The 121,896-nt window shown below is 48.4% G+C and overlaps 8 protein-coding genes and 1 long non-coding RNA gene across 15 annotated transcripts; 6 read left to right on the top strand and 3 right to left on the bottom strand.

Annotated features, from left to right (window-relative positions):
- Positions 1 to 1,861: 1,861 nt before the first annotated feature.
- Positions 1,862 to 31,761, bottom strand: CGN (cingulin). Of its 4 annotated transcripts, none has more exons than XM_060694260.2 (22): positions 31,374 to 31,761; positions 29,884 to 30,050; positions 15,873 to 17,140; positions 15,447 to 15,547; positions 14,769 to 14,838; positions 13,900 to 13,986; positions 13,129 to 13,247; positions 12,605 to 12,746; positions 12,304 to 12,516; positions 11,409 to 11,557; positions 11,001 to 11,142; positions 10,170 to 10,382; positions 9,865 to 10,071; positions 9,352 to 9,609; positions 8,945 to 9,115; positions 8,314 to 8,475; positions 7,676 to 7,765; positions 6,490 to 6,573; positions 4,129 to 4,247; positions 3,670 to 3,778; positions 2,999 to 3,162; positions 1,862 to 2,164 (listed from the first exon to the last, which is right to left on the bottom strand). In XM_060694260.2, the coding sequence occupies exons 3-22, from the start codon at positions 17,109 to 17,111 to the stop codon at positions 2,023 to 2,025; spliced, it is 3,981 nt and encodes a 1,326-aa protein (XP_060550243.2). In that variant the 5' UTR covers positions 17,112 to 17,140; positions 29,884 to 30,050; positions 31,374 to 31,761; the 3' UTR covers positions 1,862 to 2,022. The 4 variants fall into 4 exon arrangements, with proteins under 4 accessions (XP_060550243.2, XP_034280991.2, XP_060550242.2 ...); XM_034425100.3 differs by having other exon boundaries at positions 30,526 to 31,668; XM_060694259.2 differs by lacking the exon at positions 31,374 to 31,761 and having other exon boundaries at positions 29,884 to 30,067.
- An 868-nt stretch (positions 31,762 to 32,629) lies between these two features.
- PSMB4 (proteasome 20S subunit beta 4) lies at positions 32,630 to 35,943 on the top strand. 2 transcript variants are annotated; one of them, XM_034425099.3, is made up of 7 exons: positions 32,630 to 32,824; positions 33,711 to 33,917; positions 34,523 to 34,669; positions 34,955 to 35,036; positions 35,316 to 35,432; positions 35,559 to 35,647; positions 35,813 to 35,943. In XM_034425099.3, the coding sequence occupies exons 1-7, from the start codon at positions 32,691 to 32,693 to the stop codon at positions 35,823 to 35,825; spliced, it is 789 nt and encodes a 262-aa protein (XP_034280990.1). In that variant the 5' UTR covers positions 32,630 to 32,690; the 3' UTR covers positions 35,826 to 35,943. The 2 variants fall into 2 exon arrangements, with proteins under 2 accessions (XP_034280990.1, XP_087737315.1); XM_087881189.1 differs by lacking the exon at positions 35,813 to 35,943 and having other exon boundaries at positions 32,644 to 32,824; positions 35,559 to 35,651.
- Positions 35,944 to 36,864: 921 nt separating this feature from the next.
- POGZ (pogo transposable element derived with ZNF domain) lies at positions 36,865 to 55,758 on the bottom strand. 3 transcript variants are annotated; one of them, XM_060694257.2, is made up of 19 exons: positions 55,441 to 55,758; positions 49,878 to 50,001; positions 48,781 to 48,936; positions 47,625 to 47,800; positions 46,661 to 46,769; positions 46,170 to 46,349; positions 45,806 to 46,000; positions 45,528 to 45,637; positions 44,492 to 44,826; positions 43,754 to 43,908; positions 43,381 to 43,481; positions 42,984 to 43,130; positions 42,729 to 42,863; positions 42,410 to 42,582; positions 41,526 to 41,666; positions 40,942 to 41,001; positions 40,614 to 40,726; positions 40,027 to 40,051; positions 36,865 to 39,939 (listed from the first exon to the last, which is right to left on the bottom strand). In XM_060694257.2, exons 2-19 carry the CDS (start codon positions 49,999 to 50,001, stop codon positions 38,328 to 38,330), a joined length of 4,047 nt encoding a protein of 1,348 aa, XP_060550240.1. In that variant the 5' UTR covers positions 55,441 to 55,758; the 3' UTR covers positions 36,865 to 38,327. The 3 variants fall into 3 exon arrangements, with proteins under 3 accessions (XP_060550240.1, XP_060550239.1, XP_087737314.1); XM_060694256.2 differs by lacking the exon at positions 55,441 to 55,758 and adding an exon at positions 53,706 to 54,879; XM_087881188.1 differs by lacking the exon at positions 48,781 to 48,936 and having other exon boundaries at positions 55,441 to 55,732.
- Positions 55,759 to 58,587: 2,829 nt separating this feature from the next.
- LOC117670148 (methanethiol oxidase-like) lies at positions 58,588 to 71,671 on the top strand. The gene is made up of 12 exons (XM_034425097.3): positions 58,588 to 59,135; positions 63,502 to 63,555; positions 63,750 to 63,862; positions 65,355 to 65,540; positions 65,750 to 65,870; positions 66,838 to 67,020; positions 67,657 to 67,835; positions 68,684 to 68,762; positions 69,239 to 69,360; positions 69,461 to 69,553; positions 69,906 to 70,024; positions 70,373 to 71,671. Exons 1-12 carry the CDS (start codon positions 59,132 to 59,134, stop codon positions 70,533 to 70,535), a joined length of 1,416 nt encoding a protein of 471 aa, XP_034280988.1. The 5' UTR covers positions 58,588 to 59,131; the 3' UTR covers positions 70,536 to 71,671.
- A 2,983-nt stretch (positions 71,672 to 74,654) lies between these two features.
- Positions 74,655 to 84,289, top strand: LOC117670147 (methanethiol oxidase-like). Its single transcript, XM_034425094.3, has 12 exons — positions 74,655 to 75,990; positions 78,019 to 78,099; positions 78,824 to 78,936; positions 80,348 to 80,533; positions 80,761 to 80,881; positions 81,118 to 81,300; positions 81,493 to 81,671; positions 82,147 to 82,225; positions 82,454 to 82,575; positions 83,066 to 83,158; positions 83,364 to 83,482; positions 83,639 to 84,289. The coding sequence occupies exons 1-12, from the start codon at positions 75,882 to 75,884 to the stop codon at positions 83,799 to 83,801; spliced, it is 1,548 nt and encodes a 515-aa protein (XP_034280985.2). The 5' UTR covers positions 74,655 to 75,881; the 3' UTR covers positions 83,802 to 84,289.
- Positions 84,290 to 89,151: 4,862 nt separating this feature from the next.
- Positions 89,152 to 95,214, top strand: LOC117670065 (methanethiol oxidase-like). Its single transcript, XM_087881171.1, has 11 exons — positions 89,152 to 89,245; positions 89,768 to 89,880; positions 90,917 to 91,102; positions 91,733 to 91,853; positions 92,060 to 92,242; positions 92,572 to 92,750; positions 93,080 to 93,158; positions 93,577 to 93,698; positions 93,918 to 94,010; positions 94,495 to 94,613; positions 94,883 to 95,214. Exons 1-11 carry the CDS (start codon positions 89,152 to 89,154, stop codon positions 95,043 to 95,045), a joined length of 1,452 nt encoding a protein of 483 aa, XP_087737297.1. The 3' UTR covers positions 95,046 to 95,214.
- Positions 95,215 to 98,052: 2,838 nt separating this feature from the next.
- LOC117670145 (methanethiol oxidase-like) lies at positions 98,053 to 104,184 on the top strand. Its single transcript, XM_034425093.3, has 12 exons — positions 98,053 to 98,293; positions 98,422 to 98,469; positions 98,816 to 98,928; positions 100,085 to 100,270; positions 100,573 to 100,693; positions 100,796 to 100,978; positions 101,321 to 101,499; positions 102,165 to 102,243; positions 102,489 to 102,610; positions 103,119 to 103,211; positions 103,417 to 103,535; positions 103,859 to 104,184. Exons 1-12 carry the CDS (start codon positions 98,152 to 98,154, stop codon positions 104,019 to 104,021), a joined length of 1,548 nt encoding a protein of 515 aa, XP_034280984.2. The 5' UTR covers positions 98,053 to 98,151; the 3' UTR covers positions 104,022 to 104,184.
- LOC117670146 (uncharacterized) lies at positions 102,047 to 103,643 on the bottom strand. The gene is made up of 2 exons (XR_015730437.1): positions 103,258 to 103,643; positions 102,047 to 102,231 (listed from the first exon to the last, which is right to left on the bottom strand). It is a non-coding gene; the product is annotated as an uncharacterized LOC117670146 (long non-coding RNA).
- A 1,251-nt stretch (positions 104,185 to 105,435) lies between the features above and the next one.
- On the top strand, positions 105,436 to 113,408 carry RFX5 (regulatory factor X5). The gene is made up of 10 exons (XM_060694255.2): positions 105,436 to 105,823; positions 107,518 to 107,657; positions 108,762 to 108,795; positions 108,982 to 109,064; positions 109,399 to 109,518; positions 109,655 to 109,775; positions 110,155 to 110,232; positions 110,719 to 110,917; positions 111,215 to 111,303; positions 111,697 to 113,408. The coding sequence occupies exons 2-10, from the start codon at positions 107,530 to 107,532 to the stop codon at positions 112,846 to 112,848; spliced, it is 2,004 nt and encodes a 667-aa protein (XP_060550238.1). The 5' UTR covers positions 105,436 to 105,823; positions 107,518 to 107,529; the 3' UTR covers positions 112,849 to 113,408.
- Positions 113,409 to 121,896: the final 8,488 nt, after the last annotated feature.

Here is a 121,896-nt window from a genome sequence, read left to right as displayed (position 1 = left end):
TTTTTTAAGATTTGGGGATTTAGACTCCCAGAATCCCTCCATCCCTCCATCCCCTCAACCGGCTGGGTGCTGAGGTACGGATCTGCATTGCGTTTCCGAGCACGTTCCTGGGGCAACCAGGCCAGGAAAAACCCAGGAAAAAGTTTCCTTTTGCTCACTGACAATAAGGCACTCGGTGCCAGGCGAGGCCTGGAGAGGTGATTTTTGGCGGAACCTGAGGTGGGTCCCAAGAGAGAAAAACCGAGGAAGCAGAAGCCCCTGGAAAAAAAAATAATAAATTGGGTAACGCTGCAGGGTTTTGCAAAGCAGCCGCGTTCTTCTCTGCCAGCTCACTGGCGGGTTCAAAACCCGCCTCACCGGACAGGAATCCGGATCACGCAGGGATGCCAAGGAGCTGTCGACGCGCTGAGGCTGATGGGTTGCCTCTTTTGCCCTGAAAACACAACTGGAACTGGAAAAACAGCGGAGGGAAATTTCGTTGCTGCAGTCGCGTCGTTCTTAAAAATGGCCAATTTAGCATCCAATCCTGCCTCCAAAAAAGATGCTATAGGAAGGCAGGTTTGGGGCTCCAGTTAAAGGAGAGAATTGTAAAAAAAGGGGATTATTATTATTATTTTCCTTCCATTTTTTTCCTCCCCCACCTCTCTCGGATAGGTTACCGGGTTTTGACTCTGCTCTGGTGTCGTTTTATTTTCACAACAAGGTTGCGTTCCTTCTAACCGGGGAGATATGACCACCTGCGCTACTGTCTTCAGAGGAAGGTGTTCCGAGTCCCATCAGCCTCTGGGCTTGGAGGAATGGATGATGGGACTTCTCGGTTCCCAAATATCAGATTGCGGATAGCATTTTATGGGCCCCGGTTGTAAACCGGAGTCTTCCGTTGACCGAGTGCCAAGGATGGTGATTTCATGAAGATTAGTTGAATCTGAAAAATTTTGAATTTTTCAAAATCATAAAAACAAGGGGTGTTGTCTGTAGAATGCGCACCCCAAAGTCAGAAAGAGGCACATACTGCAGATTAAATCTGGATTGCGGTGGGGTATTTTTTTTGCATGAATTTGCTTCTTGTGACCGATACGAGCGTGAAATGGATAGGGAACCAACCGTCTCCGTTTTTGGCAACTCTCCAGCATCCTCGACCCAATCCTGGTTGATTTAATGGGAGGAAAACACCAGGAATTGGCCAGAGCCCTCCTTGGGGGGAGGGGGGGTTGCCAAAACTGCTCACTGTTTTCTAAGTGGGAAGGTCTACGTGACCTCTAGTTGCCCACTGAAAATTATCTTTTTTTTTCCTTCTGGGGAAGAAGGAGGGAAAGGCACTCCTTTAAAACGAGAAGAACAGAGCAGGAAAAATCAGAGAGGGGCAGCCGTCTTCCAGATCCTGCGGAACTACCCGCCACCAGATCTCCAGCCAGCAGTCTGAAGAGAGTTTGGGATTCAGACACATCCGGAAGGCCGCCTCTGGTTGAGATTTCTTTGTGGCGGGGAACACAAGACAAGCCAATGCAGGAAAGATTCAGTTGAGGAAACCGCAAATATTTCTTCCAGAGGGACTTGAACAGGCCAGGGTGAAGAAAATCCCTTTGGCTTCCATTCCATGCAACAAGGCCCCATTTTTAACATTCTGGATTGTTCTGCAATATAATTGCACGCCCGTCGCCATCTCCATGCAACCCGACGTATGTACAAAAAAATATACATATTTAAAAGGAGGCTCTGTTATTTTAACCGCTCATCAATGCCCTGAGAACCAGATTTTTTTAAAAAAAAAAAACCTAAATAATACTCAAGTTTTTCTTTTACAGACTGGGGCTCTGGTTTTCCATCTGGTAGCGACCAAAAATAAAAATCTTTCCTCCAATTTTGTTTTTTAAATCAAGAAGTTGGTTGCTTCGGTGACCCCCCCCCCCCATTGGGGAAGAAACCTTTTCTCCCTGTGGGGCAGGGATCCCGCCCCACCGTGAGTTTTGCGAAGTTCCCGGGGGATCTTTAGAGAGCATCCCAACAAACCCTGAGAGGCCCTTAACAGGAGCTGGTTTGGAGGTTTCCTTCCGTCAAGAGTGACGCGATGGAGGACGGGCCGTAAGCGCTGTCGAACTCTTCGTCCGAACTCAGCTGGTCGTCCCGGAGAGAGGACTCGGCCGTCGAACGTGCTGCCTTGCGCCTGGAGGCAAAAAACAGGGGGGCACGGTCAAGAGGGGGCCTACCCGAGGACGATGGACACCCTCCTGGGCTCGAAAGGGAAGGAGACATTTTCCGGGGATCAGAGGGAAGGAACGGTCCAACGTTATGGGCTACCAAATGTAATTGGGCGTTGTGATCAGATACTCTGAGATAAACTGCCCCTGTGCATGGAGGTTCTGCTTGCAACCATCAGATTTCCATAAGCAGGCTGTCCATCTCTTCTGGATGGATGGATGAATGGATGGATGGATGAAAAGACAGACGGATAAACAAGTAGGTAGGTGATGGACAGACAGATCTATGATGGGCAGCCAAGTAGGAAGGTAGATGAATGGATGGATGGAGCTGTGGGTGGACAGGTAAGGAAGGGAGGGATGGATGGATGGATGGATGGATGGACAAGTAGCTAGATGGGTGGAAAGACAGATCGACCAATGATGGACAGCCAAGTAGGAAGGTAGATGAATGGATGGATGGAGATATGGATGGACAAGTAGGGGGTGGATGGATGGATGGATGGAAGGATGAATGGATGGATGGACAAGTAGCTAGATAGATGGGAAGACAGACAGACCAACAATAGACAGCCAAGTAGATAGGTGGGTGGATGGATGACAAATAGGTAGTAGGTAGATGGATGCATGGACAGAAGGATAGGCAGATGGGTGGGTGGGTGGATGGATAGACCGACCAAATAGGTAGACAGATTTAAAGCTATAAAAGGGACACCCATTTAGTCTCAGGTGTGGAGCCCAGAGAAGAAGTTTAGGGGGCGCCTGAGAAAGGTGGACCCCCAGGAGCCTCCTCTACTCACCAGAGGTCCTTCTCCAGGGCTTTGACCCGGCTCTGGAGCTGCTCATTGGTCTCGTGCTGCTCCTCCAGCTCCCTCAGGGCCTTCTTACGTGCCGCCTCCAGCCTCTCGATCTCCTCTTCAGCCTCGTCCACCTGCCGCTTCAACGCCTTGACCCGCAAGCTCAGCTTGAGAGGGAGCGGGAGAACACACCCACGGTGAGGGTCAGCCCCCCCCAAAGCTGAGAGGTGGGTTGGAGACTCCTCCTCTCCCTCGCCCATGGTTGCTGAAACCACAATTCCCAGCATGCTCTGGGGCCGAGATTCTTAGGTGGGTCACTTCTGGAAGTTCTCCGCCACTCATTTGGATAGTCTGTGGCAGAAGTTACGGGCCTCCAGGCTGTGATCATTGATCATCCTAACTAAACCTTGGGTTGAACAAACCGTCAAGCCACTACGTTAAGCCAACATCAGAGAATGGCTTGGGGCTCAAAGCAACACTCCACCATCCTCTTCAGATCTTGTGGGGAAGACGGCCGATTGCCTGATCTCAGGGACCTTTTTAAGCTGCTGGGGAATTGAATCTCTTCCAAGCCTCATTTGTGAGTTTTGACACACCTCACAACCCAAGAGCTTCAATCTTTCCTCCCAGGTGGAGAAGAAGAGCAGCTGAGCCTCCACCTGGCAGGTTCTCACCTGGTCCTTCTGATCGTTGACGTGCTGCCTCTCTTCGTCGATCTGGATGCTCAGCTCCTTCATCTTCCTCTCCAGCTTCCGGTTGGAAGAGAGCAAGACGGTTTTCTCCCTGTAGTAGAGACAGGGGCCACGTCATTCCCACGCCCTCCCAGCCACCGGACAAATGGCCTCGGTGGAAGACAAGCCGGGCTTGCAGGATCGTTGGATGTGATCCCAGGAAGCTTTCCGGGATCAACCACAGATTCATCGCGTGTGACAGGAGCAGGCAATTATCTCAAGGAGGCCAGAAACCACATCCATGTATTTTGATGAAGTAAGTGGCTACTTTACGGAATTAAAGCCAGTCCGATGGTGAGGACCACAGCTTGGTTGTGATTTTTATTTTGTCTGGTCTTGGCCTCGGGGGGGACCAGAAATCAGGTGAGTGAACATCACGAAGAGAAATGCGCAGAGGGTTACCTCTCTTCCACCAGGAGCTTCTCCTGAAGTTCTTGGATCCGCGACTCCAGCTGGGAGATGTTGGCGCTGGACTTCTGCAGCCCTTCGTTGCTGGTCAGCCGGTTTTTGAGGTCCTTGTTCTGGCAACAGGAGTGGGGGGAGGGGAGGAAATGACAGAAAGTGGGCGGGAAAGAATGGAGAAGTTTAGAGGGGATCCTTCCCCCTCAAAAAAATCCTTCCATTCCCCAGGATTAGACAGGCGATCCTTCCTGGCAGCAGGAAAGGATCTCTTAGAAAAAACGGGTCGATTTCGGAGGCCTCGAAGGAGGAGACCCAATAGTGGGATGTGGGAATGACCTTGAAGGATGGAGGAACGAAATGCTGATTAGGGATGAATTGGAGAAGGGAGTGTGGAGCCCTCAGCTGCGTAACGGGTGGAGAAAAAAAAAAAGTCAGAAAGGAAATATTTCTCAGGTGGTATAAAAGAGATGGCGAGAGATATATATATATATACTTTCACACTTGCAAGATTCAGGAAACCTTAAAATAAAATAGGATTAACACATCTGGATGTTTTTCCTGTCTGGTCTATCTGGGAAGGGCGACAGCTCAAACCCACAGCTCCGTTTCTGTTTCTTGAAAATGTGAGAACGCTAAAAGGAAGGAAAGCCAAGTTTCCCCCCCATCCTCTGTTACTTATAAGTTTATTATTTCTTCTTTCTGCACAGAAATGTATAATTTGTGTAAGACGACATCAATCCAGAGACCTCCTTAAAATACTAAGGAAGTGGATAATTATTTCCGCTCAAGCCTAGATTTCCCCTCCCCTCCTGAAACACACAGAACTTCCATCCCCCTGGCGAGGGAGACGGGTGGTTGAAAAATGTGATAAATAAATAAATATTATTTTGCTCGGTGCAGCTTGGCTCACTGACTCGAGTTATTCAAAGTCGTTCCACCGAGCGGAGCAACCCGGCCAATCAAGACCTGCTCAGAGGCTGCAAAATGCACAGGCGGTCACGTCAGCGGGGCGCAGAGGAGCCAGGGAGAAGGGAAAGGCAGCGCGAAAATTTCGGCTGAGTCGGTACGTTGTGATTATAAACAATGAGCCTACAATTAAAACGTAAGGTTGTGTAATTCCTGTCTGCCTAGTAAAGAGAGAGAGAAAATAATCTCTCTTCTTCATCTCCTGAGTTATATAACAGGCATTATTATTATTATTTTGGAGTGAACCGTGGCCAGGTGGAACAAAGGGGAAAAAAATTGCTTTATTTTTTCTTTTTAAGAGCTGCGTTGAGCCTCAAAAGGTCCGTAAACATCCTCAAGCCAAGTTCAAACTTGTCAGGAGTTGGTCTACCGCATGGGGAGGGTGGAGAAAAAGAAAGTTTTTTGGATCACCAACGATGATAATTTTATTGCTTTAGCACAGGAATAAAATTCAGCCTGTCTGAATTCCTGTTTTTTTTTTTTTCCCCATGAAAAGCAGAAAAAGAGGTCCTTTGGCCGGAGTAGAAAAAAATTCTGTGGGAAAGAGCAAAAAAAATGCATCTTTTCCACTGAAAAATCGTGAAAGGAGGCTGAATTTGGGCCTACGGGAAGCTAAAATATAACGAATTTCATAATTAGGTGAATGGGGGCATTGCATGCGTTTTAGAGCTTCGAAAAACTGGCCGGGTGAAAAATGAATTTTGTGTTGTTTGAAAGGGAAAGTTTTTGGCCTGTAAATCAAACAATGTTGGGGTTTTTTTTCCCCAAAGAAAAGAAGAATAAGGTCCATCTGAAGAAGTGTGCTGTTGAATCCAGAATCTTGCTAATTGTTTGGAAGTGGGGCTAAGAAAAGGCACTACCCAGTGGTCATTTTTGGTACTGCAACTCCCGTCGAATTAAAAATCGTCTTGTTTCCAAGCGCTAGAAAGTCTTAAGGAAAACAAGCCACCTTCTCCTGTTTAACCAGGTTAAAAGCCCAGAAGCAGCGTTTTCTCGAAATGCAAAGCCAGCTTAACACGGATCTAGGTTACATTTTGGGGTGGCTCTGCGAGAGCCTCCCCCCCCAAAAAAAGAAAAATCCACCGGATGTTGCTAAGTTGTTGTGCGAATGGGATTCACCCTCCTGGCAGGAAAGCGTGAAGCCCTCCAGCGGTCCTCCGTGCCTATTGAGGTAGACTACTCCTATGCTGGGAGGCTCTATTCTGGATAGCAATCGCCTGACCCTGGGGACACTGCCAGCGTTGTGATTAAATGGCTCAGTATCTGTAGGGATGCCGCCAGGGTTATAAGTGCAAGGATTGCACTGGTGTCCTAACTTCAGACAGTCGCTAAACGAACCGTTGTAAATCGAGGACTGCCCGGGATCTCTGCTCTGCCCTCCTGTCGCAGCCTTACCTGTCTCTCCAAAGCAACTTTGTCACATTCCAGGTCTTGGCGAGCAGACCGTTCCTGCAGCAACTCAGCGCGCAGTTGGTCGATCTGCGAGGAAGGGAGGAAAGAGAGAGAAAGAATTGGGGTGGGGGGCATAAACTTAATCTGGCCACTGGGTGCCCATCCTGGCTGACGGATGCCTCCCCGAACTATAATCTCCCAGTGTTTCCTGCTCAAAGGTAGACTGCTCCTGTGCACGGAGGCTCCGCTCAGATTAAGACACCCAAAAAGAGCTCAAAGTCTGGCCCCGAAGAGCCTTCTCCTTTCAGGGAGCAGTCCATGAAATTTGAGGAATTCCCCCAGAGATGCCGGCTGAAACCACGCAGTGATACACTGCACCTGAATGGGGAGGCTCCATCAGGGCCCCAGAAGGGATTCCTAGGCCTGTTTTCTTGCACAAATCCCACTCTGGAACCATCCAGGTTTCTTTTAGCCCCTTGTCAACGGCAGCCCAAAAAAAGGCCGAGCTGAAAACCGGGGAGTCTCCAGTTCGAATCCTGATTTATGTTACAAATGCATTTGATCTTAAGCCCAGGCCAACCCTTCCCTTTGCAAGAATGGCTCCGTGACTATATTTACGGTACAGATTGTCTAGACGTTTGCAAATCTTAGTAATAATAACGTCTTTCGCTTGTTTTTTTTTTTTTCCCCTGATTTATTTTTTTCCCCTCCCCAAACTGCTTGGGTGACACAGCTCTAAAACGCAAGGAAATGATAGACTTGCAAGTAAACTAAATATAGGCATTGACAGCGCCGGGTAGGGCTGGGAGGAGGATGAGAAGGGATTTAAACGCACTGACAGACACAGCCTCAATCTGCTTTGACGTGCCCAGCAGATTTCGTACAAAATAGAAAGACGGGAAACGCCGAAGCTCGCTGGTCCGAAGCAAGACAAATATTTTTTTTCTTTTATTGCTTGCAAACCAACGGCAGGGCCAAGAGTTTGTCTGAATGACACTGAAGTCTAAAATATGGAGGTAATCTGGCAGGGAAGGAGATAAATTAACTTTCAGGTCCAAATAATGTGCAACGCGTGAGATTTTTCGGGGTGTCCGCCATAAAGATGGGCTTCTGTGTTTTGCAACCACCGAAGTACCCCCTTTCTACTCATTAGGGCTTGGGGTGAGGTCCGAGGCCGAACGCGGCTCACCTGATCTCTGGATCGGTTGATCCTCTCGGTCAAAAGCTCCACCGAGTTGCGTTCTTCGTCCAGCTCCACTTCCAGGCGCTTGGATTTATCCTGCAAACACAGGGATGGGCTTAGCAAGGGCACCGGGATCTTTTGGGATCCACCGAGCGCTTAGAAAACAGAGGGAAAAGTCACTGTTTTATGTTGGGGTTTAGCAAATGGGCTGGTAATTTTTCTTTTTTCTTTTCTTTTTTTTCTTTTTCCTGCCCTGGAGCTGGCTGCCTTTCTTAACATGGAGGGGAAAAAAAATCTTTATTTTTCTTCTAGAAAAATGCTGCCTTGTGGAAAATGCAAAGTTTTGCAGTACGAAAAATGCTGTCTCTACGGAAAATTAATTGGGGTTATTGCAAAAACGGGTTAGCATAGCGCGGAGTTTAATAAAAGGGGGAGTTAGTTTGAGAGCAGACACTGCCCTCTGCTGGCGAGTGGAAGCAATGACGGTGGCAAAAGAAGCTGTAAAATTCGGGCACGGCTCATTTTGCACCTCTGTCTCGCTTAGCAACCGATATTCTGGTCTCAACTCTGGTTGTAAGTTGAGGACTACCTGTAGCTACGCCCAAAAGGAGAGAGAGTGGGATCCGTTCAGAGACCGTACAAACCTCCAACGCTTTGACCTGGCGGGATCGATCGTCCTGGGATCGCCGCTTGGTCTCCATCTCCTGCTCCAGGTTGCGGAGTCGCTGAGCCAGGAGCTCCTTGTCCAGGACGGCGTTCTCGCGCTCGGCCTGGCTGTCCTGCAGGGCCTGTTTGAGACGCAGCACCTGAGGAGGAGGAGGAGGAGGAGAAGAAGAAGAAGGGATGGATGGATGGATAGAAGGGTTGGTTGGTTGGAAGGAAGGAAGATTAGAGAGAAGGAAGAAAGGAAAGTTAAAGAGAAGGGAGGGAGGGAGGAAGAAAGGATAGAAGGGTTGGATGGACAGATGGGGTTAGGATGGGTGGATGGATTGGTAGATAGGTGGATGGATGGATAGATATAGAGAGATGGAAGATAGATGATAGGTAGAGAGAGAGGATGGATAGATAAATCGATAGAGAGAGAGAGAATGATAGATATAGAGGATGGATAGATAGATAGATAGATAGAGATAGATAAATAGATAGATAGATAGATAGATAGATAGATAGATAGATAGATAGATAGATAGATAGATAGATAGATAGATAGATAGATAGAGGCAGGCAGATGAGAGAGAGACAGATAGAAGGGAGCACGAGATCTTTTCCGCCTACCTCGTCTTGGCATCTCCCCAACTCATACTGCATCTTCTCCACTTCCACATTCCGGTCCTTCGCCTGTTTCTGGGAGTCACTGATCTCCCTGCGCGACTTCTCCTTGTACTCCTCCAGCTGCAACTGCAGGTCCGAGAGGGCCTGGTGAGATTCTTCAGCCATCTGCTTCATCTGGAGAAGGAGAGGACACTCAGTTTCACCACAGGGTCGGTTTGGCCCTGGATCCCTCCCTCCCGTGACCTTCTTCTGCATTCGGAAAACTTTTGGGGGGGGCAGACAGGTGGGTGTCCAAGGGGGAGGTAGCAGGCCCTGGGATGTCGACTCCCACCTGTGTCTTCAAGGTGGCATCTCAGAAAGCTTCAATCTATGGTTTTTGAGCCCATTTGGCGGCCCTCAACAAGACTGACCTCCTTGCTCAGCTTCACGATGCTTCTGTCCAGCAACCTTTTCTCCTCTTCCAGATCGTTTTTGGCCCTCCTGAGTGTCTCCTTCTGCTTCAGCTCCTCCTGGTAGGAGGTACTCAGGTCCTGGTGCTCCAGGGTGAGTCTATTGAGGTTGCGCTGAGCCTCTTCCAGCCGACTCTCCAGGGTCCTCTTGGCCAGCAGCAAGTCCTGCTCTTGATCCACGGCGTTGTTGACGGATTCTTCCATCTGCTTGCGATCAGCCTGGAAGCAGGAAGAGGAGGAAAGAAAAAAGGGAAACTGAGGCAGGACCCAAGAGATCGGCCAAGCAGGAAGCTCCTTTTTCGCTCAAGGAAAGTTACAGAACCTCAAAACTGGATTTGGAGGGGGGGGGGTTAATCAGGGCAAGGACCCCCTCCTCAGATCTGGGCCTACAGATGGAACACATTCAACTCTACTCAAAGAAGAAACTGAGAAGTTGACCAGCAAGTGAGAGAACTTCGCTTCTCCTTTCAGTACCTCCAACTTGAAAATCTTCTCCTTCAGCCTGCTCTCCACGTCTTGCCAGCTGTCAGCAAAATGGTGGTATTCCTTGAGTTCGGTCTCCAACCCCAAGATCTTACGGCGAAGGTCATCGTTCTCTTCCTGGCTTTCCCGCAGGGTGGACTCCACCAGTTTCCTTGTCTGCTCCATGGCCTCTTTCTCGCCTTCCAGGGCCGCCTTGGTCTACAGGAGGAAAGGATGGAGAAAACAACCAGGTGGTCCCCATCGCAATTCACCACTAAGCTGGATGCTGAACCAGATCTAGCTTTAGCCCTTCTTACCTTAAACTCTTCCTCATAGTCCTTCTGGAGCTGCTGCATCTTCTCTTGGAACCTCAAATTTAATCCCTGAATGTCCTGGCTATGGGAAGCAATCTCGTCATTGAGTTTTTCCTTCAGATCCACAATCTCACTCTCCCGCAAGCGTAGGACCTTGTGTTGGTCCTCCTTCTCCTCCACCATGTCCTGCAGCTGTTCCCGAGCCTGACGGAGCTCCTGGCAGGAGGAGAAAACGAGTCAGAGCCATCCCGGAAAGCTGAAGGACCATGAATGGTTCATGGCTTCCATTGGCAGGTCAAGTTATAGCAGCCCATCCAATAAGCGAACCAATTTCAAGAGCTGGAAGACTGTTGTAGGACCAGGTGAGAGGCATAACCTCTCAGGAATCCAAGCTGGGATACCACAAAGCCCTTTAGACTCAACCTCAAAACATGCCCATGTTCCTCAGCCCTTAAAGATGGCAAAGTATGGACATACATATGTATGGACATACATACAAAGACACAGAGTGAAGAGGTCTCCCTTTGGACGGGCAAGGAAGAAGAAACAGAAAAAATGTGTTCCCACTACACTAGGAGTAGAGGGCCAAGCATGGCACTCAAGCACCCATCAAGCCATGGGAATGTGATCAGGGATGATGGAGCTTGGAGTTCTCCAACCATCATCGGAGGTCTCGACCTGGTGATGTTTCCTGACAGAGTTATGAGATCCATCTTAGCGTTTCTCAACCGTGAATTTCAACACCCATGGAAGCTGGGGAATTCTGGGAGTTGAAGTCCACACGCTTTGAAAGTGGTCTAGATTGTTGTTAAGGGTCTTTGCAGCTAAGCGCACCTTTCTTAGCTCATGGAGCCCCTCAGTGTCCGTCGAACGGTTCCGGATCTGGTCCATCTCTTTCCGCACGGCTGCAAAACGCTCGCGGCTCTCCTTCAGATCCTCCTCAAACTCCTCCCGTTCCACCTTAACCTGCAGCAGCCTGGAAGAGGTGAAGGCCACCGCCGTGTCAACGACCAAGGGAGGCAGGAAGTTCAGAAAGCCAATGACAGCCCAATGAATGGCAGTGATGGGATGTCAAAGTCACATGTCAGGCCATCATTGAAGCCATCGGGTGAACGGTGGCTGGAGAGCCAGCCGAGATGCATGAAATCCATGCATGAAGCCCCTCAAGATGATTAAAGATGGTGGAAAGCGATGGGTGGGGTCTTCAAAGGAGATGACAGACTGGAAAGGTAGTTTACTCACTCTTGTTTGACACTACGGAGCTCCTCCTTGTTTCGTTGGGACACTTCCTTCCAGTGAGCGGCCTCCTCTTGGCTTTCTTGAAGCTCCGTCTGGAGGGTCCTCACTAGAGAGTTGACCTTCTGTCTCTCGGCCTCCAGACTGGCTTGATCCTACCCAGGAGAAACCCAACATTCAAAGATTCAAAGAAGAGGTAGAACCCAAAACAAGATGTTCACCAAACCCCAAGGTGGACCTCGTGTTTGGAGAATGATCACATCAAGGTCTCACTCCTAGACATCTGGGAACTAGACATGAGACCTTCGTCAACTCACAAAGCATCCCTGGCCTGCTCTCGAGTTGCCATAGGCAAGGGGGATGGGAAACTGATGAAGCAGCATGGCAGCCAAATATAAAAGCACATTCCAGACATATCTCTCTCAAGGCTGTCTCCCAGGGTTACCCACAGCGGCTGGAGGGGAGTGATCTATACAACTGGTGAATGTGATTGATGACACACCCTGGGGGGGAGGGGGGAGCAGGGTCATGATTGGGGCGTAAATTACGTGAGAGTTGGCTTCACTTGGAACTTGCTGACATGAAGCTCCAAATAAATAACTGGATTTCTTTTGAAGCTTGGCTCAAGGCTCATGATTTAGTTAGGGCATCCGTGGGAACCCTGACAACCTTGAGTTCCCAAGCTCAGATAATTCAAGGTTAACAAGTGATGTCCCTTTCTTTGCCTAAATCCTGCTCTAGTGGTCACCTCTCTTGAAGACCAGAAGATACTATGCTCTTCCCAGCTTCCTGGCCCAAGGATCTCTCCATGGAAAGATCTAGCATGTCAACTGGAGGTTGGGTGAGACTCCCTCATCCCTGGGTCTTCCACCTGCAAGATGAGGCAGACCAGGCCACTCACCTGAGACACGTCGTCCATGTTACGTCTCAACTGCTCCATGTCCTGCTGGTACTGTTGCCGGACCCGATCCAGCTCCTTGTCGTGGCTGGCCACCTCCTCCTTCAGAGCCCCCTTCAGAGCCGTCAACTCGCGTTCCCTCTGGCGGAGCTGGTCTTCCTGCTTCTGCTTGGCGGTCAAGATCTCCTCCAGGTCTTCGCGGGTCTCCAGAAGCTCCTGAGGAGACCAAGGAAGAGAAACGTTGTTTCTGGGCCTGGCCCAGCCGGAGGGTTTGGGCTGCGTCCACTCGGGTGTCTCAGCTGACCTTCAGCAAGGCATCCTGATCTGGGCTGCCCGAGGAGAGCTCTTGAAAGCGATCCAGGGCCTTCTGCATCTCGCTCAGTTGGTCTTCGAGGTCGGTCAGCTTGGCTTCCAACTGCTCCTTGACCGCTCGGACGTCTCTCAACCTTCAAGGGGAGGGAACAAGTGTTAGCATTGATCGAAAGAAACACACAACTCCTTTTTTTCAGGGCCACTGTAACTTCGAGCGGTCGCTAAATGAAGTGTTGCACAGGACTATCCTTATTCGGAATAATATTCATCTGTCAGAGTGTAAAGGGTTAATAGCTGTAAGCTAATGAGAAGTTGTAAGCAACCGGAAGCTGCTGCAGCAATGAGGCAGCAGAGTTACTCTCAGTTTAAGAAGCTGGGTCAGAAGCTGCCTATACAAGGGAAGCCATTAGACTTCATGGGGAGCCCAGCCCGGGGCGGGGAGCCTGGAAGGTGGACGGGGTCTGCATCAGTTGCCCCCCCTGAACCCCCACCCCCCTACAAGGACCCCATACTCACTCTTTCCCCATGCTCTGGAGCTCCTGGCTCTTCTTCTCAAAGGCTTCCCGGAGTCGCTGGCATTCTTCCTCCAGTTCCTGCAGCCGGATTTGGAGGTTGCGAGGGAGACCCTGGGCCGCCTGTGTGGAACCCCGATTTATTCACCCTTTCCTTTTTAATCCAGTCATCTCAATCGTATTTATTTATTTAAATGCGTTTATTTAGACAGTTTTAGTTATTCCTTTAAAAGCAGAGGTCTTCAAACTTGGCAGCTTTAAGACTTGCGGACTTCAACTCCCAGAATTCTCCAGCCAGCTATGCTGGGAATTCTGGGAGTTGAAGTCCGCAAGGTGTGTTTATTATTTAAACCGTTATTAAATTATTCCTGTTATTGTGAGTTACTGCTAGTGTTTTTTGCAAGGTGCCCAGAAATGCCTTCGAGGCCAGGCAGCAAATGCATCTAATTAAAAAATTATATACATACATACATACATAAACTTGATTTACATTTTTTAAAGGGGCGGGACAGAGAGAAATAAACTTTGCCGGAGTGAATCAACAAAGGAAATGTCGGGGCTTAATTCTGCCACGGTTGTTTGGGGGGGCCCGTTTTCACGTTTTGCAGGAAGACTTTTTCTCCCCAGCTCTAATTGGTACAGCCGGTGGCTGGGGAAGATGGGAGTTGGAGTCCAAAAGCCCTCCCCTCCCCTGCGGGAATTAACGGCAGCCAAGCACGCACAGGCACATATATATATATAGCCAGAAGCAAGAAACATAGATTATTTTGTCCACCTTGGTCCGGCTGTCCGATTCGTCCACACTCAGCTTCGGTTTGGTCACCTCCGCACCGGATCCTCTCAGCTCGGATGAAGGGACGGCCTTCCTCCCCAGCCAGGAGAAAATAAAAATGCTTTAAGTTAAATTTTCTTCCAAATTGAAAAAGGAGGCAAACTCCCATTTCTTAGGCGTGGCCGTTTTCTTAAGAGAACCTTCACGTCAAGTGGCCAGACCTCATCGTTGTTGTGACCTAGGCATTCCTAAACCACGAAGCAGACTCCTCACCCCGACAAAAATCCCTTTTTATTAAGTGACTGTGAATTCTTCTCATTCACATTCAGCAAAGACTTTAAAGGGAGAATTTACAGTCACAGGCCTTTATCTGGCTTGGAGAGCTGCCAGGCCGATATCTTCAAAACTTGGCAAGGAGTCACGAACCAATTAAGCGATCTAATTGCCTCCTGCAAACTCCCCTCCCCTTTCGCCCCTCTTTTATTCCCTCTGGGAGGGGCCATTCATCGTCCACCTGTGGCTTTACTCCTAAGTCGCCCCTTGTTCTTTAGATGTTCCCTTCGTCTGGCAGCTCTGGGAACAGGCCCCAGCTGTTTGTCTGCCTCACTGATGTCCGATTCCGAAGGCAGCTGATAACTGTCAGACGGCCCTGGCCCCCTCTCTGCCTCCGACGCAGAGCCTTCCCCAGACTCCAGGACTGGCCCAGGTTCCTCCCCAACCTCCTCACTGTCCAAATCTGCTACCAGTTCCACTGGCCGACCACAACAATGGTTTCCGAAAGAGGCAGAAGCTTCTTTCGAAAGGGGTACAGCCCCCCCCACCAGCAGCAACTGTTGAGTTTTACATTGTATGTATTTTGGAGGCAAACTTACCGCAAACGCCTGGATTTTCTCAAAGATCAGGTTGGTTTTGCGCTTCGCTGTGGCATCACTTTCATTGCTCCTGAAGAATGACAGAGAGGCCGACAAATGCGAAGGAGGGCTTGTAGCAACCTTACCCTGAATAAACCACGATTTTCTGACAAGCGGGTAACCCCGGTTAAGGAACTGCCAGCGATGTCCCATCGAATCTTACCAAGCAGGAGAGGGTGCTGAGACAACAGAGCCTCCAGCTTTAGGGAGAGTCTACCCAAATGCCGGGGGCTGAACCCAAAATGAGGGAAGGCCTGTAGGCCAGCTGTCTGTGGACTTCCCGGAAACTTTTGGCTTGCCTGCTGTGGGAAACCGAGGCAGGGGGATGACTTTGGTGGAATTCCCACAGGGCAATTTCAAATTTCTCAAAATTTCGAAGAGCACCGTGGCGCAAGAAGAAAAGGAAAATGTGAAAACATATTCAAAGCCGGGAAAGTGGCTGACCTTGGAAAAAGATAAGCAGGATCCAACCTGGTTAAATCCTGGCATGGGGAGAGTTTAGGGATTCAGATAGGAATTGGGAAGCCGGAAAAGAAAAGGGTGAAGAATTTCCACAGGGCTGCCCAGAAACATTCAGGGAGATGCTGAGATGAACTCAACCAGGGTTAGGCTCAGCTCAAGCCAGCTTTCGGGGTTTACCTGTCCTTCAGGATGCTGTAGATGAGTTCCTTGGTGTATTCGCTGCTTCCCGGCTGGGCCACTTCCTGCTGGTCCCTCAGAAGGTCTGGGGTGGACTTCAGCTGGAAGAATAAACCCAACTTTGGTGAGTCAAAGGGGGTCTGGGCAGGCTGGCGGCTGCAGAAGGGACCATCCATGATCAGACAGAGTCCACTTAAGGGTCTCTGGTTAGAGTAACCAGACCTTGGTCCGTTTTAGCGACCACTGTATGTGCTAAGAAAAAAGACCTTCTCCCTGTAGTAACCTTACTGGCGTCCAGCCAGAGAGAAGGGATGGCAAAGATACTACTGGACTACAAGTCCCATCGTCAAAAGGATTGTGGTTTTCCCACCAGACCCAGGACTGATAGGGAAATTGAGAGTCTAACAAAGATCTTCAGAAAATTACCTGCAAATCAGACTGGATTTTTCTCGTCTGTTTTTCCGTCCCGGGCTCCTCCAGACTCTTGTTGACCCAATCCTGGATCATCTTAGATTTGTCTACTTCCTTCTCCTTCATTGCTTGAGCAGAGGCTCCCCGGCTGCCCGGGGCGTTGGCCGAAATGAGCGGCTTAGTCGCCGAGGATTGCGCTACCTCTTTCAAATGTCCTGGATGATGATGCCTGTCGATCTCTCGTTCTCGGCCGTCGGCCGTATCGTGGTAAGCGCTCCTCCCGTCGAGGCTCCGTGAGCGCTGATGGCTCTCGGGGGAGGCCCGGGTCCTGCGGGAAGCTCGGCCCCTCGGGGGAGCCTTTCCATCAAATTTGTGGATCAAGGAGTCCACGGAGGACAGAGGCTTCGTGTCGATGTCGCCGTTGTTGGTCCGTACCGATTGGGTCATCTCAGGCGAGTCCGTGTCTGAGGACACGGGCTTGGGGACCGGTCGCAAACCAGAGAAGTTAGTGGCTGTGGGTTCCCTACGGTTGGGGAGCCTGGGGGGAGAGGGATTACGGGCACCAGTACCCCTTTCTGGGATGCCTGAAGGGGAGGACTGGGAAATACAACCCGAGTTATGAGTTCGAGAGTGGCTCGTCTCTTGAGGATCGCTTGGCTCAGGATCAAGCAAAGAACTGTGGGACTGAGTGCGCCGCAGGTGCTGTTGCCCCATGGATTTTTTGTGGGGCAGGGTCCGATAGCCACCATGGGCAGCAGAGGCATGGTTGCTACGAGACACGCGAATCCCATCCAAGCTATCCGCTTGGGGCACTCGTTGGAGACCCGGTTCCTCGTCCGAGGTGCTGTACTGAGATCCGTATCGAGAAGGTTTCACCCCGTAAGGATTTTCGGGAAGATCCGAGTCGGAGCTGATGGACCCCGAAATGTCCTTGGAGGAAGACCCCGTCCTGGGAGAGCCCGGAAAGGTCTCCTCAGAAGTCTGGTTCTGAGCTGGCCTTCCATATTTGTTTCCTCCTTTGATCTGTACCCCGAAGGAATCGCCTCCTTTTTCGCCGCTGTTCAGGACCACGAAAGGTTGACCGTCGATACCCTGAACTCGCACCGCGACACCGTAGGAACCCGGCTTGGCTGCCTTGGTGCGGACTTTTTGGGATTTCCTGGGCTCCTTCAGGTCATCGATGAACCGGATCTGGACTCCGTAATCTATGGGGCTGTGCTTCTCGGCTAGGGTGCCATTCACAGAATGGTCCATTCTCCACAAGTCTGGGGTCTCGAAGGATCCTGAACGGGGGAGAAGGTGAAGACGACAGTCAGGGGATGAAGCTGCTCTGTTCTGCATTGCAGAGCGGCAAAGAAAGTTATTGCGGACATTTGGGGTGGGGGGGTGAGGTGGAAAGACTGATAATTATTTAACACACACAACATTACACACATTTAGTCACAAAGCTTGGAGGGGAACACGGCTCCTTCTCCAAAGCTCACAGGGCAGAAGGGGAAAGTCTGAAATAAAAAACTTGGAACCCTGATAACACGGCTTCTACATCCCAAACTCTCAACCTTACCATCGGACAGAAACCTAACCAGGTACGATAAACTTCAGTCCAGTTTTCATGACTTTAAACCTTTTTAAGATACTTTTGGCCTGGATGGTTGAGTTTTCACTGACATATGACCAAATAAGCTAATTCTACTTGATGATAAAGCTCCATTTATCAGAATCCTGCAGGTTTGAACGTACGAATCTCCCACCGTCTCCTATACATCCTGAGAAACTAGGGAGGGTCCCTTCTAAGTGTCTTTCTCTGCCCGTGTTGTGTTGTTGTGGGCTCAGCCGTCTCTTATCGGGCTGCGTCTCCATCTCTCAAGGCCTTCCTTGCACACCTACACACAAACATTAGAAATAGGAACCGAAATAACCCACAAAAGGAGAGGCAACAACTATTTCACTCAGGTTCACGTCCAGCTTTTCACAAGCGAAAAAGCTGCAAGGCGGCTTTTTGGAATCTACACACACCTGGCGTGCAAGGAGGCGTGAGGAGTAAAGGCACGGCAAACACAATCGCTTCCCTCACTTGGGATGCTCTGGAGGGGCTGCCAATTTTCTTTTCAGCCGAGGGATCCAAGACCCCGTCTAGTGGGAAAACTTGGCTCTCAACCCCTGGCAGCGAGAGCAACGCTGCTTCTTGCTTATTTTTCTTGCATTATTACCGTTAATTATATTGGCGTCCCCCCCTGCCAGTTTTACGGGAAGTTTCGGCTCGCTGCATGTCCCACCAGGGACCCCACGTTTTAACTGGCGCAGGGTTGGTCTCGTTCAGCGTAATTCGGCAGAGCCGTCATCATCATAACGGTGGCGCCAAAGGGGAGGGAGGGGAAGGGGCCGGGGACCTCGACATGCACAGCAGGAGGAGGAAGAGGAAGGAAAGCTGAGGATACAGGACTGCACAATCCTGCAGAAGGCATTACAGCACCCCGCAATCCGGAGTGAGAGAGAAGGAGAAAGAGAGAGGGAGGAGAGAGAGAGAAGGAGAAAGAGAGAGGGAGGAGAGAGAGAGAAGAAGAAAGAGAGGAGAGAGACAGAGAGGGAGAGGGAGCATAGAGAGAGAGAAGGGAAGAGAGAGAGAAGAAGAGAGATAGGGGAGAGAGAGAGAGAAGGAAAAAGAGAAAAGGAGAAGGAGAAAGAGAGAGAAGGAAAAGGAGAAAAAGAGAGAAAGAAAAAGAGAGAGGAGAGAGAGAGAGAAGAAGAAAGAGAGGAGAGAGACAGAGAGGGAGAGGGAGGAGGAAAAAAAGAGAGAGGAGACAGAGAGAGAGAAGGAAAGAGAGAGAGAAGAGAAAGAGAGAGAAGGAAAAAGAGAGAGGAGAGAAGAGAGAAGGAGAGGGAAGGAGAAAAATAGAGAGAGAAGGAAAAAGAGAGAGGAGAGAGAGAGAGAGAAGAAGAAAGAGAGAATTAATTTAATTTAATTAATGTAATTTATATGCCGTCCCTCTCCGAAGACTCAGGAAGGAGAAGGAGAAGGAGAGAGAGCGGAGAGAGAGTAAGAAAAAGAGAGAGAGAGAGAGAGAGAGAGGAGGAGAAAGAGATTCTGCAATGCTGTTTCAACTGTCAGACTGAGCGCCCCCTCCCCACAGCCACAGAGCCCCCTGGGCTTCTCCAAGAACATCATGCTGGAAACCCACTTTGATCCGTTCACACTCGCGCGCACACAAGAGAAACACAGAAACCCCGGCATCTCTCCATCGACCCAAGGCTCCGTACTCACTGCGGCTGGTGCAGCACAGAGAAGCATTCAGGAAAGAGTTGTGATTCGGGGTGGGAGGGTGGGAGGGAGGGAGGGAGGGAGCCTTCGTCAAAGGAGGGACGTCAGCAGGCTCGGCATTGGGGGGCTAGAAGTTTGCAGGGCCAGCTCTCAGCTCTGACTTTTTCTTCTTTCCCCCAATATGATGCAACCACCATCAAGGTGGCCGAGCTGCCCTTGCGTGCGGCTGGATTGGCTTCTGCCTGCCCCTTCTGCCCCCCCTCTCCGGTCTCCCCTTTGCAGACCGGACGCCTGACCACAGCCTTCCCCTCAACCTCCACCCCCCACCCCCCCAACGAAACACAGAAGCTTCCACTCCTGGAGAAAAGCGTAGAATGAGAAGATTCCCCAGGAGGAAACAAGAGGTGAGAGCAAGGATGGAGGCAGGGAGGAGGAGGCAGAGAGGCAATAGCCCCCACCCCCAGCCCATGGGCAGCCGGTCAGCTGGAGCCAGAGAAGGGGGCAGGGTATGGCAGAGCATCTCTGGAGCTAAGGGGGGGGGGACTGCGGAGTCCTTGGGGGCGGGGGGGCTCTGCAAGCTGGGCAGCCGAGCTGGGAGAGGAGGAAGGATTTCAGAGAGAAAGGAGGGGAGAAGGACAGGGGATCGAGACAAGAGATAGAAAAGATGATGAGATGCTTCAAATTTGTGGGTGCCTTTTTTTTCTGGATCAGAGAATGATGAAAGGAGGCAGGGAGGGAGACAGGAAGGAAGGAAGGAAGGAAGGAAGGAAGGAAGGAAGGAAGGAAGGAAGGAAGGAAGGGAGGGAGGGAGGGAGGGAGGGAGGGAGGGAGGGGAGCAAAGAAGGGAGGAGGGAGGGTGGAAGAAGGGAGGGAGGGAGGGATGAAGGAAAGAAGATATGAATGAGAAGGGAGGGAAGGAGGGAAAAAAGAGAAAAAGAAAGGGAGAGAGGGAGGAAGGAAGGAAGGAACTGAAAAACTGACGAGAGAGTCAATGAGGCTATTCTAAGATCTTTGTTTTCAACCACTGCTTTCCAGCTTGGTTGGACTACAACTCCCATCATCCAAGGGACGGAGAGCATCACAGCCCAATAGCCAGAGGAGGAGGAGCAGGTTAACGAGAGAGGCAGGCTGGAAAAAGACATCGCTTGCAGCCAGGTGGAAAAGCGGCCTGCCCTTCCTTCCGGCCGGAGGATGGCCGAACCCCGGAGCACTGAAAAAGGATCGGTCGCTATCAGGCTTTGAGAGCTGCATGGAGCCTCCCTGGGGAAGAGCAGTCTACCCCTCCCATGGCCATCGCAGAGGGCTGGGCAACCCAGATCTTGCAATGATGCCATGCTTGCTTCCTTCTGGAAACGGTCCTCTGAATGCAAAGCGTGAAGAGAGCTGGACTCGAACTCGGCGTTCACCTTTGCTTTCCCGACGTTCCTGGCTCAGGATGTGGCTGGTCAGTGTCCAACTTCCTTGGTCAGAGGCCAGATCCCTATGGGGGGGGGGAATAAGGGGGGGGGGCAGAGGCCTCCGGAGGCCATTTTTCCCTGGCTGAAAGGAGGACAATCTGCCTTTCCTCCCATCGACTGAGCCAGGACAGCTGGAAAAGCCAGATAAGGGAGAGAAAAAAAGACTCCAATGCAGACTGGGCACCGTGCCCAGCTGGCCTCTCTGGCCACCACCAACCCCATCGTCCCCTGCCGGCCTGACTGAGGTCCCTGGGAAGAAGAGGAGCACAACATGGGGGTGTCACCGTTTCCCTTTGGCTTTTATGCATCTTGATATACAGCAAGATAAACGTTATATCACCGCCCAGAGTGGGTAGGAATTGGGCAGCTTATCAATTGTAAGAATTTATAATAATATAAATTACTATTATTATTATTAGACACACAACAATGTGGAATCACAGCTGCCACTTTAAAAAAAAAAATATCTGTGGTTGATCTTTGTAAGTTTTTTCCAAGAAGCTAGGAAAAACTATTATTATAATTGCTATTATTTCTGTCAGGACTGAGCTTATCAATAATTTATAATAATATAAATTATTATTATTAGACACACAACATCACAGCTGCCATTTTTTAAAAAAAAAATCTGTGGTTGATCTTTGTAAGAGTTCTTTCCAAGAAGCTAGGAAAATAATTATTATAATTGCTATTATTTCTGTCAGGACTGAGCTTATCAATAATTTATAATTATATAAATTATTATTATTATTAGACACACAATGTAGAATCACAGCTGCCACTTTTTTTAAAAAAAAAATCTGTGGTTAATCTTTGTAAGAGTTCTTTCCAAGAAGCTAGGAAGAACTGTTATTATTATTACTATAATAATAATTGCTATTATTCCTGTCAGGACTGAGGGGGGAACAGTTTTAAGGTTGGACTCCAAGGCCAATCAGAGCTAGGGAGAATAGAAGAGGCCTTCACGCTTCACCCTTATAAATCCCCTCAGGGGTTCCAAAGCCCGCCATTTCCAGCCAATTAGGAAGAGGCGGCCTCCTCAAATCGTGTGGACATTGGTCGCTTTGAGCGGGCTCAGGGGACCAATGGAAGGGCCCGGCTAAGAGCCAATGAGAAGCTGGAGTTGGGCCACCAATCAGCTGAAGGAGAAGGGTATAAAAGGGGGCACTGCTGAGGCAAAGGGCCAGATTGCCCAGAGGAAGAGCCGGAGGGAAGAAGAGCTGAAGTCACTAAGAGCTGAAGTCACTGCTGGCCCCTGAGGAGAAGAACCTGGACAGTCCAGAAGGAGGAGAAAAGCTGAAGAGCTGAAGCTACCTTAGCAAAGGAGAAACAGCCTGAGGGGAGAAGAGCTGAAATGTGGAAAGGAGACCACCAGGAGAGAAGACCCTGGAAAATACAGAAGGAAGAAACCCCTGAGGCTGAAGTCACTGGGACCCCAGAAGGCCAAAGCTTAGAAAGAGCAGAAGCAGCCCCTGAGATAAAAAGCTGAAGTCACTATATGCTCAAGAGGTAGAGAGGAGGCCACCAGGAAAGCAGGGCCAGGAAGAATCTTTTATTATTAAAATTTATATAATGTCTACACAATTTGAAGAGGCTGTCTCTTCCTAATTGGCTGGAAATGGTGGGCTTTGGAACCCCTGAGGGGGATATATAAGGGTGAAGTGTGAAGGAATTCCTGACAGGAATAACAGCAATTATTATAGTAATATCCTACCTTCTTGGAAAAAAACTTATGAAGTTTTTTGTACAATGACATTTGGAGGCACAAAGCCTTAAGTAGCCACTGAATGATCTCTGCTTGGTCCTCCATCTTGAACATTGCATGGGGGGGGGGTGTCAACTACATGTGATCTGAGTTCACAGGTTATATCAGTTACATATAGGGGGGGCAAGGTTTGCTGGCTTCTGGGAGGGCCAATCTTTGGCTACAACATGCATTGCATTTTATGAAGTCCAATGCAAAAGTTTCCCTTTGGTTTAAAAACTTGGTTAGCATTAAACCAGGAATCATTTGGCTTAGCCTCTGGCTAAGTTTCAGGCAGAGTTCCTAAATCACAAGGAAGATTTGCAAAGAATGTGAGTTTGCTTTTTGTTGTGTTGCGGAAGGTGCTGTAAAATGCCTGCATATCAGATAAAGTCAAAAGTTGCCTCTGAAGTAGTCTCTGGGGCATAAAACCCTAGGAAACCAATCCTCTCCTGGGGACAAGTCCCAGGTGTCCCAAGCCCATAAGCCACAGCCTGTTATTATACTCCTCTACACTAACACAAGCCACTCATGCAAGGAGAAACAAATTGCCACAGCAGGACATTTCAATCTTCAGACAGGTCCTGTTGTGGCAATTTGGGGTCCTGCTTATGGGCCCCTACCTGGGTGGGCCTTTCTCTCACACACACTCAGCCTCAATTATATGTATTTAAGTTATGCAGAGAGTTCAAAATAAAACACCAGTATCTTAATAGCCAGAATAAAGCTTTTGGGAACCCCACAAGCAGACATTAGTTAGCAGGAGTCTCGGAAAGGAAATTGCCTTCTGGCACGAGATACACTGCTACTGCACCTGGAGGTTCTATTCCTCTAATTAAGGTTAACAACTTAAAAATAAAAAAAGAATAAATCCTCCTACATTAATTCACTCCAAAAAATACTGCCTAAGGGGGCTTGTGGCAAAGAGCGCCAGAAGCTAAATCATGATTATATCGCGCATAACGCTTCCTTTGGCTCACAAGTCTCCAATTCCTGAACTACGTGAGCTGGTCTGCCGCTGAGTACATATTCAATGTGTGTGTGTGTGAGAGACGCACTCGCAGGCCCCCCTCAGCCTTTTTTCAGAGGTTTGGCAAAATCGCTGCTTGAAGATAGCAGGCCGAAACCTGGCACGCCTTGCTCCCAGTTCTGCAGCAAAACCTGCATTCAAAATCGGTTTTTCCGAGGTTGCAGCCCCCTCCATAAGAAAAGGAATTCTTCCCACAACAGGGTACCGTGGGAATGTTTGGGGAGACCCTCCAGCAGGCCGGCGTCATTGCAAAGGCCTGAAATGGCGGCCACCGTGCCGGAAGGGCCCCGGCCGAGTGACTCTGTCACACTGGAGAAACTTGAAACCAACACCGCACCTGAGCTCACCAACCCAGCCGGTGCAGCAGGCAGAATGGAACTGGTAAGGCGGGACGACCTTTCCTCTCTTGTGCAAGTCCGAGTAAACAGCCGTGACGCCTTCTGGCATTCCTTGCCAGAGAAATCTAGCACCTCCAAGTGCCAAGGACACCTGTGACTCTCCCGGACCCGGTGCGCCAAGAAAGCCAAATTCCTAGTGGTTAGAATCACGACTTGGGGAGTTTCCATGAGAGCTAGAAACTTCATTTCGAAAACAAAACCAGCAGGGCTATAAGAGCGGCAAGGCGTGGCCCGGGTTATTAAAGACGGATTGCAAGAGGAGATGAGTGGCTAGGTAGTCAACAAGGATGGGATAACGCAAAAAAGATAAGTCTCCAGATTTGGGAAGGAAAGAAGTGGAAAATGTATTGGAGTTGCAAGAAAAGGGCGTGGCTGGCTGGCTGCACACCACCTTCCACTCACACTGAACGGCGGCTTGCAAAAATGGCCAAAGAGCTGAATTCCCAACAAAACAAACTCCCTTGGTGTTTAGCAGGATACGTCTGAAAGCAATCCATGTTTCGATGCAACCCAGATCCAAAAAACATTGCACAGCGCAGTTTTTTCCCCAGGTCCACCCGTTGAGTCACTGCTGGGGAGTGCGTTCACGTGTGTAACATTTTCCAACCTGGACTCCCGCTAACCCCGGTTGGGTGCAAGGTCTGAATCACCAAACCATTTCCACTTTGCCGTTCCCCAGGCAAGGCGAACAGAGCTCTTGTTAATCATCAGCTCCTGGAATGCAAACACTGAAACTGCTCCAGAAAGAGCCAGGCGGAAGAGGCCTCGCAGCGCCCTGAAACGCACGAAATAATTCTAAAAACTTTCCCCAGGCTCTGCCTTGGAGGAGAGGGCTCAACTCTCAGGCCTGTAAGCATTCGAATTTCCATTTGCCCCCCTCCCCAAAATATATATATATCCAAAATAAAGAAATGGGTTGAGAATCTGTTGGAAAACAGGCTGTAATCCAGTCACTTTCAACTTGATCAACTAAGTTGTTTAGGAACTTCGCTTTGGCGTTTCACAACACACCGGGACATCTGGAGACAAGTTTTTCTCAAGAACCTGCCTGGCTCTCCCAAAAAATATCAAGATTATCTGGAGGATTTTGAAGTTTGAGGAAGAGAAGTTGCTTGAGCTATTATTGGTGTTTTTCTGCCGTTTCCTTCCCCCCAAAATCCACCTGCCCGTCGTTCTACAGAGGTAAAACCTGCTGCTGTTTTCTTCCACGTTTCCCTTGTGTGTACGTGGGGTTATTTTGAGGCCAGCGTACTCTAATGAAAACATTTTTTCAGTGCTTTATTGCGGTCACACGCTGTTCCAACGTGAAAACCAGGAATCAAAAGCTGGCAGGGACTTTTCAGCGCCCGGGCGGCTGGATAGGTTTTTAAAGCGTATTTTCCAACAAACTCAAAACTTTCTTAGAAGGAAAAAAAAAACCAGCCAAACAGGTCCAGAGGGGGGGGGGTAAGGAAAGGGGGGAAAGAATCAATAGAAATCAGTCTATATTCACAAGAGAGAGCCACGCAAACAAACGGAGTTGGTTTAGGAGGAATATTGGTTCCTATCTCGCCACGATTATCCCAGCAAAATAGAATTAATTCTTGATTTTTTTCTTCTGTTTTTATAACAACAGGTACCACGATCAAACCCCCTGTTCTAATCCTGTCCTGGCTAGATTCAGTGGGAATTCTCCCAGATATTTATTTCCACCCGCTAAGAATAAAGGCAGTCTGTTTTTAAAATGCTTTAGTCATAACAACAAAACAATAACAAAACAATAATCAGTAAAACAATAAACAATACATTTACTTTAACCCAGAACTAGGGTTGAACTAGATGACCTCTCCGGACCCATAGCCCAAAGCACCAGGAATGTGGCACACGCACACACACCAGCCCAAATGTTCCCAGAAAAGCGTGGGAAGGCTGCGTCTTTTCCAGGTTATCTCGCATTCCAGTTCTGGCGTCTCTCACCCCCGGCTCTGCTGGTTTGGGATCAGAGGTCACCCAACCTCTGGAAAAATCGCATTCCCCGACCAGATTTAATCTCTAGAAATCCCACCTAGATAAACTGGGGGTCTGGGAGGGGTGGGGGAGAGAGGGAAACCTAATTAGCACCAGGCAGGGAGCGGCACCAACTTCAAGGGGCCCGAAGCAAAAGGGAAGCAAATCGTTTTTGGATTATCAAAGGAGAAAATAATAATAATAATAATCCTTCAAAGAAAATCTACCCAGCGAGAATTGCAGCCGCTCGTCCCTTTTCCTGAAGCAGAGATGTAAAAAAGTTTTAAAACTTTGGCAAGTCTTTTTTTGGTTCAGGAATAAACGGACATTAAGAGAAAGGAAGCTGGCTTGTTCAAGCAGAGGGCGGAAATAAGAGCTTTCAACGCCATCACCTTGACGCAGGTGTCACCCAGAAGGAACCACAGCATCCCTGCCCTTAACTGGTAGGGCCAGCCGGGTGGCCACAGCCCTCACTGGGCCATTATTCACCCTTCCGACAACCGGTCGTGTCAAGGGTGCTGGTGGGCGGTCGCTGGCGCAGGCAACAGTGTGCCAAACGAGCCCAGGTTCCTCAGGTGACACTTTTTAAAGAGGCCGCAGGAAATCCAAGGCTTCGTTTATGGCCACAGTGGAGGCAAAATAAACAAGAGGACTCCTGAGCAAGTGCAGAGCGCAGATTAGTTCCCTGTCCATAAGGCCGGCGACTCAGAAATGCAGGATTGGGAAAGAGCGATGAATGTTTCAGTTCCAGGGGGAAATTAAGCATCTGGTTCAAAATCTGGGCCCCGGGGAGTCCTCTCTCTCCCCCACAAAGCCCCCCACCCTCCAGGGCGGTGCAAAATCAATACAGGCAGTCCTGCTCTTATGCCCATTCGGTTAGCAACTGTTCAAAGTTACAGCAGTGCTGCAAAAAGGGACTTACGGCCCATTCCTCACACTTACAGCCGTCACAGCCTCCTCACAGTTACGCGATTGCGATTCGGGTGTTTAAGCAGCCAGCATGTATTTCTCATAGGTGCAGCAGTACAAGGTTGTAAAATCGAGAAGGACTCGCTTAACAGCTGCTTTGCTTAACAACGGAATTACGGCCGTAAGTCGAGGACTTTCTGTATCAGTCACCCTGCCTGGATTTTGGTGATCATTGACCTTTGACAAGCCAATTTTTTTTTATCAGCCACTTCAGGAAATGATTAAGTGCTTGTGTCTCTCTCTCCTGTCTGCAAACAGGATTTGACAACAATCAGGTCTGTTTGCAGGGAGGGTCAATTAAGCCCCCGTCACAGCGGGAGACCACAACCACACAGGCACAAAAGCAGAGGGAAATTGGCGGTTTTTTCCCTTTACTCCAGTTTCAATCCAGGCTGACCTTGTCGGTGTAAAAGGAAACCAGAAGCTGAATAGAAAGGTTGGAGGAGGGGGGGGAGGAAGGGAAGCCCAGAAAGGTATTTAAAAGGCTGCAGATTCTGACAATCGGGTTAGAAACAGCAGAGCATCCGTCGGGGATTAAAGGATTTAGGCCCCTCTGGGTGTGTTGGGGTACAGAAGGGTGGGCTTAAGAGAGAGAGAAAAAGAGACTTCAGAAGGAGGCTGGCTGGGGATGGTGGGGGTTGAAATCCAAGCTGTCTGCAAGGGTTGGGGGAATCTTTTAAGACCCTGCCAAGACTATGGATCTTTCCTTCCTTCCTTTTTTCTCTTTCCATCCTCCTTCCCTTCTTTTTCTCTTCCTTCTTTCATTCCCTCTTTCCCTTTTCCCTTCTTTCTGCCTTTTTCCTTCCTTCCTTCCTTCCTTTTTTCTCTTCCATCCTCCTTCCCTTCTTTTTCTCTTCCTTCTTTCATTCCCTCCTTCCTTCCTTTTTTCTCTTTCCATCCTCCTTCTCTTCTTTTTCTCTTCCTTCTTTCATTCCCTCCTTCCCTTTTCCCTTCTTTCTGCCTTTTTCCTTCCTTCCTTCCTTCCCCCTACAATACAATCTTCCTTCCTTCCCCCTACAATCTTCCTCCCTCCCTCCCTCCCGAGTACTACTCCAAAGCCCATCCCACTCAATTCAGATGAGTTCACTCCCCTGAGCAAAGGTGGGGCCGTTTCCTGGGCAGGTCACAGATCCCAAAGCCCCCACCTGCCTTTCCGGGACCCTCCCTGGGGCTGGCCAGCTCGGACCCCTTACCCACCCAGTCAAAAGGGGGGAGTGGGACTGGGAAGCCCCCGTCCTACCCGCCTTTCTTTGCCCTGCTTGCCGACTCGAGGCGAGGGAAGCGGGGCGGGGCGGAGGGGCCAGCTGGGCCAAACGGGCAGAGGGGGTCCCGGGAGGTTCAGCGGCGGCTCCTCCACCTCCAGCCTCCTCGTCCTTCGCAAAGGCAACGTGGCTCCCGCGGGAGGGGAGGGGGCGCGGCGGCCGGAGGGGAGAGGAGGGGAGGGGGCGTCCGGCCAAGCGACCCCAGCCCGAGGGGATGGAGGAAGGAAAGGGCGTGGGTCTCCCCTCCTCGGAGGATAGATGGCTGGAGGGGGGGGATTCTCTGCCTGGCTGCCGGGCGCGGACCATGGGAGCTGCAGTCCGGCTCAGCTGGAAGCAGCCCCGAAGGTGCGGCCGGGGGTAATGGGCGGTGTAGTCCTGGAGGGAGGGAGGGCATGCAAAGAGCGGGCAGCGCTGCAGAGAGGATGCCCGGGGAGGAGGGGGGGCAATAGGGAGGGGGGACTCTCTCCTGTCCGCCCGTCCCCCCCGCAGGACACTCAAAGGGGCGGCCGTCGCTATCCGGGACGGCGGAGGAAGCCCAGGAAGGCAGCAGAGCCCGGGGGAAGGAGGAGAAGGGGAAGGGGAGAAGGGGAAGGGGAGAAGGGAAGGGAAACCCACCCACCCACCGCCTCCTCCTCCTCTTACCCGCCCGGCTTCCTCGCCCACCCGCCGCCTCTGGCTCCGCTCCGCTTCTGGCCGCCGCCCCGAACGGGCGCAACCTGTTACCTGAGCTCGCGCCTCGGCCACGCCCCCGCCGCTCCCCATTGGCGCAGCCCGCGGCGCCGAGCCACGCCCCTCTCCCGCTCCGCCACGCCCCGCAGCCTTGCCTTCGCTTCTCTTCCGGACGGGCGGGGCCCGGAGCCCTAGCAACCGGGAGAGGAGGCCGCCGCCGCCGCCGCCGCCTCCCTAGCAACGGGGCCCGGGAGATGCTGCAGGAAAGCGGCCCCTTCATTGCAGGGATTGAAAGTGGAGAAAAGACCCCCAAAACACACAAACACACCCACACCCCTTCCGGAGGGTCAGGCTCCGCTTCCATCCTGTGTGGGATCCCAAGTCCCATTCTCCCCAGCTGTACTGTCTGTAGTTGGGACTCTGGCTTCCATCCTCCTAGCTCTACAGAGATGGGAGCTGCCAACAGTAGGATGCACAGCAACTCCGGTGCGCAACTGGCGCACGGTCCAGCATGGTCCATGGTGCTCATCTTCCACAGTCCAGCATGATCCATGGTGCCCAACTGGTGCATGGTCCACTCAGCACTGTCCACAGCCTAGAGCACATCTTTTCACCTTGGCAACTCTTTATAGAGTGGTACGACTTTTAACTCCCAGAATTCCCCAGCTGGAGGCAAAACCAACCCCACCCATTTCCCCCTCCGGGTAAGAAAGCATGAACAATATTTCGATTTCTTCCGTTTCCTCCCATTTCCCTGGCTTTTCTGGAGTTTGACACTGCCCAGTGCTCCCAGTAAGTGAGCAACCACTGGACTACAACCGGACTTGCTTCCAGCTCTGATAAGAATTGTATCCCTCAAGGAGAGCCCCGTGCCCCACTTCTCACCATAAGCACCTCTCTTTGCCAAGGAGAAGAAAATAGAACATGCTGCCAGCAGAGCCACTGGAGGGTGACATATAAATTTAATATAAATAAATAAATAAATAAAAGGGTTTGGCTTTGTCATATGTACTTCTTAAAGATGGCTTCTCCCACTGTTTTTGGTGGGAGATTTGATTTATCTGCTTTTTCTACATTTGTTTTCCAAGTCAAGTAAGAGGAAAAACATGAGTGGAGGATCCTTAATAGTACCTTTTTGTCTGTCTGTCTAACTAGTCAATGTTGACAGTGACTTGATGGTATATGATTGATGGATGTGGAGGCACCTCCAATTGGATTCATTCAGGGTTGGAGGAAAAAAGCATCTTCCTACCTTTTGTTAGTTTTGGTAAGGGAAGTGAAACAAAGGCGGCATAGATCCTGAATCCATTGTGAGTTCAGCGGCTTTGCAGAACAATGCCAGTTCTAAGAGGAAACTCCAGTTTCTTTCCGATCTCTTATCCACCCAGGACAAAGGCTGGCATTGAAGTCTTCCAACTTCTGCAGAGGACAGAAAGCAATTGGAGAAGGTTAGCTCTCCCCCCATAGCTGGCTCAGTACATCCCGATTACAAATCAGGGGAAGGGGGGGCATCTTAAGTTTCACGCACAGGGTTTCTGTTGCTATCTTTTTGCCAATATTTATTTTGCTGCATTTTTGCAAATGCATACTTTCTGCATGTTGCAAAGGTGTTTATTTACTGCACGTTTGCAAAATGCGATCTAGTTTGTCATTGAACATAGCTGTCTCTAACCCCTTTTTTTTTCTGTTTTAAATCCCACTTTGTACACAGAGCTTTTAAAGGTCAAAGCAACTCTTAGGAGCTGCTGCAACGGGCACCCAGAAATGTCTTCTCGGGTGGAACAGCATCTCGGAACAGCCGTTTGAGAGCAGCCCGAATAAAATCCTGCTCCCCTTCTTCCCCTTCCCCCCCCAAGGGATTCAGGGTGGCACGTCACTCTCCCACACGGGTCACCCCAATTATGTTCTGTGCTGGGCGATCTAGAGCTTGTTAGGTCGAATCAGATCAGCAGGCTGACACTTTCTTTTCTGCTGGTGAAAAGCAGTGGAAAAAAACCACATGCAAAGACTGGGCTTCGGAGGGCCGAAGGGCTGGTTTTTCAATGAAAGATGAAGGAGCTCAGCAGCCTGGAGAGGGAGCAGGAATGCGAACAAGCAACAAGCGAGCCAAGGTCATATTTTGGTTTCCGGCTGCTGCTCTGAAGTGGAAGCATCTGGAATGAGGTTGGCAATGTTGCAAAGGGTTTTCTTCTTCCCAAGCAAAGCAGAAAAGCAACAAAAAAATGACTGAGTGGGTCAGCAAAAGTGGTGCCACTTTCCCATCTCCCTCTGCCCACACAATCTGGGGCTTATTTGCCAATAGTTGGATGTTGCTTATTCTCACACTTCTCGTGATCTTGAAAAGATGGAGAAAGCCACAACTCTTGCGTCATTCGCTATATTCCATTTCCAGTTGATAAAAATGTTAATTCTGCAGCATTCCGAGAGGGTTAGGTCCCATCAAAGAGTCATCCACAAACGTTGCCCATGACCCAAATAGGTTTTAAAACTATTTCGTTATTGTATTTGTTCCTCTCGCCCTTCTCCCACACGAGCTGACTACCAGCAACTCAACGTTCCTGCCAAGGAATAAATGGACGGAAACTGATCAAGGAGAGTGTCAACCTGGAAATAAGGAGGAATTTTCTGACAGTGAGAACAATCAACCGATGGAACAGAAGTTGCCTTCGGACGTTGTGGGACCTTCATCACTGGAAGCTTTCAAGAAGCTTTGTACCCGATGACTATCATTAAGTGTAGTACCTTATGATTCTTGATGAATGTATCTTTTCTTTTATGTACACGGAGAGCGTATGCACCAAGATAAATTCCTTGTGGGTCCAATCGCACGTGGCCAATAAAAAAATCAATTCAATTCAATTCAATTCAATTCAATTCTATTGACTAGACTGCCATCTGTCAGAAATGGTGTAGGGTCTCCTCAGTGGTGGGATTCAGCCAGTTTGCACCACTTCGGGAGAACCGGTTGTTAACTTTCCGAGTAGTTTGGCAAACTGGTTGTTGGAAGAAATCATTAGGGCAGAGAACCGGTTGTTAAATTACTTGAACCCCATCACTGGGTCTCCTGGTTGAGCGGGGGCTTGCACTCGATGATCCCCAAGGTCCCTTCCAACTGTGTTTCTGTCATTCTGTAAGGGTCTCATGCTTGGGTGGGTGGGTGGGTGGGGCGGGGGTGGTTTGGACTAGATGACCTCCAAGGTCCCTTCCGGCTCTGTTAGCAGTATATTCCCCTTTGGCAGGAGAGCCTCATTCCACAATGTCCTTGTATCTGAAGCCCCAAAGGGAGTTTTTGTATCTTTGCAAATAAATCATAATGATAAATGTATCAATCCCAGGCCTGAAATCTGGCCTTTCCCAGCTGCTCTCTCTCTCTCTCCTCCAAAGCAGATAAGAGAAGAGGGACTTTATTGCTGTGCTAGTCCCATGCTAGTTTGCAGCGCCTAAAGCCAACCTGGGGGGGGGGGTCCCCAGGTGCTCCTTGCCCCCCATTGTTGCTATTGCTCACTTGCAAGGACCCTGCATGCAAATGTAAGGGATGCACCAGCACACTGCATTGTTGCACACACTTCATTCTTGCAAGAAACCAATTTGCAAAAAACCATCCGCCTTCCTGGAAACGGGCAGCTCCCACCCTGGCTGCGTGAAGTTCTCCGCCGCCCCCCTCCCCCACCGCGCACGCGCGCCCTGCCCCGGAAGTGCTTCTTCCAGCGTCGGCGGCGCCACGCTCAAAATGGCGCCCTCCTCCCGGACAACTTCCTCCTTCCCGACCGCCACCAACCCCCCCCCCCGAAAATAATTCATAATGGGAATTCTCGGCTTCCCCGTTTCTGTCCTCTTTCATTCCCCAAGAAAACCCCCCTCCCACCCAAGTAAAATGTGAGGCGCTTTTGTCTCGTATCCGCCATACCCAACATGGCGGCGGCGGCGGCGCCTCATTTGCCAGCCTACGGAGCGCCGCCGCGGACAATTGAGAGGCGCTTCGCTTGCTGCCGCGCATGCTCCGTGGCGCCGCCTCTTCCTGCTCCGTGACTAAGCTGCGGCCGTTCGGGGAAAGGAAAGATGGAGGCGCCCGCGACGCTGCCGCTGCCTTCGCTGCTCTGGGCCGGGGGTCCCGCCCCGGGGAGGCTCTTCCCACTGGGCAGCCCGACCCAGGACTCCCGGGCCCAAAGCGAGGAGGCCTCCAAGAGGACTCTGTAAGGCTGGGGGGGGGGGGAGGGGGAGAAGGGGGGGTAAGCTCCTTCCCACGGTGTGTGACGTCATGATGGGAGGAGGGGGGGAAAGGGAACCCCCTCCTCACGGGGAGGGCTGCAAATCAGGGTCTGCCTCTGTGCTGGGCTAGAAGTTTCCTCCATAGATGGGATGGGAGTTGTAGTCCCAACGCTCATCTGGGGGCTCAGGTTTTGGGGTGGAAGGAGGACTTTCCCTTGTTGGATCTGTAACTGCCCCCCCCCTCCAGCTCTTAATTAAAGAGCCCCCCCACACACATACATATCCTAGGGCCTGAGTCCTAAAGGTAGACGGCCCCTAGCTAGGGAAGCTCGACCGCAGACATTATTGCAAAGGAGCAGCCCCGTGAATGGGACTGCAGGGTTTGTGGGGAGGGGGGTTGAGAGATTTGGTGGGGGGAATCCCACGTCTTCGGGATCAGCAATTGTGGGTGGGGGGAAGCAGGATCTTCCCGCCATGCAGGGAAGGGTCATCCAGATCTCCAGAGCCCCTTGTAGGAATTGGCAACACACTCCTCCTTTCCCTTCCTTCCTTCTCTATCTATTCATCCATCCATCTTATCTCTCTCTGTCCGTCCATCCGTCTATCTATCCCACCTTTATTGTCTGTTTCTATCTTATCTATCCCACCTCTCTATCATCTATCTATCTCATCTATCTATCATCAATCTATCATCAATCTATCTCCATCCATCCATCCATTTATCTCTGATATCTATCTCCATTCATCCATCCATCTATATCTCTATCCTTTTTTTTTTACCTATCTTCTCTACCTACCCATCCATCCATCCATCTACCCACCCGCTTACTTATCTACCCCTCTTCCCATTCCCCACCCCATCCCATCCAGGAGCCCCATGGTGACGGGCACCTCCGTCCTGGGCCTGAAGTTCGAGGGAGGGGTGATGATCGCCGCCGACACGCTGGGCTCCTACGGCTCGTTGGCCCGATTCCGCAATCTCTCCCGGATCATGAAGGTCAACGACAGCACCGTCCTGGGCGCCTCGGGGGACTACGCCGACTTCCAGTACCTCAAGCAAGTCCTGGAGCAGATGGTGTAAGTGGCCAGGCGACCCACAGCGGGCGTTCGGGGATCCTGGCTGGCTCCTTCAACCCCCTGAATTGGCCTTGAAAACCATGCGAGGAGGAGGAACTAAAACAGGGTCTCCCAACTTTGGCCCCTTTAAGACTTGTGGACTTCAACTCCCAGAATTCTGGGAGTTGAGTTCCACAAGTCTTAAAGTGGCCAACTTCGGAGACCCCGACCTAAAAGAAGCAACACAAACCAGCTTTGATTTGCTGTTAAGGGGGCCCCGATGAGCCTTTCCGATTTTAAATCAGTGTGAAGGTTTAAACTTCTGGAGAACTTCCAAGTGGGACCCCGAAATCAACATTACAATTGCACGCTTCCTACATCAATCCTGTAAATAGAAATACTTGGGTCTTTAAGCTGGCTTGATGGCCTTGAGCCCTTCTTGGGGCTGAGAAGTTGGGAGACCCGTTGACCCTTTCCATAGGGCTTGGGCAATCTCCCCCTTGGGCGATGCTCGGACCCCTGGCCTTCGCAAAGGAGCCTGGACGGTGAGAGGGGCTGGTGGGGGGGGTGTCAGTTGGTGGCTTTAAGAGAGCAGCGTCTCAGCTGGGCCTCTTGTTGTCTCGCAGGATTGACGAGGACCTTCTGGGCGACGGGCACAGTTACAGCCCAAAGGCCATTCACTCCTGGCTGACGCGGGTCATGTACAACCACCGGTCCAAGATGAATCCCCTCTGGAACACAGTGGTCATCGGCGGCTATTCCCAGGGGGAAGGGTAAGGCCGGGAACGCGGGGAGGGAAAAGCTTGAGAGTGGTCCGTCCCGTTTCCCCCACGAGCAACAGTTTTGGGCTCAGTTGTGGTCATAAGTTGAGGGCTACTACCAGTAGCAATGTTGCGTTCACCAACTGTCGTCCGATAGTGAGATGAGCAACGTATAAATTTAACTCCTAAACAAACCGCCTATAATTCAGTTTTTGTCTCCTCCTCCCCAATGAGGGGGGATGTTGATGGCGGAGGGGCTTCGGCTGCTGTAGCCCCCTCAACCTCTTCCCCTCTCAGCTTCTTAGGCTACGTCGACATGCTGGGAGTGGCGTACGAAGCTTCTTCATTGGCGACCGGATACGGGTCTTACGTGGCACAGGTGGGCAGGAAGTAAATTCACTGGCATGCTTTTGGATCCACTGAGGTAGGGATCCTGGGTTATGAATTGGGCTCCCCGGTTTCGGGCTAAGCCATCATGGCTTATCTCGGGATCAGTGCCCCGTCTTGCCGATTTCAGCCGGCCTCGTTTTTCCAAGCGTTGTGTGCCGAGTTGTGGCTTATTCAGCAAGCCAGAGACGGGTTCGAGTCACGGGGCCCAGTTTGAATCTGGCAGGGTGTGGCTGTGTAATTGAACAGAGTTTCTTTCGCCCCGTCGCAGCCATTAATGAGAGAGGCGCTGGAGAAGACACCCAGCCTCTCCCAGCAGGCGGCCAGAGCTCTCATTGAACGGTGTATGAAGATCCTCTACTATCGGGATGCCCGCTCGTTCAACCGGGTAAGAGAGGGGCATTTGGGTGTCCCCCTCCCCCCTGCCCAGCTGGCATGCTGGGGCCTACCTTTGAAGGTGGACATGTCAAGAAGAGGCCAAGGAAGACCCTAACCCTCTGCCCTCCCTCCTCAGTACGAGATCACCACCGTCACCGAGAAAGGCGTGGAGGTGGAAGGACCCCTGTCCTTGGAGACCAACTGGGAGATTGCTCACCTCGTCAGGTGAGGTGGCCTTCCTGGTCTTGTTCTCACAACTCTGGTGGTGGACGCTTTCCCTTCCTCCCTAACCTGGATTTCAGGAACAATTTATTTTCAAGACTGCTGTGATGTTTGCCTGTTAATTTGGCTGGGCTTTTATCTTTTTTTTTTCTCTCTCCCCCCTTGCAGTGGTTTTGAATGAAACAGAAAACGGAGTTTTTCTATTTGCTGGAAGACAGAACCCCAAATCCTTTGTTATACTGTTTGAGGCTCCTGCAGGAGCCATTCTTTAATAAAGATGCTTGACTCTTGTACAACTACTCTTCTGCGTCAGAAATTTTCAGTTTCAAGAGGGTTTTTTTTAAAAAAAAGACACTTAGGGGTTCCCCGTTTCTATGATCCTATCATCCTTCAACCTTCCAGAACAGCTGGGCTTCTGCTCCCATAATCCCCCACCAGCACAGCTGGAGATCCAAACCAACAAAGGCATTTTCTACTTTTTGGAGGTGTTATCTTTAGAAAGATTTTCTACCCAGCAACACCAGGTACGCTGTGGATTCTAGTGTAGGTAGTTTGTGATCTCTGCTGCTGCATGGAAGGGTCTGGGGGCTATTCAGACATGCCCTCTCCTGCCAAACTAATTAGCACCGTGCTTGTTTTATCAAAAAGCAAAATCTATAGGAGCTGCAGTGGCCATGCTAAACCACCAGAGGGAGGAGACAACTTGGAAGAGTCTATCTATCCAGTGACCTTGCTGAACCACTAGAGGGCAGTATTTTCAAATCTTATAGATTTGAATGGGGAGTCTTCCTCATCTGAAGGGGAAATGAAGAGGAGGGGGGTTATAATACCCAGAGTACTTATCAATCGGGTGGATCAGGGGCTTTCCTGCTTGCCATCTGCCTGGGTTTCACAGCTCCAGAGCAGGAGGGGAGCTTCTCTGCTACTGCACCTGCAGATGGATGAATTCACAATCACAAGAGGGAGCTAAACTTAGTTAACAACCACAAGAGGCAACAAGAAACTAGCATTACCTTGTGGGACTTTGAGAGGTGGGCACGAGGGTCTTGAGAGCCCACCGGTGTTTTTAGAGGCTGGGATCATTGGTCTTAAACCAACCTTTTGTTCAATAAATGAAACCAGGATGAATTCTCAAAAGTCCGATTTGTGACCCCAGCTGCATTTCAAACCCCGTTTTTCCCCCCTCTCTGGAAGATTTTTCTCTGGAATGAAAACACGTGTTTATAAATCCATTTCCCTGGTTTTATTAAATGTTCCACATATGTACATTTTAAAGATGAACCATTTACAGGTCAAACCACCCTATTTCCTGCTTCCCTTGAGTTTGGCCTCGGGGAGTTGGGGAAGGGAAGGGGAAAGACGAGGGAAGATTTTAATTCCGCCCCCACCCAACCTCAAAGGAAAAACAGAAAAGATGTACAGGATGAGACGGCGGGTTGTTTTTTCTATGTGTCAAAATGTTTTCTTTGTCATTTAGACCATAATACGTTACAATTTAAAAAACTCTCAAACATGCAAACAGTAGAAAAAACATCTCTCTTTTTTAAATGTCTCTGGTTTTTGTTTGTTTTTTTTTTATGCTGGCAGTGTAAAATAAAACAGGAAATTTCCGTCGTTTTTGTGCACGTCGAGAGTTGGGGGTTCAGTTGCAGAACGTGGGTCAGGGGACGTAGTGTCTCGGCGAAAGGCGTCAGTAGCTTGCAGAGTTTTTAAAAGGCGATGTCGGGGGATCCGTTCAAGAGAATCCGTTTGCGATCGGCCGCCGGAGAAAGGGGGTCACAGTGGGGTATGAACTGTCCCCCACCGCGTTCTCTTGGTAGCAACTCGGATAAACGTTTTGCCACCGGGAACTTTGAAAAGGTTTTGCATCGACTGCTATGAAATCTGGGTGGGTGTTTTTATTTTTCCTACAAGTGAATTTTTGCTTTACTTTTAATGTCCACGTCCAAGTTTCGTACAAAAACATGAAGGGAGGTTTTGCCTCTTCCTAAACAATAATGCCTGCATTTAATTGCTGTTCTCGTCTCCTTTCCATAAAGCAATCTTCCCAATTATTTTTGTGGGCAGCTCTAGAACGTTTTTCGAAGGTTCAAAGTAAATTATTCGTAGCTTAAGAAAAAAAATTACCCCAGAATTTCTACGTTTCCGGGTCCAACTGTTATAGGGAAAAAAAATTTAAAAAAATAAGCGGCTATGGCCAACAGAAAGAGCGAGATTTGAGAAATCTTCCATTGGCTACGGATCGCTTTTCCTTGCCCTCCAAAAAAAAAATAAAAATAAAGTCACATTGATGATGTGGTATAACGAAAAACTTGTTTTGCACAGTATAAAAAAAAAAACCTCAACAAAATAAAAACCCAGAAACTATAATACAGTGAGGTAAAGGAAATGCAAAACGAAAACCAAATAATAATAAATCCACCCACAATATATATCTTCAGGAAATGCCACAACAGTGATTTGAAAAGGGGGGGGGGAGGGAAACGTGGGTTTTTTTTCTTTTTGAAGGAATCGGAACAGCATACATGGCTATCGTTAAAGTTTGTGTGTGTTTCGCCTACGCGTCTCCTGTAGCCACAAATCCACAGGGAAGTAGGAAAAAAATGGTCTCTTCCAACAATGAATTTTTTTAAAAAAGAGAAGGAATTAATCTCATTCCCCCCCCCCCCTTCTCCTTCGGCGTTCACACTTCCATCAGCTCCAGATCTGCGTCCTCGAAGCCGTAGAAGGATTCGGTCTCGCTCTCCCCCTCAAAGAGCTGGTGCAGGATCTCGGGGTTAGCGGATTCCTCCGACGGATTCCCCCCCTCGTTGTTCAGGTCGCCCTCCTCGTCCTGCAGTTCGTTGTGGAGTTTCAGCTGCTCCTCCAGCGAAGCGATCAGCTCCTCCTGCATGTCGGCGTTGCGGGTGGGCGTGTTGGCCGTGCCGTCCGGGCCGGGCAGGACGCTGGCCACCAGGAACGACTGCTGCACCAGTTCAGGGCAGTCGCTGATGACTTCCAGGGCCTCGGCCAGCCAACACAGGACGAGCTGCAGGAGGATGTCCGAGTCGCAGGAGGAGTCCGCCATCTCCTTGGCCTGCTCTTTCCACTTTTTGTGCACAAAGTTTTTCACCGTTCTTTTGATGCAAACGTCCAAGGGTTGGATTTTGGAGCTGCAGCCGGACGGCACCACCGCCGGCAAGGTGCTGGACGAGCTCAGCATGGAGAGGACCTTTTCGGAAAGGTGCGTCCGATGGCAGTCCAGGACTAGCATGCTTTTGCTGTTTTGGTGCTCGATGTGTTTCTGCCAGACTTTGGACGACCAGACGTCCACGATCTCATCGTCGCTGTAGCCGTTCTCCTTCGCCTCCAGCAGGATCATCTCCGGCACATTGGCGGGCTGCTCTAGGCGTCCTCGGTAGAAGACCACGGTGGGCAGGATGCTCCCGTCGGCCAAGATGGCCAAGACCACATCGCACCAGGACTCCCCAGTGCCCACCGTCTGCAAGGCGTTCTCCTTCCGGTCATCGCTGCAGAGGACCTCTGCGTCCAGGAAGAGGGAGATCTCGTCGATGGCCGCGATCATGGAGAGGGGCAGGTCCTGGGTGTGGATCTGGCCCTGCACGAACTCGATGAAGCAGCTGGCGTTCTCCGCCACGTCCTTGGGGAGCGGGTGAGCCACCGCCCGGCGGCTGTGCGTGCTGAGGTGGTGCCGCAGCATGAACCGGACGGCCCACTCGTAGGAGATCTTGAAGCCCCCCTCCAGGGACCGGCCAATCTTGGTGGCCTTCTGTAAGAGAGTCTCCTCGTTGACTGGCAGCTGCTGCTCGCGCTGCGTGAGGACCCACTCGGCCAGCTTCTCCTCTGCGTCCAAGCTTAGGTACTTGCCCTCCGACAGAGAAGCCACGTTCTCCTCCTGGAAAGCCTGGAAGCGCCTCAGCCAGCGACGGATCCGCCGAGGCGGATTCTTAAAATGTTCCGCTGCCTGTTCGGTGTTGCAGCACAAGGCAAAGAGGACAACGCGGAGCTTCTTCACGGAGAGCTGCTCCTTCTTGCTGACGGGCTCAGGAGCCTCCTTGGGCTCGGGTTCCTCTTCGCGGCTGTCAACGTTTGAGATGGTGGAGCCCTCGTTCTCCTGGACCGCAGCGGGAGAGCGGCTGGCCTCAGGCATTGGCTCGGGCACCACCGGCGGCGCTTCCTGGGCCTTCTCCTCCTCCTCCTCGGGCAGAGGAGGCGGCGTATTCACAGTGGTGGTTTTGCTGGATGAGGCGGTGGAGACGGAGGGTTGCGTGCCTCCTTCAAGCGGCTGGGCAGGCCTGAAGGAAGAGAGGGAGAAGGTGAGGCATCGCCCAGAGGAAGGGGAGGACACAACCTACCCGAATAGAAAAGGCACAACGATTTACCTTGTATGGGAACTCCAAGCAGGACCTGCGGGAAGCAGAAAGGAGAGGTTCAGTTTATGGCAAGGATCGCATTCACCCTCATAAACAGGCGGAGGTGGGGGCAGCAAAAGCTCCCTCCCCCCCTCAAAAAAAAACTTTAGAGCCAAAGTTCTTTCCTCCAGCCCGACTGCCCTCTCTTCGGTTGGAGAAGCTGGACAACGGGGTGTCAATGGGAGCGGGAGCAGCTTCCCCATTCCAGCTTGGTTCTGTGAGCGTCATTATAGGTAGTCCTGAATTTACGGCCACAAGGGGAACCTGAACATTTGTTGCTAATTGATACGATTGTTAAGTGATTAATGCCCAATTTTATCAACTTTTTTTTGGGGGGGGGGGTGTTCCAGTTCTTACTGGAATCCCACGGTCAATTAAGCGAATCTGGTTTCCTAGTTGATTCTGCTGCTTGAAAGGCCGCCGTTGTTTTTTCAGCCCCGTTGTAACTTTGAACGGTCGTAAGTTAAGGACTACCTGTATCATCGGGCTCCCTCTCTCCCGGCTGAAGTAAGAAAAGCCCCCAGAGCAGAAGAAAAGCAGATTGGGCCCTTTCTTACCTCGTAGAATGACATTGCTGAATTCGTGGGATGGGTTGAAGACCAGGTGTTTAGCCATGGCGTCACCCTCCGACGTGGCAAAGAGGCAAGCGGAGCAGGCCAACCGAACCCCACTGGCAAGGGAACCCAAAAGGAGCTGGCATCAGATTTGCGGCCTAGAATTCCTCACCTCCCCCCCCCAAACACCGGGATGGGGCTGCCATCCTGGGAAAGGCAGTTGGGACCCTCACGACTGCCCCGTTCCCCTCCACAGGCCTACGGGATCCAGGGGAGAAGACCTGGCTAGCAAAAGGATGGGGGGGGCAGGGCCGGAGGGACAGAGCCTTACCAAGCAGTGTAGTTTTTGAACAAGGCCAAGTATTTCGGACTTTTGCGAGGAACGTGGTTGCTGGGGACGGAGCAAGGAAAGAGAGGCATGCAGCAGTCGTTACACAACCAACAATGCTTCAACCACTGAGTTACATCAAGAGAAGCCCCCCCTCCCCCCAATCCTCTCCTTACAGCAAAGGGAGAAGAAGCCACATCGATGGGGCTCCCAAGAGCAAAGAGCCTTTTTCCTTCTGCTCTTAGTAACTCTTTGGGATACTAGCGGGGCAGGAAAAAAACTGAATTTGGTAGGCCAGGAGGGAGGACCCCAACCTCTCCAGCTTGGCAGCCTGGTCTGGCACAGGGGTGGCAGGTGTGCACATGTGCACACCGCTGCATTTGTGCGAGGGATGGGTGCATGCACCCTCCACTCATGTGAATGGAGCTTCACGCACACACACGCTTGCCCATCTCTCTCACAGCCTGGTTTTGAACAGGCTGCAGCCCGTAAGAATCTCCCCCCACCCCAAGTGACGACTCTGCTGCGTTCCAACCCCAGAGCCCCTCTGCCCCTGTGGACGGGCAGCCTCGCCCGGTGGCACTCACTTGATCATGTGGTTGGCGTACGCACGGGAGCAGCAGGTGCTGTAACGGCACAGCGAGCAGTGGACGTAGGTGGGGAAGTGGTTGGGGAAGTCCGGGATTTCGAAGCTGCATTCTAGGCAGGTCTGCCGGCCGAGGACACTCCTGCCGAGAGGGAGGGAGGGAGAGCCAAATTAGAGCCTCTCTGCGTGTCCGTCCGTCCCAACAAAGCGACAGCCAAGTGGGGCATGAAATATTACCCGGCGCAGAGAGGGAAGTCTTCCGTGTGTTTCCAGAGCACTGAAAACACGGCCAAGGGACACGGAGGACCTCCAACAAGGGAACGGCATGGCAGCCGGGATTCAGGGAGCTTCCTCTCAGCTCCACCCAAAGATGAAGGCAGTGTACAGGTAGTCCTCCTCGACTTACAACCACAATTGATCCCAAAATTTATGTTGCTAAGCAACATAAACTGGTCAAGTGAGTTTTGCCCCATTTTACGACTTTTCTTGTCACATTTGCTAAGCGAAACACTGCAGTTGTTTAGTTAGTAAGATGGTTGTTAAGCGAATCTGGCGAGGTCACAAAAGGGGATCATGTGACCCCGGGATGCTTGACAATCATTGTGAGTCAGTTGTCAAGCATCCGAATATACATCAGTTGACCATGGTCATGCTGCAATGGTCGCAGGTGTGAAAAAGTCCCTTTTTTCAGCACTGTTGTAACTTTGTACAGTCCCTAAATGAAGTGTTGTAAGTCGAGGACGGCCTGTGCTGAACCTGCCCCATTCTCTGGCTGAGCCTCCACGCCACCCCCTGGGAAAGCTTTCCGATCAGCCCAGAGGGAGGAGCAACCAGTGGCCGGCAACTCTCTTAAGGTGAGTTTGAAACTTGTTAAGAAGCTCTGACATTTTCCGGACAGCCTTCTTCTGGATGCTCCTCTGGAAGGGCGGGTACGAGAAGTTCGGCTGGGGATCCGGAGATGCCGAGAGCAAGGCCGTGTCCTGGAGGAGGCCCGGCGGCATGTCGTTCGCGCAGAGGGGCAACGTCCGCGGCTGACCTCGGGAGGCCCTGATGGTCACCTGCGGCCCAAAGGGAGACAGTAAGAATAAATCACATGAGAGAGAGAGAGAGATGGAGGGAGGGAGGGAGGGAGGGAGGGAGAGAGAGAGAGATGGAGAGAGAGAGAAGGCTTCTCCACCAGCCCACCCCCTGGGCCGCTCTGTACCTTGGTGCCCGGCTTCAGCCCTTCCAGCTGCTTGGGTTTACGGAACGTTTTGTGGTGCTGTAGCTTATGTTCGATCTTGTCCTTGGCAAAGAGGAACTGCAGGCGGCATTTGTTGCAGTGGTAGACACTCTTTTTCTGCGAGGGAGGAGGGGGAGACCCAGCACTGATTTTTCTGAAGAAGGATGGGCCCTTCTCTTCCCCCCCACCCAAGACAGAAGGTCCCGGCGTTGGTGGAGGAAGGGGTAGGGGGCTCACCTGGTGCCTCATGAAATGCTGCTGGAAGGCCGTGCCGTTTTTGAAGACCTTGAGGCAATATGGACAGAGGAGGTGACGCGTGTCCTCATGCACCATCCGGAAATGGGTGTCCACTTCGGAGTAGAGCGACGAACGATACTGGCAAACCTGGGGGGTGGGGGAAACCATTCTTGTTAAAAGGGGTCAGAGGTGCCTTTCCCAGAGGGGAGCCACCTGTCTTTCTAGGGCCGGTCAGGCAAGGAGGTTTTTGGGATCCTCCTCCCAAGCTTTGTTTTCCTTTTAAATTTGTTCTGGTTAAGATTTCTCCAGAATCAGGAGAAGTGCCAAAGCTGGAGCAGAGCAAAGCTCCGCCTGCTGCACACAAACTCACACACACACCTGGAAGCATTGGCAGTACCTGGCAGACGTAGGGCATCTCCCCGGGCTTGTGGGTGTCCTTCATGTGCTGCAGGAACATGGGCTCGCTCTCAAAAGCCCATTCGCAGATCTTGCACTTGGCTGTAAACAAGAGGGAACGGGTCAAAACTGCCTCCATGCAGACGTGGCCAAATCGAGGCTGGCGAGGCTCTCCATGGTGTGAAACCTGCCTCAGTGAAGCCTGGCACTTTCATCTCTCCCGCTTAGCCTTTCTCTCTAAATCATGCAAAGTGACAGGCAGCCCCCTTTGGGGTCATACAGGAAAAGTCAAGAGGCGAAATCTCTCTCTTTTCTTTAAAAGAGGATCCTCTGCTTCCTTCTGCTAAGGCCCCTTTTGGGGGTGGCCAACTTACTGGTGGATTCGTACGGACTGTGGACGTTCTCCAAGTGACACTGGAGCTGGAACGGCGTGGTGAACTGTCGGTAGCAGTGCTGACAGATGGTGTGGACGTCCACCTCTCCGTTCTGCTGGTCCAGTTCGACGTGGTGCTTCATGTGGTTCATGAACCTGCAGGCAAGGAGATGGTTGGGCTTATCTGGCTGGCGATGGGTGGGGGGCAGCCTCTGGATGCGACAGCAAGGCGGGGTTTCAAGAGCTCCCCCAAAACACAGGTGCCTGTTCTAAGTCTTTGGTCCTTGGAAGCACACAGCCCCCACTCCCCCAAAGGAAAAGCTAGGCAATAGTGAATTTGGATGTTTTTATAGAGATAAAATAGGATCCTTCCTCTATTAACGGTTCAAACCCTGTGAATGTTCATCTGGGTGTATATGCAAAGTGGCTTCTTTGTTTTTCATTTATTACATTTATACGCTGCCCCTCTCACTGGGCGGCTTAGGTCATGAAAGCAAAAGGACAAAGAATTAAAACATTGAAAACGTTAAATATTTTAAAATATCTTAAGCGGGAAACTGAAGCGGTTTCTTTTCACTAACCTGTAATGTAGAGGCACCCCTGATCTGAATAACTTCCCCAGCTTTTAAAAATAGAATCAATCTTAATTCTAGGGGAGATGGTGCTTCTCAAAAGGTCAAGAGAGGGGGCAGTTTTCTCTTGTCCCCCCCCCAAAAAATCCGGGACCCGTTATTCTTACCGTATGTTATTCTTGAGCCTCTTTGTACAGTGCGGGCATCGGAAGGAGGTTGGCACCTTGGGGAAGTTAAGCAGCTGGCTCACTTTGCCCCCATCCCTGCCGTAGTAGAAGTCGTCAACCAACATGATCAGCTTGCTCTGCACCCCCTCGCTGGTGCCGTCGCTCGGCTCGGAGAGCTTGGCTGGCGGCGACAGGGCGGGGATGGGGGTGGAGGAGGGGGGGGAAGCCACAGCGGCGGTTTTATCCGGGGAAGGGGGCTTGGGGACTTGGATATTTGGTTCGGACTCCAGGGGTTTTCCTTTCTTCAGGAATTCTACCATTTCGGGGCAGCAGTACTGTGGGGAGGAAAAAAGACGAGGACAGTAAGAATTCTTGTATATGCTGTAGCCACTTTGGAAAGGCAGGTCGTCCGAATGAGAGCTTCCCCTCTTTTCTCTGGGTCTGGTCTTTTGCTTCCCACCCTGTGGCAGCCTGGCTTCGTCCTGGCTGCTGTGCAAACAGGTCTTGTCTCTCTTGGTGCAGGGATAAAAATCTCCAAAATCCAATAGGTATTTATCTCTGCACCTTGCTTGCAAACCACCTTCTGAGTAGGACGGTTGTCCCCCGTGGCACACGGTCAAAGAGACCGGATGAAATAATGGGCCTTGTCATGAGCATCTAAGACAGGGTTGGACAATCATGGCCCCTTTATGACCCGTGGACTCCAACTGCCAGAATTCCTGAGCTAACATGGCCTGTCCAGGAATTTTGGGAGTTGGAGTCCACGGTCGTAATGGGGCCATTACAGGTTTCACTTAGCCGTGAATTGAGCGACTCTCTTTTTCCAGCACTGGGGCAAGCAAAATCCATGAATCCGCTGTGCTCTACCGAGATTTCTCCCCATCAGCCCCCCTCACCCCAAAGTTGAGTTTCGGATGCCTTTCTGGATGGTTCTACTCCAGAAATTGTAAGCTTGGAGCGCATACAACTATATCTGTGGTTCTCCCGTCGGCTACCGTCTCACGGCTGACCTTCTGGGCCAGGAACGATTACTTACGCACATATGGCCTCTTAAAGCTTCAGTGACTCTGAACTGGGCATTGCAGCGAGGACAGGATTTCCGTCCGCTGTCTTGCAGGTCGAAGGCGGGGATCGGTGAGGAGCTGACTGTTGACAGCAACAGAAAAGGGAATCAGGGGAGGGAAAAGAGACACAGCCGGAAGGCAGAAACTCTTCCAGGCTCAAAAGAAAGTTATTTCTTTCCCCTGGGGAGAAGGAAGGAAGGGGTGGGCAGCACACCCCTTCCCCAATTCCTTAGGAAGTTAGGAGAGGCACCTTTCTGGGAGGAGGACTCCGAGAGGCCCGTCCTCTGGGAACCATGGGCCTGGCTGTTGTTGGGCACCACCAGGGGGCCCGAGCTCTGAGCAAGCGAAGGGACGGTGCTCAGGGTATTCACCAACTTGGCCACCTCGTTGCTGTTCTCGCCCGCCATGCCGGGTTTCTTCACTGCGACAAAACTCGCAATGCTCACTGAGGGGGAAAGGAGGAGAGGAGCCAATCGTTTCCTTTCGGAAGCGGAAGAGGAAGGAGTCAAAGGGCAGAAGTGGATTATGGGTGGGCTGCACAATGAACTTTCCCAGGGCGAGGGACAGGGTGGTGGAGGAAGAGGAGGAGGAGGAGATGCCGAAGGAGAACTTACTTTGCGGTTGCGCTTGGGACTGTGGGACCGTGTTCCGGATGGTCAGGGTGGCCGGAATGACCGTTGTGAACGTGTTGGAGGCCGGTCGGACCGGCATGGTTGGAGCAGGTCTCACCTGGGCCATTTGAGAGAAAACCTGAGGGACACCGACGGTGGGCTTCACAAACTGCGTGCCTGGGGCTGAAGGGAGGGAAGAGAGGGGAGAAAAGGCCTGGGCGGTTGCCGAAATTCTGGAGAACTTGCAAAAGGCAGAACGTTGTGTTTTAAACCCGGCAAAGCTGGAACTGAGGGGAGGCTGCTGTTATTTATTTTTTCAAATTTATAGGCTGCCTGTCTCACTACCTAAAGTGGGTGGGTCATTTGCACGGCCACTCCCTCCTGACCTAGACTTTGTGCCCAAAGGGGGATCATTTTTGCGGGGCTCTGCTCATCAGCCTGCCCTCCTGGCTCCCCTCCCCCCAATTCTGGCCGACTTTCCTCCCCCGCCTTACCTGGGACGAGCGTAATTGGCCGTACAGTCTGGCCCTGCTGCACATTCAGGACGATCCCAACCTGGTTCATCGTGTTTTGCACAGGCCGGACGTTCCGCACGGGGAAACCCTTTCTCGGACAAGGAAAAGAAGCCGCTTTAGGAGCTCAAGCCCAGGTGAGAGCAAGGCCGGCCGGCCTGCCTGGCACGTTCTGATCTCGCCAGAGGCAACCGTTCAGTGCCAAAAGGCGATCCCATTTCTAAAAGGGGATCAAGATTTCTAAGGCTCATCGCATCATTTAACCGTAGCCCATCTTCTGGCCACAAAGACACGCCTGGATGATATGGACAGAAGGTGAAAACTGCCCAGGCTATTTACTTTAGATCGTTCTGCCTAATTAAACTCTCAAAAAAATCATCCTACTAATTGTGTACTGCCTCCAGGTCATAACAGGACAGAAACGGCTAGCTTGTACCTTTTTGAAACTTCAATGTAAATAAAAAGTATCAGGCCGGGTTTTCAGGTTTCTTTAAAAAAATAAACAGTCATAGCTGTTTATCAGTCAAAGTTTACCAAGGACTGAAGCTTTGGCTGCAGGAAACCAGGAAACTCTGTTATTCTATTCAAAGGACTATGTTGAATAGATAATAGTTACAAAACTGCAACAGGCATCCAGGTGTTACCTGTAGAAAGCTTCCCCAAAGGCAGAATCGGTTTATTCCCAGCACCTCTGGTCTTCAGAGGCAGTCAGGTGGGTGGGCAATTGCTGGGAAACCATGTCCCCCATCCCCTCCCCCCATTACAATCGATGGATAGTCTGTGCAATGTTAGCTGGCAATAAGTCACGCTCGGCCTGTTCTCTGAGCCTTTTAAATGAACGGCATGGCTGGGGAATTCTGGGAGTTGAAGTCCACCCAGTTGCCACGGTCGAAAAAAGTGGTGGACTACAAAGGGAACCATCGACTGGGGCCAAACGCCCCCTCACCTGAGTCGTGATGAAGATGGGCTGGCTGGTCACTGGAGAATTGGTCACGTGGTTTGCATTCTGCATGACCTGGACAGGCCGGAGAACGGGCTGAGTCACCACCGTGCTTAGGCCGGAGGTGGGGTTCTGAGCGAGGATCAGGGGCTGGCCCCCTTGCTGAACCAGAGGCGTGCCGGCTGGGGAAAAAAAGAGGAGAGGGTTGTTACTTGCAGGGGCCAATGATAAGGCTGCCCTCCTACACTTAAGGGGTCTTCTAATTCTGCCACGCTGGTGGGGGGCTTTGAGAAGTTCGGGCCCCTCTAGAAGGGGAGCAGTGCTACACTAATTCCTGTTCTTCTCACACACCGAGAAAGCGACAGAGTGTGTGTGTTAGACTGCTTACTTCGTTTATAAGAGGAGGGGACATGCTGTGGAGTTGATTTAAATACAGGCAGTCCTCGACTTACAACACAGTTCATTTAGTGGCCGTTCAGAGTTACAACAGCACAGAAAAAAAGGGAGTTAGAACCATTTTGTCACACGGACGACCCCTGCAGCATCCCCATGGTCAGGAGATCAAAATTCAGATGCTTGGCAGCTGGTCCATTTTATGACCGTTGCAGTGTCCCAGGGTCACGTGACCCCCTTTCGCGACCTTCTGACAGACAAAGTCAATGGGGAAGCCAGATTCACTTAACAAGCGGGTGACTCGCTTATCAACTGCAGTGATTCACTGAACAACTGAGGCAAGAGATGGGGCAGAACTCACTTAACAATGGAAATTTTGGCCTCAATTGTGGTCGTATGTCGTGGACCGCCTGTATTTGAAACCCTGGAGTTCACACGGGCGAAGGATTCAAACATGCTACATCAGCAAAGCAAAGCCCAGGAAAGCCCAGCTTCCTTCTCTCTCTAAGGAACTGCACCACAATCCTCTGGGCTGGGGCCCATCCCAGGTGAGCGACAGGGCACAGACAGAGCAGGAAAAAGAGGTGAAAAGTACGAGAATTTTTCCAAGCCCCTCCTCCCTATAAATTGTTGGGGCGCTTCTAAGGACGGGGACCTTGCTTTCGTCCCACCAACGGGGATGCCAGAGACCTGACAACAGGTGGGGTGGGGTGGGGTGGGGGAAACGCTCTCAGCTCCCCTGGATGCCGAGACCCTTCAGGATCCTTACTGCTATTGTTTGCAAAGAGAGTCACCAACGTCTTCTTCGTGCTGTCACTGTTGGAGGTGCCGCTGCTGCTAACGGGCGTGGTGGGGAGGCCGCTGCCGATGGACGCGTGGGCAACGGTTGGCACAGGGGCGGCCACTGGCTGCACGCTGACTGAAACTGTCAAGGAGGAAACTCAGAATGGTTATTGGGTCTCCTGCAAGCACCACCAGGTTTTCATCGTCCCCCCTGGAAAACTGCCAGGTGTAAAATTGGGGTGGGGAGACGTCTTTTGGAGCTCCCCAATGATGGGCATTACGGACTAGCAACTTTCGTTGACTTATTTTGCAAGGTTCCCTTTATTCTGTCATGGGCTTTAGGCCCCGGGCTGAAACCTGGGATGGCTACTAACTTGAACACAGCCAACAGATCAGAGAACAAGCTGGCTCTTTGCTGGTTTTCCTGGTTACCCAGATTTTGGCAATCCTGTTCCAGAAAGAACTTTTCTGCGTTAAACGGGAGCCAAGGCTGTTCTTGGTATCTGCCAGAAGGCAGGGAAGGAGCAAATGCAAACAGCCCGCCAAGAAGAGGAAGACGAATTATTAAATATGTCAATCTGTTACACCCACGAGGATATTAATAGCCAGCGGAAGGAATTATGTAGAGATTGTTTTAATTTTTCCCCCCCGCAGGTGACCAAAGACTATTAGGTGATTTAAAGCGGAGAAGACCATCCCTCCGTGAGCTGGGACTCTCCTAATGTGGGTGCTGCTTGGGACCCCAGGCAGACGCAATGCAACCCAACAGGAGAAAGGAAAGGAGGCCAAGAAGGCAGAGTTCGAGAAAGGAAGTGTAGTCTGTGGCCCCATCAAAGGTGAGCAGCTCTCACTAGGAACAGATTCTGGGAGCTTCACAGGTCTGCTTCCTATCTCTTTGGGGGCTCTGTCTGTGCCCTCTGAAAATGCCAAGGTGCAGCCAAAAAGCAATAAAAATAAATTAAAAAACCACATAGCAATTCATTTCTTGCACATCAGGGACTAGAACCGGCCACTATGATCGTCTGCCAAAATGCAAGTTCATTAACGTAACGCAGAGCTGGGGCTTTGGAAGAGGACGATCACCTGTAGCCGTTTTGTCCACCGAGTTGTAATCTTCCACCACAGAGTCCTCAATCACATCGCTGATCTTCTGCCAGGGTTCAAGTTCCTCCTCTTCGCATTCCATGAACAGGTCCGTGTCAGCCATCTTTGGGGGGCGGGAGAAGAAAGAGGAGGTCATCTTTGGGACAAGGGAGGAGAGGGAATTCAGCGGGGGGGGGAGAGGGGGAGCAGCACAACTTGGGCAGCAATTCTGATCTATATTCTTCTGGTTTGTGCCTCTCATTCCAAAAAGCTGCTAAACCAACCAGGTTGCATCTACTGTAAGTTACACATTGATTTTAGTTTTGGTTCTAGTTTGTTTGAAAAAGTAAAAAGGGCCCTCACTTGGACCTAATGTCCCACGCTGAAAATTCCTGTATCTTTCCTGCTCATCTTAAAACAGAATTAAAAAAGGAAATGTAGCCTTGCAAAATTTTCCACGTTGCCTTCAATCTTAATGAAATCTTTAGAAACAACACTAAAAAGCTTTACTGTGTGATTAGCTGTGATCCATTTATCCCTCATGACAAATAAATTACACCTTGGTGAAAGAGCTGTTAGAAGGATCCAGTTTCTTTTTTTAAAAAAAATGATTTTTTTGCCATTTTAGTAAGACGGCAGGCACCTGCAAGTTTTAAAATATGTACAAATAGATGGTAAACTATTGCTATCCACGATATAGGAACACAAACCTGTAACCGGTTCATTCAACTAAGAATCTTTCTACAATTCCATCCCGTTCTTCCTTCCAAAATTCCCACTGTGGATATTTGGGAGGACATCAAAACTATTCTGCTCAATAAGATGATTTAATCCTTGTGATAAATATGCTAACATTTACTTTTCTGCTACACTGGTGACAGATGCTCTTTCTCACAAAAGCAGGCAGAGAGAATGCACTAAATATATGAGGCCGTTTATTTAAAACGTGTAAAGAAAACGGAACATGTTGAATGGTAGTCCTATTAAAACAGACTTCTGTTTAATTAATTCACCGAATGCAAAGGCCCTTTGCTTTATACAGCAAAACCAGCACTGTTTCTTCCTTGCTCAGGGAAGGATCCTCCTGGGTTTGTTGTCATGAAAAGCGAGCATACTCCAAAATGTGAAATGGAAACAAGGTTTTGCAGGTATCCAGTATACAATCTATGGCTACTTCATGCTAAAAAAAAGAGACGAGCCTCAGTAAGAGGGAGGGAGGGAGGAGGGGAGATTTTAAGAAATGGTTAGCAAAAAAAGGACCTTTGGAATACAAGGTGCTTTTCCAAAGTTCACTCTGCACAGGTTAAATCCAATAATACACATTTTCATCTGTTCAGAAGCAACAACTGCGTACAGAAGTCCTACATCAACAGATGCAAGCAACAAGTGAACCCAGACAGGCAAGTAAATAGAATTTTGCCTGGTCAAGCAAACCAATTTTGAGAATCGCAAATGCTGAAGGCCCACGGCCTGGATCTTTGATTCCCCCTGCCTTTCTCCTTCCATGCTGTGCTTTTCACACTGCAGACCTGCTTTGGTTTTCACTGCAGTGAAACTTCTCTGGGAACCTTTCAGTAACTTTAAAATTTACCACCAGGGATTGCTCCGGAAAGTAACACCACCCTTGGGAAACACAACAGATTATACCCAGCACTGGACTTGCACCATTTTGCCCCAAGAATATTGCTCTCTCTCTTCTTTTTTCTCCAAGATGCCCAGACAGGAACCTGGAATATTCTGCACTTCCACAGAAAAAGACTCCTATGCCTTCATGTCTCCCTTTTAACCATCAGGCAGAAAAATCACTCAGGATTTTAAAAATGTAGCCAAAAGACGAACAGATCACAAAAATCACTCAGGATTTGTTCAAATCCATAGGGAGAGGTAATGCCTGTTTAATACCCACTATCTACCAAGACAGTCATGCTAGTCTTTGCTCAAATTGCAGATTAACGTTGACATTTGGGATTCAGCTAGAATAAAGTTTATCTGGAAAATGGTTTTCTTCCTCCATCCATGTTCAAATGTTTGTCTGTTTAAAACTGCAATTACAGGATCAAAATTGTAACTTAAATCAGCGTATTATTTCCTTGTTTCCTTGTGGTTTTGTATTGTACTTCTAGGATTACAAGGAGCACAAACCTGTCTTCTTGTTCAGAAACAAGTTGCATATTTTGGTCTCTATTTCTTTTCTTTCCTTAATTTTAAAGCCCATTACAGCTACCCTGATTTCTTTTTATACAAGGACTTTGTATAATAATTGCACTGTAAACAAGTGGGGAATTGACGTTTCTATGATGTCAGCTCTCGAAAAGAATGCACTTAATAAAAATCCACTTGACTTAAGCAGCCAAATGGGGTTGATAAAGATATACATCTTAACCACAGATATTTAGGCAAAAAAATGAAGCTCAGATCAAGAGCCCGTCAATCTATCTAGGAACAAGGCATCAGTTTTCCTTCCAAAGACAGCCAACCATTCAAGTATTCAACCTAAATCAAAAATGCAAAGAGCTTAACCCAACCTTGGCCACAGAAGCAACTGCTTTTGATTATTTGTTTGTAAAGCAACTCGGAAATAAAAATATTTGATGTTGCAGGCCAACCGACAAACAGTGGCCAGGAATCCATTATAAAATCTGGTAAAACTTCAATCGCAACATACAGTTGGTCAAATTTTCTGTTTCTCCCTTTCCTCATGAAATAGAGCAAATAAAAAATTTAGACCAGTTCATCTTTTCATAAGAAACAGAAGATAAAATAGGAAATCTGTTGGTGATGCCTTACAATGTAGCCACCGAGTTGTATAACTGATTACTCATCAGATACAATGTAAATTACAGAAGGCAACCTTACTGTAACAACTAGACAAAAAAAGCTGTGACATTAAAAGAAAACGTATTTTGTGAATTAGAGATTGTTCTGCCTTCCTATGTGACGGAGGGAAGTGTATAAAGTTTTTTAGATGGAGCTTGAAGGTAAGGTCTCATAACATCTGTCACTTCACTGTGAAGTGAGGGTAGAAGAAACTGTCACGTAAGAAACAGTTGAAAACATACATACACACACACATAAAAATACTAACTACAAATTGGTAAGTGGCTAAGCTATGTAAACAAAATAATAGAGTATCACATTGTTGTGCATGGTCATTTACTGCAAATTCCCAGTACATTCAGGGTAAGTTGGGCGAGTTCTGAGCCTGGTCTCATTCTAAAGCTATTCTACTTTTTTTTTTTAAAAAAATACTCAACAGAACAAAAATGCAGATGTATAGGAGAAAACACAACCGTTTTCTGAAACAGTATTTCAAATGATTTCTGAATGATCTGGATCCAAGATGCTATTAAGCGACCCAGGTAGAAAACTTAACGCATCAGAAAAGCCAAGCACATGAACTACGACACAGGAAATTATTAGTGAACAGTACTTCATGATAGGCAGTTTAGGAGTTCTCCAGGATAAACTAAAGAAGAAACACAACAGGTTGTATGATGAAAAAATCCAGTCCTGTTTGGACAAGTGGGTCAGATTCAGAACCGAAGAAGCAACACAACTATTCTGTTCCAATCCAATATTGTTAAGCATGTCAGAAAAGGCAGGAATGGAATCGTACAGGAAGGATAAATGTTTTACAGGTCTATTAGAGGAAGAAAGTGAGGCTGTTCAGAACACGATCTACTCTTGTATGTGTTTTTAATCCACTAAAATCTAAGGAAAAAGAATCGCTGTGCACTAGTGTGTTTCTCACTTTACAGGCCAGAATTACACACGTTTATACCAATGCAACCAGAATAAATGTGAAAAGATTTGTTAAGGGTGAGCTACCCCATATCCCCATGTGGTTTTGCATCCCATCTGAGGTGATTGAGACCACCCTGCAGTCACATCAACTGTGGCACATCAGGACAACCTTGGCTTGTTCAACAAGAACTTCAAGCGCCGTAGAATAATGTAAAAATTCAGCAGCCCGGTTGCCAATCGTAATGACATGTGGGAGTTTTTCCCGGATGGAGCTTCCTAGACTTGGGAAAAGGACAACAGGAGTTTTTAACACGGATTTGTTCTGTAGAGAGCGACCAAGCGAACCACGCCGGCACTTCCCATGTTCAAAGCGCAGATAGGCCACAAAGATGGCAACTCCACTGTGCCATCTCTCACTTCTGCGTAGTGCCACCACCTCCAGAGTTCTGGGATGGGGATGATGGGACTTGGGCAGAGTATGGCCGCGTCTGTACAGGAGCAAGGGCAAAGGACGAGAAGAACCTGAAATGGGGCCAAGAGCAGCCAAGGGGCTTTTGTTGCTCAAGGACACCTCTGCCCCACGGATGCCTTGGAGGCGGTTGGAGGGCAATGCCTGGCCAAACTATAGAGAGGAAGATGGGTCGCAGTGCAACAGGTGTCTGGAGCACCGTGCGAGGGTGCTGGGCAGATGAAGCATGCCAGGGCGATTGGAACTGTAGTCCGAGGTGCCCAAAGGGCATCACAAGGCCATTGCAAAAAAAAAAAAAGGGGGGGGGCGTGTGTGGAAGTGGCTGTCCTGTGAGGGAGGCAATGCTGTGGGCCCCACCAGAGGGGACCCCCCCCCGCCTGCCCCTCCTAGTTTTTGTCTAAATGGGAAGCCAGCAGCCAATTGCCCCCCACACATACACCCCCACTCCAAAACAGCCCCTCCCCCTAACCACGAGGGTTATGAATCAGCACTGGGTCTCCCCCAAAAGGGGGGGGGAGAAGAAAGTAATCCCTCCCAGCCAACATGGCCGCCTGCCCAGAAGTGAGGACAATGTTGCTGGGGTGGGGGTGTTGTAAAAGACGCCACCCACGCCTTATTATTTCCACACGTTTGGGCGTGGGGGGGGAGCCACGCGTCTTTTTTTTCCCCCTCCTCAGCGCCCCCCCCAAAGGCCCAGAAAAAAGGGGGAGGGGAGGAGGGGCCGGCGGAGGGATCCGACGCTTCACTCCTTTTTTTTCTCCACCTCGCGCCCCGCTCGCCCCGCCCCTCACGGCGAGAGAGAGAGAGAGAGAGAGAGAGAAGAAAAAAATCCCGGTATAAAGTATCGCTCCGCGCTCGTCTCCCAACCAAGCGGAGGAGGCCGCCGCCTAGCGGAGGGCTACCTGCGAGAAAAAGAATGGAGGGAGGCCACGCCTCTTTTCTCCACCGCCAGCCAATCGCCGTCCTCCCTGAGCCGCTTGCTTCCCTCCCTCCCTCCCTCCTTCCCCGGCTGAGGGAAACCGTCTCGCGCTCGCTTTTGTGTACCGCGCGCGCTCCCCTCTCTCGCTCTCGCGCGCGCTGTTCCCTCAGCCCGCCGCTTCGCCCCCCCCTCTCCCTCATGGAGAGGGGAGGGGAAAAAAAACCGCGAGAGGAGCCCCCCCACCCACTGCGGGAGCAGTTCGAACCGGTTTCCAACGGTTTTTCCCCCCCTCGAAGGGCCCCGCGCACGCGCGCTGCCCCCCTGCCGACCGCGCGCAGGCTCTTCCCCCCACCTCTCTCCTCTCCGCTCCCTCATTCCCCCCCCGCCCCGCCCGTCCCGCCGCTACACATAACGGGATGGCGCCGACTCACCTTCCCCAGAACGGCGGCGGCCGCCGGTGGCTGCCTCGCCTCCCTCGCTGGGCTCCGAGGCAGGGCTCGTCCCCACTCTTAAAGGGACCCGCGCCCCCCGCCGGCTCCTGGGAGAAGGGCGACGGCGGCGGCGCGACTCGCATGAGCCTCCCCGCCCCCTCCCACACGGCTCCTCTTTTTTTTTTTTTTAAAGGGTTGCGGGTTGGTACACAGAAGCAGCAACAACACACATACACACACACATACACAAAAAAAGGGGTCCTGGCCGGCGGAGGGATACGGCTCCGTCGTCATTTCCTTCGCCCCGCCGAGAGGAGCGCGGATTGGCCGCTGCGCGTGACGTCACCGGCGGAGGGGCTCGCCCCGAGCGAGGCAGCTTGGTTGAAGTTTGTCTGAGGCTGACAATTCTGAGGAGATTTGGAGGGAAAAGGTTGCCTCCTCCTCCTTCCCTTCTTATCTTTTCTTTTTCTTCCTCCTCCTCCTCCTCCTCCTCCTCCTCCTCCTCCATCATCATCATCATTTCCTTTTTCCTCCTCTTCCTCCACCATTTCTCCTCAGGGGTTTCCTGAGGTAAATTCTCCTCAGGAGAAGGCGACAAAGTGGAAGACATCCCCAGGAAGCATCAGGGTGCAGGCCCACCACTTCATCAATGCCATTTTTTTCCCCTGCAGAAAAAATGGGGAAATTCTGACCACGGGGTTCTGCTCTCCCCAGCTAGACAATGGAGAGTCACACCAAAGGCAACCCTGGCCGATGCAGAGCAGAAGCTGTCCAATGTGAAGAAGCTTCTTGGATGAGAAGTGAAACGTCTTCAAAGACAAACCAGAAAGTCCAGTTGCCTCTTGAAAAAAAAACACCTTTGGGACCGTCCAATGTGTCTTAATCTTGTGATGAAAGATGTGTACCTGATTATGTCATACTCTTATTAAACGTGCGACTCTTATGAGACTGTTACACTGAGATTTTGCCTGTTTTTTCCTCTTCTATTTATTTTATTTATTCAATTTATATGCTGCCCATCTCACTACTGACTGACTCTTCCATAAGATAATTTGAGCATGCAATGACGGTCTATCCTACCTTCACATTTGCTTGGTGTCGACAAGATAATCTACAATTATAATGTAGCCAGATATCATAGCAGCTAAAAAAAAATACCATTGTGAGAAAATGCCAATTAAAACTCAATTTCAGAGATGCTGCCAAGGAATGAACCTTCCAAAGGCCTGGAAAGCAAGAATTCTTGGTTTTGTTCCTCAATTACAAGATAAACAGTTTCAAAGAGGAAAGCATCCCAAATGGCAGACGGCCAGAGGAAAAAGGCCCACGCGTTTGCACAAATGCTACACTTATGTAGCTTAACCATAAGAACGTAGGACTATGGAGCATCTCTCAATAATGAATGGACCAAAGCTTTGAAAATCATTAGTGACTGAGAGACAGCAATAAGTCTCTTGGTGTACCCTATGTGTTCTTGCAGACAAGCCACACTTTCAAATGGCATTGTCCCTTGAGTTGAACCACTGAAGCCCCACAATGTTTTTATGAATCGTTGAAGCTGCAGGTTTTTGATATACTGCCTGCTTTCAACAGTTCATCAGCTGGAAGGAGAATGCTACCCACATTTTTAATAATATACTAAAGCTCGTTCATGGTAAAAGTTCCAATTTAAATATAAATTAGTTAAAAATAGAGTTAGGAACAGAACTCATTCTTAAACCCAGAAACTGCCCATAACTCCTTATGAAAAGGACACAATATTGCAAATTGCATTAGGAAAAATAAATTGTACTAAAAAGTTACATCCAGTACTGTTAAAGTAAACATGTTTACTTTAGTCTGTTTAAAATTTAGCTTCAAAGTTCTATCACATTTTAATCCGTGATCATCAGACTCCAAGAAAGAAATACAGAGTCAGAACCATGCAAAGTGAAACAAATTTCAATTTTAATGGATGTCAATATGCAACCCCTCCTTTCCCAGGCATTTGGATCAATTTTCTTTTAAAGTATATTAACTAGTAACCAGAGTAACATATTCAAATTAAATATACTGGGATTCCATAAACTGCAAACAATAAACATGCTAATGAGCATGTATCTCATACAGAATCATATGAGTAATATTTTCTTTCTTCAAGATCTGCCCATTATTGAAACTTCTTGTTGTTAGTCGCGAAGTTGTGTCCGACCCATCGCGACCCCATGGACAAAGTTCCTTCAGGTCTTCCTGTCCTCTACCATCCCCCGGAGTCCATTGAAGCTCACGCCAAATGCTTCAGTGACTCCATCCAGCCACCTCATCCTGTCGTCCCTTTCTTCTTTTGCCCTCAATCTTTCCCAGCATTAGGCTCTTCTCCAGAGAGTCCTTCTTTCTTATTAGGTGGCCAAAGTATTTGAGTTTCATCTTCAGGATCTGGCCTTTTTATTGAAACTTAACATACAGTAAAGCATATTTTATTGTTTCAATTAAGTTATCATGAACTGGAGAAATGAAGAGCTGTCTATCCATCCACCAACAAATAGGAGTTATCTATTTGCCATCTACTCACCAAAAAATATAGTAAATACATTCTAAAGAGTCATTATAAGCAATGTGTAGCTGTACATTTTTGGCAATATATGGTCTCCAAGACACCCTTTGAGGTTTTTCTAAATCAAAAAGCAAGGAACCATTCAGAAAATTTTCCTAGTGACAGGGCTGCCAACCCAGATTGATTTTTTAACAATTTTTGTTGGTTTGTACAGATTAGCATCGAAGGGTTCACAAATCCTGTTAACTGGAGGAGAATCAGTATAATATACGGTACTTTGGGAGTTGTTAGCATATGCAATGAAAATTATACAGATTTAATAATCTTCATATAATGATGTGAAACAGGTTTCCTTCAGTTAAACAATCTGTCATTATTTGAGCAGAAAAAAGGAACATCTTAAAAATTCAAGAGGGTGCTGAAATCTACTAATGGCATTAAAAATGTAATCTGTAACATCAACATTCACCATGAAAAGTAGTTGGTCTGTGCAAGATTTTACAAATCAAACAGAATCAAACTCAGAACTGAACAAAACTGAGCAATTACTCACCTCATCTTATTAAATATTTGCTTAGTTGGGGTTTAATTAACAGTAACAAGGGAAGAAAGGCATTCTTAAGGGTACTTTCAACTAAAGAGGGACAAAAACCATCTCCAAAGTCCACCGGCAGTTGCTTGACAGGAAAGCAAATGAGTTGCCAGATCTCCGCTGCCTGCCAGTTTCAGAGCTATACTTGTGTTGAGTCTGTGCTGGGCGCTGATATACTCTTTGAAACACCACCTCCAGCTAAGAGTTTTCTTTTCTTTGCACCTCCAGCCCAAAACAGAGAAGGATTTTCTGTCTGACGAAGCTAAAAGATGAGGCAATCAACTATTGACAGGACAAAGAACCAGATCTTTCAAGACAGAAACAAGAGACAGCTTACAGAATCAAAGGAAACCATTGGATTTTTTGGACTGAAAACACAGCCCTCCCCATCTGGAATTGCTCAGCAGTTTGCAATAGTCCTCCTCCCAACACGCCTCTTCTCCACCCACTGAAATACAGAGATATATGTTCCTCCAGAAAAAGCCTTGCCTCTGGTCTGTAGGATCCTCTTCGTTGGTCAGAATTCTTTGGAGGGAAGAGATCAGGAATAATCCAAGTCCACCACCATGGGTAAGCCAAAACAAGACGGAGGCCACATTCTTTTACTCAGCTGCAGAAACAGCCATGATTTGTCCAGGGTTTCCTGCGTAGTTCAGACTTTTCCAATGTAGAAGCTCAGGAATAGATTATCATTATTATAACACTTACGGAAGTTGGAGAAAGCCAGTAATGCCATTTATTTGATGCAACTAGCTTGACAGGAGGTCACGTATCAATTTTAATACAGGTATACTTTAAAAAGTGTACCGTAACCCTCAGGGAGTTTAGCTTTTGAGATGCAAAGTGCCAGTGAGATTTCAGAACTTCTTCTCTTTTAGTAGCATTTATTTCTTAGAGGGTTTTGGTCCAGGCAAAGTCCCTAAAAATCCTGATTGTTAAGAAAATCCATTTTTATTGCAATAGGATACCAATAACTCACATGTGTTTACTTCCAAAGATATATACTTAGGATTCTACTCTCTGCAACACAGGGGGGAAAAAAAATACCTCGACTTTTATACTATGTTTTTGCACTGTTTGATCCGCTGCATTTATGCTTGGAAGGAAGCCCCTATTCTCTTTGATAAGCACTTTGGCTTAGCAGTTGCAGTTCCGATTACATTTGAAACAGGTTTATCTGCATTTTGGCATGTCTTTTTTTTTTTTTTTTAAATTTAATTCCTTTACTTCTGATGTCTTCTGTCCTCTAGAATCTCCCAACCACTGTTGTACCCTCCCTCCAAAAATCCCCAGAAGAACGGCTCCTTCAGCAATGGCAGAAGGACCCTGTCATTAGCAGGAAAATGTATACAATGTCTCTCCAAATACTTTGCATTTTAACTCTCTTAGTTGAGGTCAAAGCAGGGTATGGGAATGGGAGAAGCCGGTCTAAAGAACAGCTCCGAATATTATTATTGTATGCAATTCTGTCTTTCTCTCTTAAGAGAGATTGCTTTTTGTATTAGGAAATGATTCTAGAAGAAGAAAAAAAGCAGAAAGCCACTTTCAGAAATTGGAGAGAATACTAGGCGCTCTTCCCAGTCCCAGCACCACCACCAAAACTGTGAATAAGCGAAGGAAACTGTGTCATAAAAGGTCTTACATGGAAACACCCAGTGAGATCGGCTTTTGAATAAATATAAGATTATGCTGTTTATATAAGCCTTTAGTAAAGAGAAATGAGCATTCAAGCGGAAAGTCGTAGAGAGTATAAAGGTGAAAAAAGGACTTGTTTAAAGTACCCATCTATAGAGGGAGGGAGCGAATGCTGCGCCATTTCTACTCAACCTTGCAATTAATCAGGTGATTTTAGGTCCATGGGTCACCATCAGAGGAAAAAAGGAATGGTCAAAGAATTGAAAATCATCGCTGGTGTAATTCAAACCTGTCCTTTCAGATGTTGCTGAACCATTCAAATTAAATGTGTGTCTTCAAGTCAGTTTTAACATCTGGCAACCACCTGGACAAGTTCCTGTAGTTCTCTTGGAAATGTTTTCCAAAGTGCTTTGCCATTTTTCCCCCCCTAAGGTGAGAGGGAGCAACCGGCCCAAAATCACCCAGCTGGCTTCATGCCGGAGTTAAGACTAGAACTCACAGTCTCCTGGTTTCCAGCCTGGTTCTTTAAACCCCTTCATCCATCTGGCTCAAACTCACACAGGGCCTTACCGAACATTGATCCTGTGTTGGTTTTAACTGATGCTTCTAACTTTCTGAACCTTGGTTTTCTTTTAGTTTTGTTAGCTGGCTTGAGAACTTGCTTAGTGGGAAGTGGGTGCATAAGCTTAATAAATAAAATCGGATAACCGAGCTAACCTTGACATGCCTTATGCAACAGGAAAGCTTTGTTAATGAATTTAAACAGGGAGAAAAAATTACCCCTGTACTGCTGGTGTTGCTCAAGATGGGTAGAATTTGGGCTTCTAAAAAATTAAACGAATTAGCCTATTGCAACAAAGCCACCCACCCATAAGATGAACCAGTTCAATTTATGGTCTGGAATCCACTTATATCCAAGATAGAAGTAGTGTAAAGAGCTATGACAGTCAGTAGATTAACAAACTATATAATCATATATCAGAAAGTGACAATTCCTTTGATCCTTTCAGCTTCCATCCATCCAACCCACCCAACAAACTCAATTCTCTACAGCCAAACCGACGCATAAATTTGCTTGACTCTCCTAGACAGAGTCATAGCTGAAGGTTTTAAGATGGCATTTTCCCAACTCCCGGGATCCACTCCATCAAGTCAAATAAGCCAATTAATATGGCTACTGTCACTGCAAGATAGACTCAGGAGACCTGCTCTAACTCAGTTTTCAGAGAAATTGATCAGCAACATCTACTTATCTTGCATAAGCTCCGATTAGGAAGTCCATCCAATTTAAAAACCATAATTTACTCGCAGCGCCAGATTAAATTACAGAAATAGAGACACAGAATGCAAAGTCTGCAGCTACGGTAACTTGTCTTCTGGCTACTTTTAAAATACGGTGGCTGGGTTTACACAATGCATTAACTGATGGCTTGTTTAATTCGTAGTTTGTGCAACAAGCCTTAATCGACTGGTTTGCAGATGCTAAGCCAAAGCCCAATAAAACACAGGCAACTTTAGCACAATGAACTGTAGCTCAACTGATGAAGTTGTTATGAGGATATATCTCCATTTGTGACGGTCTCAATCCATCCTCAAGTACCATAAAGTCATTTGATGTTCATAATTTTTTTCTTTCTCTGTGGTTTAATACGTTACCTATTAATTCAAACAGGCCAATATGGCAAATCACGGCTGTATTGCTCTGTTGCAACAGAATCAACAACCCAAAAAAAAAAAAAAGTGTGTTAAAGACCCAACAGTTACTTGAAGGCTGCATGCTGGGTTTTGCAAGAGGTGGGGGCCCACACCTGGCTTCCAGAGATAAAGCAGACAATGCAATATAAATAAACCAGTGAGGTAAAGAGGTGTGGTAAAATCTAGGACTAAATGTCCAGCCTCAAGACTGGGATATCAGGCAGTTTCTCCATTGGGTCATAAAGTGACCAGCTTCCCAGGGTCCTTGTGAGTAGAGACTTGTTGGGAAGTCCCAAACACTCAGAAAGCATCATGTGAGGAATGGAACTCTGCCGTGGTTTTGCAACTACCCACCAAATGATCTTTGGGCCAGTCCCATCACTTGCGTGACAGCAGCAGCAACTGGGCAGTTGCCCAAGCAGGCTTATGAAACGTTCTTCCCCACTGTTCATGCTCGGAAATAAAATTTATGACAAGGGAGTGTTCAGCAGCGCACAGCCTCCCTCCGAAGACTGGAAGCATCTGCTGCAAAATTCTTGACTGAGCCAAGAGCCAGAATCTTTCTTTGAGGAAGCTGAATTCAGAAGGTCCCAGTGGAATTGCTCCTTCGTGCCGTTTCCCCTTGACGCACAACACAGGACAGGCACACAGTTACAAACCCTGAGCCAAGCTGACCCACATTTCCCCATCCACACGGAAGACTTGTCCTGAAAAGGGCTACCTCTTTCCCACACTGACTGCCCAAAGTCACAGGAGCCAATGCTGGCGAGGAGCATTGCTTCGCAGGGACTGGTAGACTGTTCATAAACCTGGAGGCTTCACTGGGGGGATTGACTTCAGGACACCTACCATGACTGCAGGAATGAAGCCCATTTGCAACATCAGCCAAATCACACCTACAGTCAAACATAATTCATCAATACACCGTCACACGAACGCTCTGCTCACTCGGCACGTCTCAAAATGGCTTATACATTGGTCTGAATCCTTGCAAATGTTGCAGGCTCACGCTAAGCTAACAGGTCAATAAAAGCAACCGTTTCATTGGGGTAGGGCAGGAAATCACAATAACACTTAAATAATTGCATTTTAACCTACCAATCACTGGGGTGCTTGAGTTTATCAGGGCTGCCACTGGGGCTTCTCCAGGGAAAAGAGTGATGCTAATTTCTAACTCGATTCCTAATGAATTATTTCGACTCCCTTCCATGCAAAAAAGTCAAACTGAGTCAGGAAGACCTGAAGAAGACAAAGTTCATTCGGCATCAAAGCAATGAACGTTAGGACAAGCTATAAAACCAGGGCATGCTACTCAACTTATTTTACTTAAATAACTTCTTTAATTGACACTCACCACACCTCTGATGTCTCAGCAGGGAAAGATATCCTTGAAGTCATGAGCACTAGCAACTTGAAATCTTTAAAAAGACTCGCAGGAAGCTGAATTCAGCCCTAGAATTCCCTGATCTGAAGCTACCAAGAAATTTATCAGGAAAGGACACAATCAAAGTGACACAGAATTTCAAAGCATATCCTGAGCTGATTTGGTTCCATCGCTGTCCTCTTGTGTGTTTTTAACTTTCCTCTTGTCCGTTTTGAATTGCAGCAAAATGCGGAGAGTGCGGGCCGGGATACAAAACCCCGCTGGATGCAATGAAAGGTGAGGGGACACCGGTGCGTGTGGGTGTGTGTGTGTCCTAAAATGAAACCACTCTTGGATAATCATTGTGTATCCTCAATATTTGCCTTGCACAGAACCTGACCCAATTACAGGGAATTCTAGACTTACAATCATTCATTTAGTGATCATTCAAAGTTATATGTAACTTTTCTTTCTGCCCTTTCTTCCAAAAGGGCCACGGGAAGAGATCGTCTATCTGCCTTGCATCTACCGAAACACCGGAACAGAAAAACCGGATTATTTGGCCACTGTGGATGTGGACCCCAAATCCCATACTTACTGCCAAGTAGGTTTAATTCAAATTCAAAGCTGGTTTATCATAACAGCAGCTCAATATCCTAATAATGGCAAACGGGACAGCTTTGAGCAAAGTGATTCCCGAGATAGGGAAGGTATTTTGGGATGACTTGATATCTCTCGACAGCACACATAGGATGCCTCATTTTTAAATGCTTAACGGTGGACTTTCTGATTCACAGATACACTCCCGGTTTTCTCCTTGCTTCAAATGCTGCTTTTCTCTCGTCTTTTATGAAAAAATATTTTAAATCTTAGAAAGAATCTGAGCGCAGCTGGGCTTTTATATGACTCAATCAAGCCTTAGGGGGAAAAACCCAGGATTCTCAAGATTTAATTCCACATTATGAGGGAGAAATTGCTGCCCAATATAGCAAAGTATCCCCAGATACTTTGTGGTTCCTTCAGAAGCTGAGAGAAAACGGTTCTCTTCCCTGCAGTCTGTCAGGAAATCTGAACCCTGCAGTTGCCTTTCTTTGCTGCCTAAAATTCCAACTGGAGAATGTTTCCTTTCGGATCAAATGCCAATTGCTTTCTTCCTCCTTTCTTGGATCAATCTTGGGGTTGGAGTCCCTCAGGATTTACTCAGGACAACTGGCCCAGCAGTTGTCAAACTCGAGCAGCTGCTCAAATCTTAAACTACGGACTTTTCCAGCGGCTGACACTTTTCATGGTTATTTCAGGGACACTGCCAATATCTGAAATCCTGCGTTCTTGATTGACACACCGTGCAAGCCCATTTCAAAATCCCCACTTTTATCTTTACGGGGTGGGTGGATGGGTGGAGATAACCCAAAGTTCTGCATTCCAAAAAACATTGGCTAATAATTATGGCCCAAAAGACCAACAACCCCTTTTCAAACAATTTAGAAATCGGAAAGCGGGGGTGGGTGGGTGCTGGTTCCTGCATGCTTTGGGATCTGAATAATGCAGGGTTGCAAAAGAAAAAATGTCCACAAGACATCCCTACCCACCCTTCACTGCCAAGCAACATGTCCTTCCAGTAAATCACGTGGTTAAATCGCTTGTTTGCTTCTCTCTCTCTGTGTGTGTGTGAGTGTGAGTGAGCTGATTCACTTCAAGTCCTGTTTCTCAGCGTAAAACCAGGAGTCTCCAATCTTGGCAACTTTAAGACTTGTGGACTTCAACTCCCAGAATTCTTCAGCCAGCACTTCAAATCTACAAGTCTTAAAAAGTTGCCAAGGTTGGAGACCCCAAGGGGTTGATTAAAATAATCTGGGGGATGGGGAGAGAGGAAGAAAGGGGCAGAGCGTTGCAAGACATTAAGTTAAGACCAGAAATAACACAAGTCGGCTTTAGAATCGAATTCTGTTTGGGCTACATAAGACCACACTTGGAATACTGCATCCAGTTTTGGTCGCCGGAATATTAAAAAAGACTCTAGACAGAGTGCAGGGGAAGGAACACAAGGTCTTTGAGGGCCTGTCCAAAGGTCCCAAGTGGGCTCTGCCACCCCACAGGTCATCCACCGCCTGCAGATGCCCAACGTCAATGACGAGCTGCACCATTCCGGCTGGAACGCCTGTAGCAGCTGCTTCGGAGACACCACCAAGAAGCGCAACCGTCTCATTCTTCCCAGCCTGATCTCGTCCCGCATTTACGTGATCGACACCGGCACCAACCTGAGGGCCCCCAAGATCCACAAGGTACACGCCAGGCCTGAGGGGGCCCCTCCAAAGGGGGCTTCACAGAACCATCTTCCTTCTCTTGCCTTTGCAAGCTTCTTTCGCTCTCGGGACCGACACGTCCTGTTTCTCACCCTGTGCAAAGCTTGGGTGGTGAAGGGGCTGGGTGCATCTATCCGTGGTCCGTCTGCCCGTCCTCATCTCTTCTCAGGCATAATCTTGCATTGCAGGTTGTCGAGCCCATTGATGTCTATTGGAAGTGCAATTTGGCAAATCCTCACACCTCACATTGCCTGGGGAATGGCGAAATCATGATTAGCACCATGGCTGACCCTTCTGGCAATGGAAAAGGTAGGTCTTTTTTAATGTTTCTTTTTAATTCTGCCTTTATAGTTTTTGTCAATAACTCAAGGTGGCTGACGGTATCTAATACACTTTGTGTGTCCAATCACACAATGGATAATGAAGTATTCTGGATTAACAGAGTTGAAAGGGGCCCTATAGGTCATCTAGTCCAACCCCCTGCCCAAGCAGGAGACCCTACAACCTTTCTGTTCTGTATTCTATTCTTGTTATATTCTTATCCTATTTATTCCATTCCATTCCATTCTATTATTGTTTTATTCCTATTCTATTCTATTCTGTTGTGTTTTGTTGTTCTGTATTCTGTTCTGTTCTCTTTGTCTTCCTATTTTCCCCACAACAACCCTGTGAGGTGGGTAGGGCTGAGAGAAAGGGGCCGGCCTAAAGCCACCCAGCCTGAGAGAGTTTTTGCAGGAGGTGTTTTTAGCCAGATGAAGGATAAAGCTGAATTCTCTGCAGCAGACAGATGATCCCATTAGAAGCAACGGTCTGAACTCAGGGAGCAGCCTCCCTACCTGAGAATATTTGAGTGGGAGAAATCAGATGGAGATGTTGTCTCCACTTTCTGCCATCTCTCTGCAACCTCTGAATAGCTCTTGGAGGAGCTGTGACGTTCACCCGCTGTTCCGAGAACGCAGAAAGAATTTATGTTCATTTAATGCAATCTTGAATGCAACGGTGAAATCCGGCCGGATCTATCCGGTTCGTGCGAACCGGTAGGGCTGGCAGCAGGAGGCTCCACCCACCCGCTGGGACATCATTACATCCCATTTTTAAGGCTCTGCGCATGCGTAGAACAGGTGCACGCACTCATATTTCCGAACCGGTAGTGAAGGTAAGTGCATTTCATCCCTGCTTGAATGCTAATATCAATATATTAATAGAGAGTCACCTTGCGGCGAGATGGGCAGCAAATAAGTGTAACAAATAAATAACGTTTCGTTTTCCCTTGCAGGGGGTTTTGTGCTGCTGGATGGAGAGACCTTTGAGGTGAAGGGCAACTGGGAAAAAGGCACCAAAGTCCCACCATTTGGCTACGATTTCTGGTACCAGCCCAGGCACAACGTCTTGATGAGCACGGAGTGGGGAACGCCCAAGTGCTTCGCCTACGGGTTTAACCCAGCAGATTTGGAGAAGGGTGAGAGGAGTTCCAGGAGTTCCACAGACACCGGGTATCCTCAGATCCAAAGCCAACCAGGCTGTTGGGTCAAGGAGAACCTGGTTGGAAGCATCTTCCATGGTCCAGAAGATGGGATTGAGGTCCAGAATTAAGGATTGGAGAAGAAAGAGTCGAAGCTAGACAGGAATTGAGGTCTGAGGGCCAATGAGAGTCAAGACAGCATCTCTTCCCACCAATGAGGAGTTAATTAGAGGAGGAGCCTTGATGGGGCCTTGTAGGCAAAGATGGGTCACACGACAGCCAGGAGCTACCGAAGGGAGGAGGCCAATTTCTCAATAAATTGGATTAAGTCATTAGCTCTTTAGTGGTGAGGTCCAATTCACATCTGTATGAGATCCAGAGGAAATTTTGTGTTGGTTGTTTTCTTGCAGATGTTTCACAACCCAACTAGGTAACATCATCAGGGCTTTGCTACAAACGCTCCTTCTAGCACCAATTATGTTTCCTAGCTGGGTCATGAACCGTCTGCAGGAAAACAACCAAGCTCAGAGAGCACCAAGGACCCCTGAAAAGAAAACATACTACTAACCAAATCCTGCTCTCCCTCCTTTCTCAAAATAATCTTCCTTGCTTCTCTCACACCTGCTTCCAAAGGCTGCTATGGTGGAAACATCAATGTGTGGGATTGGACCACTCATGAATTTATCCAGACAATCGACGTGGGCAAGAACTCCATTCCGCTAGAGATCCGATTTCTCCACGACCCGGATGCAGCCGAGGGGTACATCGGCTGTGCCCTCAGCAGTGCTGTCCACCGTTTCTACAAGACCCCGGTAAAACAAACAACAACAACAACAAAAAGGAATAATTACAGCAAAATAAAGCGAAGAACAGTCTCTGGGAAAAGCCCACAATTGAGCACAGGCACACAGCCAACGCCCCAGAGCCTTCGAGGGTGTGGTAGGCCCACTGGAATTTTTAGGGTCCTGAGAACTACTGGCTGCTAAACGGGCCAGGCCCATTTTTTTTTTCAATTTTTGTATTTTTGGAGGGTTTTCCTTTGCACTTCAGAATGCAGAAAGGCGACCTCAAAATGCTACCTAGCTAACTAACATCTGCTTTGGGGCAATTATTTCCAAAGATGTCCAAGGAGCTTCTTAGCAACATGCCTTTTTATTTTTTTTAATTCTCCATTTTGGCCTCTAGCCTTAGGATTTTGGGATGGTACCTCATCCAAGTTTCAACAGGTCTGATCTCCCTGAGGTCAGCCAAGGTCACGTTGGTGCCACAACTGAGCCACCCAAATTCCATCATATCGCCAGTAGGAGTTCCTGAGTCACGGATTGCCAAGGCGTGCCACCCAGCCACAAATTCACCCCTTCCAGTCCTTCCTTGCGTCACCAAATGTCGACTGGCAAATCATGTAAAAGAAATCAGATAAATATGCCTCTTCACTTAGTTTCTGCTCTGGCGTGCAGTGCCCGGAGTTGCAAGAGAGTTGTAATTAATAAATATAACGAGTAAATAATTATCTGTAACCTGTCCCTTTGCAAGTGGTTCCTAGGCATGCTCTAAAACAGAACTGTTAACTAACCAGACTTGAAGGCATAGGTGTCTCTGTGGGTTGGGCTACACCAAGGGTAACTCCTCCCCTTCTGACTGTTTTTTTTTCCTCCTTCAGGAGGGAACTTGGGCAGCAGAGAAGGTGATTCAAATTCCCAACAAGAAGGTCGAAGGATGGCTTCTCCCAGAAATGCCAGGCTAGTCCAACGAGCTTTATATTTTCGTAATCGATCCAAGTTGCATTCCTCCACCAATAACAACTTTAAAAGTCTTGCTTTGGAACTAAATTCGAACTCTTAACTAGATATAAATTTTCAACATCTCATCTCCAAGACAGGAGGGGTTCCCATTCTTTAATTTACTCCTTTGATCGTTTATTAGAGGATTCAGGGAAAGCCGTGACCTTAGCAAGGTTCTATATTCATTACATGACATGGATTTTGTAGCGGTGGCTCCAGAAGAAATATTGACTCATTGCGTACAGGCTGTAAACGTCTCAGCCTTGACTTTCAATGCAACTTTATACGCAACCAACTAGGTGGTCTTTACTCAATGAGTCAATATTTCTGTTGGATACGTGCAAATCTGCTCCTGGCCCAGCTGGGAATTTGGGGGCAACATTGGTTCCTCCTGGGACTTGCTGCCTTCCTGTTAACACGAAGCTCTCCTGTAGGCCTGATCACCGATATCCTGATCTCCCTGGATGACCGCTTCCTGTACTTCAGCAACTGGCTTCATGGAGATATCCGTCAATACGACATTTCCAACCGTCGGAAGCCCAAGTTGGTGGGACAGGTAGACCCCGGGGCAGGGGAAGGGTGCATGGCTGCCGGGAATCGCTGACTCTGCAGGTGATGTGGGACATCCTCACCCAGCCGTGTCTCCGCCCATGCAGGTGTTTCTGGGAGGCAGCATTGTCAAAGGAGGTCCCGTCAAAGTGATTGATGACCCAGAACTGGACTGCCAGCCAGATCCATTCATCATCAAGGTGGGTCCTCCCCACCCCAGGATTATTGTTACATTTTTTCTTTGTTAGGTCACTGTCTTAACTGCCTTCCAGAGAACCTTTCTGTCTCCCTCCATTTCATTTTCACAACAGTGCAAGGGATGTTCAGAAATTTTTGCAGGAAATTTCACAGCCAAACCATCTTTGTAGAACACAGAACTTCCAATCAGGTGGGAAGGGACCTCGGAGGTCTCCTAGTCCAGGGGTGTCCAAACTTGGCAACTTTAAGGCTTGTGGACTTCAGCTTCCAGTGTGAATGGGGAATTCTGGCTCAAAGCCTTCTCTGCCTCTTGGGTCCCAAGTTAGGTCACACCCGTTTTCTCGTCCTTCGCAGGGCAAGAGAGTTCAAGGTGCCCCCCAGATGATCCAGCTGAGCCTGGATGGAAAACGGCTGTATGTCAGCACCTCTCTCTACAGCGGATGGGATAAGCAGTTCTACCCAGACATGGTCAAGTAAGACGGCCTTTCCTTCGCTTTTTTCCTTTGTTTATTAAAAAAGAGAAACAAAGCTGGGTCTTGAGACAAGTTCCTTGGAAGATCCGCAAGCAGAAATAAACCTGGAAGTTGCGTGGTGCAGTTTTTGATGGTTGCTAGAATTTGCCGTTTGTGTGGAATTTAAAATGACACTTTAAATAAACGTAAAAGGCATTTCTTCTTTCAGCCTAGGGACTTTAGCTTGTGCGTCTGCAGCGTCGACTTCCAGATTGGCAGAATCTGTCCATTTTCGAGTTTCATAACTGTAATTGTCCTCAGAAATGCATGGTAAAATTCTGTTTTATCTTCTTTTTTCCCCCTCCCCAGGGAAGGCTCTGTCATGTTGCAAATCGATGTGGACAGCAAGAAAGGAGGCTTGAAAGTGAACGAAAAGTTCTTAGTGGATTTCGGGAAAGAGCCACATGGGCCAGCGCTGGCCCACGAGATCCGCTATCCGGGCGGCGACACCACCTCTGATATCTGGATCTAACTATCTCCCCGGCTTCAAGCTGTCTGTTGTGCTAGCAAAAGTTTTTTTCCTTGAGATGCTACTTCTTCCTCACCTGCTTGTGTGTGCGGTTCCCTCTGGATGGGATATTCCTTGTTCTGCCACAAGAGGTCGCTCACACCCACTGCATCCTCTTTGCTGTGACCAGGTCTCAACCCCAGGATTTTTGATACAAGATTTTAAACATCTCCATGTTTCCAGTTTCGCCCCGCTTTCGCAATTGCGTAACCAGGGAAATGCACGTTTTTACCCAGAAGGAAATATTTTAGGCAATAATTGTCCCCACAATTTTCTCAGGGAAGGCAGGCACGGGAGCAGAAAACCCAGGTTTTTCTATTTTGAGACTCCTGTAGCTGAGGCGTCCCTCAAGAACAAAGCAAATGATCTTGGCCGAAGAGGTGGTAAAAAAAATGCTTTGAAAAGTCTCTGACGATCCCAGCTGAGTTGCCTGATCGGCAGAGGCTTTTCAAAGCATTAGAAAAAATGCTTTGAAAAGTTTTTTTTAAAAAAAAGTTGGCCACGCCCACCCAGTCACATTACCCCACCACCACCAAGCCACACCACAGAACCGGTAGTAACAAATTTTACATTTCACCCCTGCCCAGGAGGCTGCGACCGTCGTAATTTCATGCTGGTTGCCCAGTGCCCAAATTTTGATCATGTGACTGTGGGTCTACTACAACGGTCATAAGTGCGAGGATCAGTCATAAGTCTCTTTTCAGCGCTGTTGTAATTTTGAACGATCATTTAACAAATGGTTGTAAGTCAAGGATTAGCTGTATTTGGAATAATACAAACTCATCCGGTGTTTTTTTTGGCAAATATCAAATCTTGATTCAGAAATCATGGAATACAGGGTTGTTTGTGATTTAATAAGCAACAGAGCCATTCTTGGAACGTCTTAGCATTACCTCTAGCATGATAAAAAAAAAATTATATGTATATGAAATCTTATTCTGTTCACCGCCCTGAGTCCTTCGGGAGAAGGGCGGTATAGAAATTCAATAAATAATAATAATAATGATGATGATGATGCTTCAGAAATAGACTAATATATTTCTTTATCTTTGCTACTCACTGTTCTTTTAAAAAAAATAAATAATTTTTCAAGACTAAAAGGTTTCTCACCTATGCAGATTTCTTCTCTCCAATCTGACTGTGGGCTAATCACTAAGAGCCACCCGCCATCACGAGCCCTCAGCGGCTGCCCCTTCGGTCATAACATTAAGGGCAGGTGGCAAAGGAGCATTTCTTATGAAATGTATGAGGCTGAAACCTGAATGTCTGTAGCCCAGAGCTCCGGGGCTCCCGGCAGTGTTCACACTTTCGTTCTCAGCTCTGAAATATCTAGCCCTTTAATCTACGGAGAAGAAAACACAAAGCCAAAGAAGCAGTAATTGCCCTTCGAGCCCTTCATAGAAATCCGGTTTGGTTCCACTTTCAGTAGCTTAATAAGCCTTTATTTGATAAACCGTCGGAACTCTGGATTGTGCGAGACTGCCTTTTGTGTTAAAAAGTATCACACCCAACAACCGTCGTCTGGTTGGACTTCCTCCATGGAACCTGAATCAAACTTCGAACGGTCCAAGTTCGTAGAACGTGAAGGTTGGCGAAAGGGCTTTGGAGATCACCTAGACCAGTGGTCACCAACTGGTGGTCTGTGGACCACTGGTGGTCCGTGAGAAAATTTTGGTAGTCCTCAGAAAAATTATTTGCATTTTTTATATTGCACTAAACCAGGGGTCCTCAAACTAGGGCCCCTGGGCTGGATACATGCAATGAACATTTGTGTTGCTGCAGAGTCTCCCCACTCGGGGTCTTTTTGTGTGGGTTGAAGGGGGACAGAAATTCCTACTCAGGGTCTGCTTCAGCCTCCTGGTACCTGGCCAGATCTTCCCTCTGCTTGGAAAGCCTATGCTCGTAATCCTCAGTGAGGTACTTCTGCTGAGCCTCCTTCTCGGCCAGATCCAATTTGAATGGAGGCAGCTGTTTTGCCAACTTTTCTCATAGTGACTGCTTAGCTCCAACAACTGCTTCCTGTTGGGGCCCTAAGGAGCCCAGGCGGGCAGGCGAGGAGTGGCTGGGAGGGGAGGGACAAATATAAGTCGGCAAGGCATCCCTCGACATGAGTGACATCGAGTTGGCCATGCCCAACCAGTAACATGACCACCTAACCACGCCCACCCAGCCGGTCATTAGGTAGATCATATTAGTGGTCCTCAGGATTTAAAATTATGAATTTAGTGGTCTCTGACTTAAGAGTAACCCCCCTTGTCCGCTGTGGAAATGCAGGGGATCAGATGCCTTTCTCCCGGATTCGGGACGATGCTACCTGAAGTTCTCATGAATGAATCAAATCCCCCAAAAATGGAAGGGAGGGCAGATGGGTAAAATCTTACGGAAAGCAGGAGGAGGCAAGAAAGTTTTAAAAGTTGTGAAACTTCTGGCTAAGAAGGGAGAGCTGAACGAAAGAGATTGAAAGAGGGAAGATGGGAGGAGGTAAGACCCAGTTAATAACTTCTGAAATTCCTAGAGCGGAGTCATCAAAGAACACCAATTGACTGGCGCTCAGCATCAGGAAGAGCTTAGCAGGCATAATTCATGCGTGATTGACATGACTCCAGAGGAGTTGGGCTTTTCAGAGGGATTAGATGAATCAACAAACGAGATGCAGGCTGGAGGATCAATTGCCTATCTCAAGCTGGAAAGGTTAGGCAGCAAGGATCTGAACTAGCAAGACAAAGTTTAGAATAGAATAATAGAATTGGAAGGGACCTTGGAGGTCTTCTAGTCCAACCCCCTGCTCAAGCAGGAGAGTCTATACCATTTCAGATAAACAATGGTCCAGTTTCTTCTTGAAAGCCTCCAGTGATGGACAGAAGCCGTTCCACTGATGAATTGTTCTCACTGTCAAGAAAGTTGTCCTTACTTCTAGGTTGCATCTCTCCTTGGTTAGTTTCCTTTTGCCTTTTGGTGCTTTGGAGAATAGTTTGACCCCCTCGTCTTTGTAGGAGCCCCTCAAATATTGGAACACTGCTATCAGGTCTCCCCTAGTCCTTCTTTTCCTATTAGACAGACCCAATTCCTGTAACCGTTCTCTGTATGTTTTAGCCTCCAGCCCCGTAATCATTTTTCTTGCCCTTCTCTGCACTCTTTCCAGTCTCAACCTCTTTCTTTTATATTGTGGTGACCAGAACTGGATGCGATATTCCAAATTTAGTTTTATCGTTCTCTCTTCTCTCTCGGACCTATTTTACCAATCTCTTTGCACAAGATGTCCACCTCTTTTGTTCTCTGAAAGGATGGCAGCATCTGCTTAACAAACGCAGTTTGAAACTGGGTCTGGGGTCCAAAGATAAGGTCCAAAAAATCTGCATTCCCACAGATAAGGAGCCTAAATTTCAATCCATCGGAATTGCGCCGAGACATTGGTCTGCTTTTGCCAGCTGTGCTCCAATTAACTGTGATTGTTTCAGTAGTGAAATCCAATTTTTTTTACTACTGGTTCTGTGGGTGTGGCTTGGTGGACGTGGTGTGACTTGATGGGCGTGGCTTGGTGGGCGTGGCAGGGGAAGGATACTGCAAAATCCCCATTCCCACCCTACTCCAGGGGAAGGATACTGCAAAATCTCCATTCCCACCCCACTCTGGGGCCAGCCAGAGGTGGTATTTGCCGGTTCTCTGAACTACTCAAAATTTCCACTACTTGTTCTCCAGAACTTGTCAGAACCTGCTGGATTTCACCCCTGGGTTATTCCAATCCAAGTGACCAGCCATCAAAACCAGAAAGTTTCTTTTGACAAACTTTCCTTCCCATCGAAGTGTATTTTTAGGTTAGAGAGGGTCATCTCTTCACCGGCTGAAAGTCAACATCGGGTGGTAGAAGAGCTTCCAAAGAAAGCTGAGGAGATAAATTTAGTACGACAGTTAAGGTACTGGGTTACATTCTGAAGCCTAAGTCTAATGATGGTGGGCTCTTTTGTTAACGTATGAACTGAATAAAACATCATCCCAACACACACAGAAGACTGGCTATCATGCAAATGGTTGCATCCACTCTAGTTTAAATTTCGACGTTGCAGGATATTTTTTTCATTTTAGTTGGCGCAGAGATACTCAATCGGGTAACATCGATTGCTGTAATCCCAAGCAGCACAGACCGGAGGCAGAGGTGATCCTAGCCAGAATGGAGCTAATAATCCACAATTGTGGCGAACGTAGATACCGAATGAAAACGCTGAGCTCCTGAAAAGAAGCTGAGCCACGAGGCAAAACTCCAATTTTCTCAGTTTCATGCCCTCACGGTGCTTTTCTGACTTGACTTTCTAGAACAGCAAGTTTCGTCTCCTTATCCACGGAAAACGTAAAGTGGTATTATTTCAAAATGTAGTGATAAGATGGGAGGTGATTAAATATCTGGGATGAGGCTTGACCCACCATGTTTGCTGGAACCAAATTCTGAGCTTTCCTGGGGCTTGGAAAAAAAGAAACTTGCTGACGACTCCAATTCTAGGTTCTCGAAACCGCAAAGCAATTCAGAAACCTTTGCTTTACTCCAAGGGGCAAGGCCTCCAATCCTTTCAGAAAACTCTCCGAATCTCTCTATTCGATTGAACCTTTCAAATCTCAGTGCGCGTCACCTGAACCTCTTATGAAAAATATTAAACACACATTCACATCTGCCTGGACAGATGTTTCACTGGAGTTGTGGTTTCTGCTGTTGTGTTGCTGGTAAAAGGGAAGGTGGAGTGGAGAAATTAAAGCCCAAAATCAATTTTCTGTCTCCAACTGAGGGTGGACCGCACAGACCAAATCCACCTGCAGATTTAACACGTTTGTGAACATCTGGATTCAAGGACACAATGGGGGTGTCAGAACTCGCATGCACAACCCAGCATGTTTCAGCAGGGGTATCTTTTGCACTGGTTTAACATGTTGCCATTCTCAATGCGCCCCGAATTGCATTCACCCTTTGAATCTGGATTTTCACAATGAACTTGGGGAAGCCAGAAAACCAGAAGAGGTGATGGGGCTTCAGATAAAAATCAGATAAGATCAGGAGTAATTAAAAGGCTGGGAGAAGAAGTCGAAGCAGATGTCGTGGGGCCTTGGGCTCTGAACAGCCCCACGGGGTGTGGAATCGGCTGGCAGAGCTTCTCTGGTGGGAGATGGAGGGAAGGAGGGAGGGAGGGAGGGTTGTTTGGCCCTCTGGGGTTTCAGGAATCAGCTCTTTCTTTCTCTGAGTTCCTTCCGGAGACCACGCCTTCTGGGGCAAGACTCGCCGTGGCTCTCCCGGGTTATATAAATCACCCGCAAGCAACCTGGAGAATGTCAGGTGTGCGAGTCCAGGCGGAGCAGAAGAGAGAGAGAGGAGGGAAAATGTTCGAACACCAGACAAAGGATGCTGAGGAGGACCTTCCAATGATGCCAACCAAAGGTAGGAAGTCATCCCTTCTCTTGCCTTTTGGACATCCGATTTTTAACCCAATTCCACCTGTCCACAGCCTTTCTGACAAGACCCACATCACCCTTGCAAAGGTGGGGTTACAACCCACAGATGTTCAGAATAACAGAGTTGGAAGGGGTCTTGGAGGACTTTTAGCTTAGCCCCATGCTCAGGCAGACCTTATACCATTCCAGACAGATGATTGTCCAATCTCTTCTTAAAAACTTCCAGTGATGGAGCCTCCAAAACATCTGGAAGACAGATATTCCTTTCATTAGTTGATCTGAGATTATAAAATAACAGAATACCAGAGTCGGAAGGGACCTTGGAGGTCTTCTAGTCCAACCCCCTGCTCAAGCAGGAGACCTTATATTATTATTTCAGACAAATGGTTGTCCAATCTCTTTTTAAAAATCTCCACTGTTGAAGCACCCTCAACTTCTGTAAATGTATTCTGCATAAGCTCAGGGCAGCAACCTTTTCAATAGGGATGAAGCCCCAATTCTTCGATCTCCAATTATTGCCAATACTCGATCACTTTGACTTTGGGGGAGAATGCTTGAAAAAAAGGGGCTCCTGTCCTGCCTCCTCCAAATTCCCATTACCGCCCTCCGCTTCCTGCCTTAATTTGCAATGAAACTAAGCTTCTATTTTCCTGTTTCGCATGTTTTCATCACAGTCAAAGAAGCTTCCAGAAATCAATATTCGGACAAGCTAATGGCTTACATACTACCAAACAAGAGATGATCTTAAGCCTAGGATGGCACGCAAGGAAAACTGACCGGGAGGGAGAAGGAAAAACGCAGCCTTTGTTATTTCTGAGTTACAGATCTGTTTAAAATGTTTTCTCATCAGGAAGGAGGGAAGCAAATTCCCAATGATGAATGTGTTTCAAGCTAATGAGGGCCAAACTGGTTTATGACTTCCATGGGGAGCGTGATGTGGGTCCAATGGGGATCGGTGTCCACCTTTCTGGAATTTATTTTTGTCGATAGTCGTGAGGCAAATTATTTGACAGCTTCCTGTCAAATAATTCCTTGGTGTGTCTTATATCCTGTCCTAGAAACATATCTAATGAAGACTAATAGGAAAATTGGCGGGTTATTTTCCTGCTATTAATTAATTAGGGACCGAAAGGAGGGAGTGTGGAATGAAGGAAGAGACAATCACCTCCTTGCATCAGAGGAGCTGATTAATGGAATTGCCAGCCGTATCAAAAGTTAGTCACTGGATGCCAAGGCCATCCGGCTTCTTCCTTTTAGCATCCAGGCAGTGTGTGTGTGTGTGTGTGTGTGTGTGTGTGTGTGTGTGTGTGTGTGTGTGTGTTGCCACAGCATCATCATCAGACGAGGAGGAGTATCGGGCAATCAGAGATATGAGTTGCCACAGCAGAACAATTAATTCACAGGCAGGGATGAGCAATGAATTAGATCACAAGCTCAACACGGCATCAAAATAAATGAGGGGAATGAAACAGCCAAATCAGAAGAGATAATGAGCTGTCGGTTTGTTTCCACCGAGCCTTTAATTTAATGTTTTGAGGAGTTGGTCCCTTTGCCCTCCTTGAGCTGCTTAACTCACATGGATTCTTCCCCTGGCTCTATGACTCTGCTGGTGTACCTGCCTCACCAGGTAGATCAGCAACAGATCAGCTGACCCCACCTCATTGTGAAGCTCCATTGACAGAATCTTGCAGGTCTGAAAGTATCAATCTCCCTCCGTCTTCTTCACAGTCTGAGAATTTAGAGATGGTCCCCTTTGAGACTCTTACTCCATCCATGATGCAGCTGGAGGCTATGCCTTCTCTTATCGGACTGCTCCACAGGCAATATCTCTTCCCCACTCGAGGTCTTTGCTGTATACCAGCGGCAGGGAAAATGAGCCCTGCCGAGGGGCAGTAGGAGGATCCTTTAGATCGAGAACTGGGTCCAAAATGATTTCTTCTGGTAGGTCCCAGCACGGACGGATCTTCTCTCTCCTGATGCCGAGTTGCTAACTATTCTTTCTTTCTTTCTAAAGGAGGAGGAGGAGGAGGAGAAGAAGGAGGAGGATGTGGATGTCACGGCCCCGGATATCCAACACCCTTAGATGCCATGAATGGTAAGTTCGATGGATCCGCACTCCTCCTGGATGGCAGGGCAGGGCAGCTGATGTTGGGACTAGACAGACCCACAGAGAGGAAGGATGGGTTTGCCCTTCATATTAAGCCACTCCTTTGAACCATGGTGTGCGGAACAAGCTCAATATGGATGTTGAGCCCTTTGGTGAGGGACGACTGACCTGGCATTGGGATCCGTGACCAACAATCAATGCACTCCAACCCCACAGATCCAGGGAGCATCTCAAAGTGCCATTGGGAAGCCCCTACCGCCCAATGTGCTCAACCTGGCCTGATGCAAATAACAGAATAACAGTTGGAAGGGACCTTGGAGGCCTTCTAGTCCAACCCCCTGTTCAGGCAGTAAACCTTATCCCATTTCAGACAAATGCTTGTCCAATCACTTCTTTAAAACTTCCAGTGTTAAAGCACCCACAACTTCTGGAGGCCAATTGTTCCGCTGGTTGATTGCTCTCACTGGTGAGGAAAAATCTGGTCGTGATTTCTGCATAGCCCGCCCAGCTCGGTTAGCATGAACCTTGGGGTTTTGTGTTACTGCAGATGACTGAAAGGCCTTCTGTTGTGATTCAGCCCATAACTTGGGTTAATCTAGTAACCATGTTTAACAGGCCGGGCAAATGCGAGTCTAGCCATTTGTAGCTCAGATAGAACCATTTTAAGATTCAGACTCAGGATCCTAAAATGTGGGTTTTTTCCCCCCCTTAGGCCCTCGAGAAAGGCTGATCTATGTGCCTTGCATCTTAACTGGCACAGGGACCCAGAAGCCCGATTATCTCGCCACGGTGGATGTGGATCCTGAATCTCCCAATTACTGCAAAGTACGAGATTACTTAGTTCTTTGGGATGACATTATGAAGGCTTATTCAGTTTCCTTTTCCTTGGGCGTCTCTTGAAGACAACTTATGTTTGGTGGCTGGGGGTGGAAGCGGAGTAAGGCTGCATAAAAGCCCATCAGGCTAAACTGTGGTTAGTTTTAACCAGAGTTTATTGAACGAGCCAATGGGTCCTGGGTTTCACGTCACACTCATCCAGAACAAACAAATTGTGGTGCAGCAGTGTTCCTTGTGAACTTCTGCAACTTCTTTTTTTAAAAAAGGCTAAGGATGGCAAACATCCTCTAAAGCAGGGGTGGGGAATGATGCTGGCTCAGGAATTCTCGGAGTTGTAAGTCCATAAGTCATAAAAGAGCCATCATTCCCCAGATCTGCTCTAAAGGTTGAAGAAAGACCCTCTACGCCCTCCTTGCTAGGTGCAAACATGAGGAGAACAGAAGTCCTAGTCACTTCAAGACGACACCTCAAATTCTTTCCCTGAATAGCTAGATTTTGGTTGAAACAGAGGCTGTTACTACTTTAGAATGCATAACCATTACTGCAACGTTAAGCATTATAAGCCAGGTTGCAAGCCTAAAACAGGACTCTCTTTATGAAACTGCAAGAAAACTAATATATACCAACATGTTCAGACACATTGCTGGTTTCTAAAACACTTTCTGCTAATTACTAGAATCATGACATCAAGACCTGGGAATAATTAAGTTAAATCAAATTAAGGGAGTTCTTTGTTCTAAGCCCAGCATAGCTCAGCCACTCTCAGTTTCTGGACCGTTTCAAGTCATTCTGTTGTTTTGTCTGCTGATACTCCTGAGGCAGCTCTGCCTTTTTCACGAGTGAAAAAGTCATACCTAGATCCCCACAGGCACAGGCACCCTAACTGGATGCAGCTGTGCCTGGAACCGTCATGTGAGAACCGTGGGAAGCCTAAAGGCAAGAGAGGGTCATTAGCGGGTACCGCAGACACCAATGCTATCATGCACTGGGAATGCTCACAATCCACAAAATTGGAATTGCCGGCTCTCTCACACTCACACATGTGGGGAGAGCTTTTCCTTGACCCAATGGTCAAGAAAGGGTCTGCAGGTCCCTAACGGTTGGAATAATGGAGCACTGTTGTGGAGTGGCTATGTGTTTTAAGGGGCTATGCTGGTGAGGTTCTGCTTGCCAGCTGGAAGAAGGAGAAACCTACATTCTGCCAGCTACAATCCACAACCCTTTCCACCCAGCAGAAGGAGACCTTTCTGCTAACAAAATTCCATTCTGCAAGCAGCGTTCCGCGTCCAGAGACCAGCAAATCGCGAACCCTTTGGAAAGCGATGGAGCAGCCCAACTCCAGGCGATGACATAAAACAATGCACGTTTAATCTCTGCCTCTCCAAACTTTCCCCACCAGGTTATTCACCGACTGCAAATGCCATACATTGACGATGAGCTTCATCACACCGGCTGGAACGCTTGCAGCAGCTGCTTCGGAGACACCACCAAGAGACGCAACCGGCTGGTCCTTCCCTGCCTCAACACTTCGCGGATTTACGTGGTGGACACCGGGACTGACCCCCAGGCTCCCTCCCTGTTTAAAGTAGGCCCACCCACACATCCAGAGAGGGTGCAAGTCAGGGAAATGGGTTGCAGAGGGCTCTCAAAGTACCCCGAAGTGGTTTATAACCCAAGGGACTTTACAGTTCTGAGCATACTACCCACCACCAATGATTCCCTGGTCTTGTCTTTGTAAGAGATATAAGCCAAAATCCGTTTCCATGGACATTAACCAATGTCGTCTTCTCTTCTCTTTCCCAACCTTGGCAGGTGATTGAGCCCAGGGAGGTCTTCTGTAAAACCAACCTAGCTACATTACACACCTCACACTGTCTGGGCAGTGGAGAAGTCATGATCAGCTCCATAGGGGATCTATATGGCAATGGAAAAGGTACCACTGGGTGGATTTGTTTTCCAAAATGGGGGTCCAGATTGAAGTACTGTAAGGGCAGGTGTGACTTGGAAGATGTTGGGAGGGAGTTTCGTACAAACTCCAGAAACCCGAAATTTGAGCCCTGGGCTCTCTTTCAGGCCGTTGCTATCTCTCAGGCCTCTCTGAGTGGTGCCAACCCTTCCTGGGACCCACCTACATGTGCCGGAATGAATTTGCATTCTCTCCACCCACAGGTGGATTTGTTCTTGTGGATGCGGAAACATGGGAAGTGAAGGGCACCTGGAACCGCCCCGGTGACGAGGCTCCGCAAGGATATGACTTCTGGTACCAACCCAGGCATAATGTCTTAATCAGCACCGAATGGGGCGTCCCCAAATACTTTGTGAATGGGTTCAACCCTGAAGACCTGAAGAAAGGTGAGATGACAGAATACTGTGTCAGCTTAAGCCCTATCAGGATCCAAAATTCATGGGGGGAGGAGGCCTCCAACATGAGAAAGCCCACCATCTGTCTAAGGATGGTGCAAAAACCCTCCTGAGTACCCTCGTCTAGCAGTAGGCATTCCTACTCACCAGAAGTTGAGGTGATTTTTCCCCTTTCCTTGGCAGACCGCTATGGCCGCCGTCTGAATGTGTGGGACTGGACCACCCAATGCCTTGTCCAGTCCATTGACGTGGGGGAAGATTCTGCCCCACTGGAGATCCGTTTCCTGCACAACCCAGATGCCGCGCATGGCTTTGTGGGCTGCACCTTTGAGAGCTCCATACACCATTTTTTCAAGACGGAGGTGAAAAAAAAAACAGAATTTCTTTCTCCTTTCCCCCCATCTTCCCATCTGAAATAAGTGGTATCCAGGGCTTCAGCTCAAAATAAAATATTTGTTAAAATGCACCATTAAAAACAAAACAAAACATAATAATGAGCGTACCATGATCATGGTACAGAAATCTTTGCACACGGGAAGCTGAACATAGCACTGCCTTATTAATTCATCTTGTTTCTATGGCAGAGAAACCGTGTTTAGTCTTTGCTGAAGACCAGACCGATAGGTCCAGTTGCCTGGAAGAGATCGGAAAGAATTACGACAGAATCAGGATAAAATTCAGTAATTGCAAACTATGCAAATATTTCAAATCCCACCGAGATCAAATCCTTCAAATTAGGAGGCAGATATGGATAGGAAGCGAAGGGGTGGTGCAAATTAAGTTGACACGGGAGAGCTTTGCACTCCCCAACCAACCAGCCTCGCATGTCTCTTGCAGGACGGGTCCTGGACAGCGGAGAAGGTCATCCAGATTCCAAACAAGGAGGTTACTGGGTGGTACTTCCCCGAAATGCCATGTAAGTAAATAAAGTTCAGGAGGGCTTTTGTCCTCATTGCTCATGGCTCAGCTCTCTAGTTCTGTCCCCAAATTAAGGATTTTTAGAATCTTGGGAGAATGGCCTGAGAACTGAGACAGATCTACACATTTTGGAGAATAATGATTCGTGAAAAACTTTCTGTGCCAGGATATTAAAGTAATCAAATTATCTTCCTGATGTTATTTCTGGGCATCTTCTCTTTTTCAGCATTTGTCACGGACTTCCTCATTTCACTGGATGATCGCTTCATCTACCTGAGCAACTTCCTTCATGGCGATGTCCGACAGTACGACGTCACCGACCCCCACCGCCCTCGGCTGACGGGCCAGGTGAGCTCCCTCCCACCTAAAGGCCCGGAAATCATGGCTTCTTACCTAGGATCCTTCCAGAAGTTCTTCTTTCTACCATCAGAACCAGGATGTTGGGTTAATCAGAAAGCCCGATTTATTGGCACATGGTAGAAGACCCTCTGGGGTCCACCTCTAAATCATCTTCTTTTAATGACCCCATAATCTCTTGTGGGGTGGAATCTGGGCAACTGTATGGAGCTAACAGAGTGTTTCATGACCGGGTGCCCTTCCTGTTGCCAATGCGGAGTTTTGTTAAGCAAATATATTCTCATTTTGCCCAGAGAGAGAAATACCTGCCTCTACCTAGGATCGAACTCACAGCCTCCTGATTGTGAGGCGAGAACATCACCTCTAGGCCACCACACCACTCCATTGGGGCCCACCTCCAAATACCGCAGAGAAAAACTGCCGTTTGGGGAAGGGGAGACTGTCTTTTGGCCTGAACTGATCCTTCCTTTGGGTCCTGCAGGTATTTGTAGGAGGCAACATCTACAAAGGTGGGGTGGTGACTGTGATTAAGGACGAAGAGCTGGACTGCCAACCAGATCCCTTCATGCTCCAGGTGAGGCTCTCTTTTCTCAGAAGGATTCTGGGTTTGAGACACTTACGGGAAACGTGTGGGACATAATTGTCAACGGACAGCATGGCTTCTTTCTTCTCGGTGGGACTCCTTGAAATCCTGAGTCAGAATAAAACCAAGGAGCCACATGTAGCCCTTTATGGACCTCCTACATTTCTTGACCACTCGTGTTTTTTTTTCACCTTAGGGAAGGAGAGTCTATGGAGGACCCCAAATGCTCCAGCTGAGCTTGGATGGAAAAAGGCTTTATGTCACCAACAGTCTCTACACACCATGGGACAAGCAATTTTATCCACAACTGGTGAGGTACGAAGCTTCTTAACAGGTGGAGAAAACTCAGAGGAAATGGGGGGCAAGGGAGTTGCCCTCCCTCTACTCCTCCTCGCGCCCTCCAGATCAATCCGTTAGCTATTTTTTGAGCCTTCCTTGCTCAGATAACCTTCCTTTCTTCTCCCTTTGCAGGGAAGGGTCAGTCATGCTCCAGATTGACGTAGACACGGAGAATGGGGGTCTCTGTGTGAACACAAACTTCCTGGTGGATTTCGGGAAGGAGCCATGGGGTCCTGCTCGTGCGCACGAAATGCGTTACCCGGGAGGAGACTGTACCTCGGACATCTGGGTCTGAGATCTTCCTCCGAGCCCACCCTCTTGCTAAACTGGCATTTAGGGGGCAGGAAATGGGGCAGAGAGCAACGCAAAACCAGAATGGTGGTTGGTAGCTCAATCCCGTTGCACCGATTTCCACCTTTTCACTTAACCAGTGTGCAAAAATCAGGAAATAAGCTAGCTCGCTCATCCTTCAGTCAGCACTATGGAGCTAAGGGGCACCCTGGTTTCTTCATCGCTCTTCTCTCCTTGCTTAGCTGCAAGTGCTACAAGCTCGGCTTCATTCAGAGGAAATTTTAGATTCTGTTGCCCAGGTGCAAAACTCTATCCGGGGTTTATGCCCTTCAAGACACTTTGCTTAGCCTGTCTCTACAGATTTTTGCAAGTCTTCTGATGCAACTCTTGCAAATTGGTGAGGAACAGATTTTTAAATGCCTTCCGGCAGTTATTGACAGACACAAACAGAGAAATTAAAATTGTCATTGTAATTAAAAGTTTTTCTGGTAATACTGACTCTTTCGGATAACCTTTATTTCAAGCTGAGAGCACCAACCGGTTCACTCCCCGTGGCCCACAAAACAGGACCTGAGTTCAAATCTTCTACCTGCAAATGCGTAGCTAGTATTATGTGTGTAAATTCACAAATATACTCATATCATCTTTCTTAAGTTACTTTATCACTAGATGTATAAAGGCGTTTGACTCAGCAAATGCCTGGAAATCACTTCCTTCAATATTTGTGGCTAATCTCCACGTCCTCCAGGTATCTGAAAAGTAGGGCTCCCATTATAACCCAGTCCTACCCATAAGCCACCTTCGGGAATTCCAGCCCCTATAACCACCTTCTGCGGGAATTGAGAATTGCCACCCTGAACCATTCAGACCTGAATAAAAGACGGTTAAATACAGAGATAAAATATTTACCCTGCTCTGTGTGCTAATCAAGTCAATCAGGAAAGAATGTTTGCATTGCACCGTCAATAGGTAATTATCTCCATCTTCACCTCCCATGTTTCCTTCTCATCTCATGACTGATTTACCACATAATCCTCAACAACGCGCCATAAGTCTGGCAAGGTGAAATGAAATCTTTAATTATGTTGTTGTTGTGATCCTTCGCTTCAATCCTGGCTCCTGAGGTTTGTGGGGAAGTCTATGTGTTTTTCTCGCAATTTATTTTGAAAACCTCTGAAGGACCAACGCTGCCTTCCTCCTGGGGCTTAGAGGGAAGGACTGGCTCGAAGTCACCCAATCTGGCTTCCGTGCCTAAAACAGGGTTAAAATTTATGGTTTCCTGTTGTCTAATCCATTAACCATTATGTCAAACTGGCTTTCCATCCATAACCTAGGCCAGGGGTTTCCAAGTTTGGCAACTTTAAGACTTATAGACTTCAATTCTCAGAATTTCCCAGCCAGCGTGAATTCTGGGAGTTAAAGTCCACAAGTCTTAAAATTGCCAAGTTTGGAGACCTGTGACTTAGGCCATAATTAATGTTAGCTGCAGGAGAGGGATTTTCACCTAGCTATCTGAAGCACTGTCAGTTAATCACAGTCAATGGATCAGAGAATAAGCTGGCTCTCTGCTGGTTTTCCTGGGTACCCAGTTTTTGGCAATCCTAGTCTATAAAGAACTCTTCTGCATTAAATGGGAGCCATGGTTGTTCTTGGTATCTGCCAGAAGGCTGGGAAGGAACAAATGCAAACAGCCCGCCAAGAAGAGGAAGACAAATGATTAAATACGTCAATCTGTATTGACGTATTTCAACTAATATCCTTGTGACCCCCAAAAGGATATTAATAGCCGGGGAAGGAATTACCTGGAGACTGTTTTGCCTCTTTCTGCACGTTACATTTCTATTGTGTCAGTTTTGAAAATGAATGCCCTTAAGTCCAGTTCAAGTGCACTCAACGTAGGCTTCATGGCATTCAGAGGTGGTTGATAACGACACGCATCTCAACCGCAGAAATTGAGACAAAATCAAACTCAGTTTAAGTTTCCCATAGAAAGACCCTGAGCATCAGGTGACCCCCAAAAGTGGAGTTTAACTCTGGCCATTTAACCTGATGCAAAAGAATCCTCATTGAGGTTTTAACAGAATAAGAGTTGGAAGGGACCTTGGAGGTCTTCTAGTCCAGGGGTCACCAACCTTTCGGACATCAGGTTGTTAGAGAAAGAGTTGGCAAAACAGCTCAGTTCAAATTGGATCTGACCGAAAAGGAGGCTCAGCAGAAGCACCTCACTGAGGACCACAAACATAGGCTTTCCAAGTACAGGGAAGACCTGCAGGAGTGCAAGACCAGGTACCGGTGCCTGGAGGCTCAGCAGGCTGAGATGGTCAGCCAGTTCCAGGCCATGAGGCAGTCCCACTGGAACAAGGCCCTCCGGCTCTTAGCCATCAATGGCACTTCCCTCCAGCGTTCGCCCAAAGCCCTGCACCAGGAGGCCGAAGCAGACCCCGAGTCGGAATTTCTGCCCCCCCTCCGACCCACACAAAAAGACCCCGAAGTGGGAGACTCTCTGCAGCAACACAAATGTTCATTGCATGTATCTCCCAGGGGCCGTAGTTTGAGGACCCCTGATTTAGTGCAATACAAAAAATGCAAATAATTTTTCTGCGGACCACCAAAATTTTCTTGCAGACCACCAGTTGGTGACTGCTGTTCTAGTCCAACTCCCTGCTCAGGAAGTTTTGATTCCTTCGGCATCTAGGCACCTGGCCTTCCACTCCTGCCCTGAAGGCTTATAAATTAACCCATTGTAGCAAGAGTCTTTTTAACAAACGCTCTCTGCAGAGAGAAGGCTATAGTGCAAACAGTACAGAGTTTGGAATTGCTTTTTTCCTCGAGGTGCTACTTTTTTCTTGCCTGCTCCCATGTGACTCGCTCCAGATGGGTGGGGAAGCCCTGTTCTGCCACAAGGGGGCGCTCGCACACAGCCATCATCTGGCTGTGGGGCAGCCCTAATCCAGGACTTTTAAGCTTCTCCAACTAATAGCCAACAATCAACAGGAGCCATCAGAGGTCACACCTTCAGTCACAATATAAGGGCAGGTGGCAAAGGAGGAGGAAGGACAGTTTCTCATGCAGTTTGTGAACCTGTCCAAGTTGAATGCGGAATGCCAAGGGCTCCATGGCCTCCTCTCTGGGTTCACATTTTCATTTTAAGTGGTTTAGTTGATAAGCAAGACAAACGAAAGCAAAATAAGCAGTAATTTCCGTCCAAACCCTTAACATGAAACTGGTTTGGTTTTACCTTCAATCGCTTAACAAGCCTTTATTTGATCCGACAACGGAACTTTGGAATGTACGAGGTTAACTTTTGCAAGGTTGGGCTTCCTCCACAGAACTTGAATCAAACTTTGAACAGTCCATAGAATGTGAGGGCTGGTAAAGGGCCTTTGGAGATCACTTAGACTAACCCCCTTGTCTGGTGTGGGAATGCTGAGGGATCCGACTTGGGAGTCTACCTCGAAGTCCCATGAATGTTGGTGGGTAGAGCTCCGTTTTCTATCAAACCCAACAAAGGTCATGGACAGGAGGGTAGAAGGGTAAAACCTTTATGAAGAGCAGGAGGGGGATAAAAGTTGTAAAACTCCAGCTAAGAAGGAGAGCTGAAAGAAAGATATTGAAAGAGGGAAGAAGTGAGGTTCAGACTCAGTTAATGGAATTCTGAAATTCCAATAGCGGAGTCATCAAAGGACACCAATTGACTGGCGCTCAGCATCACAAAGGGCTTAGCAGGCATAATTCAGAGAAGGGATGACAATCCTAACAAGAAGAAAGCTAATAAACCACAACAAAGACCCACCAAATGAAAAACGCTGAGCTCCTGAAAAGCAGCCGAGACACACGGCAGAGCACAAGTTGTCTCCTTTTCATGTCCACATGGCACTTTTCCAGTTTGATTGCCAGAACAGCAGAACTCTTAATTCTCCCTCCTTCCCGTCTTCCCAGTGCAGAAACAGGGATAATTTCAAAAGGCAAGGAGAAAGTTGAAGTTACCACTACTGAAAATAAAAGTTATCTAGATTAGGACACAGCTGACGGTGCTTGCTGGACCCACATTATGAGGCACAGAGCTTTCTTGGAATTTGGAGAAGACGTTGGCAACGGTTGCAATTCTAAATTCTCAAGACTGCGAAAGAACTGAGAATGCTTCTTGGATGAGAAACGAAGCGTCCTTAAAAACAAAAGGAAGTTCACTAGTCTTTTGAAAAAGCACCTTTGGTGCAAACCAACTCAAAAATCTTTGACTTACCCTGAGGAGCAGGTGACGTGCAGGCACGCCTCCATTTCTTTCACAATGCCCTCAAATAGCAATAGCCCTTAGACTTATATACTGCTTCACAGTGCTTTACAGCCCCTCTCTAAGCAGTTTATTCTGAGTCAGCCTATTGTCCCCAACAATCTGGGTCCCCGTTTTACCCACCTCAGAAGGATGGGAGGCTGAGTCAACCTTGAGCCGGTGAGACCTGAACTGCTGAACTGCTGGCATCCCGTGATTAGCAGAAGTAGATTACATTATGGCATTGTAACTATTACGCCACCACAGTTCTCAAATTATATAACCATCCCAAAATTTTATAGCTTCTGTTTCTTACGGCATTCGTCTCCAACAGGTTCACCAAACTGCTCTATATACACTGAATTGCTTTTTCCCCTGTAAATCTGGTTATTCAGAGTCAGCAAACCTAAATCCGGAAGATGCCGTGGGGGTTCAGATAACCTGTTCTGAAAATACAATCAAAAGTGATGAGAAAAAGATGAAACAAAGATATTAGGGCCTCTGTTTTATAGCAGCCCCAAAGGACATGGAGCGAAGCTCAGTCAGCTCCCATGGGATATATAAACTGGCTGTAAGAAAGCAGGAGGACCTCAGATATGCAAGCAACAATCTGGATCTTCGTTTTACCCACCTCGGAAGGATGGGAGGCGGAGTCAACTTTGAGCCGGTGAGACCCGAACTGCCGAACTGCTGGCATCCCGTGATTAGCAGAAGTAGACTACATTACTGCATTCTAACTATTGGGCCACTGCGGTTCTCAAATTATATAACCATCCCCAAATTTTGTAGCTTCTGTTTCTTACAGCATTCGGTCTCCAACAGGTTCACCAAACTGCTCAATATACACTGAACTGCTTTTTTCCCTGTAAATCGGGTTATTCAGAGTCAGCAAACCTAAATACGGAAGATGCCGTGGGGGTTCAGATAACCTGTTCTGAAAATACAATCAAAAGTGATGAGAAAAAGATGAAACAAAGATATTAGGGCCTCTGTTTTATAGCAGCCCCAAAGGACATGGAGCGAAGCTCAGTCAGCTCCCATGGGATATATAAAGCGGCGGTAAGAAAGCAGGAGGACCTCGGATATGCAAGCAGAAGCAGAGCAAAAGAGTGAGAAAAAAATGCTCAAACAACCAACAAGAGATGCCAAGAAGGAGCTTCCGAAGAAGCCGAGCAAAGGTAGGAAGTCAATCCATCTCTTGCGTCAGATGACAAAAAGTTACCTGACATTTTCGTCAATGCTGCCTGTTCGCAACCTTCCATAAAACACCCGTGTCTCCCTTCTATCTCCGGATGCACAGAAGATAAATCCCTCTGTTTTTCTTTTTAAAAGGGGGGGAAGAATGTTGCTATCCAGAATGTTGCTATCCAACGCCCTTGGATGCCATGAAAGGTAAGAAGGGGTGAGATCCTCCCGTTGTGGAGAGCAGGGCAAGGAAGAGGATGTTGTTACCAGCTGCAGAGGTGAGGGGTGGGCTCACACCTCATATTAATCTGCCTCGTTGTGCTGTGTTGAGCAAATCAGTTGAGCCATTTGGCGTGGGACTACTGATCTGGTATCGGATTCCCTGGACCAGTGACTCAGTCCACAGCAAGGGTTAATCCAGTACCCTAAGAGCATGGGTGAACACCAGTTGTAGCTCAGACAGAGCTGTTTTAAGATTCAGGCCAGGGAGCCTAAAATGTGGATGTTGTCCCTAGGACCTCAAGAGAAGCTGATGTACGTGATCTGCGTCTTAACCAGGACAGGGACCCAAATGCCCGATTTTCTCGCCACGGTGGATGTGGATCCCAAATCTCCCACTTATTGCCAAGTACGAGGATATTCGGTTCTTTGGGGCAATGTTGCGAACGCTTGTTTTGTTTCCCTTTCCTTGGGCCTCTCTTTAGTATCTTGCATTCCCATTGCGGTCGTAAGTCAAGGAAAATTTATACCAACATGTTCAGCCACATTCTCAGTTTCCAAAACACTTGGAAACCTGGGAACAATTTACTTTAATCAAATTACGGGGAATCCTTTGTTCTAAGACCAACAAAGCTCAGCAGCTTCCAGCGTGTTCCTAGTCATTCTGTTCCTCGGTGTCTAATGGGTATCCTCAGGCAGATCTGCCATTTTCACATTTTTGTGTCAGCAGAGTCACGGTCAGTTACACCTATGCACAGACACCTTCACTAGGTGCAGCTGAGGCTGGAACTATGAGAGCCGAGGGAAGCCTAAAGGATCATTAGCTGTTACCACAGACTCCTATGCTATAATGCACTGAGCCTGCTCACAATCCATAAAGTAAGCAGGTGATGCTCAGATGCCGGCTCTTGCATTCACACCTGTGAGGACTTCAGCTCCAGGGTTGGAATAGTGGAGCACTTTTGCGCAGAGGGTGCATGAAAGACTGGGAAGGGAAGAAAACGCCTGTGAGTTTCTTAGGGATGCCCATCTTGTCACTGTCCTGCTTGCCCGTTGGGAGAGAAACCTGTATTCTGTCAGTAACAAGCCACAACCAACGCAATCTTCCACCAAGCAGAAGTAGACCTTTCATCATCTTCTTTTAACGATCCCATAATCCCTTGAGTGGAGTCTGGTCAACTGAATGGAGCTGAATGTTTACTGACCGGATGCCCTTCCTGTCGCCAATGTGGAGTTCAGCAGATATATTCTCATTTTGCCCAGAGAGAGAAATATCAAGCAGAAGTAGAGCTTTCTACTAACAAAATTCTATTCTGCAAACGGTGTTTTTCATCCAAAGATACGCAAATTACAAACTTTTGGGAAACAGATGGAAAAATCTAATCCGAGCCAACAACTTAAACAATGAACGTTTAATCTCTGCCTCTCCAATCTTTCCCAACCAGGTTATTCACCGGCTGCAAATGCCGTACATTAATGATGAGCTTCACTTCATGGGCTGGAACGCTTGCAGCAACACCTTTGGAGACACCACCAAGAAACGCAACCGGCTGGTCCTTCCGCCTTTCAATTCTTCGCGGATTTATGTTGTGGACACCGGGACTGACCCCCAAGCTCCCTGCCTGTTCAAGGTAGGCCCGCCCATCTTCTTAGGGTGCAAGCCAGGGAAATGGACTGCAAAGGACTCTGTGAAAGAGTGCAAGGGACTTTAAACCTCTGATTATAACCAGTATTGATCCCTTGACCTTGCCTTAGTTTTGTCCGACCTTTTTATAAGTGACCCAAGCTAAAATCCATTTCCACAGACACTGAACAAAAAAAAATGCATACACCTGATTTCTGTGATTCTCACGTCTCCCTGCAAAATCGCTGAGCAGAATTATTATGCATAAAATGAAGGGAATAAAATCAAAGAGAGGAGCTCATGTTGATTTTAAACAGAAAAGGGAAATAAATTAATAAGCAAGACCCCACTTTTGCAAGATGAATATCTACAGTATAGAATAGAACCCAGTTTACCATTCCCACACCTGCAGTTTATTGCAGTATAGAAAGAAATCCTGACAAACAACCCGATAATAAAAGAGCTGTCCCACTAATTTTCCCCTGTCACATTCCTATCAACAACCCCCATGTTTCACTGACGGCAGATGGGCTCTGGAGTTTTTAGATCAAAGCAATCTGAAGAGTTATAAAGAGAAAAAAAACAGAACTGCAGTGCAAGTTTTTATTTTTTTTCTTCCTCTCCCCAACCTTGACAGGTGATTGAGCCCAGAGAGGTCTTCTGTAAAACTGAAGTGGCTTCACTACTCACTCCACGATATCTGGGCAATGGAGAAGTCATGATCAGCTCCCTAGGGGACCTATTTGGCAATGGAAAAGGTAGTGCTGGACAGTCTGTTTTCCAAAAAGGGGGTTCGGATTGAAGTACTTGTAAGAGCAGGTGTGACTTGGAAAATGCTGGGAGGGAAACTCCAAAAGCTGAAATTTGTGCTGGAGCAAACATTTTTCAGCCAACCCTTCCTAAGAGTCACCCACATCTGCTATTTGAATTAATTTGCCTTTGCCCCACCCACCCCAAACTGCAGGCTCATTTATTCTTGTGGATACGGAAACATGGGAAGTGAAGGGCACCTGGAACCGCCCTGGGGATGCGGCTCCACTAGGATATGACTTCTCGTACAAACCAAGGCATAATGTCTTAATCAGCACTGAATTAGGAGCCCCCAAATTCTGCGTGGATGCATTCATCCCAGAAAATCTGCAGAAAGGTGAGTTCCTAGAGCACTGTATGATCTTATGACCCATTGGAATTCAAAACCCACGGGGGCTGCGCTCCAACCTAGGGACGGACCCAAGATTCTTTGAAGAAGGATGTCACTGAGGTAGTGTTGGTGGCCATCTAGTTCAACCCTCTTGTCCATCCACAGCTAGCCCTTCCCCAGGAGGTGGCATCTCACCTTCTGCTTGGAGGTCTCCAACACGAGCAAGCCCAGTACCTTTCTAAGGAAACTGTCCACAGCCTCCTGAGTACCCACTGGCAGGAGGCATTTCTACTCAAAAGAGCAAGCTAAGATGATTCCTCTCCTTTTCTCCGTAGGGGCCTTTGGCCGCTGCCTGAATGTGTGGGACTGGACTACCCACTGCCTCGTCCAATCCATTGACCTGGGGGAGGATTCAGTCCCCCTGGGGATCCGCTTCCTGCACAACCCAGACGCCCCACATGGCTTCGTGAACTGTTTCTTTGAGGGCTCTGTGCATCATATTTTCAAGAAGGAGGTGAATCGAAGTATAATTTCTTTCTCCTTCCCCCTATCTTTCCTTTGGAAACAACTGGCACCCGAGGCTTCAGCTGAGAATAAAAGGAACGGGTAAAATGCACTGCTAAAAGGAGAACAAAGTACAGGTAGTCCTCAAGGTATGCCCAAAATTGGAAGCGGAACTTCTGTCGCTAAGCAATGCCCTTGTTAAGTGAGCCCCATCTGATTTATGACCTTTTTGCCACGGTCATTAAATGAGCTACATGGTCATTAAGCAAATCCAGTTTTCCCCACTGACTTTGTGGTCAAAAGCGTTGCATGTCCCAACCAACACGGTGTCTCTCGCAGGACGGGACATGGACCACGGAGAAGGTGATAGAGATTCCAAAAAAGACCGTGACCGGGTGGTACTTTCCTGAAATGCCAGGTGCGTAAAGTACAGAGGGCTTTTGTCCTCATGCTTGTGTCTCAAGCCCCCAGCTTTGTTCGTCCAGGAGTTCTTATTTGACTTTTAGTTATTTATTAAATTTATATGCTGCCCATCTCGCTGTCATGCGATTTTGCACGGCTTTACAACATGATAAAATAATGGTGTAAAACATTAAAAATACCATTGAAATTGACGGAGAATTAGCTATGTTGGAGTGGAACATAAAAAGGGGGCTCCACCCTCCGTTTGCACTCTCATGTTAAGGATTTTTAGCATCTTTGGAGAATAGGCTAAGTCTTTTCATGGCTGAAAGTCTTTTCATCTGCAGCTTTGGGGGAAACACCAATTCTTGAAAAAGTTGCACGCCAAGGAATCAAGCAATCCTACCTTCTTTCTGACCTTATTTCTCCTCCAGCATTCAATGCTTACTTAGTTATTTCGCTGGATGACCGTTTCCTGTACATGAGCAACTGGCTTCACGGCGATGTCCGACAGTATGACATCACTGACCCCCACTGCCCTCGGCTAACGGGCCAGGTAAGCTCCTTCCCAGTCAAAGGTTTTGCAGTTGGAACCAGGATGTTGGGTTAAGCAGAAAGCTAATCCAGGCCTCATTTACTGGCATGTGCTAGTAGGACACTCATGTTCAGAGGGGATCCACATCCAAATACCACAGTCTGAGCAGAGGACGATTGCAGCTTGGGAAAGGGGAGACTGTCCTTCGGCCTGAACTGACCCTTCCTTTGGGTCCTGCAGGTGTTTCTGGGAGGCAGCATCTACAAAGGTGGGGTGGTGACTGTGATTAATGATGAAGAGCTGGACTGCCAACCAGATCGCCTTGTGATCCAGGTGAGCCTCTGTTTTCTGAGCATCAGCCTTTCCAGGGAAACTAGGCAAGCCACACAAATAGATGAACTTAGTCTATTTTATTGTAAGGCTACATTAAGAGAATCTTGCAACTCTGAGAATGGAAACTTCTTGCTGTCACTTTTAACTGATTGCTCCATTAGTTATGATTCTTCCTAAGTTTCTTCCTCTAATTGTTAAGACACTGGAGATTCCTTCTTCTCATCTGATTGTTTCCTAGGTAGCCTCTCTCCTTCTCCTTTCCCAAAGGCCATCCACACTTTCCATTACACCAAGATCCCAGTTTTGAGACACCTGTAGGAAACCTTTCAAGGAATCATTCTCAACAGGCAGCGTGGCTTCTTTTGTATAGGACTTCTTGAAATGCCAGAAAGAACTCTCCTGCAGCAGATTAGACTAAGGAGCTATATATATAAGCCTCCTTGGACCCCCTATATTTGACCACTCCTTCCTTTTTTCACCTTAGGGAAGGAGAGTCTATGGGGGACCCCAAATGCTCCAGCTGAGCTTGGATGGAAAAAGGCTTTATGTTACCAATGGTCTCTATACACAGTGGGATGAGCAATTTTATCCAGAAATGTTCAGGTATGAAGTCTCTCAACTTGCAAAGAACTTCAGACCAAATTTACGAGGAAGGTGGGGGTTTCTCCTCATTTTCTTCCTTCTTGTATTACATACCAAATTAATCATATGCCTACTTTTTATTACTTGGCCATTGCCTCTTCATTTATACTGGAATTGCATAGTTTTCCCATTTTTACAATTCCCTAACCAGCTTTTCTAGTTTTATGGAGGCCCAAATAAGGAAGCAAAAGACCCTCCTTTTCTACCCTTGAATTCTTTTTCCTTTACAGGGAAGGGTCAGTCATGCTCCAGATTGATGTGGACACGGAGAACGGGGGTCTCTGTGTGAATCCAGACTTCCTGGTGGATTTCGGGAAGGAGTCGTGGGGTCCCGCTCGTGCATATGAAATGCGTTACCCGGGAGGAGACTGTACTTCAGACATCTGGACCTGAGATGCTCCTCTGAGTTCACCCTCTTGCTAGGCTAGCATTTAGGGGGCAGGAAGTGGGCTGTGGAGCAACCCAAAACCAGAATGTTGACTTGTAGTTTAATCCCACTGCACAGATTTCCATGTTTGAAGAGGATGCAAACAGAGAAATTAAAGTTGTTATTGCAATAAAAGATTTTCTTATTCATGTATTTTAAAAGCCTCTTAAGACCAATGCCTTCTTTCCGGGGTTTAAAGAGGAATTGCGCTACACCACTAGCGGCAGGGGCGGGGTTGCCTGGTTGGCGCGTGCCTGAAGCGGGGAGTTCCGAGATTTGGCGGGAAAGTGTTGCCCCCTTCTCTTCTTCCATCGTTTTTGCTTTTTCCTCCTCTTCCTCCTCCATCATCTTCTCCTTTTCTTTTCCCTCCTCCTCCATCGACTCCTTTTCCTCCATCTTTTCCTTTTCTTTTTCCTCCTCCTCCTCCATAATCACTCTTCCTCCTCTTTCCTGTGGTAAATTCTCCTCAGCAGAAGATGGAATGTGGATCACTTCTATCCCCATGAGGAGGTCTCAGGGCTGTGACAACCACTAATTAGATTAAATTTATGGCTCTATGAGGCAGTACTTTTTCTTCTTCCATGAGATAATTTGACTGAGCAAAAGAGCAACTCTTAATGTAGTAGGGCCTTTCCTGCCTTTATATTCACTTAGTGTTGACTAAAAGATCTACAATTATAATTATAATGTAGTGAGATAGGATGACACCTATGAAAAACACCATCACGAGAAAAATTATGCCAATTAAAACTTAATTCCAAACACACTGCCAAGGAATGAACCCTTCAAACACCTGGAAAGAAAAAATTATTGGAATCCATTGATCTTCAAGTTTCATAACACTAATTGTCGCATTTTACAAAATATAAAAACAACTCTATTTCATCCTCTCACAGAAGGCTCTAGAGTCTAGAATGTAATGAATCAATGTGGACACCAAGAAAGGCAGTTGTTAGAATGGCTTTTTCCTTGAGATACTACTACTTTCTTGCCTGTGTGTGTGGTTCCCTCCGGTTGGGGCATGTCCTGTTTGGACACAAAAGGTCACATGAAGACTGTGCCTAAGCAGTCATCATCTTGCTGTATGGCAGTCCTATCCCTGGATTTTAAGAATCCCTGCATCCAAAAGAAATATCCCCCAGTATCAGTCATCAGTGATCACACCTTCACTCATAGCACGAATGGAAAAAGAGGAGAGAGGACTGTTTCTCATACAAAGTGTGAGTCTGACAGGTCTGAAACCGGAATGTTCCTAGCAGTGTTCACACTTTCATTTTAAATTCTGAAATCTCTAGCACTAATCTACTGAGACAAAAGAAAGCAAAATAAGCAGTAATTTCCCTCTGAACCCTTAATAGGAAGCTCATTTGTTTTCACTTTCAGTAGCTTAACAAGCCTTTATCTGATAAAGCGATGGGACTTTGAAATGTGTGAGACTGCCTTTTGTATTAAAAAATATCACACCCAACCACCGTTGCCTGTTTGGACTTCCTCCACAGAACCTGAATCAAACTGAACAGTCTAAGTCCATAGAATGTGAGTGTTGGAAAGGCCATTGGAGATCACCTAGACCAGGGGTGTCAAACTCGATGTCATTGAGGGCCACATCCAGTGGTGGGATTCAGCCAGTTCGCATCACTTCGGGAGAACCAGTTGTTACCTTTCCGAGTAGTTTCGCAAACTGGCTGTTGGAAGAAATCATTAGTGCAGAGAACCGGTTGTTAAATTACTTGAATCCCACCACTGGCCACATCGGTGTTGTGTTTAACCTCGGGGGGGGAGGGAGAGGGGGTGGATGTGGCCAAGGGGGGCATGGCCAGCTCAAGGTCACTTGTGTCAGAGGCGCCTGTGGCGGCCCAAGTGCTCTGCCAGCAAAAATGGACTCCCAAGCTCCATTTTTTGGCTGCGACGGCCTCCTGCAACCCTCTGCCAGTGAAAACGGAGCTCGGGAAGGGCACACATGGCTGTCCCAAGCTCTATTTTGACTGGCAGAGGCACCGTGGGCCAGTCCTTCGCTGCTTTCAGGGTGACCCTGCAGGCCAGATCTAAGCACCCCGCGAGCCAGATCCAACCCCCAGGTCTTGAGTTTGACACCCCTGACCTAGACTAACTCCCTTGTTTAGTGTGGGAATGCAGATGGATCAGTCTGGAAGTCCTTGGTCCCTTATTCAGGAAGGTGCTACCTTGAGGTCCCATGAATGTTGTTGGGTAGAACTCCCATTTTCTATCAAAAACTGACAAAAGGTGATGGACGTGAGGGCAGAAGGGTAAAATCTCAATAAAGAGCAGATAGAGGCAAGAAAGTTGAAAAAGTTGTAAAACTAGCTAAGAAAGGAAAGCTGAAAGAGACTGTGTGAGGGAGAAGAGGAAAGGCAAGACCAGCAATTCCAGCCCTAGACTCATCAAAGAATGTTAAGTGGCTGGCACTCAGCATCAGAAAGAGCTTAACAGGCATAATTCAGATGAATTCAAAAGGCAGTGGTAAGATTAATGTTATTACTTATGAAAATAAAAACTGCCTGGGCTAGGGCACACCCTGTAATGCTTGCTTGGACCCACTTTTTGAGCCATAGAGCTTTCTTGGAATTTGGAGAGTTGCTTCTAGTTAATGCTAATTCTTTGCTTTATCTTGTGGAGCCACTAATACGCAGACTGGCCTCCATTCCATTTGCAAAGCCCTGAAATATGAAACCAACTCCAAATTTTGTGGCTTCTGTTTGTTAAGTATTCCCTCTCTAATGGCTATTCTCAATGTGTGCTGTACTGCTTTTGCCCTGTGAAATTCTGGTTATTCCGATCAGAGTCAGCAAATCTACAAAACCAGAAGATGTGATGAGGGTTCAGATAAACTGTTCTGAGGATGCAATGAAAAGCATGTGAGGAGAAAGAGATGAAACGAACATATTATGCCTTTGTTTCTGAACAGCCCCAAAGGGTGTGGAATCAGCTGGCTGGGCTTCTCTTATATGAGATGAAGGGAGAGAGCCTCTGGGCTTCAGGGATTGGCCCTTTTCTTAATGAATTCCTTCGGCGTCCACCCTCTGGGGATGTAACAGGATTTGGTCAGCTCTCATGGGTTATATAAACCGGACGCAAGCAGGCTGGAGAATCTCAGGTATATCTCAAACCGAGGCAGAGCAAAAGAGAGAGAAAGAAATGCTCAAGCAACGGACAAGAGATTCGGAGAAGAAACCTCCAAAGATGCCAAGCAAAGGTTGGAAGTCAATCCATCTCCCAAGAGACCCGACTTTTTCCCCAATGCCACCTGTCCACAACTTTCCTTAAAACGTCCATGTCTCCTTTATGATACCAAGGAGCTAAATCTTTTTCTCTTTTTTAAAGAGGGAGAAGATGGCCCTGGATATCCAACGCCCTTGGATGCCATGAGAGGTAAGAAGTGGTGATCCTCTCTCCTCTTCTGGAGAACAGAGCAGGGAAATGGATGTTGGGTCCAGGCAGAGCTGCAGCGATGAGGTGTGAGTTCACCCTTCAGAGTGTTAAGCCACCTTGTTTGAAGCATGGTGTGAGGAACAAGCTTAGCAAAGTAGCTGAGCCATTTGGCATAGGACTTCCGCTCTGTTATCAAGACCCTTGACCAACGATTCAGTCCATCCCACAAGTTATGTAACCAACTTTAACAGGATGGACAAACTTATGTCTAGCAAGTTGTAGCTCAAACAAAACCATTTTACGGTTCAGGCCCAGGATCCTAAAATGTGGATTTTTTTTTCTCCAGGACCCCGAGAGAAGCTGATATACGTGACGTGCATCTTAAATGGCACAGGGACCCAGATGCCGGATTATCTTGCCACAGTGGATATTAATCCTGAATCTCCCACTTTTTGCCAAGTAAGAGGTTACTTAGTTCTTTGGGAAGATGTGAACGCTTGTCTGGTTTCCTTTTCCTTAGGCCTCTGTTTAATACCTTGCGTTCCAACTCAGGGCCGGTGGGAGGGGTGGAAAATAAAACATTGCTTTGTAATGCTCTGAAGAGATATAAAACCTGGAAGATGTTTCAGAAGTGCACGGAGGGGAGCTGAACTCAAGAGGCAGCTTTCACTCCATCTTCGCAACCTAGGAAATCGCTTAAAGACTGAACCCAGAGATGTTGGAATTGAAGTAATTTAGGGAAATAGTTTACTTAATGGCACTTCACTCACTGACCGGGTTTCCAGTCACAATTGTTGCTGCAGTTGGAGGACAATCTGCCTTATTTACAACATGTTCGGATATATTTTCAATTTCTAAGATGCTTATTACTAATGACTAGAATAATAAAGTCAAACTGGAAATAATTAAATTAAATCAAATTAAGGCAGTCCTTTGTTCTAAGCCCAACAAAGCTCAGCAACTTCCAGCCTGTTTCTAGTCGTTCTGTTCCTCAGTGTCTAATGGGTATCCTCAGGCAGATTTTTATGTCTGCACAGTCACGGTCAGTTACACCTATGCACAGACACCTTAACTAGGTGCAGCTGAGGCTGGAACTATGAGAGCCGAAGGAAGCCTAAAGGATCATTAGCTGGTACCGCAGACTCCTATGCTATAATGCACTGGGCTTGCTCACAATCCGCAAAGTAAGCAGGCGATGCTCAGACGTCGGCTCTTGCATTTCCAGATCTGTGAGGGCTTCAGATCCTTGCCTCAACGTTTCTGCAGCTCCCGATGTCAAGGGTTGGCATGGTGGGGCACTGTTGCGCCGAGGGTGCATAAAAGATTGGGAAGGGGAGGAAAATGCTGCATGTTTTAGAAGACGCGCATCTGTTGGTGAGGTTCTGCTTGCCGATTGTAAGTGGGAGAAACACTGCATTGTGCCAGCAACAACCCATAACCAAAGCGCTCTCTTGCCAAGCAGAACAGACTTTTCTAACAAAATTCCATTCCACAAGCGGTGTCCCGCATCCAAAGACACCTGAGACTCTTGGGAATCACACGGAGAAACCCAACTCCAGCCGACGAGATAAATAATGCTTCTTTAATCTCTGCCACCCCAATCTTTCCCCACTAGGTTATCCACCGTCTGCAAATGCCCTACATTAATGATGAGCTTCACTGCATGAGCTGGAATACTGGTAGCAGCTGCTTTGGAGACCCCACCAAGAAACGCAACAAGCTGGTCCTTCCAGGTTTCGTCTCTTCACGGATTTATATTGTGGATACTGGGACTGACCCCCAAGCCCCCTGCCTGTTTAAAGTAAGCCACCCACCCAGAGAGGGCGCAAGTCAGGGAACTGAGTTGGAAAGGGTTCCGCAAAGGCCCCCGTGTTGTGGAGCTAAGCCTTAGGGTCTTCAAAGCGGTGAGCACAACACCACCCCTGACCTTGCCTTTGGTTTCCCCAACCTCTTTATAAGTGATTGAAGCCAAAGTCCATTTTCACGGGGGCTTTGGAGTTTTTAGACAAAAAGCATTTTGCAGAGGTGTAAAGAAGGAAAACAGAAAATTGCAATGCAAGAGTTTTTAATGTTTTTTTTTCTCCTCCTCCCCAACCCTGACAGGTTATTGAACCTAAGGAGGTCTTCTGTAAAACCAACATGGCTACATTACGCAGTGCACGCTTTCTGCCCCCCGGAGATGTCGTGATCAGCACCTTAGGGGACCTGTACGGCAATGGAAAAGGTATAGCTGGGCAGCTTTCTTTTCCTTTCAGCCAACACTTCCTGGGAGTCCCCTACACCTGTTTGAATTAATTTGCATTCTCCCCACACACCCCACTCACAGGAGGATTTGCTGTCGTGGATGTGGACTCATGGGAATTGAAAGGCACCTGGAACCCCCCTGGGGACGCGGCTCCATACGGATATGATTTCTGGTTCCAACCAAGGCATAACGTCTTAGTCAGCACTGAAGCTGGAGCCCCCAAGTTCTTTTTGAATGGGTTCAACCCTGAAGATCTAAAGAAAGGTGAGATGCCAGAGAACTAAGTGAATTTATGGTAGATTGGAATTCAAAATCCAGGAGGTCTGTACTCCAACTAGGGAGGGACCCAAGACTCTTTGAGAAATTTGAGGAACGCTGAGGGGGTGTTGGTGGCCATCTCGCCAATCCTCTTGTCCATCCAAAGCTAGCACTTCCCCAAGAGGTGTCATCTCAGCTTCTGCTTGGAGGCTTCCAACATGAGGAAGGCCACCGGTCTTCTAAGGAACTGCTTAGGGAAACCTTCCGCATCCTCCTGGGTACCTTCTGGCAGGAAGCATTCCTACTCACCAGAAGAAATTGAGCTGATTCTTCTCTTTTCCTCTGTAGACCGCTATGGCCGCCGCCTGAACGTGTGGGATTGGACCACCCACTGCCTTGTCCAGTCTATTGACCTGGGGGAGGATTCTGCCCCACTGAGTGTCCGCTTCCTGCACAACCCAGATGCCCCACATGGCTATGTGGGCTGCGCCTTAGCCGGCGCTCTGCATCATATTTTCAGGAAGCAGGTAAGAACAAGTAGAATTTCTTTCTCCTTTCCCACCACCTCTGCAGAGAAAGAACGGGCATCCAAGCCTTCAGCTCAGAATAAACTACAGAATAAATGGATAAAATGCAGCTTTAAAACAACCCAATATAATACAGGTAGACCTCGGTACAGGTCTGACCAAAATTGGCACCGGAACTTTTAAAATGGTTTTAAAAGTTAAAAAAAAAAAGTTGGCCACGCCCACTCAGTCACATTACCCACCCATCCACCAAGCCACGCCCACAGAACCGATGGTAACAAGTTTTACATTTCACCCCTGCAGGAACCTGAATGTAGAATTGCAAAATCAGATGACTAGCCTGGGAGATTTTGGGGTGGAGGGGATCGTCCTAAGGGAGTCGGCCACCCTGCTCCATCAGTTCATTTTCTCTTTATGGCAGAGAAACTATGTGAATCTCTACTGAGGCTGAAAGGGAATTTAGAGAGCCCCAAGGACCGCATAGAGAAGCTGAAAGAGCCCGATGCTGGCAGTGATGGGAATTCAAAAACTACAGGAATATTTCAAATGTCTTTGAAAGACTTCAGATTAGGAGGCAGACACAATAGGAAGCGGAAGGGCTGGTGCAAATTTGTTTGGATGGGAGAGCTTTCCACGTCCCAACCAGCCTCGCGTGTCTCTTGCAGGACGGGTCGTGGGCCACAGAGAAGGTTATCCAGATTCCAAAGAAGGTGGTCACTGGGTGGTACCAACCTGAAATGACATGTGAGTAAATGAAGTTCAGGGGGGCTTTTCTTGTCATGCTTATGTCTCCATCCTCTACCTTTGTATGTGCTGGAGTTCACGCCCTCTGTTAAGGATTTTTAGCATCTTAAGAGAACAGGCTGAGTGCCCTCAAGGCTGAAAGATCTCCACATTTTGGGGGAAGACACCGATTTGTGAAAGTGCCATGGAATTAAGCAACCCTCCCTTCTTTCTGACCTTATTTCTGGGCACCTTCTGTTCTCCAGCGTTCCTCGCAGACATGATCATCTCGCTGGATGATCGTTTCCTGTACCTGAGCAACTGGTTTCACGGCGATGTCCGACAATACGACATCTCTGATCCCCACTGCCCTCGGCTGACGGGCCAGGTGAGCTCCCTCCTACCCAAAGGCCCTGCAACTGTGAGGAAGGCTTGGGGTCCTTCCAGAAGTTCCTTCTTCCACCATCAGAACCAGGATGTTGGGTTAAGCAGAAAGCTAATCCAGGCCTTAGTTACTGGCACATGGTAGAAGAACATCCATGTTCAGAGGGGGTCCACCTCCAAATCATCATCATTTAATGACCCCATAATCCCTTGCGGGGTGGAGTCTGGGCAACTGAATGGAGCTAGCAGTGTTTTATTGGCTGAATGCCCTTCCTGTCGCCAGTGTGGAGTTTTGTTCAGCAGATATATTCTAATTGTGTCCAGAGAGAGAAATACCTGCCTCTACCTAAGATTGAACTCACAGTCTCCTGATTGTGAGGCAAGACCACCACCTCTAGGTCACCGCACCACTCCATTGGGGTCCACCTCCAAATGCGACAGAGAAAAACAGCAGCTTGGGGAAGGGGAGACTATCCTTCAGCCTGAACTGACCCTTCCTTTGGGTCCTGCAGGTGTTTGTAGGAGGCATCATCTACAAAGGTGGGTCGGTGACTGTGATTAAGGACGAAGAGCTGGACTGCCCACCAGATCCCTTCATGCTCCAGGTGAGGCTCTCTTTCCTCAGAAGGATTTCGGGTTTGAGACACTTACGGGAATTGTGTGGGACATAATTGTCAACGGACAACGTGGCTTCTTTCTTCTCAGTGGGACTCCTTGAAATCCTGAGTCAGAATAAAACCAAGGAGCCATATGTAGCCCTTTATGGACCTCCTACATTTCTTGACCACTCCTCACTTTTTTTCCCCTTAGGGAAGGAGAGTTCACGGAGGACCCAATATGCTCCAGCTAAGCTTGGATGGGAAAAGGCTTTATGTCACCAACTGTCTCTGCACCCCATGGGATAAGCAATTTTATCCACAAATGGTCAGGTACAAAGTCTTTGGTCTGAATATTCATACCAAATTTGCAAATGTGGGGTGGGTGCTCTCCCCCTTCTCCTCCCCTTTGTATTACATGCAATCCTTTCCACAAAGACAAATTCCTTGTGTGTCCACTCACACTTGGCCAATAAAGAATTCTATTCTATTCCATTTATTCCATTCCATTGCCATGGTTTCTCCATTTATACTGGAATTTCATAAATCTTTCTCATTTCTAGAGTTCCCTAATCAGCTTTTCTAGTTTTATGGAGGCCCAAATAAGGAAGCAAAAGACCCTCCTTTTCTACCCTTGAATTCTTCTTCCTTTGCAGCAATGGGTCAGTCATGCTCCAGATTGATGTGGACACGGAAAACGGGGGTCTCTGTGTGAATCCAGACTTCCTGGTGGATTTCGGGAAGGAGCCTTGGGGTCCCGCTCGTGCCCACGATATGCATTACCCAGGAGGAGACTCTACTTCAGACATCTGGGTCTGAGATCCTCCTCCGAGCCCACCTTCTTGCTAAACTAGCATTTAGGGGGCAGGGAAGCAACTCCCAAAAAATTGTTGGTTTGTAACGTAGCACAGATTTCCGCGTTGGAGGCCAATGCAAAGAGAGAAATTAAAGTTATTATAAATAAATCACTTTCTTGGCAATACAGATTCTCGAGGATAATCTTCATTTCAGGTGAAATCACCAGTCTGTGTCTCTCGTGCAATTCATTTTGACCAAACCCTTTTTCCCAGGGCTGAGAGAGAAGGGCCGGCTCAAAGTCACTCACCTAAAACAGGATTAAAATTCATGGTCTCCCAGGGTCTAATCCAGCACCTTTAACCATTACACCAAACTGCCTCTCATCCATAAGTTAAGGCCATAATGAAGGTTAGTCTCAGATTCACCATCACATTGATGAAGGCAGAATAGTTGAATAAATCGAAGAGTGGCCAAAATCTTTTCTTCCCATTTTCCCCAAAACCGAATGATTGTTCATTCCACAGTTTGGGGGAACACTTCCTCTACGTTGAGCACAAAGTTTGGGGGGGGGGGCTGCACATGAACACTAGACCGTATCCTACTTTCTTGGGGACCAATGCAGAATCGTAGACAAGCTTTTCATAAAGGCATGGCACACACACACACACACACACACACACACACGGCTCTAAGAGACTTCACCTTCTAAATCTCACCACCCCACCCCTCATTCTGGGCTTCCTGGGAAGGGGTTGTAGGAGACCCCAAGTCTTGGGAAGATCTACCAGAAAACGGTCAGAAGGAGAGGAATAACAAATAAAACACTAAGAATATATAACAACTGGAAGATAACCCTGTGCTGCTCCTGTTAAAGTGGGGAGGGTGATCCTAAAATTGAATCCACGGAAAATTCTCCGAGAGAGAAAGACACCAAATGTTAAGTTTGGGCAGAGAATTTTGCTCCTTCTGGTTCTTTGGCTGCTAAAACTCCTCCCTGGATGGAGAAGGAGCGCAAATCTTCCAACCTTGGGAAGCAATTCAAGGCCCATCCTTTGATTGCGACTAACTGCAATGCAGAACAGCCCTGGATGATGGGAGGTGTAGTCCCAGCCCACACCGAGAAGAAAACAGTTCCTTGGCTTGGAACCGTGCAGATGCTACTGCACACACAACACACCTTTTCAGCAAAAGCAGATGATCAACCCCGGAGGAGATCCACAACCAGCTTTAATTCTCCGTGGTTCAGCCCAGTCTATCTGAAGCCCATGAGGGCACTCTCTCTCTCTCTCTGTCCCCTCCCTTCTTCCTACTTCGTTTCTAAACTGACAGAGTCCCGACCAATCGCCAACATGTTGCCAGGCAGACTTCCTAGCCCCTTCAACCAATCAGCGCCCGCGCCCGGCTTGTATCCGGGTGGAAAACCGAGAGGCAGCCATTTGCATTATAGCACCGGCCAGTATCCAGGCAGAACTGATACGGGCTGGCCAATCAGGGAAAAAGAAAAGGCGAATCTGCCTCCCGCCCGGGAGCTACTTTCTTTTTCTCTTTTATTTTGAGACCGAAAGTGGAGGAGATTCGTGGCGGGGCAGAAACGCGGCCGGGATTTTGCTCTCAGGATCCTTTTCGAGCAAACGGGGGGATCTCTTAACTCTTCGGAGGGTCCCAGAGGATCATCTCCAGAGGATTTCTCCCCCGCCCCCTTATTTTTGATGTTTTTTTCCGGCGTGCAAAATGTTCCTTTTCTTTTTTGCAATTTAATCAAGCCGTTTCACAGAAGAGCAGATCGTTACAGGCCGAAGAACTGCAACCCGGGGAGGAAATAGGTAAGTCGATTCCATCCGGAAAGCCACCTTAAATTGCTGGGTTTTTTTAAAAAAAAAAAAATTCTATTTTTTTGCAAAGCTTTGCATGGACCAAACTACCAAAAAAAAAACCCCAAAAACCCAGCCGCAGTTGTTCCTGGGAGAGACAAAAGCAGGAGGAAGAGAAAGGAAGCTTAAAAGCAATAAAATGCGTCGAAAGAGCCAGACTGGGCTGGGTTTTAAAGCGGCACCCAGAGAAGGGAAGCCTTTTCTTTAAAATACCCGGGATTGCAAAACTCCTTTGCGGGGAAAGGAACAGCCATTTCCAGGTTCAAAAGCTGCAACTGGATTCTTTTATTAGCTGCCCGGCTGCTGCAGTTTTTCTGTCCCTGGGAGAATCCAAAAAAAGAAAGAAAAGCATTTGAATTTCCCTCTTCCTGGAAGCTAATTGCCACCCAAGCTGCGGCAGGAGGGGAGGGAGAGGGGGTTTCCCTGGGTCGCAGGAAAACTGCCTAAGGGGTGGGTGGGTGCAGGTGGGGGCTTTGCACCCAGAAAACGCTTCCCAAGAAAGGGGCCCAAGAAAGTTGCAAAGGGAATGCAAAGATCTAGAGTTGATCCAGGGCAGGAGGGCTAAACGCGACCCAGAGATGCCCTCTTTTGCCAGACTCAGCGGAGCGTGGGAAGCTGCCCTGGAAAGAAAAACCGGCGGGAAAGATGAAGAAGAAAAAGTTAAAAGTAGACCCCCTTTTTCTGAAGTTCTGAGCTATTTCTGCTGGGTTTGTTTCAATACTGGGTGTCGATTAAGGTCTCTGCCCTCTTCTCCAAATCTCCCATTGATTGAAAACTATTATTACGTGCCATGAGATTTATGAGGGTGTGTGTGTGTGTATAAAATTTATATTTGCTGATAAAGAAATAAAGGGAGACTAGTATAGATCTATTTCAAGCTATTTAGCTCTCATCAGCTAGCCAGACCCTTACTCGGATTCGAACTTGATAGCTTGAAATAGCTTGAAATAGATCTATACCAGTCTCCCTTTATTTCTTTATCAGCAAATATAAATTTGGTATAAAATGGTTCGTCATGAATGCTACATATATATATATGCAAGTCTTGGCGTATTCGGGTCTTTTCCCGTGTAAGATTGAGAGTATTTTAGCAATGTTTCGACGAGGTCCCACTCGTCATCTTCAGGCTGGTGTTACAACACTAAAGCTCAGGATGTTACAACTCAGCCAACTACCCAGGATGTTGCAGCACAGGACTCAGGATGTCACAACACTAGAGCTCAGGATGCTACCACACAACCCATTACCCAGATCGTTACAACACAAAAGGCTAATGGGCACACAGCTAGGACCTCGGGGCACACAGGATGTTACAAAACAGCCAACTAATATGCAAACATCAACTCCATCTACTAATCAAGATGTAACAACACAGCCATCCAACCCGCTTACAACAACAAAGCCAGCACTACACACCTCCCCCACCAGTATTTATAGAGAGACGGCATCTCCGATCACGCTTTGCTCGCACAAGCACGAAGCCGAAGACACCAGCCTGAAGATGACGAGTGGGACCTCGTCGAAATGTCGCCAAGATACTCTCAATCTTACATGGGAAAAGACCCAAATACGCCAAGACTTGCATACCTGTACCCGTGAAAATCTACGAAAACTATATATATATATATTTCTCCTTCCCCTTCAAGGGCACCGATGCCATGGCGGACGACAGCGGCCTGTTGGCAAAGATCGTGGAAAATGGGAACGAAATTTTGGAGGCTGATGTGCAGGTCGACTGCAGCGCAGAGCCCAATACCCTGCTGCAGAAGCTGAAGAGCACCATCTCGTAAGCGGGATGTCCTTTATTTCTCGTGTGCGCAGTGATTTTTCAGGTTTTCCCTTTGGTCTCGAAAACTCCGAAACTCAGGACAGGGGGTCCGGTTAAGAAAGATGAGGAGGGCACAGGCAGTACAGTGCAGTAATGTTTTTTAACAATGACCAGTTAAATTCAGGGTCGGCATAGTCGGTGCTTGTCCACAAAATGTTCTGCCTGATCTGTAGAACTCCCTGCCACAAGAAACAGCCATGCTTTTAGAAGGCTGTTGAAGAAAAGGAGGAACGGAGAGGCTGGCATAGATTAGAGGCGTCATTGCAGTGGGTATTTTTAGAAGTGGTGCAGTGGTCTAGATGTGGAGGTCTTGCCTCCAATCAGGAGGCTGTGAGTTTGATCCTAGGTAGAGGCAAATATTTCTCTCTCTGGGCACAATGAGAATATATCTGCTGAACAAAACTCCGCATTGGTGACAGGAAGGGCATCCAGCCGGGAAACACTCTGCTAGCTCCATTCAGTTACCCAGCCTCCACCCTGCAAGGGATTTAAAAAGGTAAAGATAAAGGTTCCCCTCGCACATATGTGCTAGTCGTTCCCGACTCTAGGGGGCATTGCTCATCTCCGTTTCAAAGCCGAAGAGCCAGCGCTGTCCGAAGACGTCTCCGTGGTCATGTGGCCGGCATGACTCAACGCCAAAGGCGCACGGAACGCTATTACTTTCCCACCAAAGGTGGTCCCTATTTTTCTACTTGCATTTTTTAAGTGCTTTCGAACTGCAAAACTGAACTGAACTGAAAACGGACTGTGGTTAAAAGATGATGATGATTGCAGGGGGTATTTTTAGAGACCAGGAGCAGCTTTGTAGGATTAAATATAGGAGAGTCATTCAGATTACAAAAGGTCCCCTTGGTTGATCACTGCATAAATTGCATGTGCAAGTGAGTTCTTAGCTAAGGGCAGGCAGGCCTGATCAGTTCTGGGATGGGAGGCCACTTGGAGTAAACTGGAACCTTCACTCCATCCCAGACCATGCCATACTGCTACACACTCTAGGTACGGAGCTCCATTTAAAGCATATTTTTGCCACAATACAATATATTTTTCTTGTTTTTCCAACAGAAAGCCTGTCCAGAGCAAAGTCGACTCCATCTTGGTAAGTAATCTGGTATCTCCACCGGACTCCATTCAGCATGTTTCTTGCAATGATATAAATGGCAGGTAAAACATTTGGGGTGCCACAAGGGGCTCCTGTCCAAGTGCAGATCCAAATTTTGGGTTTCACTACCTACCGATACTCCGTTCTCTCCCTCTCTCTTTCTCCCTGCGTTTGCCATAACAGCAAGATGTCCAGAAGTTTTCAGACTACGCCAAACTTTATCTGTACCTTCAGCTGCCTTCGGGGCCGAGCTCAGGAGAAAAAAGGTGAATATGGTTCTGGTTATGCTACAGATTAAGGTTTGTAAACTTTGTGGTCCCTGAGCATGTGGGAATGGGTGAAGACATTGGAGTCACTCTATGGGGGAGATGGGAGAGAGAAGAGGATAGAGATTAGATAGATGATGAAGATAGATAGACAGACAGAGATAAAGATAGATTAGATAAAGAGATAAGATAGAAATTAATGATAATGATAGATAAAGATAGGTAGGTAGATAATGATAGACAGACAGACAAAGAGAGAGAGAGAAGGCTAGGAGGAACAGATGGATAGAGAGGCACTGGTTCTCTTTCTGATTCAATTGCTTTCTTTCCCCAGCTTGGACCTCACTTCTCTCAATTCAGCAGAACAGATGCACGCCTGTACCTGGATACGGAACCACCTGGAGGAGTATCTCGACACCTGCTTGCCAAAACAAGACGTGTACGATGCTTACAAGTGAGTAACGTGGGGCGATTCTGCCCGAGGACCCCTCTGGTGTCCCCACAAGATGGGTTGGAGGGTTATGAGTCCTGGGCTGTCGCCGGTTGGGGGCCCGGAAGAAAACGCGGCTGCCACGCGTCTCTCTCGGCAGGCGCTACTGCGACAACCTGTGCAGCCGCTCCCTGAGTGCAGCGAATTTTGGCAAGATCATCAGGGAGATCTTTCCGAACATCAAAGCGAGAAGATTGGGTGGACGTGGACAATCCAAATATCCTTTTTCTTATCATGCTGGAGGGACCAGAGGGAGTGGTGGTGGAAGCCCTTTGTTTGACCTTGGGGTGGTTCCCCAAGGATTTTGGGCCTCCCTGGTTTTCATCTAGCTCTTCGGAACAAAACGTTCAGGGCAGGGGTGGTATTCACTTACCTTTGCTACTGGTTCGCAAATGTGAGCGCACACACCACCTCCGCGCATGCGCAGAGACTTCCACACCTGCGCAGAGCGTCAAAAATGGGACATGACGTCTGGATGGGTGGGCGGAGCCTCCTGCAGCCACCGCTACCGGTTCGCTTGAACCGGATATAACCGGCTGAATGCCACCATTGGTTCAAGGCCGTCCTGCCTCATTGGTCCTTAATTCTCCTCCAACATATTGCTATAGTGGGATCCGTCGCAAAACAGTGGTCAACATGCCTCCCCTGCCCAGCCTGGACCTGAAAGAAACAGAGACCGTAAGCTGTGTGGACTTGCTCACGAATCACCTGTTGCTCTGAGAACGGAGATTAAACCGAGATGGACCAGGCAATCGGACCTCGTCCCTGAAGAGATGGGCTGTCCCTGCAGCTGGAGGATCCGTTTAACTCCAAGGAGGCCCTTCCAACCGGATCTTTTTGTAACCTTTTTAAGGCTTCCCAGCTGTAATGCAGTTGGAATAGAGTGGTTTTCAACCATGGTCGGATGGTTTAGGGCAGCGATCCCCAACTTTTATGGCTTGGTGGCCCAGTGGGAGGGGGGGATAGGGAAACTGGCCTATGCAAGAGGTGGGCCGGTGCATACGTGTGCGGGCCGGCCTGCCATTCGTGCGAGTTGAGCTGCGTGGACACCTGTGTGCCTTTGTCGCCCAGCTGCTCACGCAGCCCACTTCTGAGAAGACTCGGAGGGGGGTGGGAGTGGGTGGCAGCCGATCCATGGTTGAGGCCGATTTTGTGTCCCTGCAGCTGGAGCGAACGGAGACCACCAACCCCTACAACGACAAGGTGGTCGAGGCGGCTTGCGCCCTGACTTGTAACTGGGCCCAGAAGATTCTCAAACGCTCCTTTGACAGCATCGTGGAGGTGGCCCAGTTCCTCCTCCAGCAGCACCTCATCAGCTCACGCTCAGCTCACGCCGACCTAGTCATGGCCACCGTGGTCACAGGTGGGACCTCGAGAATGGACTGGGGCCAGGCTGCGCATTTCAGCCAGACTTGAGTCTGACCCTCTGCAGAATGATGAGAGGGAGGGCTGCCTTTTGCCGGTGTCCTGGTCCTGACTTAGTCCCATCTTGTTTTTGGAGGGGGGTGTTAGAAGATGCCTCTTGCAAGCAGGGCCAAATTTGAGATTTGTGGCTTCACTCTCTTTGTGAGGCTGTGCCCTTCCCCCCGTCATGGCACAGATAATATTCCCCAAACCCTGAGTTGCTGATATTCTTTTCGTTCAATGTCTCTGGCTACAGAACATCCCGAGAGCTCGTGGGGGAAGCGTCCTCCCCCAAAGAAAAGTGAGCCAGAAGCCGCAGAAAATACAGCCAAAGCACAACCTCAGGTACGAGACTCTGGCATGTATCTGTGTGTATGTGAGTGTGTGTGGGGGGTGGGTGGGTGGGAATTACCCACCCCAGGAGAAACGCAAACACCATGTTGGGAGGCAGGCAAAGTGGATCAGACAGAGGAATTCCGAAAGGTGCTTTGCATAAATCAGCTCTGACAAACAGTGTGCAACATAGACCCCAGACCCACTCACGTTTAAAAGATCAAACCAGGAACCTCTGGAAAACCCACACATCTGGCGCAAAGGAAATGGCACAAACAAACACCGCCATTTCCCAGCTATGTTATTTCTCCACACAGGGGTCCAAGAAGCCACTATGGCCCTCAAGACTAGTAGCTGGATGGGCCATGGGCCTCTCATCCTTCCTATCTAATCTTTGCATTTCAGGCTAAACCAGACAACGCGCCCAAGCCCTCGGCTCCCTCCCCACGGAGCGAAGCCAAAAAGCCGGCAGACGTTCCTCCCAAAAAGGCCAGCAGCCCGCAGGTCAACGCCTTGGTGGCCCGTCTCCCTTTGCTGCTTCCCCGTGTGCAAGTCCAACCCAGGGACCACTTGGTAGTGTCTCCTGGGACGGCGACTGTCCACTCTCCCCACCCCATCCTGGCTCCTAAACTTACCCCTCCAGTGGGGGGAACAGTCAAGATGGCACTGTCCGTGGGGGCACCCTCCTCCACTTTGCTAGCCTCAGCTGTGAATGGACCCACCACCTTGGTCAGCCAGCCGGCCGCTGTGCCAGTCATCAACATGGTGCCAGTTATCAATGTGGCGGTCCCACCCGCAGCCGAGAACCGGCTGAAGCCCAAAAGTATCTCCAGTGGGGCCGGTGGAGCACCCAGTGTTGAAGCTGAGCGGAGCCCATGTGAGCCGCAGAAAGTCAAGAGCCCCACCAAGCGGCCAGCAGACCGACTCAGAGAGGTGACGGCGAAGAGGAAGCGTGGTCGGCCACGGAAGAAGCCGGACGAGCCTCCCGTGCCAGATAACAGCATCCTCAGAAAAGAGCTGTCTAAAAGTAAGGAGGATTCAGACCCCATTGTGGTGCCTGCAGGTATCGAAGACCCCCCTGCTGCTCCTGAATCTGCTGCTCCGGATTCTGCTGCTCCGAATTCTTCCACCCAGAACTTGACAAAAGAGAGTTCCCAAGCGGAGGGCCCCCTGGGATTTGAGGTCAAGAGACCGGTCCCCGAGCAGCCGAGGGAGGAAAGGCCGGCTGAGGCCAGGAACGTCATTGTGGCTCCCCCCAGGAGGATCTCGCCTTACCACCTCAGCGTCATCCGAACCAGGATGCCAAGTCCTCTCATCCCGACGCCCTTTGGATGGGGTTCACGGGAGTCCCCGCCATTGGACCAGCCAGACAGGTACAGCTCCTTTGATCCTGACCTGCAGCCCACGGATCTTTCAATGAAATCTCGTTCCAGAGACTGTCCAACAGCCTCGGGCTTGTGGGCCCCGACAGGACGTTTGCAGCGGATCGGCGCAGACTGTGAAAAGTCGGCGGAGGCTGCAGGCAGCTCAGAGGCCACAAGACAAGGCCCCAGCTGATACCTTTCCCCATTCCCCGTCCCTTGGGCCTGCTTCCCTTCCCATTCCTCCCAAAGACAAACTGAACACCCGTGTAGAAAGAAAATCCGGAAGAGCATGAGCCTGCAAGGCGCTTCACCCAACCTCATTTGAACATTGATGCTTCTCTTCCCCAAAGGTGGGAAACGCAAACGGGTGGGGGAGGGGGCTTTCAGACAGGGTCCCCTTCTGCAAACGAGCAGTGATGAGAGTCAAGATATGGGGAAGGAAAACAGCAGAGTTGTCTTGATGAAAACAAGAGGCCGGTATTTAAAAATCCCCTTCTTGGCATTCTTGTTACTAGAGGCAGAACGAGGAGGAGAAGTTTTCATTCTTGGATTTTGACATTTGGGGGTTCTATTTCACCTGGGAGGGGGCTAGTGGGGGGGGAGGGTGTTGTGGCATTTCGTGTGGAAATCCTGTGGACACCAGCAGCCTTTTGTGTTTAGAGACAATCATTTCACAGCCAACTTCCCAAAGATTTTGCTCTCCTGCTTTGCGGAGTTTCCAAGCTGAAGTTTTAAAAACTCATTTCACGCTCAATTTTGTTGGAAGCTTTTGCTTGCCCGTTTCTCTCTTCCTAACCCTCTCTTTTCCATTGATTGCTTTGCTTGTAAATCCTGAATAAAGTTATACAGAGGGTTTTTGTTTTCTTAAAAAAGGACTCTATTTCTTTTGTCAAGTTAGGACAAAAGCCCTGCTCTTGCTTGGCCTGGGAAGTTTGAGAAACCTCACGTCTCTGATCAGGGCCCAACACCGAACTTAGATCAGGGAACAGCTTCCCTCAATTTCAGTCCTGGACTACAGCTTCCATCCTCCCCGACCAGAGACAAAACAGGACTTTTGGGAACTTTTTCACCTGTGAAAGCGTTGGGGGTCCAGGAGATGAAAATACGCTTGTATTCTTTACCAGCCCAGTTAGGGAGTGACCTTGAACTGGACTTGACTGAACTTGCAAGATCTGGTTAGTGCAAGGATGGGAGACCACAAGGAAAGCCAGGGAGTCAAAATGAAAGACCTTCTGTGCCCTTGCCAAGAAAGCTACCTAAACTAGTCCACAAAGTCAAGACAACTCAGAGGCTTGGGAGTTGTGTTGTTGCGTCGGTCGCAAAGGCACTGCCTCCTTTTGACCACTAGGAGTCGCTGCGACACCAGCAGGTGAGTTCTGAGCCTTTGCTTTGGACGGTGGTGACCATCCAGCCATTCCTAATTTGGACTGAGCCATGGGACAAAAACAGGACGAAGCGACAAAAGAAAAAAAAAACGTGATTGTATTGTGTTTTGACACAACTCGGGCAGGGGCTAGAAGAGATGTGGGATTTCCACCAGTGGGAGTTCAGGATACGAAAAAGAAGTCAGCAAAACTCAATAAAACTGAATTCTCTCGATTGAGGAGGCTCTGCCCTTTTGGTCTGTTCCTTGCCTGGTGTGTTCCTGGGGGAGCCAGTCCCACCCCCCAAGCAACTCTGCACATGCCCGGGGAATAGGAGAAAGTGTTTTTCAAAAAGCAACTCAAGGGTTTCCCCCCTTGAAAATGTTTCACTTCTCATCCGAAAAGCTTCTTCAGTTCTGATCCTCAAATGGATTATAAAAGAAAACCAGGTAGGGATCAAACCAAGCCTCCCGTGAGGACAAGAGAGCTTCAGCCAGGCCTGGGGAAATAAAAAACGCTTGGTCTTGTTTTATTCCTGCTGCCAGGAATTACAGAATGGAACAAAGGCCAGAGGACTGCTGAAGTCATCCAGATCCAGCCAGGCTGGTGCGGCTTCCAGGCCTGCTTGGGACATGATGTGCTGGACAGACGCATTCCAGACTCCTGAGTCAGGGCTGCTTGTCCTGCCAGATTGAAGGTAAACAACCCTCGGATTGGATTCCTGCTTTGGCTGATACCTGAACCCCGGAGTCGGGGGGGGGGGAGTGCAGGCAAGTTCCAACATGCAGGAAAGACGCTTCTGGAAACCAGCAAGCTCAGAAGGACGCTGGCCGTTTTCCTCACCCGCCCCGGAGGCTGCAAAGCTGGGTTGCTGATCAAAACCAGATTTTTGTCCATCTGAACCAAGTAGTGGGCAACTCTGGCCCCTTTAGGCGATCTGTAGACTTCCAACTCCTAGAATTGTGAGTTGGAGCCCATCGGTCATTAACAGCCTAGAGTGGCCCACCCTTGAAGTTTGCTGGACACCAAGCCAGCAGCCACCTGAGTTTGAAGCTGCCCAGTCTTCAGATATTTTGCAGGAAAAGGGGGATTTGAATCACCCAGCTGAGCAGGAACAGCTGGAATGTTGCCTCACCTCACCCCCATGCATGCACCTTTCCGAGGAAGAATTAATGAGTTGGAAATTATTCCTGCAACTTTTGCAAAATCGGGCTTGAGAGACCGATGGCAACTGCCCAAGGAGCAGAACTTGGGATTGTGTAGAACGATTGTGAAAGGGGCTGGAAGATGAGAGATCCTACAATAACTAATAGAGCTTCCGGCTTCCTAAGCAGTCTATCTTGCTAAAGGGATAAATCAGTGCTGGTGTTTCCTGTTGGCTGCAGCTCAGCTCATCCCCAACTTGTACTTTCCAACTGCAAAGGTGCAAGGATACCGATAGAAGGGAAAGTATTTTCCCCATCGTTTTATCTTGTTTGTTTCTCCGAATCAGAGATCTATCTTCCCTTTCGTTATAAAATGTAATAAAAAACCCCTTTCGTTGCCTTAGCTGCCCTTACGCCAAGGCCAACTGTATCTCAGGGCATTGTGCAAAGGCTCCACCTTGGAAACCAATTCAAAACAGGAGAAATTCAAACAATTCACTGAATTGACAAAGAACAACAGTCAATACTGGAATTTTTTTCACTCCTGATCCAACCCACATTCCCGCTCAGGAATGGGCGGAGACAAACGGAGAAAACTCGAACTTGGGAACTTTTTTTCAATCTATCAGAATAGAGATGGAAGGGATCTTCTAGTCCAACCTCTTCTTAGAAACCTCCAGTGATGAAGCACCCACAACTTCTGGTGGCAAGCCGTTCCACTGGTGAATTGTCCTCACTGCTAGGAAGTTTCTCCTTCATTCCGGGTTGCTTCTCTCCTTGGTTAGTTTCCATCCATTGTTCCTTGTCCTGCCTTCAGGTGCTTTGGAAAATAAGTTGACCCCCCTCCTCTCTGTGGTAGCCCCTCAAATATTGGAAGAGTGCTATCGTGTCTCCCCTGGTCCTTCTCTTCACTAGACTAGCCAGGCCCAGTTCCTGCAACTGTTCTTCATATGTTTTAGTCTCCAGGCCTTTTATCGTCTTAGTTGCTCTTCTTTTGCTAGACAGCAAAAAAAGCAAGAATTTCCGCTTGGGGCCCGAAGCAATTTGCTAAAGGTAAATATTGCCACAATCTCTTGCAAAAGAGGCTCCACATAGCTAAGGTTCAGGGTTGCTATGCCAGGAATGTGAGTTATGCCCCCCCCTCAAAACTCAAAAGAAAAGGGGGGGGCAGGCAAGATTTTGTTTGCTGAAACCAAAACTGGTTTAGGTGGTCTGCCTGGGGGGTTCTGCAGGTACAAGGATTAAGAAATGCAGAACAATCTTCTCTCTCTCTCCCCACCCCCTCCTAACATTCAGCCCACGAGTTTCCTCAGCAAGATGACTGAGGCCTGACTAACCCACGTTGAGTACAACGTGTGCGAATCGCTCAGGTTTTGCAAGAACAATGAGGCCTTTTTTTAGTCGCCTTGCTAACAACCAAGGGGAGAAAAATGCTAGGAATGAGCTCCACCAGACATACTGGGGGGGGGGGGGTTGTCTGCCAGATTCCTTCCTGAATCTGGGAGATCTCCAAGGACACTGCGATATTCTGACGAGGGTGAGCAGACAAGAAAGAGGCCTACAGATGGCCGAGACCATAAATTGTAAAACAATTAAGGTGTTTATTTTAAAAAATGTTCGGCTTCCTTCAAATCCCATCCTCTTCAAAGTGGAGAGGATTCCAATGGAACAGCTTGCTTCCTGGACCCCCTTCACACAAGCCCCTCAGCATCAAGATCCTAGTCCTCATGACTGTGCATTCAGATTTAAAAGGAGTACGGGGGGGAGGGATGGAAGACGAGGGAGACCCTGAGCTGCTCCTCCATGCTGCTAAATCCAGGCATCGCAACCTTATACACACAGACATACCCCCCAGCTGTGATTGTGCAAGACTGAAAGGAGAACGAACTCAATCCCGTGCTTTTGAAAGTGCCCAGACCGAATGGGGCTGGCTGGGGTGAGTGTGCAAACCAGCATTTTCTGTCAAATCAGCAGGCCCAACCTGCTGGGTTGTGCGTTTTGTAGAGTCCTTGTGCAGCACAAGGGCTTCCAGGTCCCCACGGAGAGAAACACAGCACCTTGTGTGTGGTTTGGCCGGGAACACATCATCCCCAGCCGGAAATGACTCAGTGATCCTTGTGCCTCAAGGTTGCCCAGGCGGCGGTGCCAGAGAACACTATGTGATTTAAAAAAAAAAAAAGGGGGGGGGGGGAGGGGGAGAAGATATCCTTCTAACAATGGGAGCTAGAAACTTGATCCTTATTGGGTGAAAGGGAAAACTCTCAGATCATCGCCTGCCCTTCTCTAGATTCTTAGGAGTGGGGAGGGCTACAGACTCAAATCCCCTCTCTTAATCTCTGCCTACATCAGCCAATCCAGAATCCTTCTGGAAGGAACCAGAAAAGCAAATCCCAAATTTTGTTGTTTCCGCTACCAAGGCGCTGGCTGGAGCATTCCCCTCCCACGCTCTGGGCCTGAGAAAGATTCGGGGCAACCCCCACATGCCTCCATTGAAGGGTGGCTGCCAGGGAGAGCCCGAAGGTGCTTCTGGGCTCCTCTTTCCCCCAAAGCTTCCTGCTTCACATCCGATTTCTGGCTGGCCTGACCGGTTGGGTTCCCTCCGGCTGAAACCTGGTCCTTTCGCTTCTCCGAAGGACGGAGCCCAGTTTCCTCATTTCACGCCAAAAAGACGTGCAGACAGCTGTGGCAGAAGCAAACCTTGCCAAAAGGAAGTGGGGTTTGGACAAATGCTGACTTTTGAATGAAGATGGCCAGTTGCAAAACACTCCCCCCTATTTTATGTATTTGTCCAGACAGCACTTCCTGGCTGAAAGTTATAAACTCCTACGTATCTTTGCTCAAGCAGAAATTAAGTCATCAAGGAAAGCCCCACAGGCAGGGGCACTGTGGCAGTCAGGCTCAGAGAATATTGGGCCCTTCTCCTCTGTAACGCCCAGAATCCTCTTCGACTGGAATCCCACCCCCCACAGGGGAAAAAACGCAAGCAGGATTCAAAGGAAACGGCCTTCCCGTTTCTTGGTCTAGGCCATCCATCCCTCTTCGCTTGGAAAGACGGGATAAAATCCGCCTGAACCAACATGGTAGCCCTTTTCTAAGCCCTGCGACTGAAATAAGAGTGAAAGCCAAACGGAGCAGAACTGAGTGGGATTCACCAGGAGAAAGCTCTCAGGAAGGAAGGGAGGGAGAGAGGGAGGGAAGGAGGAATAGAGGGGAAGAGGAAGGAAGGAAATCTGCCTTCAGAGGCCCTTGCGCTTCCTGCTATCAAAATTGCTTGCAGATTTAAACGTCTGTTAGAAATGTAGCAATGGTGTCAGTGGCATAATTTTAAGGCAAAGCCAAAACAAAAAGCAGATGGTTCATGGTTTTTACAAGGCCAGCTGAGTTTCCTAGTCCTCATCCTCATGAGTCACAGCAAGCGCCCCCCCCCCAAAAAAATTCCTTCTGCGGAAAAATCCACAGAAAGGGGAAGGAGCTCCTTGGCCAGGAGGGCCGGCTGCCTGGCTTTTTCTGCCCAGCAACAGGGCCGGATGCAGCAAAAGCATTTCGCGGAAAACCCATCTCTCGCCCACAGCGACTTCCTGAGCCTCGTCACGGAGCATCTGAAGTTGCATCGCGATAGTTCAGCGTGGGGGAGACTGGAATCCAACCTCGGATCAGAGGCAGCCTTGGAAAAGCATCTCTTCTCGGACGGACCCCACACAGGAACGCCCCTTGAAACCAGGAGAGCACTCCGAAATAGGAATCCCCCAAGATGGGCTGGCTCTTTAAGGGCAATTTGATTGTGTAAGAGGCAGGTTTTGCCTCCCAACTTTTAATTCCGGAGGCCCCGAGCAAACCCTTCCGAGGAGCTCCTTTGCAGCTGTCTACCGCAGGCGCAAGCAGGAATCTGGTTTGTTGGTTTAGGCACCAAATCCTGGCTTCACTAGGGTTTGTAGAATAAGCAACCATTGGCTGGGCTCCTTGCACCCCACTGAGAGAGAGAGAACACACACAGCTCTGGGTACAATGAACAACTGAGTGGTACAGCAAGAAAAGGCCCATGGTGGCTTTAAAAAAACTGGCTTCAGTTGCAACCTCCAATATATTGCCTAGATTTGTTCTGGACCATCCACCCTTTGGACACGGAATGCCCCATCCACCCTCTTTGCTGGCTCCCTTGTACCCTGGCTGAGCATGCTGGGGATGAGAGCTGAAGAACACAGAGAGAGAGAGAGACAGAGGAGAGAGAGACAGAGGAGAGACAGAGAGAAAGGGAAAGAGAGAGACAGAGAGAAAGGGAGGGAGAGGAGAGAGACGGAGGGAGGGAGGGAGGGATGAAGAGAGAGAGAGAGGAGGGGGGACACTAGGATGGCAGGTGTACCCAGGTGTGCTTGAGCCCACTTCTCCACACTTGGCTGAACCGACTGCTTTGCCAACCTCTGGGATGACGAATTGCTAGATAAAGCTATGGTTGATTCAGTACCCGGGGAAGGATTATCCGGGGCCGGTCTAAATCCAGTTTTGTTTTGTTTTTTTCACTTGACAACAACCACATTTCGGTTATTGCCGCTGCTTGAAGGCCGCAGAAACAAACAGGAATCCCGAGATCCTCTGGTGTTTTTGAAAAGGAAGGAAGGAGTTTCCCCTCCCGTTGCCGACAGCAAACCCAAATATTTGTGCATGGAGGAAACAGATTGTTCTGCTGTGCAATGAATCATTCCTCATTGGCCCAAAGAGCAGGTGATGTTTGCTGCCAGCTTAAGCATGAGACTTTTAACTCCCCCACAAGTCTTGTGAATCAGGGAGGGAAGGGGAGACGGGGCGAGATTTAAGGAAGAAACTGAAAAAGACAAAAAATGGTGCAGGAAATAGAGAGGGTAATATTGGGGAATTTGGGCGTGGAATGGTTATTTCAACTTCTACCCGACTTTTCGGACTATAGAAACTGATTATAGCAGATCAAATAGAGAGGAGGCAGTGTTGGCACCAGAAGTAATCCACTTTCACCAACATCTCACAATAAAAATCTACTAATGACACAGCCTAGGTCTGTGCAACATACCAGTCTAAATTGAAGTTATTTTGGGTGGCATTTACAAAAACAAACCACCCAATGAGAATCCCATAGGATAGGCAATCCTAACCGAAGGCGTGAGTGACACAGAATAAATCGATTTCAAAATAAGACAATCTGCACCGTGGCTCTCAAATCAGCCAGGCCTACTTGGTGGAGGAAGTTTGTCTTAACTTTATAAGTTTCTTTTCTGGAGAACAGGATGTAAAGTACACACAGGCACTAGAGGCATTACCACTCTGTAAACTTTGCAAAGTTTAGAGAAGAGGAAACCGGGCGGAGAACAAACACATTTTAAGAGGAGGGTCCCTGCAGAGAGCCAATAAATCCCCCTCCCCGGGGGAAATGCGGGTCCTTGGCTGGGAAGGAGGGAAAGCAACTCTTGCAGGACCCCCCCTCCCAATTAATCTCCAGGCTCACATAGGTAGGCGGACATGGGAGGAGACCCAAAGGTTGCATTCCAGCCCCCACGGGGTCATAAGTGGGAGGGAGTCCTTCTGCCTACGTGCAGAGGAAGGGGACCATTGCCTGGGTGGGCTGAGCATTTTACGCCTAAATGGGCTGGGTGGGCAGATGTTACACCTCCTTCCCCACACACACACACGGGCACAGCCAGCCTGTGCCAAGAGCCCAGGTCAACCTTCCTGGTTGCAACCAGTCTAGCAAGGCAGATTTGTATTGCAGCCCAGTGCTTACTGTGTTTCCCTGAAAATAAGGCCAGGTCTTGTATTAATTTTTGCTCCAAAAGACGCATCAGGACTTATTTTCTGATTAGCTCTTATTTTGGGGGACATATAGTACTAAAATCTAGTACCTAGATTGTCTGGCTGACAATCTTATCTGGGGTTTATTTTGGAGGCAGGGCTTATATTACGAGCATCCAGAAAAATCATGCTAGGGCTTATTTTCTGGTTGGGTCTTATTTTCAGGGAAACACGGTAATTTGTATACGACACTCCACAGCTGTATTTTCAGTTCCATTCACAGCTTGTAGACTGAAAACAGGCAAAGCCAGAGCAAACCACTTCTCTCCTGGCACAATTGTTCGATTCAAGGGCATCTTTTCGCCTTCAATTGAATTTTTACTGGCTGGCGTCAAGCCGGGCCACCCCACTGCGTTTCTCTCTCGGGTTGCAAGAGAAAGGAGCAAGGGAATCCGGACCAAGACCTGTCGTCTTTTTTTTCAGACTTGGCAACTTTTAAGACAACCCTCGCAACTCTGCAAGCTCATGGTTGTGTGATCCTAGCTGTGGTTGGAAAGAAAGCAACTGTATTTGAAAAGATCTGGATCGGGAGGTGGACTGCACGAGTGTGTGGAGACCAGGAGGATCCACAAATTTTGTTAGAGATAGGTTTTAATCGCATTGTCCACTTTCAAGGGGTCTTCTCGCCATCTTGGTTCATATTTTGATTTATATATTACAGGTAGTCCTTGATTTACGACAACTGAGCCCAAAATTGCTGCTGCTAAGTGAAACATTCGTTAAGGGAGTTCTGCCCCATGTTACGAACTTTCTTGCTACCGTTGTTAAGGTAGTAACCGGGTTGTTAAGTGAATCTGGCTTCCCCATTGGCTTTGGCTGTCAGAACGGCGCAAAAGGGGACACTGCAACCGTCACAAATCTGAACCAGTTGCCAAGCATCCGAATTTTGATCCCGGGACCCTGGAGATGCTGCAA

Source organism: Pantherophis guttatus, chromosome 18, assembly GCF_059756535.1.
Source record: "Pantherophis guttatus breed Tessera chromosome 18, ASM5975653v1, whole genome shotgun sequence".
NCBI lineage: Eukaryota > Metazoa > Chordata > Lepidosauria > Squamata > Colubridae > Pantherophis > Pantherophis guttatus.
The sequence above is the reverse complement of the archived record's forward strand: the minus strand, read 5'-3'. Positions and strand labels throughout refer to the sequence as shown.

Bases quoted from the DNA above. Each gene is read 5' to 3' on its own strand.
- CGN (XM_060694260.2), bottom strand. From the start codon at position 17,111: ATGGACCATTCTGTGAATGGCACCCTAGCCGAGAAGCACAGCCCCATA. The intron at 11,558-12,303 runs GTGAGTGGCCTG...TCTCCTGGGTAG, and splicing joins ACATGGACGACGTGTCTCAG to GATCAAGCCAGTCTGGAGGC. The intron at 8,476-8,944 runs GTAGGCGGAAAA...CCTCCTCCTCAG, and splicing joins TGGGGAGATGCCAAGACGAG to GTGCTGCGTCTCAAACAGGC.
- LOC117670147 (XM_034425094.3), top strand. From the start codon at position 75,882: ATGTCAGGTGTGCGAGTCCAGGCGGAGCAGAAGAGAGAGAGAGGAGGG. The intron at 78,937-80,347 runs GTACGAGATTAC...TTTCCCCACCAG, and splicing joins AATCTCCCAATTACTGCAAA to GTTATTCACCGACTGCAAAT. The intron at 80,882-81,117 runs GTACCACTGGGT...CTCCACCCACAG, and splicing joins TCTATATGGCAATGGAAAAG to GTGGATTTGTTCTTGTGGAT.
- LOC117670145 (XM_034425093.3), top strand. From the start codon at position 98,152: ATGGGTTATATAAACCGGACGCAAGCAGGCTGGAGAATCTCAGGTATA. The intron at 100,694-100,795 runs GTATAGCTGGGC...CCCCACTCACAG, and splicing joins CCTGTACGGCAATGGAAAAG to GAGGATTTGCTGTCGTGGAT. The intron at 102,611-103,118 runs GTGAGCTCCCTC...TGGGTCCTGCAG, and splicing joins GCCCTCGGCTGACGGGCCAG to GTGTTTGTAGGAGGCATCAT.
- LOC117670065 (XM_087881171.1), top strand. From the start codon at position 89,152: ATGCAAGCAGAAGCAGAGCAAAAGAGTGAGAAAAAAATGCTCAAACAA. The intron at 93,159-93,576 runs GTGCGTAAAGTA...TTTCTCCTCCAG, and splicing joins GTACTTTCCTGAAATGCCAG to CATTCAATGCTTACTTAGTT. The intron at 93,699-93,917 runs GTAAGCTCCTTC...TGGGTCCTGCAG, and splicing joins GCCCTCGGCTAACGGGCCAG to GTGTTTCTGGGAGGCAGCAT.
- POGZ (XM_060694256.2), bottom strand. From the start codon at position 53,735: ATGGGATGCAAAACCACATGGGGATATGGG. The intron at 50,002-53,705 runs GTAGCTCACCCT...CGCCCCCCAAAG, and splicing joins AAACCACATGGGGATATGGG to ATGGCTGACACGGACCTGTT. The intron at 42,864-42,983 runs GTGAGCCCCCTA...CCTCCCTCGCAG, and splicing joins AGCATTTCATGAGGCACCAG to AAAAAGAGTGTCTACCACTG.
- LOC117670148 (XM_034425097.3), top strand. The intron at 67,021-67,656 runs GTGAGAGGAGTT...CTGCTTCCAAAG, and splicing joins CCCAGCAGATTTGGAGAAGG to GCTGCTATGGTGGAAACATC. The intron at 69,554-69,905 runs GTGGGTCCTCCC...CGTCCTTCGCAG, and splicing joins CAGATCCATTCATCATCAAG to GGCAAGAGAGTTCAAGGTGC.
- PSMB4 (XM_034425099.3), top strand. From the start codon at position 32,691: ATGGAGGCGCCCGCGACGCTGCCGCTGCCTTCGCTGCTCTGGGCCGGG. The intron at 34,670-34,954 runs GTAAGGCCGGGA...TTCCCCTCTCAG, and splicing joins GGCTATTCCCAGGGGGAAGG to CTTCTTAGGCTACGTCGACA. The intron at 35,433-35,558 runs GTAAGAGAGGGG...CTCCCTCCTCAG, and splicing joins ATGCCCGCTCGTTCAACCGG to TACGAGATCACCACCGTCAC.
- RFX5 (XM_060694255.2), top strand. From the start codon at position 107,530: ATGGCGGACGACAGCGGCCTGTTGGCAAAGATCGTGGAAAATGGGAAC. The intron at 109,519-109,654 runs GTGAGTAACGTG...CTCTCTCGGCAG, and splicing joins GACGTGTACGATGCTTACAA to GCGCTACTGCGACAACCTGT. The intron at 109,776-110,154 runs CCTTTTTCTTAT...CCTCCAACATAT, and splicing joins GACGTGGACAATCCAAATAT to TGCTATAGTGGGATCCGTCG.